This window comes from Sorex fumeus, unplaced genomic scaffold (genome assembly GCF_029834395.1).
Source record: "Sorex fumeus unplaced genomic scaffold, SorFum_2.1 ptg000029l, whole genome shotgun sequence".
Lineage (NCBI taxonomy): Eukaryota > Metazoa > Chordata > Mammalia > Eulipotyphla > Soricidae > Sorex > Sorex fumeus.
This window is the reverse complement of record NW_026606086.1, coordinates 4,691,361-4,829,716: the sequence shown is the minus strand read 5'-3', so window position 1 is coordinate 4,829,716 and position 138,356 is coordinate 4,691,361. Positions and strand designations below refer to the sequence as shown.

The following is a 138,356-nucleotide window of genomic DNA, read 5'->3' as shown; positions in this document are numbered from 1 at the left end:
AGCGGGAGGAGGTTTCCGGCAATTGCAAAGGAAAAAGAGACGTGAAGGCGATGGGGCCGGCCGACATGGGCATGCTCGCGGTGATCCTCGGCAAAGCACATGGAGCAGTGCTGCATCCTTGCATATGGGCCAGCGACTCTCAGCAGAAACGTCTTGAAACCTTCCCAAAGATCCTTGGACGGGACCTGGGTTCCACTGACCTCGGGCCTCGTGGGAATCCAGAGACTCTTCTGCAGAGCCGGAGGCAGCCCCCTCCACAGCCCGCTCTGGCCTGAGCTTCCTTAAGGATGAGCCCTTGGCATGAGCTTGAGGCCAGCTCCAGCATCTTCAGCCTTGCAGGTCCGTCAGGGTCTCCCAGGGCAGCCTGTCCCTTCTCTCTTCCTCTTCCTTCCAGCTCACCTCCATCTCCCGGGCACCCGCCCCATGCCTGAAGAGCAGTAACCAGAGACTCTTGTCTCTGGGAATGGCCCCGTGCCCCCGGGGGTCACTGGGTGTGACCCTATAAAAGACCCCTGTGCCATCTGCCTTCGAAAATGGGAGATGAGAGGCTAGAATGATAAAGTTGCGGGAAAGGCACTGGCCTTGCACGCCGCTGACCCGAGCTGGATAACAGGTACCCACCCCATAGGGTCCCGAGCCCACCAGGAGTGACTCCTGTGTGCAGAGTCCAAAGTAAGTCCTGAGTATTGCTGGGGCATAGCCAAAGTCCAGGGAAAAAAAAAGGAAAAAGTGGTGGGTGAGAATGTGTGAGGTCTCACGCCCAGCGAGCAGGACAGCAAGGGCAGCTCAGGGAAAGACCAAGCACAAAGGGAAGGAGAGAAGAGGCGAAGACATTGAGGAGGTGAGGGGAGTGGGCTGAAGGGCTGCGGGGACCGGGGGTCCTGTCTGTTCTATCCTGGGCTCGTGGTCGCTCATGGTCGCTCTGCAGACCCAGATCCCTTTCTGCACAACGACCCCTGCAGGAGGGGACAAGGCGGGACCTGATCTTCATTCTTCGGGCACACGGTGGCGGGGGCTGCAGCGGGGATGGCCAGGACTTCCGCTCCTTCTGCCCGGCCATCCCTGTTCCATCGCCCTGCTGCGGTCCAGCCGCAGGTTCTCTTGCCGCTTCCCCACATCATCTGAGCTGCTGCCAAACGCCTCCTGACCGACGGGCCCAGCAGGGCCCAGGCTGTCCACTGCTGCTTTGCCTGCTGGGAGCTCTCGAGCCACCTGGTTCTGTCCGGAGAGCGGGATCATCCTTGCCTGTGCATAAGGACCTGGCCGTGATTTCCCGATACACTTAAAGTATATCTGGTCCGATTCAATGCCCTCCCCAGGGCCAAAGATTCTGTTGGGGGGTGGGGGAAGGTGCTTCCAGAGGTTCAAGATCCAGCACCATCAGGAGTGACCCCACCCCCTAAGCAGAGAGCCAGGAATAAGCCCTGAGCACCCCTGGGTGTGGCCCCAAAACCAAATAATAACTAAAATTTCTAGGACCACACCAGCTCTCGGGCCAGCCATGTGCAGTGCTCCCGGGAACTGCAGTCAACTCAGATTTCAAGAGGTGGCTGGGAAGAGCTTGCCAGCCTTGGGGGTCTAACACCAAGACCCGGGCTCAACCCCCCTCCACCGGGAGCAGCCCCCAAGCACCATGCCTGGAGTCCCTGAGCACTGCCATGTGAATGCCAAAGAGCTAAAATAAAAACTAGGAAAGGCGGGCGGCGGTGTTCCCTGAGCCTCCTGGCCTGGCAGGTGGGGCAGGCCAGACACACGTGCTTCCTGGGCCCGAGACAGCTCCCTGAGGAAACCAGCACAGGAGCGATGGGCTTCTTTCAGCCAACTATGGAGACGAGACTGTGAGGTTCAGGCGCCGGAGCAGGGAGAAAGCAGCACCCCTAGCATGTTGGGAGGCACGTGCTGAGAGGCTGGGCAAGGTCGGGGCCACCAGCTGAACTCAGGATGCTGATGCCAAAGCCTCTGCCCTGCGCGTGGTTTGTGAGGCCCTAGGCTCCATCCCAGCAAGGCCAGGCCTTCTGTGGGAACTTGGTACCTCAGAAGAGCAACTCAGCCAACAGACGAACAGGGAGGCCTCCACAGGGCACGCACGGACCCGTGTGCATGTATGTATGCGTGCATGTATGTTCCGGTGGGCATATCTACACGCACCTGTGTGCATGCGCGCGTTGTGTTTATGCCTGTATGTGCCTGTGTGTGTATACCCATAAGCCTGTGTATATACGGTATGCACTACATGTACATGTATGAGTGACTGTGTGTATGAACGCTTGTGTGTACACTTATGGAATTATGTTGTCGAGGAATACTTCCATGAAGTCACACAGAATCTTTCTATATTCCTGTCATACACGCTAACGGTGATGTTCAGATTAGGAGTGAGCTCCACCCTGCATAAAGATATGCAAGGCAGGGGCCAAAGAGCCGGAGAGCGAAGCCCCAGCGCTGCCCAGGCTCAATCCCGGAGGCCCGCCAGGAATAATCCCGAGCACAGAGGTGGGAGAAAGCCCTGAGCTCTGCCAAGTGTGACCCCAAAACAGAACAAAACAAGATAGCGGGGGGAGCCTGGAGATACGTCTCAGGCGTAGGGCTCTTGCTTGGAGGTGGGAGGCCCCGGCACAACCCCAGCACTGCAAACGGCCCCTTGAAGCACTGTAGGGTATGGCCCACAGTCAAGCAGAAAAACAAACCAAATTCCACAAATGGGCTGGCTCGCGAGGGAAGGAGAGGGGCTTCTGAGTCTGCTCCCCTCCTAAATGGTGAGGCGAGGGAAGGAGGAGTCGGATGTGAGGATGTAGGTGGGGCAGGGAAACCTGGTGGTGGTCGAGCAAGACAGGACTGGCCCCAGGCCTGTGCCCACGGCGCGTGGCCTCCTGGCTCCTGTTCCCGTGTCATCTGTTTTGTATCTTCCATTACACACACACACTCACTCCCTCCTCTACCGCATCGAGGGTCAATGCACGGAGCAGAGGCAGTGGCAGGAAGCGCAGCCCCCAGCAAAGCCAGCCCCCCGGGACACCCTCTCCATCGTGGGCCCGTTTCCCTGTGGACAATATCTCAGGGCACCCTTGCATATTCAGACACACTTTAGTGTTTATGACTCAGATAGACGTGAGGGGAGAAGCAACGAGGCCCCAGCTTTGAATTGCGGCACCACAATGGACAGAAGTCGAGGCCACTCTGCATGTGGACAGCGGTGCAGAGGGACAGGAGGGAGCAGGGAGAGACGGAGAGAGCAAAAAGCAAGATGAAGGGCCAAGCGTTCCTCAGAGTCTCTGGGCCCTGCTCTGACCTTCAGCTACCCCACTTCATCCCTAAGGTGGCCTGAGGCCAGAGAGGAGCCCTGAGCACCCCAGGAAAGGCCCATCCCTGCTCCTGTCACTGGTGGTGGCTGGGAAGCCACTCGCCTGCCACCCGGAGCTGCTCAGCCCACGTGCTCCTGGTCCGCCTCTCGCCCCTGGGGCTGTGGGAGTCTGTGGGGGCCCGAGCACCCCGCAGTGGTAGGGGGCTGCTTACTAGTCCCGTGCGGCCGGATCTGCTGCTCTCGAATGAGACCCCGGAGCTGACGGAGCTGAACGAGGAGGCCGAAGGGCTGCGCTTCAGGCTGGCGGGGGTGGTGGCCATCACACGCCTCACGGCGGCCACCTTGCCCTTGGCCGGCGTCGTGGACGGGAAGCCGATCTTGGTGACTTTGTGAATGGGAGCAAACAAGCCATACTTGGGCTGACACTGGAAGTACCTGCGGACAACGAGGAGGGGGGGACAAAAACACCTTCGGCAAGAGACACAAGCGCCGACCCAGAAGTCCACTGAGTCCCACAGTCTCACACCCCCACAAACGAACACGCTCCCACAGCCCCACATGCCCACACACTCACACCCCAACAAACACACTCACACACGCACCCCAAACAACACTCCCACACTCTCACACTCCCACCCCAACAAACACACTCACACTCACACCCCAACCAACACTCCCACATTTCCACAGCGCCACACTCACACTCACTCCCCAACAAACATCATACCCTCCACCAGCCCACACTCACACACACTCACAACCTAACAAACACACACACACCCCAACCAACACTCCCACACATAAACACCAGAACCAACACACACTTACACTCACACCCCAACCAACACTCCCACACTTCCACACTCTCACAGCCCAACAAACACACTCACACCCCAACCAACACTCCCATACTCTCACACTCCCACCCCATCAAACACACACACTCACACCCCAACAGACACTCCCACATGTCCACAGCCCCACACTCACACACACTCACTCCCCAGAAACACACATACTCACACCCAAACCAACACACACTCACACTCACACCCCACCGACACTCCCACACCCACACACACTCACACCCCAACCAACACTCCCACACACCCACAGCCCCACAGTAACACACACGCACACCACAACCAACACTTGCATGCTCTCAAACCAACACTGACACGCTCTCATTCCCCCACAAACACGCTCACACCCCCACCAACACTCTCATGCCCACGTCCCCACCAACACTCTCACAGCCCCACACTCACACGCTCACATACACACTCCCTCATACATTCACACCCACACTCGCTCGCATGCCGCCCACCCCAACCACGCACACCAAGGGCTATTCCAAGCAGCCTCCCCGGCATCTGAAGGGTGACAGCAGGCCCGGGGGGTTCCTTTGGCCCGAGCACAGCTGCATATGGGGGCCCCAGGCTGTACCCACATCCCTGCAGGATCCCCGAGTGCCACTGGATGTGGCCCCGCCTAAGAACCAAGTGAAGTGGCCTGCAGTCCCCTCAGCGCCTCCCGGGCACCGTGCATGGCCCCAGACTGTCTGGGGGGGGGCAGGGGGACCCACCTCGTTCCGGCCACGGCACCATCGTTCTTGCCCAGTGGCTTGTCCAGCTCTACGCCGCACCAATCCCCCTTGGCGAAGTCCGTCTCCCCGAGGAAGCACACCACACCGGCCTCCATGCCTCCCACCTGCCAGAGGGATGGAGGGACGTGGGTCAGGCACCCTGGACTGCGCATAGCGCCCCCACCCCCGCAAACGAACATTCTGGGTTCAGAGTCGGGATTTCCTGAAGAAACCCCAAAGGTCAAAGTGCCATTTCCCCCCGCAACCCCTACAGGGTGAGCAGACGCTGCTGCTCAGTGTCCATGCAAGGCAGAGGCATTCACACCCACTCGCTGTCACCGGTGGCCTGGCTGACCACACCCCCGGGAATCTCTGACCCAGGCCAGCCACCTGGTGTGGCGAGGGGGTCGCTGCCCCTTGAGTGTGGGAGCAGAGCAGTGGCAACCCCACCGCTGAAGAACAATTAAGCCAGAAACCAGGTAAAGGAAAATGACTGTTCTCGTATCTTAGCAGAGTTCGATCTTCCAGTTCTCCTTCACTATGCCTTGGCTTGACGCTTGGCTCCCGGGACACAGAGCAAAACAGAATCACAGCGCTGGACACTGACAGGAATGCTGACAAACAGGGCTGGAGCACCGGGGTAAGGGCACTGGCTTTGTGTGCGACCACCCTGTGACGCCCAAGCAAAAACATCGAAAACCAGAGAAATAGAACCAATTTCCAACTTTGTTCATTGGTTTGTTTTTGAGTCACAGTCAGAGTGCTCAGGGCTTACTCTTGGCTTGGTGCTCAGGGATCACTCCGGGATGTGCTTGGGGGACTGTACATGGGACCAAGACTTAAACCCCGGGTCAGAGGCGTGCAAAGCATGACCCCTCCCCACGGCATGACCCCTCCACCCTGTTTTGGCTAAACTGGTAAAACTGGCAGCATCCCCGCACGCATCCATCACGCTGGAAACTGCAGGACCAGGCGTCCCAGCTGCTCGTGCTTCCACCCAAACCGCGAGTCTGGAGGAGCTGATGAACCAGACAGGCGAATGGACAGCCACCCGCCACCGCTGCCCTCGGCACTCACCAGCACCCGGTCCCCGAGCTTCAGCTCCCGCTCCCCTTTCTTGAGGGAGCCGGCCTCAGAGAGGTTGGAGATGGACTCGCTGGCCGTCCTGGTCAGGCTGCTGATGTGCGGGGTGGCCGGTGCCTCCTTCGTGGGGGACTGGGGCACCTTCGCGGTGCCGGCAAGGGCCGGAGAGGCCGACAGGGGTGGTGTGGCCCAGGCGGCAGGCGCTGGCTGCCGGCAGTTGGTCTCATCGTCGGCCTGCAAGCTCCTACTCAGCTTGGACGGCCGGGTGAAGATGCCCTTCAGCGGCTCGCACTGGAAGTAGCGCACACCCGCCACCGAGCCGTCGTTCTTGCCGATGGGCTCGTCCAAGACGATCCCGGCCCACTGACCAGGGGCAAACTGGGTCTCCCCGAGGAACTGGATGAATCCAGGCTTGTTCCTGTTCACCCAGACTCGTTCCCCGACCTGGAAGTCGCCCACAAACTCCTCCTGCATCTCCGAGGAGGGGGCGCTGGGGGTTTTCTCCCCAGGCACGGTCTTCTCAACGGGAGCAGCCGCTGGAACAGCAGAAAGGGTCAAAAGGGTCAGAAGGGACAGGAAGGGCCTGTGCAGGTCCAGTTAAAGTGTGGTTGGGGGAGAGGGACACCCAGCAGTGCTCGTGGCTACTCCCAGCCAATGACGGGGGCTGCTTGTGGCAAAGCCTGGCCGGGCCAGCCGTGAAGCGGACGTGCTCACCTACCGCTGCATCCCAGGCCGCAGTCGTACTTTGGGCAGCTCAGGGGAAATCTTTGGATACACCCCGTGATACTACGGACCAAGCCAGGTGAAAGCTCGAACCCAGTGTCTTATTTCTGCTGTGTCCACTGGCCCATCTTCTTTTTCTTTTGGGCGGGGAGCAACCCAGCCAATGCTCAGGGCCTATTTCTGGTTCTCCGTTCAGGGTTACTCATGGTGAGGTTGAGGGTGGAGAGTCACATGGGGTGCCAGTTGCCCTCCCCACTGTACTGTGGCTTTCGCCGGCAATGAGGCCCTCTAGTCCAGGTGAGTCCACCTCCCTAAGCCTGTCCCCAAGCCCGGGCAAGGGAGCTAGCAGTTAGAAGGGAGCGGGTTGGTCGCCTCAGCTGTCACCGGTTGCCGTGACACTACACTCACAGAACGTGACACTCGTGTGTGAGAGCTGTCCCCAGAGCCACGGACGTGTCTACAGCTCAGAGAGCCCTTCCCGGGCGAGGACTCTGGATGGGGTTCCCGGGTGGGAGTGAGTGTCCGTTGGCCTGGGCTGAGCGCACGTACCAGCCGAGGGTGCCTTCAGGGCCCAGCTCCCATGCTTGAGGATCTTGGTGGGGGCCTTCAGCCCGCTGGGCCTCAGCAGACTCATGGTCAGGCGGTCAGACGCTGCCGCGGCCACTACCAGGCCCCGACCATCGAGCCCACTGTGGGGCCTTCTGAGGCACACTCGTTCTCAGGACTAAATCCCTGAAGAGCAGAAGAGAGAGTCTGTCTCAGGCGAGCGACCACAGCAGCTTCCGGAGCCCAGAGAGCTGCCAGTCTGGCACTCGCCACCACGAGTGCGACCCCCAATCTCCCGCACAGCCCCCTGAGCCCACCAAGTGTCATTCCTGCGCAAAAACTCAATCCAAAACAGACAAACAAACAACTGCCGATTCGGGGCCAGAGAGCAGAGGGGACATGTACTAGCCCTGCGGGCAGCTGACCCTCGCGCCTTCCCTGCCATCACTCCCACCACCAAACACATTCAGGAGCCAGAAATCATCCCTGAGCACCGCGAGTGTCACTGACCACCTCCCCGTCCAGACACTGACGAGCCGGCAGGCGACTCAGCAGTGATGGCTGGTCTTGTGTGTGCGTGTGTGCGTATGTACATGTGTGAGAGGCCCGGGGTTACACGTAGAAGCTAAGGCAAGCAACAGGCACACTTTTTTCTATGGGCTGAGAACTGCAAGGGAAATGAGCCCAGCAATACTGCGCCAAAGGGGGGCTGGAGAGCGATAGCACAGTGGGAAGGGCATTTGCCTTGCACACGACCGACCCAGGTTCGATTCCCAGCATCCCATATGGTCCTCTAAGCACTGCCAGGAGTGATTCCCGAGTGCAGACCCAGGAGTAAACACTGTGCATCACCAGGTGTGACCCAAAAAGAAAAAAAAAATTGTGCCAAAGGGGAGCGAAGGAGTTTTCGGCATTTCCTTCATTCCTTGTGACGCTGCCCAGGTTGGATAACCACAAGCCAGTATTAACTCCATTTCTTAACCCACAGAACTGAGGCAGACAGGTAGATGGGGGAAGCGTCCCCAAGGCGATGGAACTCCGAGAAAGTCAACAAAAGCTTCATGGCCACCAAAAGACTACCTGAGTGCACGGGACCCAAGGTCTTGTCAAAATTAACCCACATTATGAGGCCCAGAGCAGTCTGGACCCCCCGAGGGAATAGGAACAAAGGGCAGGAAAGGAATTTCTAAGAGGACCATGGACCACTCACCTCTACCCCCTTGGCAACCACCCTAGCAATGGACTCTAGGTAGCTAGAAACTCCCACCAGGGGCAGCCTGGGGAAATCCCTAGATTAGCCACCTTGAACCAAGGGAGGGCGCTCATGTGTGCCCGAGCCCAGGTACTGCTCTTGCCTACGAGGTTGGTCGTGTCACGGGCTTCTCCCCTCCTGAGGTGTGGACTTTCAGACCGAATGCAACCTAGCAACATAACATGTTCTGTGGCTTTCCGCACCTCTGGAGAAGCCGCACTCTCTCTCGAGCGTGTTACTCCCTCCCTCCTTCCCCTTCCTAAAGGCCTCCAAATAAAATGTTTCTGCTTCATGCTCATCTCCTGAAATGCTTTTCTGCGAGGAGGACAAAGGCCCGGGGGCCTGAGGAGGTCGAGGATCGACTCCCTTTCCCTGAAAAGGGCAACCCCTCACTCCGGCCCAAGACCCCAGGAAGGCCTAGTGGGCGTCATGGGGCTGGCGGGGCTCATTGCACTCAGCAGTGCCAGCGCTCCAGCCAGTCCCGGGGGAGAGATATCTTCTCCTGTGCTTCTCATTAGCCCCCCATGAGGGCCCACTGACTTCAGAGTCATTCCATATTTCAATAGAGAAGTCCACAAGGGGCAGAGAGGCAGGACAGTGGGGAGGGCACTTGCCTTATATCCAGTTGTCCTGGGCTCGATCTCCGTCAGCACAGGGACGTTAGCCGGCCAGGTCACCCCTGGGCACAGCCCGGTATGGCCACCCCACCCCACCCCGCCCCCACCCCACCCAAAAATATATATATAACTAGTAAAAAAACTTAAACTAACTAAAGATTAAAAACTATCATACACTAAGGAACTGTTAGAGAAAAAAGCCGCCCGCACACGGGCAGAAAGCCCAGAGACTCAGATTCACCTGTGTCACACTGCACTCGCAGCTTCAGTACTGAGCTCTGCCAAACAGACTCGTGCCAGTCTCGTGGAGAGACTGAAAATGGCAGTTGGAGTCAAGAATGTTCTGAGGTAGAACTAGAATTCAGCAAGGAGGAGGGCATCATGGGCCATTCTTAAAGGGGCAGGCGCCACCCTTCGTGATGTCAGTGTCCGGCTGAGGCTCCGGAGGGCTGCCCGGCAGACGTCAGCACTACATGGCCAACGAGCCTCTGGTCCCTGCGGGGCCCAGTTCTGGATCCCCGGGCCCTGTGAAAGTGGTTTCAGAAAACTTTTGACAAATGTTTGTCAGTTACAGATCTCCAACTGAGGTCATTCAGCATCCCCCGAGTGGGACCTGGACCCAGTGACTCTGCCCAGGGCCCTCCTCAGGAGCCGGGCCAGGAAATCTGTGAGCCGGGAGGCGGGGACGGGGGGGCAGAGTGACAGGGCAGAGGCCCTGAGCCCGACCCTGACAGCCCTGCTCTCTGTGACCCCAGTGCTGTGAGCAACACGGGCCGCACCGTGGCCAGGGAGTGGCCCAGCCCACTAAGGCCTGAGAGCTGTACAGAGGAGTATGGCCTGGCCTGCTCCGGATGGGAGCACAAGCTGAATGAGTGCGGGTTCCCTCGAAGATGAGTGAGCGGGAACCGGGGAGTGGGGGGGAGGTGGGGAGGGCGGAGTGACCTAACCTGGGGGCTGAGGACGGGACATCTGACGGTGCTCAGGGCTGACTCTGATCCAGTCATGGGAGCTCATCCTGGCAGGACCTGGGTGGGAAGGGACGTACAGGGTGGGGTGGGGTCAGCCACAGCCAAGGCAGGCTCCTTGGCCCTGGGCTACCCTTCCAGGCAAGGATACCTATTTTCTTTCTTTCCTTTTGTTTTTTGGGACACTCGGCAGTGCTCAGGGTTACTCCTGGGTCTGCACTCGGGAATCACTCCTGGCGGTGCTCAGGGAACCTATGGGGTCAGCCATGCAGCAGGCAAGCGCCAAGTCTTCATGTCAAGGTGCCCACGAAACACAGTGTGCAACAAGGGACTCTGCAGAGAACGTCAGGGCCAGCAAACGCTACTTGGAAATCAATCAATTCTGAAAAAAACACAAAAAGATGCAAAAGGAGGGGCTGGAGTGAGAGCACAGTGGGGAGGGGTTTGCCTTGCTCACGGCTGACCAAGATTCGATCACCAGTCCTGAGCACTGCCAGGAGTAATTCCTGAGTGCCATGTCCGGCGCTGCGGGGCAGGGCCAGGGGAGGGCCGTCAGGGTGAAATCAGCACTCGAGGCACACAGGGTACATCATTCAGGAGATGGCATGAATGCGTGCGTTTATTCAGAGCATAAGTACAGACTTAAGTATGTTTCCACAGCCCACCCAAAAGAAGGAAAGGGGATGGGACGTGGGAAAGTGGATGGGACAATGAGCAGAGCCATGCACTGTTGGTCAGCCACCTGGTGACCCTTTCGGCATAATGCTATTGGTCAGAACGACCTGCTTTGATATAGCTTTGACATAACTGCAAAGATTGTGCTGTTCCTCATACACCATTTACAAATCATTTACGAGGGTGCATTTTCCCCAAACTGAAACCTCCTGTACTGGGAAGTTGCCCAGCTTTGAGCAGGACAAAGGGGGAATGAAAAATCAAGCATTCTTTTACTTGGTCAGTAGGCAACACTGAGCATCACTGAGTGTGACCCAAAAAGCCAAAAAAAAAAAAAAAGAAAAAAACAGCGCAAAAGAAAATGTGTTTGAGCCTCACTGTCTCCCTGAGACTTGAGCACTCAATGCTGTGTGAGCCTAGTAGAGTCTCCGGCCTGAACAAGCCCCCACCCCCCCACCCCCATGCTCCTGTGTTTGGACCCTGACCCTAAATCCTGTGATGGGACCACGTGTGTCCATGACAAAGACGCTAGCAGGCTCACGCCCTGGAACGTCCCTGCTTCACACAGGCGTGGCACACGGGGTCTGGCCTGCTAGCGGCCGGCAGTGATTCGGCAGGAAGCAGAAGTGTGAGCCTGAACGTGGGTCAAGTCCGTTCCTTCAGCTTGGAGTGGAGGAATGTACAAGAGGGGGTTTTGAGCACTGCCTCACAAGCAGGAGGTCCTGAATCCAAGCCCCCGGAGTCAACCGTGCACCTGGCACAAAGCCGGCACAAACCCGGCAGCTCTGCTGTCCCAGCACCATGCAGGAAGGGGGGTGACCCCAGGGGGAGGGCCACCGAGAGAGGAGGGGGACACCACAGAAAGGAGGAGTGAACACAGGGCAGGAGTTGAGGGCTGCAGGGCCAGGAGCACCGGGCAGAGAGCAGCCCTGGGGAGCAGGAGGACACGCGGGCGCCCTTGTCACTGGCCACTCGAGGCAGTCGCACAAGCCGTGTGCAGACCCACGAGGCTGACAGGACGCCAGGGACGGGGAAACCCCAGCAAGGATTTTTCTTTAAGTTTTGGGCCTTGGGGCCAGAAGTCTAGTACAGCGGGGAGGGCATTTGCCTTGCACACAACTGACCCGGGTTCAATCCCGGCATCCCATAGGGACCCCCGAGCACCTCCAGGAGTAAGTCCTGAGTGCAGAGCCAAGAGTGACCCCGGAGCACGTCCAGGTGTGACCCAAAAACAAAACTACAGCAGAGCAAGCCGAAGGGCACGGAAGCTCCGAGCCACGGAAACGCCGAGGTTGGTGCCCACTCGCCCCCGCCCCCCGCCAGGTCAGGCCTGCCTGCGATCAAGGTGCCCGAGTGTCTCCAGACAGGATCTGCCTCAGCGGCTCGGTGCGTCATCTCAGCCTATCACCCAACTCGACTGGGATTGACTCTGGTTATCTCCTTGTCTGGTTATCTTGGGCATCTCAGGGGCCAGCCGCCAATCTCCGTCCTCCCACCTGGCCAGGGCGGGATCAGGTGTCAGCAGCTGGGCCCTGAACACCCCACCTGCCCGTCCAAACACAATGCGAGCCCAAAGGCCAGGCTCGCCCCCAACTCGTAGGACACGACCAAGCTAGGGGCCCCGGAGAGCACTGGGCCCGAGGATGGGTCCCAGAGATCCCCAAATCTCCCTTGATCGACGGCCTGGCCCAGCAATCTGCATCAACCACCGGGCCCAAGCTCTTTGCTTTCCTTCTGCTTGCTGAGCGAAACTTGGAGGGGAGGAACTCCAAACTTTTTTTTTTTTTTTGCTTTTTGGGTCACACCTGGCGATGCACAAGGGTTATTCCTGGCTCTGCACTCACAGGGGTTACTCCTGGCTCTGCACTCAGGAGTTACTCCTGGCATTGCTCAGGGGACCATATGGATGCTGGGACTCGAACCCGGGTTGACCACGTGAAAGGCAAACGCCCTACCCGCTGTGCTATCTCTCCAGCCCCGGAACTCCGAACCTTATATAGAAAACAATGTATTTCACAATGCCATTTCATCCATTCTGATTGTTGGGGGGTAAATTCTAAGCAATCATGGTGCATCTTTTGTCAAAATAATGAACGTAATCAATGTAGAGAAGAGTTAGTTAGAAATCATTTGCCTCATAGGCATTGGGTGGGTGGGAGGTGGGGTATATTGGGGTTCTTGGTGGTGAAAAATGAGTACTGGTGAAGGGTGAAGAAGACGGTGTTTGATCATTGTATGACCGAGACTTAAATCTGAAAGCTTTGTAACTTTTCCCACAGTGATTCAATAAATAAATATAAGAAGAAAAAAGAAAGAAAGAAAGAAAGAAAATTATGGAAAAAAATGTAAGGTGGAGTTCATGCCCAATTCAATCAGCTAATCAGTGACTGAATAAATAGCAGTACTCCTACATAAAAACACAAACCATGAAACAAAAATCACTGTACCTGTGAGGCAAGTGCATCAGCAGCCTGATGGCGCCTCCACACTTCCAGATACCCCAAAATTGCTGTTGTGCCTTTGGCCAGACCCCAAAAACTTGGGGCAAAGTTTACCAAGAAAGTAAATGGCCAAAAGTTAGGAATGTGGGAAACACACCCACAAATCACCTCCGGCTCAGCTAGATCATTGGAGGCATGGCCTCTCTGGGTCCTGATTGAACTGCTTAATGGCCATGATCCCAGAGACTCAGAAAAAAATCTCGAAACCCAGTGGCTTTTGGCAGAAATGCGTCTGGTCCCTGCAGTGCTGGGCCCACGGTTTCGTGCCTTGGCCTGTTCCCTCTGGTGGCCCGGTGGCCGCCATCCTCCAGAGGCCACTGGACAGTCAGACTTGGGACCTCAGTAACAAAACTTGTTGGGCCTCACAGGATGGGGGTGGAGCCAGTCCTGTCCTCCTCGTCCCCAAGAGACCCCAAGTCATTGCCCACGAACGGCCTTTCTGGCTCCTGATCAAGCTGCTTAACGACCATGATCCCAGAGACTCAGGAGCAATTCTCGGGAACCCAACAGGTTTTGACAGAAATCCCTCCAGATTTAAGTGTTCAAATGTCAGAATTTCAAAATCGTGCGGCCAGTACTGCAGCCACGAAACATCATATGTTATTCATAACCAGCAATAGAAAACAAATTGTCTACTGTTGCCTTTTCAGCAGATCTGAGTGTTGGGGCAAAATCTCAAATAATAATGGTGGGTCTGGTGTCAAAATATTGAATGTGATCAAAGTAGAGAGAGAGTAACGTGGAAATCATCTGCCCCACTGGTAGGGGGAGGGTGTGGGATATGGATGTACTGGGGTTGTTGGGGGTGGAGAATGGGCACTGGTGAAGGTACGGGTGTTTCATTGTATGACCGAGACTTAGACCTGAAAGCTTTGTAACTGCTCTCACAGTGATTCAATAAATAAAATAATAAAAAGTGAAAAAAAAAGTAAGGTGGAGTTCATGCACAATTCAATCAGCTAATCAGTGGCTGGATAAATAGCAGTACTCCTACATTAAAAAAAAAGAGAGAGAGAGAGAAATCCAGAAAAATGCGGCAAATCTGTACCCCAAGCACATTTCTCCCCAAACGATCCGTTTTACCCCACCCGAGATAAAGCCGACATGCTATGGGTCACATCCTCCTGCCACTGACCCCCAAAACCCGATGCTCCCTCCTCCCACCCTAGGGACTGATGGCACAAACTCCATCTTTGTGTCACGCCATACATGACACATTTGTCACTAGCACCTGATGACTCATTTCAGAACCTCAACAGAAGCCACAAAGATGGGGAGCACTGTTCAGGGAGCACCATGCAGGGGCTTCTCAGACCTTCCCTCTACCTCTGTCCCCCGCCTGTTCTGGGGAAGATGTATAGACAAATGGCCGTGGGTTGAGAACAGAGGAACCAAGCTGGGAGGAAGCGGGTGCTTGTGTTTTGTTTTCTCTGGTGGCCTCTAACTATGGTTCCTCTTAAGAGACAAAGAAGGCCACAAATAAGCAAACACTCTGACCTCGGTTAGCACCCAACTCTGATTGAACGCCAAGATCTGCTCTAAATGAACTTTGAAAGGGAAAGCTAAATATCTTTCAGGGAAGCAAATAACCTTAGGGGATTATCTGCTCTGGTACTAAAAATGGAAAAAAAGGTCTGTTTTGTATTTCTTGAAAATGTCAGCTTGACTCAAAGGCAGTTCTATTTCATCCCGCGGTACAAATGCTTCCTCCCAGCTAGAGCTTTGGCTCACGTCTGTCCAGCATTTTCTGGACAGGGAAACACCAGCCCTGGGAGCTGTGGCGTGATGGGCAGCACCACACACAGTTCTATGAGGAAGTTACATAAAAATCAGTCTTTCGTTCCAAACAAAATGTCAGGAGCTGCAGACACAGTTCAAGACTATATATAGCCTGAAGGCACAGGACATATGCAAACGGCATCTATTCAATGTCATCAGCCAGCCCAGTCACCCACCTCACACTGGCATTCAACTTCAAAATATCCAGATAGAGGAAATTGTCACATGTAAGGGGGAAAAATCAGAGTTAGCAAGAGCTCGAAGAGAAGAGCAAGCCGGCAAACAGGACTGAGAGAAGGTGACTGGAGGTGAGGCAGGTCTCTGGCCTAACCCAGGTCCTAGCCCCAGCTGCCCTGCAGAACCTGCCAGGGGCGACCTCACATGCCTCGGAAGACTCACGGGCACCCCACATGCTATAGAATCCCCCCAACGCCCACAGTCGCTCAGTTCTGACTCACACCCGCCCTTCCATGCAAAAGACCCGAAGGAACAAGAATCCCAGGTCGAAGCTTCTAGTGTTGGGGCTGGAACGATAGGACAGCAGTGAGGGCATTTGCCTTGCATGCAGCCAACGTGGGTTCGAATCCCAGCACCCCACATGGTCCCCTGAGCACCGCCAGGAGTAAATCCTGAGTGCAGAGCCAGGAGTAACCCCTGTGCATCACCGGGTGAAAAAAGTAACAATAAAAATATAACACCATGGAGATGTGCAGACTGGGGGCGGGGTGCAGAGGGAGACCTCCCAAAGAGTGGCCCAGAGTGAGCATAACATCCCCAAAGATTCCGTAGGATGGGTCCGCCAGGTCTGGGGTGCAGCCTCACACTGGAGTCTAAGCCACCCTGGTCAGGATGTCCAAAGAGTCCTCAGAAAAGGACCAGAAACTCTGCATTAGAGCAGAGTAGAGAGGATGATTCAGGGGAAGGAAAGCATTAGGGGGCATCTTTCGAACTGCTCAAGGGCCCAGGTGACTGTTCAGAGCGGGAACTGTGTCTGCCTGCGGACAGCTAAGCCGGCTCCTGCCCAGCCCTGCCCAGCCCCGAGCACCCAAACAAAACATTCATTTTGAAAAACGGCGTATTTCTACAGAGACACCTCTAACAACTCCCACCCGGCGAGGCTCAGGGGATACCCCTGGCTCTGCACTCAGGAATTATTCTGGTGGTGCTTCGGGGACCATATGTGATGCCGGGGATTGAACCTGGGTCAGCTGCGTGCAAGGCAAATGCCCTCCGAATGTATATAGCTCCAGTCCTTGCAATTCCTCTTTAAAAGCCCCTAGGGTCTTATCTGGTGGTGTGTGGGACCCTCCTGTCCTGAACTCGGGGCTCCCCAGGTGATGCTGGGGCTCTACCCCTCTAAGCTATCTCCACACCACCCAGAATTCCTTAAGTAAAGTGAAAAAAGTAAAGGCCCTCCCGTTGTTCGTCCATTTGCTCGAGCGGGCCCAGTAATGTCTTCATTGGAGACTTTGTTGTTACAGAGTTTGGCATATCGAATACATCAAGGGGAGCTTGCCAGGCTCTGCCGGGCGGGTGAGATACGCTTGGTAGTTTGCCGGGCTCTCCGAGAGGGGTGGAGGAATCGAACTCGGGTTGGCCATGTTGGCTGCGTGCAACGCAAACGCCCTGCCGCTGTAATATCGCTCCAGCCATAATTCCATATTAAAAAAATATTTGTTTACGTTAACCACAGGGGCCGATGGCACAGCGAGGCCCGGGTTCTTTCTCTTAAGGTGCTGCTGAGACCAACATGCTGAGGGGAAAGGGTGCCCAGGAATCAGTTGATGCACCTGCGTTCTAGAAAGGTCGTGTCTTGAGACCAGCAGCAGCATACCACAAATCAACCACACACCCAAGAAAGCAGGGAAACGCGGTCACATCTCAAACACACCTGCAAAAGCTTCCAATGGCAGAGGGCGCAGAGGCGCAGACAGGCACCGGAAGCATTGGGGAAATGCACGGGTTCAGGCTGACTCCCTGGCTTGGCACTGGGGGCGACACTTGGCAGGGCTTGGGGGACCGTATGGGGTGCTTGGGAACGAACCCGGGTCTGCCAGGGGCAAGGCAAGTGCCCTACCCACCTTACTATCTCTCTGGCCCTGGTACGCTGTTTTTAGAAGACATTATCAAGCCGATGTGTTTCCTCCTTGCATCTTCCCCTTCATTCCAGTATTTATTTTCCCTTTCCCTCCCTTTCTCGCTGAGGCTGAGGGTCGCACACTCTAGATGGTGGTTACACACTTGGGGGGTGGGGGGTCTCGGCCTGCCAGAACTCCAGCCATGCCCAATTTTCCCTATTTCCAGTGAAGAATATGCCATAGGAAAAACATCTGGTTGAAAACTCACATAAATCAATGCTTTTGGGTCTACAGATACTCTTAAGGGACTAAGCATGGAGAAACCTCACCATACAGAAGATAAAGCCAGAGTTCTGGCCCGGGCGCCCCTAAGAGCCAAGCTGACACTTCGAATGAGAAATTTTTCAGAAGTACTCCCTGTCATAAAGATAGTAAACAAAACATAAAAAATCATATTTGTAAACAAAAATCCACCTTTCAGAAAAAGACAACATTTAAAAAAGAAAATGTCCCGGGGACCCGACAGATAGTTCAGTGCGAAGGTGCTTCCCAGGCATCAAAGAGTCAAATATGGACCCCTGGGGACCAGCAAGAGTAATCCCTGAGCATCACCAGGTGAAGCCCCAAGCAAAAACCAAAGCAAAGCAAACAAATAAATATGTGCTGAAAATAACCAGTAGGAAACAGGCTGGGACGGGCGTGTGGGAGAAACAGAATTTCCCGCACACCCTGCACCCAGCCCTGAGGTCACACTGCAGAACCTCAAGAGTTTGAATGAAAAATGTAAGCAATTTTATTTCTAAAAATGAGAATGTAAGAAAAGAGTCTTCAGGTCTTGCAAAGACTCAATCAAGGGGAAAGGCGGGTCACGAAAACAAAATCACTCACAAACCTACGTTTCTTCTGTAGGCACATGGGCAGTGGCTGCCGCTCCTCGAAGTGGGGACCCGGGAGGATGTGCAGAAATTCCTCGATTCTGCGCCAACCAGGCCGGGAGAGCAGCTGGGCCAGCCGCATGCTGAGGGAGGCATAGCCGAGATGTCCGTGGGGTTCTGCGGAGGATTCGAGAGCGACACCTGGAGTCAACCAACTCCTCTCTGCCCAATGGGCCATGGGATTTCTTTTTGTTTGTTTGTTTTGGCGGAGGCCATACCCTGCAGTGCGCAGGGCTCCCTCCTGTTGCTGCACTCAGGGATCACAACCTGGGTTGGCCGCATTAAAGGCAAACGTCCTCCACGCTGCCATCCTGGATTTGACTTTGGGGAGGAACACAGTGTGCTCCAGCCTACCCTGCTCAGCCCTGCCATCTCCACCCTCTACCCAATTTCCCAATCTCTCTCTACTCTCTTTCTCTCTCTCCCCACCCCCCCCCCCCGCCCCTACAGCTTTATGGATCAGACCTGGTGGTGCAGAGCTGATGCATGGCTCTGCCCTCACCTCTCCTGGCCCTGAGTCCTTCTGTCTCAAACCAATCTCAGAAAGCTGCTTGGTGCCCCTGTGTGCTGGAAGGTGCCAATGCCCGGTAGCACGTGCAGAGGGCAGGTGCATGGCAAAACCCCAGCACCGCTGGGTCTGAACATTCAACTGTCTGCCCGGGAAAGATTCCATCCGACCCCCACAGAAGAAAAACTGTTCATCGATTTGGTGAGAAACTTCTCCTATAGAAACTTGGCCCACTGGGGGGAGGGAATGTGGAGAGCTCTAAGCCCAGCCAAGCTACTCTCAGGCATTCTTCCAGGTGGCGAGGCCCCAGGGCACAGCCAAGCCCAAATCTCCCAAGGGTGAGAGTGACAGCCCCCAGCATCACAGTCACCCCCAGTCTGAAACACCCCCCCTCTCACAGTAACTCTGAGTCCAGCAGCCCCAACTGCCCACAGTGAGTCAGTTGTGTTGGTCCCCAATCCTCTTACTTGAGGCTGGCCTTTTCCCTGACCAGAGGCTTCCTTGAGTCCAGACCAGCCTCCCCCGCCCTGAGGCCTAAGTGGACAAGGGCCCCCGCTTCCCACCCCCCAGCCCCCATTTTCAAAGAGCATCCCCCAAAAAGCCCCTCTCAGTCCTGGCTTCTGCAAGGGCAGCGCCTTCCCACCAGCAGGATGCCACACCACTGGGGAAATGTGTGTGTGTATGTCTATGTATGTGTCTGTGTGTGTATGTTGGTCCGCATGCATGTGCGTGAAGGCTCAGCTCGCCTATTAGATGGCGTGCATGTGCATGCGTGTGCATGAAGACTCGGCTCACCTGCTCATTCACATCGTCCATCCAGAGGCGCAGGGTCTTCCGGATGGTGGGGTAGCTGTTCCTGCCCCACTGCTGGGGCCGCAGCAGCCCGGCCTTCTCCAGGTTCTGTAACGTCAGGATGTGCTCGTAGCCGTATGTCTGCCAGAGAAGTTGGGGAGCCTGCTAGATCTCCCACTTCCGAAGAGGGAGCGAACATTTTCATTCTCATTTTGATACTATTGATTTTGAGTCATAGCCGGCAGCATGCAAGACAAGTGCCTTACCCCTTTCTAGCTCTTTTTTTTTTTGTTTTTTTTTGTTTTTTTTTTTGCTTTTCAGGTCACACCCGGTGATCCTCAGGGGATACTCCTGGCTTTGCACTCAGGAATCACTCCTGGCGGTGCTCAGGAAAACGTATGGGATGCTGGGAATCGAACCAGGGTCGGCTGCGTGCAAGGCAAACGCCCTACCCGCTGTGCTATTGCTCCAGCCCCTTTCTAGCTCTTTGGACCCCACATTTTCACTTTAAAGTCAGAATGCATGGGCCCAACGTAAGGAAGATAGATGACAGTGTACGGAAATAACTGAGTAAGAAAAGGAGGCCAACCACACCTCCTGATGTGCTATTGTCCATATGTCTCCTTTGTTTTATTTGCTTTTGCCCCCCCCCCACTTCCTGTGCTCAGGGATCAGTGCTGGTGGGGCTCAGGGAACCCATATGGGTGCCGGGGATCGAGCCCAGGTGGGCACATGCAAGGCCAACTGCCTTTTTAATAAATTTCTTCCTTGGCAAATGAGTCACTTAGAAACACTGACCTGGAGAATTTCTCTTTTGTAATAATCCAGAACCTTCTGCTTGACCCCACTGTTGCACACCGACTGCAGGCAAATGAGCCTGAGCACCTTGATGAGTGGATGCTTCTGGGCGATGCAGTCCTCCATGTAACTGTTGACCTAGAGTCATGGCAGATTCATGTGTGAGAGCCGGGTCTGGGCCTGGGCGTTCCCCGGCCCCTGAGAGGCCCAATCAAGGAGAGGCTGGAGATTGGCTCACGCTCCTGCCCACACTCCCTGGACAACCTAAGCTCCAGGGGCTATGGGCGGGTGCAACTGTCCCACTTGTCAGCGACACCTGAGCAGCATCAGTAAAGTAGCAGGGATTGTGGGGAATTTGGGCGCTTGCTTGCTATAAGTGAGAATGCAGGATTTATTGACAGGCAGACAGGAAAAGGGATCATATAACCCATGCTCTTAAATAATCCCTGATGGGCTTCAATAGTCTTGGGCTTCAGGGCTGGGTCTTGTTTCTCTGAGGACAGCAAACAGCAATGGAACACATGCACACACACACACACACACACACACACACACACACACACACACCACCCCCGGTCAACAGAAACCGATCCCTTGGCAGAGTCTCTTTCCGCACATTTTGCACTGCCCTGACAGGTATTTAGGCCAGACACAGGAATCAAAGCGATTCCTTTCCTACCTCGAGTTCTGTTTGCCAATCTCGTTAACTATCGGCTAAAACAGTTTTAGTGTTCACGTACCTGATCAGTGTCTATTCCAGACATAAACTCCTGCTCTACGGTTAACTTATCAAAGAAGTCTTCAGACGCTGAAACATAATTAACACATGAGCAACTCAGAAGTGGGATAAATGCTCATTTCTCCCAAAGGCATGCAAAGTAGCAAGCAAGCACCAAGTTTAAGTCATCACCAGGAAGGCACATTCCAGAACAGAGAGGCTGACAGCCTGTGCCCCGAGGTGCGCCTAGACACAGAGCCCCAGGGCCTGGGCCCTAGCAGCTTCCCCTTCACACTAATTAAAGCAATTTCCCAAGGGCATTTTACTTTGGTTACACTGGGGGCCCCTCCCGGTGGTGCTCAGGGATCACTCCTGGCAGGCTTCGGAGACCATATGGGACTCCAGGATCCAACCCGGGCCGGCTGTGTGCCAGGCACTGCAGTACCGCTCCAACTCCAGCTCCTCGCCACATCAGACTGAAACCAACCTCAGCAAGTATTGCCAGGTCTGGCGAAGCAGTGCTGGCGCCACCCAGAGCCTGGGAGAGTCCTGCTGCACCACCTGACCCCGCAGAACCCAACAGTCACACTCGGAACATTTCTGTGAGGACACAGCGGCTGGCACAGGGAACAATGCACAAGTGAAACAGTAGCCGGGGGCCCCCCCAGAAGTAGCAGGGAGCCAGTGACACACCCTGAGCCTGAGCCCGGGACAGGGCACTCACTCGTTACGTCCCTGATGAGCTCGGCGATGGAGGTGTGGTTGGCCAGGGAGCCCCGTGTCGCCTGCATGTGGGGTAGCTGGGAGACAATCTGCTTGATGTCGCCCACCGTCTTGGCGTTGTGCCTTTCCTGAGGGAGGGGAGAAGGTCACGACAGTACTGGGGACAGCACTCAGGGCCTCGCACACCTGTGTGTGTGCGTGTGCGCACACGCACACACACAGATACACGCACACACACACACATACATGCACACACACACACACACACACACGGGGCATGCCCCAGACACAGCCACAGCAGTGCTGGGAATGTACCCAGGCCACCCACCCTCCCACGCCCCCCCCCCCACACACACACAATGTGCCCCAGCTCCAGCCCTGGTTGCCAAGGGTGCATTTTTAAGAATTTGGGTCTTTGGGTTGCCCAGGGCATGTTTGAATCACGTGCAAGGCAGTGCCCCGGCCTTCCTCCTGGCCTGGCACTCAGGGATCACTCCTGGCATGCACCGGGACCACATGGAATGCTGGGGAGTGAGACCAGGTCAGCTGCATGCAAGGTAAGCGCCTTACCTGCTGTGCTATCACTCTGACTCCCCCAACTTAATTTTTATTGTGAGAAATGGACACAAAACGAATTAGGCTATAACCAGATCCCACAGCCACAGGAAAATAGAAAAGGCAGGTCGGTGGGTGCAGGTACTGCGACAGCCACATCCTGCAGCACTGGGAGACCATGTGGACGGGAGGGAGCCCAGGGCCCACGCAGGCCACACCTGACACTGCATGGTTCCTGCCAGGGATGTGGAGCTCAGCAAACTGTGCCTTGAAGCCACAAAAGCTAACGATCGTATAGCCTGAGACCTCAACAATAGCAAATCAAGTGTAAAACGTTTCCTGGGTCCAAGCTATACAGTGTGGGAGGCGCTTGCTCAGTGCCCGGCCTCCCCACAGATCCCCGAGGCCTGCCAGGAGCCAGCCCTGAGCACTGGCAGCGGGAAGGGAGGGAACTGGACACCATGGCGAGCTCGGAGCTGGAACAGTGAATGCCTGACACTTCTTATCCATAGCTTTATAAGTCACGGTGAGGAAATAAAAAATTGAGGAACAAAACCCAAGTGAGACAAAAGCAACTTCAGAAATACAACAACCATGGGGTCAGAGTGACAGAACAGTGGCGGGGTGCTTGCCTTGCATGCGGCCAGCCTGGGTTCGATCCCCAGCATCCCATGTGGTTGCCTCAGCCCACCAGAAGTGATCCCTGAGCGCAGAGCCAGGAGTTAGCCCTGAGCACCTCTGGGTGTGCCTCCCCTCAAAAAACAAACAAACAAAAAAAACCCCAAAGAAATACAAATACTGATATAGTGGAGATAACTCCTAAAAAAGATGAAATCAGGAAATCACCCTTCAAGGGAAAAAGTGATTTTTAAAAACTTCCCCCAGAGTTAAAAAATTCAGCTTCTATCATTTTACTGATTCAGGTTTCAAAAGTGAGCTGAACCCAAAATAAACGAGCAGCAGGAGGGCGCGAGGTGCTAACGAAGCTGGGGGCCGGGGACTGTGCTCTCATTATCACACGCCTTCCCAGCCTGCTCCGGCTGAACCCGGATTCCGTAGATGCAGGAGCTAGTGGAGATGCCGCCACCGCCAGCAGCTGGGAGGAAGGAGGGAGGGACAGGGAGTGCAGACGATGACTGGCAAAGGACCAGACACCTGGAGAGGGCCTGGCACCACCTTTCCCCGGGCGCCCACAGCCCGCCTGCCGCCTGGCCCCAGGCCCCAGTCACCTCAAAGGCGGCCAAGATCACCTTGGCCTTCTTGCTGAGCACGGCGCCCACGGCGTTGAAGTTGCGGTCTTGGATCTCAGCGTAGAGGTCCTCGGCTGAGTTCAGCGGCAGCTTCTTGGACTCTGTGGGCAGGGCCTGCCCGTCACCCTGCCTCTTCAGGGCGAATTTCTCGGGTGGCAGCTTTACATGACCTGCACGGGAGGGGACACCCAAGTGAGACTCCAGAGACTTCCTGTCAGGGGAGAGCACTGGGCTTTGAGTCACTAGATGCGCACGAGCGTAGGACGCTCACGCTTTTCACGCACGGCTTCCCTGGCCTGGCCCGCGGGACGCCTCCTGCCACTGCCAGCCCGAACTGAACTCAGGATGGGGCCACCCGAGGAAACATGCCCCAGGGCGGCCTAACTGCAGGTCTGTCCTGCTGGCGCGTGCAAGTGCATGCAGTCTATACCGACATTTCAACAAGCCAAGAGGAGCCCAGGATGGGGCTGGAGTGATAGCACAGCAGGGAAGGTGATTGCCTTGCACGGGGCAGACCCAGGTTCGAGTCCCAGCATCCCATATGGCCCCCTGAGCACCGCCAGGAGTAACTCCTGAGTGCAGCACCAGGAGTAACCCCTGTGCATTGCCAAGTGTGACCCCTGTCACTGTCCTCCCATTGTTCATCGATTTTGCTCAAGCGGGCCCAGTAACGTCTCCATTTTGAGACTTGTTACTGTGTTTGCCATATAGAACACGTCACGGGTAGCTTGCCAGACTTTGCCATGCAGGCAAGATACTCTCCGAAAAAGAAAAAGAAAAGTCAAAAGAAAGAGAAAAACAAAAACAAAAACAAGATCCCAGGAATCATTTCAGCATGGAAGTTTGCTTGAGGGCGGGAGACAGCTCCAACGGCTTCTTTCCTTTCTGTTTCCTTTCTCTGATTTTGGGGCCAAACCTGTCAGTGCTCAAGGCTTAATCCTGGCTCTGTGCTCTGGGCTAATTCTTGGCAGTGACAGGGGGAAACATATGCGGTCCTGGGGACCAAACTCACCCTAACTGCTGCACTGCCTCTAGCTCCAAGTTGGTTCCTTTCAAAAAAACATCTCCTCCAATTTCAACACAAATCCCGACGTGTCTACACACAATCAGCTCCACTGCTGTGGGTCCAGAGAGATGGGTCATCGGGGGCAGCGCACGCTCAAGTCCAGCTGTCTGTTCCTCTGAGCACTGCCCTGTGTGGGCCCTGAGCACTGTGGGGTGGGTGCTGAGAATCATAAAGCAACAACAAGAACTCCTGCCTCAGAGAATGTGGGGAGAGAAAGTGACCGACGGAAGAAAAATACTTCTCAGATGCTTTCCAAATCCGAAGCCCCTCGGAACAGCCCGGGCACCAGCGTCTGGAGACAGCACGCCACGGTGGCCGCGGGACCCGGGGCCTGAGCACATGCTGAGATACACGATGTCGGCAAGACCTCGCATTCCAGCTCAAAGCAGAGGGGCAGCCGCTGGCCCAGGCAGCCTGCACGCAGCTCCTGCACGGACCTGCCATCGCCCTCGGTCCAGCCACGGGCGCAGAGCTGGGGGGTTATGGGGAAGCCCAATTTCTCCTTGTTTTTCAGATTTCTCTTAATTTTTTCTTTTTTGGGTGGGTCACACCCAGCAATGCACAGGAGTCACTAGTGGCTCTGCACTCAGGAATTACTCCTGGTGGTGCTTAGGGGACACTCTGGGATGCTGGGAATCGAACCCGGGCTGAGCCGCGTGCAAGGAAAATGCCCTACCCGCTGTACTATCACTCCAGCCCTCTCCCTTAATTAAATGTTTCATCAGAAGTAAGTGTGTGATGTGAAGAGACTGTGAGCTCCCAAAACGCCTTCCCCCCGGAGGCACCCCACAAGCCCCATCTCTCAGACCTCCGCACCAGCCACCCCAGCACCTCTGCCAGATCCCTCGAGGGACTTGCAGAAGCACAAGGAGGTGGGGACCCCTCGCACAGAGTGCTCCTGTGCAAGTGAAAGCTCAGAGCAGGAGTCTGGGGAGGGACTGTGTGTGTGGCATCACCCCCAGCCGCTGCCAAGCAACGCCCCGGTGGCCCCAGGGCCACGGACTGGCCCCACAGAGCAGAAAATCACCGAGATCAGCCCCACAGTCCCTTGGGCACTGCTTACAACTGTCCCCACAAAAGGAAGCAACTTAAGAAGTTATCCTTTGGAACAACTGGTAAAAAACAAACCGGAAACACCCCCATAATCATGAAAGAGCAGGAAAACGCTTTGTTGTGTGGAAATGCCTCCATGTGTGGTCCTGTTCTGCTTCCGTGGCCGCTGTCACTGAGCCACGCATTCACCACTGCAGTGACATACACAGTAACACACACGAACACACACACGCACACACACGCCATCGCAATCCACTCTGCGATAACCAGCTTGGCACACTGGACAGACAGCACTGTCTGGACTCGGCCAGCACTCAGCAGCTGCAGGGCTGTGTCCCCAGAGAGACCCCATGCAGTTAGCTGCATCCCCGTCCTTCCAGACCGGGGCTCTATCCCCAGGGCTGTTTCCCCAGCCCCCGGCCAGGGCCACTCCTGAAGTCGCCGGAGTTACCCCTCTTGCGGCCTGGGGCTCCGTATTATGAAGAAAAGACACGAATCAGACTGTGGGAAACTTCTCAGACTGTATCCCAACAGGAGATACTCCCGGCTCAGTGCTCACTGGACGAGGCAGGAGCGCGGATGGAACCGAGCGCTGGCTGTGCGCCTGGCACTAGCCCCGTGAGCTTTCCTAGCCCCCACTCAGATCTGAAATGCTACAGAATCTAACACCCGGGGCCAAAGCCCCCTGACCTCAGACCCAGGCACCCCTCAGAAACGCTCTATTCCTCACGCCTCCCTGGGCGGCCTGAGCAGCGGGGCTGCACACCGCATGGCCCTCTGCACAAGGCCTTCGCCTCAGTTTCCCTGATGGTGTCCTGGCTCGAGCTCGCTTTAACCTTGGGCTGAAAGTCAGTGCCTGACATTTTCAAGTATTCTGACTTATACACAAATGCCACACCTTTAAAAACAGACACTTTTGAGATTGATTTTACTCAGCTAACCTATTAGTAAATGATGTCGCTTCACTTACTGTTCTGGAAGCCATAAATTTCATCGACGAGTCCTTCGTATGTCAGCTGAGTCGCAAGGGGCGTTAATGAATCCACATTTCAATCAAGCAACAAGAGGTTATCAAAAACAGGAAATATTGAATTCTGACTTTCTGTAAACTCTCTCTTCATCCTCATCATCATATTGGCCACTTGCTGGGAACAAAGTACAGAGTCAGGGAGAGCCTTTTTAGCAATGGGCGGATTTTAAAATGAAGCTAAAAAGACCCCGGCAATCCAAAATTTAAAAATAAGGCGGAAAAAAATGGAACAATAAAATAAAACAAGACAGGCCCGAGACAGTATGGTGGGTAGGATGCTTGCCTTGCAGGTGGCTGACACAGGTTCAATTCCTGGCACCACGTACGATCCCTCAAACCCTGCCAGGAGTGAGCCCCGAGCACTGCAGGGTATGGAGAGGGCGGGAGGAGGGAGAGGGCGAGAGAGGGAGGGAGAGTAGGGTTGGAAAAGAAAAGATAAAGAACAGAAAAGAGAAAAGGAAAGAGGGCTGGGAGACAGCAGAGGGGCCAGGGGTCACGCCTTGCACGCAGACAGACTCATTTTGGTGGCCCGAGCACAGAGCCAAGAGCACTGCGAGGTGGAGCCCCAAACCCCACCCGCAGGAGAGAGGCCTCCCTCCCCGCCCCGGCTCACCCTGGCGCACTCGCCCTTGCCGAAGATCTAGGGGATGGTCCCGTACAGGCCAGCAGCTTCATCAGGCCCTTGGTCGCGTGGTACAGGCCCGTCTGGTCGCTGTCCAGGTAGCACTCCTGTGGGAGAGGGCCAGGCGCGTGGGCACAGGCTCTGTGAGTCAGCACCGAGGCCCCAAGGCAGCACCTCTACTGGGGGCGAGCATTGCTGGGCGGGCGAGGAAAGGCTGGCCTCCGCCTGCCCGCGTGACCACACAGCAGAACACTCTGGGCTTGTAGAAGGGCAGGCAGCCTCTCCCACATACAGCAGCGAGTGTCACAGGGGACAGCAGGAGGGCAGCCACGGTCTCGGAGAAGGGCCACAAGGTCCATTTAACACACAGACAAAAAGAAACATCTTTGGCCCAGAAAGAGCAAAGAGCACGCACGCGCCGCCCAGCCAGGTGGTTCAGCAGGGCTGACAGAGCACACATGGTCCCCAGCGGGGCCTCAAGATCTCTCCTGCGCCTCAATCCCTTCATCCAGCAAGTGCGGAGAGCAGAGGAGGGAAATCACGCAATGCGCTTCACCCGCACTTCACCTGATGGGGCGGCACTGCTGTGCCCATCGCGGGACAATCTTTTTTTTTCTTTTTGGGTCACACCCAGCAATGCACTGGGGTTACTCCTGGCTCATGCACTCAGGAACTACTCCTAGTGGTGCTCGGGGGACCATATGGGATGCTGGGAATCGAACCCGTGTCGGCCGCATGCAAGGCAAACGCCCTACCTGCTGTGCTATTGCTCCAGCCCCTCATCGTGGAATCTTTGACCCTGTCTAAGGCAGCAGCCAACAGGCGTGCACCGCAGAGGCGTGAGGACGAGGGGTGCAGACTGAGGGCGGGGTAGAGAGGGAGACCTCCCAGAGAGCCTGGCCCAGATTGAGCATAACATCCCCAAAGATCACGTAGGATGTCTCTGCCAAGTCTGGGGTGCAGCCTCACACTTCAGTCCAAAATATCCTGGTCGGGATGTCCAAAGAGTCCTTAGAAAAGGACCAGAAACTCCGCATTGGAGCAGAGCAGAGAGGAAGATTCAGTGGAAGGAAAGCATTAGGGGGCCTCTTTCAAACTGCTCAGGGGCCCAGGTGACTGTTCAGAGCGGGAACTGTGTCTGCCTGAGGACAGCTAAGCCGGCTCCTGCCTGGCCCTGCCCAGCCCCGAGCACCCAAACAAAACATTCATTTTGAAAAACGGCGTATTACTACAGAGACACCTCTAACAACTCCCACCCGGTGAGGCTCAGGGGATACCCCTCGCTCTGCACTCAGGAATTATTCTGGTGGTGCTTCGGGGACCATATGGGATGCCGGGGATTGAACCTGGGTCAGCTGCGTGCAAGGCAAATGCCCTCCGAATGTATATAGCTCCAGTCCTTGCAATTCCTCTTTAACAGCCCCTAGGGTCATAACTGGTGGTGTGTGGGTCCCTCCTGTCCTGAACTCGGGGCTCCCCAGGTGATTCGGGCTCGGGGGCCGTCCTGGCTCAGGGCGAGAGAGAAGGCGTGAATGCAGCATCCACGGGCGGATGTGGGGCCCGTGGCAAGGACCTGTCTGGGGTCTGTCTGTTGGGATGGCCTTGCCCCGCCCACGCAGGGCCAGGAGCAACCCTGGGTGTGAACGAGACAGCTCCTATCCTCAGCTGGGGTGACCAAGCCGCTTCCTCAACGCTTCCGCACTGCTGACTGGGAAAGGGAGCAGAGAGGCCGCTCCCAGAACTGTAATGGCTCGGATGGAAGGCAACCCCTAGTCCTGTCACCACACAGGGGCAGGCAGGCCCGTACCCTATTACTACACAGGGGCATGGAAGCCTGTGTCCTGTCACCAAACAAGGCCATGCAAGCCCCTCCCTGCTTCATGACTGGGGTGGGGAGAGACCATCGGGGAGCCCAGTAAAGTTCTGGATTCCACAGGATGAAGCCCAGAGACGTGAGCAAACCCACAGGGAGCTGGGTGACAGCAGCCCAGAACCAAAGCGAGCCCCAGGTTCTTTCTCTTAAGATGCTGCTGAGACCAACATGCCGAGGGGAAATGGTGCCCAGAAATCTGGTGATGCACCTGCGTTCTCGAAAGGTCGTGTCTTGAGACCAGCAGCAGCAGTACCACAAATCAACTCACATGCCCAAGGAATGCAGGGAAACGTGGTCGCGTCTCAAACACACCTGCACAAGCTTCCAATGATAGAGGGCGCAGAGGGCGCAGACAGGCACTGGGAGCTTTGGGGCCGTGCACGGGTTCCGGCTGACTCCCTGGCTTGGCACTGGGGGTCACACCTGGCGGGGCTTGGGGAACCGTATGGGGTGCCAGGGAACAAACCCGGGTCTGCAAGGGACAAGGCAAGTGCCCTACCCACATTACTATCTCTTTGGTCCAGTACGCCGTTTTTAGAAGACATTATCAAGCTGATGTGTTTCCCCCTTGCATCTTCCCCTTCATTCCGGTATTTATTTTCCCTTTCCCTCCCTTTCTTGCTGAGGCTGAGGGTCGCACACTCTAGGTGGTGGTTACACACTTGGGTGGGGGTCCCCACTCGGCCTGCCAGAACTCCAGCCATGCCCAATTTTCCCTATTTCCAGTGAAGAATGTGCCATAGGAAAAACATCTGGGTGAAAACTCAAATAAATCGATGCTTTTGGGTCTACAGATTCTCTTAAGGGCCTCAGCATGGAGAAACCTCACCCCACAGAAGAAAGAGCCAGAGTTCTGGCCCGGGCACCCCTAAGAGCCAACCTGACACTTTGAAAGAGAAATTTTTCAGAAGTGCTCCCTGTCATAAAGATAGTAAACAAAACATATAAAATCATATTTGCAAACAAAACACAACCTTTCAGAAAAAGACAATATTTAAAAAAGAAAAACTCTGGGAGCCAGATAGATAGTATAGTGGGAAGGTGCTTCCCTGGCATCAAAGAGTCAAATATGGACCCTTGAGGACCCCCAAGAGTAACCCCTGAGCATCATCACGTGAGGCCCCAAGCAAAAACCAAAGCAAAGCAAACAAATAAATCACTTATCACTTAATCACTTAATCCCCGTTATTCATCGATTTATTCGAGCGGGTGCCAGTAACGTCTCCATTCATCCCGGTTGCGTGCTAGCGTAGCCCAATGGTATCTGTTCGTTCTAGCAACATGCAGAGCCTTAAACCGATCATTTAGGGTCTTGACGAAGAAGTCTGACCATCTTATAGGTGGGCGTCCACGTGATCTTTTGATGTCTCGTGGAATCCAATCAGTAATGGCTCTAGTCCAGCGGTTGTCTGTAAACCTCATTACGTGTCCAGCCCATCTGATTTTTGATGTCTTGGCAAATGAGACAGCGTCCCTGATTCTTGAGCGTTGATGAAGATCAGAACTCCGGATTCTATCTCTCATTTGAGTGAATTGTGATATTCCAAGCATAGTTCTTTCGATTCCTCTTTGAGAGACCCGAATAGCGTTCTCATCCTGTTTTCGTAGGGTCCAGGTCTCTGAGGCATATGTTAATGCAGGAAGAATAGTGGAATCAAAGAGATGTGTTCGTAGCTGGAGGTTCTTTGTCCTTTTAGTTATTTCTTCAATGCTCTTGAAGGCATTCCAAGCCGCTCTCTTCCTCCTGCGCAACTCAGGTGCCAGGTCATTCATCATGTTGTTTTCTCAACCTAGGTATATATAACCGTTGCATTCGGAGATGGTGGTTCCGTTGAGAGCGAATGGAGCGCCAGGAACAAGGCTGTTTCTCATAAACATTGTCTTCGTAAGATTCAGCTGTAGTCCGACCTTTCCACATTCACGGTCAAATTCGTTCAGCATTTGTGCCGCTTGGCTGATGTTTGGTGTTATTAGAACGATGTCATCAGCAAAGCGGAGGTGGTGTAGTTGCCGATCATCTATCTTCACTCCCATGTTTTCCCATTCCATCGTCGCATGATGTTCTCGAGGGTGGCACTGAAGAGTTTTGGTGAAATGGTATCACCCTGCCGAACCCCTCTCTTGATATGGATGATTACTTCTTTGTAGAATGGTGAGATTTTGGTAGTGAATCCGCAATAGAGCTCACGAAGGATCCTGATGTATTGAGTTTGTATGCCCTGATTGGCCTGGGCTTCCATGACCGCTTCCGTCTCAACAGAATCAAAGGCCTTCTTTAAATCAATGAACGTTAGACAGAGCGGCATCTTGAACTCCCGAGATACCTCAATGAGCTTGGTTATTGTGTGGATATGGTCGATGGTACTGAATCCTTTTCGGAATCCAGCTTGTTCACATGGTTGTCCTTCATCTAGCATTCTGCTAATCCTATTCAGGATGACTCGAGTGAATAGTTTGTAGATGACAGACAATAGGCAGATTGGGCGATAGTTGCCAATGTCGTGGGTGTCTCCTTTCTTGTATAGTAGTACAGTCCTGCTGGTTTTCCATTGGGATGGAACCTTGCATTCAGACAGGTAGCGTGTGAAAAGTCGAGCCAATGTATTGATGAGTACTGATGGTAAGTTCTTCAGTTGTTCAGGTCTGATCTTGTCTGGGCCAGGTGCTCTTTGTTTCTTTACCGACGAGATGGCATGTTGGATTTCGGAAGGGAGAACATTGGGAACGACATATCCATCACGTGGTATGTGGTATGTGGGCAAGTGGATGTGGCTATTAAAGAGATCTGAGTAGAAGTCATGAATAATCTTCTCCATTGCCCTTCTGGAAGATGTGATAGATCCATCATGATGTCGGAGGGCAGTCATCTTGGTTTTGTAGTTGGTGAAGGACAGGCGGGCATTACGAATGTTTTTCCCAGCTTCTGCTGCATCTACCAGTACTGCTGCTCTCCTGTTTTTGAGGTCATCCTTGATGGCTTCTCTGCACTGTTTTGCCAGTTCGGATGTTCGCTTGTGGTTGCCTGAGGCATGTGCCAAGCCACGTTGGCGAATAAGTTCAAGAGTGTTCGAAGAAAGACGGTTTTTTGTGGTTATCTATCTCTTGGCATTCCTTGCACAATCATGGAGGTGCTGAATCATTCGATCGTATTCCTCATCAATGTTGTCAATGACGGCATCTTCCCATGTTGCCGCAATAGAGCCAAAGAGCTCCCAGTTGGTGGTTGTTCTGGGAGTCCTCTTCTTAAACCTTGCATTCTTTTCTCCTCATTCTGTAAGGTAGAATTTTGCACGAAGAAGACGGTGGTCTGATCCCATTTGGAATTCTGGGACAACAGCAACATCGGGTAGGCAAAACCGCCGATTGAATATGATGTGGTCTATTTCATTGTGGAACCGTCCATCGGGAGACTCCCATGTCCAACGTTTAGATTCAGCCTTTTGGAATTGTGAGTTACCATGGAAGGTTTTGGTTGACATGATGAACTCAGACAGTCTGTCACCCTGTTCGTTCCATTCCAGGCCATGGGTTCCGATGTGCAGTTCATCGACTGATCTTCTTGGTCCTATATTGGCATTAAAATCACCGACAATGATCTTGTAGAAGGTGTGATCTTCTTTATAGAACTTCTCCAGCTCCATGTAGAATTTCTCAGTTTCTCTTTCACCATAACTGGATGTTGGTGCATAGACAACAAAGATAGAAACTTCCGGTAGTGAGCCACATTTTTTCAAGTGTAATCGTCCGATTCGGGTTGTTAGGCATTCGAATGAATCAATGCTCATGACTAAGTTTGTATTGACAAGGATACCAACACCACCGACGCCTCTTTTATCACATGTTCCAAGGAACAGTTCTTCTCCAGTGTCGAAAACAGCATGATGGGATTGATGTCTTCTCGTTTCGGTCAGACCAATGATGTCGTACTTGATCTTTCGCGCTTGTACCATAAGGTCTTCAATGGATGCAGTAGATGCCAGCGTACGAGCATTAAAAGTACAGACAATCATTTTTGTTTTTCTGCGTTTTGGCAGCCTATGTCTGCCTTGGTGTTTTATCAGCCTCTCCTTCCATATCCTTCTCGACTCTGCATATTCAGGGTTAGGGAAATGAGATCCATTTATTACTGGATTTGGCATATCAATTTGGTCTATTAGGCATAGACCACGGATAGCTTGCCAGGCTCTGCCGTGTGGGTTGGATATTTAAGGTACCCTGAAAACTTAGAGAAACGTAAATAATGTTCGCGGCCGCGTGCTCCCGGGAGCTTGTTGTGATAATCTCTGGATCCTGGCCGTTGTTGGGGTTACACGGCAGTTGGAGGGTGTAACTGTCTAGCTAATGACAGGTCCAGTCCCAAACCGTGCAGGCTTGGAGATCTCAAATAAATCACAAATAAATATGTGCTGAAAATAACCAGTAGGAAACGGGCTGGGATGGGCGTGTGGGAGAAACAGAATTTCCCGCACACCCTGCACCCAGCCCTGAGGTCACACTGCAGAACCTCAAGAGTTTGAATGAAAAATGTAAGCAATTTTATTTCTAGAAAATGAAAATGTAAGAGAAAAGTCTTCAGGTCTTGCCAAGACTCAATCAAGGGGAAAGGCGAGTCATGGAAACAAAATCACTCACAAAGGGCTAACTGGAAAAACGCAGTGACAGACTGTACTCTTTCTGGCTCGAGCGGCCCTGCCTTCCACTCTCAAAGCTTCCTCCACAGCCACAGTCAAGTCAGGGTGGGACGGGCACAAGGACAAACATCGAACAGCAGCAGAGAAACACCAGAAATCAACACATTTAAGGACAATTGATTTTTGAGAATTCAGTAAGGGCAACAACAATTTTAAGCCAATTTGTTGGAACAGGGGGTTCTCCATAAGCAAGAGGAGCAGCGGCCGGAGAGACAGCACAGGGGAAGGCGCTGGTCTTGCACGCAGTCAATCTGGGTTCTAGCCCCAGCACCACATATGGTCCCCGAGCATGCGCAGGAGTGATCCTTGAGCACAGAACCAGGAGTAAACCTTGAGCACTGCTGGGTGTGGACCAACTCCCATCTCTCCCCAAAAGGAAGAAACTGGACACTTCCAGGAATCACTAAAATGCCAGTGTGAGTGTCACCATCACAAACGAGGCAGAAACGAGTGTCAAGTTCAAAGGGCAAACACTGAACTTACTCTGAAGGCGCCCTCCGACTCCATGGAGAGAAGGTCCCCGTCGAAGGGAATGAGGTCCAGGCTGTACTCCTCCCTACGGATGAAGGAGCCCAGGACGCCCAGGTCCTTCAGCCGCTGCTCACACAGCAGGCTACGCCGGGGCACAAACAAAATGTGGAAATCTCTTGTGGGGCCACGTCTGTCTTCACTGCAAGAGAAGGACCGTGCCTTGGCCCGAGGCCCCGATGTGAGGACTGCTCCCCAGGGCCCCACCTGTGCCTGACACACAGTGGGCTCTAAAGAGACGCTTATGAGCTAACCCCCCACTACTGACTCCGCCCAAGTTTCGAGTTTTCCTGCTCTCTTGATGTGATGCTTTTTCTGGAAACCGCTGACCTGTGCTCTGCCAAGGGGCAGTGCTGCTTCTCTTGGGCCATTGATGGGACATGAAAACTCTCAGGGTTGGGGCTGGAGCAACAGCGCAGCGGGTAGCGCGTTTGCCTTGCACGCGGCTGACTCGGATTCAATTCCCAGTTCCCAGCATCCTATATGGTCCCCTGAGCACCACCGCAGGTAATTCCTGAGTACAGAGCCAGGAGTAACCCCTGTGCATTGCCGGGTGTCACCCAAAAACAGAAAAAAAACCCAAAAACCTCTCAGGGTTATTGCAATGGACATCTGTTTCTTGCAGAAAAAAAAATGTTTCTATTTAATCAAGCGATGTCTCTAGGAAAATAAATGGTTGCTTCACACCGTGCCCGATCTTGCGCAAATACCCCACATGATTTTAAGTCCATCCGTAGGGACCACGTCGATCAGACGTAATGCAGACTGGGCTGGTTCACTTCCTCCATAGATGCTGCAGCATTAAATTTTAATCAGCTTCTCCTGACGTTGCTTATGAAATTTGAGCATATGGTATTCAGTACTTGAAAATGAACCACTAGCTGTTTTTCTTTTTATAAAAAAATCTGGGTCCTTCTACTGAGACAGGCCGGAGCTTCCTACTGTCCTGAGAGAGTGGGTTTCTGTGGTTTGCCCTGCCTCCCCAAGCCCCAATGCACAAAGTTTCCCATTCTCTATTTATAGTTTTTGGGCCACACCTGCAGGTGCTCAGGGATAACTCCTGGCTATGCACTCAGAAGTCACTCCTGGAAGACTTGGGGACCACACTGGGTTCCGAGGATCTATCCTTGTCTGACTGCAGAGTATCCTACTCCTGACCCCCCATTCTCCTCCGACACACTCTCACATCTGTCCAAAGATCCACTTCCTAAAGCGCTGGCAAGCAAAGGTGTCCTGATGAGCACTAGAAGCACTAGAGGAATGATTCCGTATGGACCATGCATCAGCTCTGAGATACCTAAGCACATTTTCAGCAATTATATCCATCAGTTCTAGCCGGGGTCTGACGAAAAAAATGACATTCTTGACATCCGCTGCTTGCAAGCAGCTTCCTTTGAGTGTGAACATTTTCTCCACCTCATGTTCCTAGGTAAGCACACATACAAATGGTGAACAGAACCCCTAAAGCTTAGCAGCCGACCCTAACTCAGACATCACTGCAGGCAGCCAACTCGGGTTGGATTGCCGGCCTCCCACACCGTCCCCAAACACCACCAAGAGTCATTCCTGAGTGCAGAGCTAGGGGTAAGTCTGAGCACTGCCCGGGGTGGCCCAAACAAAACAGACCAACAACAAAAACTCAGGTGTTCTAACACTCCCACTCCAAAGCACAGTAGACTTTAGTGTTGAGTCAGAGAATGCAGGGGTTACGGTACATGCCTGACACATGACTGCCAACTTCGCCCCCTGGCACCACAAGGGTCTCAAGCATTGCCATGTGCATCCCAAGAGAGGCCACTGGAGTGGCCTGGGATATCCCTGCCACCACAGCGCCAAGCCTCATCGAACTGCTAAGACTCACCACCAGAAGGTGCCCAGGGGCAGTGCTCAGGAGACCTGGGGCTAGGGAGAAAGTAGAGTGGTGAAGGTGCTTGCTTTGCATTCAGCTGACCCGGGGTTCTATCGCCAGCACCCCATACTGTCCACTGAGCACTGCCAGGAGTGATCCTAAGTGCAAAGCCAGGAGTAAGTCCTGAGCACTGCCTGGCACGAGCCCCCAAATAAAATTCAAAACCACTTTAGGATAAAAATTTAGATTCCCCCAAGGCTGGTGTATAAATTCAGGCTGAAGTAACCAATCCTGTGTCTGAAAAACTTTGATCCACATGAAGTAACAATCAGAAGACATGCCGCTCCGTCAAGGAGAAGAGGGGGGTGCACACCCACCCTTGAAAGGTCCACTGAAGGCTCCTATGCTGCCCGAGCCCCTGAGTTGCTTGTGCCCGTGTAGCCGAGCAAATACGGTGCTCGCAGCTCTCCTTGAGATGGGGACTTTTGTGCTTTCCTTTCTAATGTTGGGATGTGTGTAGGGGCTCTCTCTGTCTTTGGAGAAGCCCACGGTCTCTCCTGAAATGTTACTCTCTCTCTGCTCGTCCTCTTCCTAAAGGTCACCAAATAAAATGTATTTTTTTACTTCAAATAAATAAAGAAAAGGTCCACAGAAGATAAAACATTTACCACTCATAACAGCGTCAGTGATTCTAAAAACCAGACAGCTCTGCACACCACTTACTCCAGAAGTGGAACATCATATTACTCTTGCTAGAGTCCAGAATGACAGTTTCAAAAAAATAATAATAACCAAAACCTTTTTACCTTTAGAAGTGAGTACTGTGCAATCAAGCCAAATGGTCCTGTGAGATACTCATCTCAAACTATTGCCTGCGGGAGAGAGAAGCATCCCATTCTTTTAGTAAAAGGGATTTCAATAACGGCCAACAGCAAACAACAGTCATTTGCAAACTCTGGACAAACAAAACTTGCCATTAGCAATAGCTAACCACACTCCTATTTTGTGGCCTGAAGAAAAACAGCGTCAGGGCAAGGGGCGCTACTGGCCACAGAAGCACATTCACTGTCATCCACAAAGACTGTGTATGCAGTGTCCTGGGGTCAGACTGGGGTCATGAACCCCGTGGGTGAACTGCCAAGGAAACCGTTCAACCCAGCATGTAACAGGCGTCATATAATCCAGCATCAATCAAATGAAAACCTCTCGTGTAGGTATCCCATAGGTATCTTAATTCTGAGAGAGTATTTGGAAAGCTGGGACAGTGTCAGGTGCCCCTGAGAGAGTCAGGCCTCCAGCTGACCTTCGCCTCTACCTAGGCAAGGATGGTGTCACTGGGGGCCAGGATGAATGCCAAGCGGCCTGTGAGCATTTCGCCTGTGCGACACCAGGGTCCTTTTTCCCCATTTGGCATAACTGATTGGACGAACCGTGGAGGAACAGGCAGCTGGGAGAAGTGGTACCCAGGGTAGCATGCAGCGCCACCCCGCACACAGGGACAGCGGGGAGTGCCTGGACGCGGGGCTGTAATCGTCCTGCTGAGAAGGACTCAGGTCACTCCCATTTTCCTTCCCAGAGCCAGGCCACAGGGGCGGGGAGCGCAACGCCCCCTCTCTCCGGGCTGCCGACTCTGGGTGGCGCCCCCAGACCCAGAGGCCGCCACCCGCCCCGGCTGTCAGCTTGCTGCCCGCGCACATGTCTAGGAACTCGCGCAGCACGTTCAGGTTCACCCGCCTGACCACAGGTGCGTGGCCTTGGCTCCACTGGGCCCGGCTGCCACGTGACGCCGCGGTCACGTGAAAATAGTGACATCACACCCCCTCATCTCCCTCCATACCGCTAGGGGCGCCGGGGGTGCCCCACGGAGCCAGGGCACAGGCTTCCGAGACTCAGCGCTTCCCGGGGGCTGTACAGACCCCCCAGACCCCAGCAGAGCAGCGGCACAGCACTGCCTCTACTCCCTTGGAGGGACCCTCCCGGGAAGCTGGGGACGGGGGAACGAGGGCGCCCTGGCGTCATCTCCCCTGCACTGCCAGCTGGCCTTGCGAGGGCATGTTCCCCCCCCCCGCCCCCCCCGGCTCCTGGGAGCGGTCTCAGGTGGTCCTCGGGTTCCCCTGGCCATCACCGGGTCCTGCCCAGTGAGGGACCGACCAGCAGCCCCAGCAGGCCGGTGAGCGGCTCGCTGCGCCCTCTGCTGGCCGCCGTGCGAACTGCACAGGTGCGGGGCCCTGCCTGGCGCGGGAGGTCCCGCCCACTGGCACCCAACAGCGCCTCGCTCAGGCCGTGTCCCCCCGTCCCAAGGGTTCCCTGCCCGCCCCTCAGGGGCCGGCCCATGGCTGCGGAGCCGCAGGAGGTGGCGCTGCCCGCGCAGCGGTCCCTGGGGGGCCTCCGGCCGGATGCCCGAGCTTCGTGGCGCCAGGTGAGTTGGCGGGGCCAGAGCAAGGCCCGCGACTCCCGGCGGGCGACCCCCGGCGCCCGTCTCCCCGCGCGGGGCGGACCCCAGCCCCCGGCGCCCATCGAGGCGCACCCCGAAGCCACGTGACCGTCTTTCCTGGGGGCAGGGGCGGGCGGGCGGAGGGGAGCGCAGGGCGCGCGAGTCCTGGGCCGCGGGGGCGGACCCCCGGCGCGGGGGTCTCAGTCCTGAGGCATCTGTCCGCGGGGCTCTGGCGGCGGGGGCGGGGGCGGCAGGACTGGATGGCGGCCTGGGATCCTGGCCCCTCGGGCGGGGCGGGCAGGGGCCCCTGGCGTGCGGCTTTGGGTCTGGGTCCAGCGGTGGCGTTGGGCTCAGGCTTCGGGCTCCTCATCTCCCTCGTGGGGGGGGGGGGCACCCTGCCCAGCCGGTCTAGGAGATGGGGGTCAGCGGGCGACCCGGGAGGCCTGCACTTGCCAGCAGGGGGCTGGCCCCGCTGCAGCGCCCCCGCCCCAGAATCACCACGCACCCCCTCGCCTGCTAGGGGGCGCCCTCCACTCCAGGTGGGAAAACCCCCAGCCAACTGAGCCTCCTAGCGGGCCGCTGGCCAAGGACTGCTGGTCACAGGCCCTGAGGGTCCTCATGGCCCCTGGGGCCTCGACTTCCCTTCCTGTACCAGAAATCAACCCAGAGAGAGGCCAGTGCACAACTGCCCTAGAACCCCCGCTCAACGGCTCCCAGGACTATTGCGGGGGGAGGGGCCCAGGCGTTGATGCTTACACAAGTTTAGTGAAATTTTACTGACTGTGAGGGAGAAAAAGTTTGCCTGTGTGTACATGCCAGAACCAGCGTATCACTGTGTCCATTTGAATTTAAAGAAACAAGTTAATACCTTTGGGAGATGGAGAACAGAAAGAAAAAAAAAAGAACTTGTTGCAGCCCCACCCTACCCCCCAAAAAAGAATTCTTTAAAACACCTAATCCCAGGAAGAAGTGCTATTTCTTGAATAAATTATTACCAAGCAATGACAACAATTAAAACACACACAAAAGGACGTGTGGGGGGTAGCACAGGGTGGGGACGGACGTTCAGTCAAGACTGGGCAATGCCACAGCCTGGAAAGGACATGAGAGGGGACAGAAGTGTGGCTCGTGGGATGCATATTGGGAGAGAGACAGAGGTGCGTGTGAAGTGGGGGATCTCATTAAAGTCTGGGGTCCAGGACAGCAGTGGATGTTCGTGTCCTACTCAGTGTTTCGAATCTGTGTGCCTTGGGGATGGAGGGAATGCGCACCCATGGGAGAAGCTGGGAGGGCCACTGGGTATTCCCTCCAACCCACCTTGCGGCACTGGGTCATGCATGTTTAGATCACATGCTCTGGGCCATAGCACCAGTGATGCGGGCAGGTGACACATTGAATGAGGCATAACTTACAGCAACAAGCCGAGTCTCTCTGGTCCCCGGGTAAGTGGGTGAACGAAGAGCATGTTCCGAGTGTCAGATGCCTCCCAAAACTGACAGGAGGAATCGGAGACTGAGGCCCACGTTAGAAATGGCAGAATGTATGTCTGGTTAGTGAGACCCAAGATATCCGCACACACATTACAGAATTCTCATGGGTTTACGGCAAACGGGAATTCTCACAGAGATGAAAAGAGAAGTGTGTATTTCTCTCAGCGCCTGGCTCACACTTACACTCCAGATCATTAAATAGAAAGCAAAGAATCTGAGACTAACAGAGATCTCCTGAATTCAACACCCAAGGGCTGGAAATACACCGGAAAGGGTGGACTTCTGTGCAGTTAAGCTATTACATGAGCAACACCTCGCTAGGGAATAGGATCTTGTTTAGGTGGAAATAAGAGCGTTTTAGTGGAAAGGAAATCTCTGATGCGACCCTGTGGGTCAGGAATCTTGACTTTCCTATGGCATGTGTTTGGGGCTGGGCTGGGGTCTACGCTTCACAGACAGGAGAGCTGGGTTGGTCCCCAGCACTGCATGGTCTCTGGAGCCAGGAATGACTGAAGAGCACTGTGTCCCCAAAGCAAAACAAAACAAACTTATTTGGTAACTGATCCCACCATAAGATTATTTTAAGAGTTCCTTGCTCTAAATCTAACACATACTTAGAAAATCTGATTTTAAATGTTTATTCAAAGTGAAGGGGTTTAAGGAGGATGTGCAGAGTCTCTTGCCCCCGCGCCTGACTGTCCTCGCCGGGACCCCTTGGAGGGGAGCAGGTTGAGTTTCCCTCCCCACCCCGACCAGGGCTCCGGCAGCCGAAGACCTCCACAACCAGCCACCACCATGCTGAGACCACTCTCCACAGGCATGAAGGTACTGGCAGAGGAACAAAGGCATGCGTGTCCTGGGGCTGAGATCTCCAAGCCTGCTCAGATTGGGGCTGAGCATCCTCCACTCAGATCCTCCATATTCCAGTAGGCAGAGGTTACACCCACCAACTGGCCCCCTTGTGCCCTGTAATCCCATCAACGGCCAAGACCCAGAGACTATAAAACCCAGCTCCCGGAAGCATCTTATTGTCTCATTCTTTCTTTGGATAAACTGGCAGGCTACCGAATGTAACCAGCCCACACGGCAGAGTCTGGCAAACTCCCCGTGGCTTACGCAATATGCCAAATACCAGTAACAATGATGAGGCTCATTCTACTAACGCGGAAAGAGCCTTGAATATGGCACTTTTTAAAAAATTCTCAGGGCTAGGACAAAGGAGACATTACTGGGGCCTGTTCGAGGCAATCGACGAACAACAGGATGGTTGTGATCGTGATCGTGAGCAGATTCCAATTTTTTGGGGGGAGGAGGGGGTCATACCGAGAGATCTCAGGGGATCCTCCTGGTTGTGCACTCAGGAATTACTCCTGGCAGTGCTTGGGGGACCATATGGGATGCCAAGGATCGAACCCAAGTTGGCCGTGTGCAAGGCAAACACTCTCCACGCTGGAATGTCGCCCAGTCCCACATTCCCATTCTTTGGTCAGGACTATCCAACTAGCCTGAGCCATCAGCTCTGAGGCAGGAGGGGAGGGCAGATTCCTTGGCGTGTTCCTGACACAAGCCTGGAACATTGCACAATCACCTGGCAGCCTTTCCTCGAGTGGGCACGTGTGGCGACCCCTACATGGACACGGCCAAACAGACCCTGGCAGCTGCTCCTGCTGACCAGTCCTCACGGCTAATTCCTTTGGTCTCTTCTCAGCTCTGACTTCTACCGTGCAATCCACAAGTGGCTGGAGGACATCGGGCCTCTTTACCAATGCCCGAGTCACAAATACGTGGGCCCCTTTAAAGCCACACGCTTTAGATTTGGTGTCATGAGCAACAGCAGAGGGAGGAGAGCCGGAAGGGAGGTGTCCGGGGCCAGAAACCTTTCCCAAGCGATCACACTATCCAGATTCTTTCCTTACGACTTTCATAAGAAATAAATCTCAGTCATCATGCAAATGCCTTAAAGTGTTACTGGGCAGCCTTTCAAAATGCAAAAAACAAGAACCAAATATTAGAAACTAAAAAAATATATGAAATTTATTATAACGTGGATAGAGTTTCTTTAGTCTTTCCATCAAAGACACACAGATAGAGCAAAGGAAGCAGGAGTGGGAGGAAAAAGAGAGGGTGAGGTGAGCACGGCAGTGCGTGAGCGCAGAGACAGCCAGACATCAGCACTCACAGTGATCTCAGGACCGCGGAGGCTGCCTCCCGGACCCGCAGAGTTCCTGACCAAAGCACGCACCTGACATTCTGGTTCTGGTATCTGTCCTTGGCCGTCAGGGAAGTGGGGTACGCCGAACAGGACCACCCCGCCCCCGTCTGCTCTGGGATTTAGCAGTGGTCAGAGCAGGGCAGGATTGGCCCTGCCTTCCGCAGCTGGACCTGTTTTCTTTTATTTATTTTTTTATTTTTTTAATTTTATTTATTTATTTTTATTGAATCACCATGAGAGACTTACAATCTTTCATGTTTGGGCTACAATCACACAATGATCAAACACCCATCCTTCCACCAGTGCACATTCCCCACCACCAATCTCCCAGGTATACCGCCCCCCTTCTACACACACCCCTTGCCTCCATGGCAGACAATATTCCCCATACTCTCTCTCTACTTTTGGACATTATGGTTTGCAATACAGACACTGAGAGGTCATCATGTTTGGTCCATTATCTACTTTCATCACAAATCTCCCATCCCGACAGATCTGGACCTGTTTTCAACCTGTCTGAAAACCTAACTTGGAGACAACCTCCCGAAAGAAACGCTGACTTTCACAAAGTGCAGAGACACACCTTTGGCACACATCGCGTGCAGCTAAGCTGGAGATAACTACAGTCTGGGGAAAACCCGCAGCAAACCCAGGGGCTGGGTGACTGTAGGCGACGTCCTCGCTCAGAGGCAGCAGTTCTGCGCCTCCATGTGGGAGCCCAGGATGGAGAGAGCCTCCGCCATCAGGACTGCACACCAACAAGGCCCTTGGGGGCAGGCAGCGGTTTCTGCATGAACCCAGGGAAACTGGACCTAAACCCTTCTAGGCTTTCAACCTGAGAGCAGAGCAAATTCCTTTTAGCACTTTATGTACCATCACACTCAGACCTACATCTGAATCCTTTACAATCTCTACCTAGCGATGAAGATCCTGGGATTAGCTACAATTGAGTTGTCTTCAGATTTCTGAATCAGACACAACTTGCCATGATTAACGAGAAGAAACAGTTCAATATTTGTTTTAAAATTTTTTAATAGTTTTAAATTTTTGTACTCCCACAAAAGAAAAATAAAGTCATCATTTGTTCCTTAGATTCACTGAAAGTTTTTTTCCTTCGGGGTGGATGGGTGCACACCTGGCCATGCTCAGGGTTTACCCTGGCTCTGGGCTCAGGGTACCACACGGGGTGCCAGGGATTGAACCCAGCTCAGCTGTGTACAAGACAAGATAGTACCAGTTCTACGACTTCCCCAGCCCCTGAAAGAATGACTTTCCATGGATGGCTGCATAAACTTTCCTGGGACATAGGGGGAGAAGGGGAACAGAGGTGATGAGACAGCAGAGGGAAATGGACAAGTGGTTAAATGGGTCATTTATTTTTTAGAATTTATGAATTTATTTTTGCCGGGGGTCACGCCCAGCGATGCACAGGGTTACTCCTGGCTCTGCACTCAGGAATTACTCCTGGTGTTGCTCAGGAGACCATATGGGATGCTGGGAATCGAACCCGGGTCAGCCACGTGCAAGGCCCTACCCCGCTGTGCTACCACTCCAGCACTAAGTTGCATGCCAAGATGCGTGTCTTAAAAAAACGAAACCAAAATGAAACAAAAAACTGCTTCCCGTTCTGACGGATGGTTCCTCCTCAAGCCAGGGGCGCCAGCCTTGATTCTGGGGGGCTGTGCATTGTGGGGAGCGCGGGGGAGGATGGGACTCTGGTGTCTGTGTGCCCCCAACTTGGGAGTTGTCTCCTGCAAATAGCACCAGGGATGAACCGACCATTTGGGACCAGCTCTGGGGGGCTGGGAGGATGAGTGGATGGAAGGACCTGAGATGGGAGGCAACCGTGGACGCGCAGCAGACCCCGACAATCGCCACTCAAGAGTACAGAGGAGGGGGTCTCCCCGCAACCAGAACAGACGGTGGGGGTGGGGTGGGGGGTGCGCTGTGTCACAGGGAATTACAGCACAGGAGATTTCATGGGAAACACATTTCCCTTCCTTGTGTCCTCCATCTTCGGCAGCCTGGCAGTGGGCTGGCCTTGGAGATACTCCTGGCTCCTTGCTGGGGGCTGGGTGGAGGGAGGGAACTCTGCCTCCTGCAAAGCCTGTGCTCCCTGTGGCCCCAGACTTCCGAGCAAAGCTCAGATATGCTTAGGCCCATCTGCCTTTTTCTTTTCTTTTGTTTTGGGGCCACACCTGGTGATGTGAGGGGCTTCCTCCTGGCGATGCGCTCAAGCATCACTCCTGGCGGGGGAGGGTCCACCTGGGATGCTGGGGATCAGGGATCGACCCTGGGTTGGCCTCAAACAAGGCAAGTTCCCTGCCCGCTGTGCTATCCTGCACTTCCCCTATTTGTCCTTTTCATTCTGACTTTCGTTTGCATTTCTGCAGGAAGTTCAAATTCTGGGCCTATCTGCTCCACCTCAGTTCAAGATTTTTTCCATCCTGTTGAAGTATGTCTTTTTCTCCTGATACTCTGGTTGAAGTTTTTGTTCTCCTTAGTCATAACAGCACATGCAGAAAACGAATCTGTAACAAGATAGTTCTTTTTTGTGGCACATTTGGCGGTGTTCGGGGCTTACCCCTGGCTCTGTGCTCAGAGAACACTCCTGGCGGTGCTCGAGGGACCAAACAGAGTGCAGGAATTAAGCAGCACATGGGCTCCTTTGTTCAAGGTGGCCTTTATAGGGTTTCTCCAACTTGCCCCCACGTAGGGCTTCTTCCCAGGTAAAAGTCCGTTGCTTGGTTACCAGGGAGGTCCAAAAAGAGGAATTTCATGGGGAGGAGGCCTTTATCCTCAGGGTCTGCGGATGGTCTTATCAGGCCTTTGCTTTCTGTATCCACAAGGTGGCTCATTCCTAGAATTCTTCTTCCATGAAACTTTGTTTCATTGCAAAGGGCCTTTCCCTATCTACCTGCCTACATCACAACCATTATTGCCATACTGGTCCCTACTCTATCCTAAGCATCCTCTGTCCCCTACATGTGTGGTTTTTTCCAACCATTGACAAGGCCTCCTGGCCCCCATTTTTCTAACCTTGGATATCAATCTGAAATATGTGTGTGTGTGTGTGTGTGTGTGTGTGTGTGTATTATGGGCTGGAGCCATAGAACAGCGGGTAGGGCGTTTGCCTTGCACGCAGCCAACATGGCCGACCCGAGTTTGATTCCTCCGCCTCTCTCGGAGAGCCTAGCAAGCTACCGAGAGTATCTCGCGCCCGCACGGCAGAACCTGGCAAGCTCCCCGTGACGTATTTGATATGCCAAACACAGTAAAAACAAGTCTCACGATGGAGACATTACTGGGCCCGCTCAAGCAAATCAATGAACAACGGGAGGACTGTGACCATATATATCTATTCCACAAAATGGGTGCTTACTTATATTTGTGAAGGGACTTGGGAATCATATCCAGCAGTGCTGAGGCTCCTCCGAGCTCTGCTCAGGCATCACTCCTGGAGGGGATACTGGGGACACTATGAAGTGCCAGGGAAAAGAATCTGGGTTTGCTGCTTGCTAGGCATCAGCCTTGCCCCAGGGCTCTCTCTCCAATCTGCAGTTTACTGACTTACAACGTAGTATTACAGAATACTCACAGTACGATGTAATAATATTTGGATATCCTGCAAAGTAACCATGATTCATGTATAGACCGTTTGAATTCCCTACCATAGATTCTAAGGTCAAGGACTGCTATTGGGTATTATGAAGGCTGAAAGTAACGGTCCTACTCAAGTTCTTTTTCCAGAAATCTCAACGTGAGGACATGTGCTTCAAACGTACAGGAGTTGGTGCTTATAAGCATATTTGGTTCTGTTCATTTTGGGTTAATAATATAGCAATGTCCAGTTCTTTCCCAGACTTTACGGATTGATGGTGTTTGTACTGCTTGGTGTCCCTTCACTTTTGTCTTGTGAAGAATCACTGAAGGCATTCATTTTAGGGTACATTGACTAGGAAGCTTTGCAATAATGCAAGAAAGGTTTTGTTTGTTTTGGGTTTTTTTTTTTTGTTTTTAAACCTCACCTAGTGGTTTTCTTTTCATTTTTTATAATTTTATTTACTGAATCACCATGAGAGCAGTTACAAAGCTTTCGCGTTTAAGTCTTGGTCATAAAATGAAACACCCGTACTTTCATTAGGGCCCATTCTCCACCACCAAAAACCCCAGTATAGACCCATCCCACACCCTCCCCCTACCTGTAGAGGAGATAATTTCCATATTACTCTCTCTGCTTTGATTACATTCAATATATTGACACCGGACCCACCATTATTATTTGGTGCTCAGATCTGCTGTAAAGGCAACAGTAGACAATTTGTTTTCTACTCCTGGTTATGAATAACATATGACATCGCGTGGCTGCTGTAGTGGCTGCGCGATTTTGAAATTCCACAATTTTAACCATTAAATCTGGAGGAATTTCTTGCCAAAACCTGCTGGGTTCCAAGATGAAATCAGCAGCCAGAGAGGCCGTTTGTGGGTGACGACTTGGGGTCTCGTTGGGGAGGAAAGGGCCAGCTTCACCCCCATCCCGTGAGGCCCTACGTGTCTCGTCACTGTGAGCCCAAACCTGACTGTCCAGTGGCCTCCGGAGGATGGCGGCCAGCAGGCTGCCAGGGGGAACGGGCCAACGCACGAAATCTGTTCCCACCTGGGGTGGCCCAGCGCCTGTAACTTACTTCAGGGACTGGACACATTTCTGCCCAAAGCTGTTGGGTTTCGAGATTTGTTTCTGAGTCTCTGGGATCATGGCCGTTAAGCAGTTCAATCAGGAACCAGAGAGGCCATGCCTCCAATTATATAGCTGGACTGGAGGTGGTTTGTGTCTGTGTCTCCCACATACCTAACTTTTGCCTGTTTACTTTCTTGGTAAACTCTGCCCCACGTTTTTGGGGTCTGGCCCAAGGCACAGCAGCAATTTGGGGGTACCTGGAAGTCTGAAGGCGCCATCAGGCTGCTGATGCACTCATCTCACAGGTACAGAGAGACCTGCTGGTGGCACCATACCCCCAACCCAGTGCTTCTTACGGTTTACTCCTGCCTCTGCACTTAGTGATTGCTCCTGCCGGGGCACAGATGACTGCATGGGATTCCTGCAATTGAACCCAGATCAGCCACATGCAAGATAAGAAACCTACTCACTGTACTACCTCTTTAGCCCAAGATAAACACTTTTAAGAAAATGGTATACAGGCACAGAGCAATAGTTCAGCTGGTAGGGCATGTGCTTTGGCCAATCTGGCTTCAATCCCTGACGTTCCGTATAGTCTGCCCAAGCACTGTCAGGAGTGATTCCTGAGTGCAGAGCCATGAATAAGCCCTAAGACATCACCAGGTGTGGCACAAACATAAAGAAACAAAAAGAAATTGGTGTATCAGAATTCCATTGTAGAAACTCTTTGACTTCTTTGACTCTATAGTTCTTGATTGCTAGCCAAAAATCTTTTATAAATAAACCGGAGAATAATCAGTTGTCACTGGCAAAATGGAAATAATTTTATTCAAGTAGATAAAGAACATTGTTTGCTCTAATTTTAATACTGCTTTACATAGTTTGTGAAACAATTTCAATCGTGTTTATTACTCAAAATGTCAATGGATTACGATCTTTCACTGGTGAGACACTTGATAATCTCCAGAGGAAAATACATCAAAAGCATATATACAATTATAGAAGTTCTTATAATCCATGTAGCCCTGATGGTACATTATTTATCACGTTTTACAGAACTAGAAAACATTCAAATGAACATAAAGAGATTCAGACTGGATGATAAACTTCTGATGGTTCAGGTCCTTCATTTAATTTTTTCTGATAAGAAAATCCAAAATTATTAATGTTGAATTTCTCATCATACATTCATCTAAAACCACAGTGGAAAAAAAGTAAACTTTGTAAAGACAGTAAATTGGTTATTTTAGGTGTTTCACAAGTACTTGCTATCTAATCCAGGAACTGCTGGAGATTTCTGCACAGTGCAGAGAATGAGGTGGCCGGGCCGAAGTTGTTGCTGTCGTAATTGTTGAGGTCGTCCCCGTTCCCTTTGAGAGCCCCCTCGGACATCATCTCCACTTTCATGTTGAGGTCCTGATTCTTTCTTTGGAGGTCCACAATCACGGAATTCAGGAAATCAATCTGTGAGAGCGTGAGACGGTGAGCCATCTGCGGGAGCCATGGGAGCCCGCCACAGAGGAGGCTGGGCCCCGCTTCCAGTCCCCGCCCCAGGGTTGGAGGCAGCCAGAGCTCCCCTTTCCCTTCCTGAGCGCAAGCTCCCGGGTGCCCAGGGAAGACCCCAGGAGGAGATGCTGGTACCCCTCGGTTCTTCTCAGAGCAGGGAGTCAAGAGGGGTCTTCCCTCTCCTACAAAGACAAACTCACTTCTTTCAAATGAATGGGGCGGGGGAAATCCCACTTTAAAAAAGCAAGCATGACTGTAGGCACAAACATTCATGTTTCACTTGAAAACTGGCAGGCGCGTTGGGTCTGAGTGATAGCACAGCGGGAAAGGTGCTTGCCTCACACGCAGCCAACCCAGGTTTGATCCCTGGCATCCTATAGGGGCCACCGGAGAGCAGCCAGGAGTGATTCCTGAGTGCAGAGCCAGGAGGAAGCCTGGAGTATCGCCACGTGTGGCCCCCAAAGAAAGTGTAAATAAAACCAGAAAAACAGACTGATTCTTTTTCTCCCTCAGGGCAAGTTCGGATGGCCAGTCTCTGAGAGTGCCCAGGCCATCCCACACTAGAGCCAAGAAACGCAGATCTCTCTTCCTCCAGCTGAAAACAAAACAAAACAAAACAAAACAAAACAAAACATGGAAATGTTCAGTTCCCAACAAACCCATACAGGGTCCACCTGCACAGCCCACATGCAAAGTTCACTTCAGCCCACAAGTGCCCTCCAGGGCCACCGGCTGTTAAGTACAGAAGTGCAGGAAGTGAGGGTGTGCGGGAACTCCTCAGGGCACTGGGACCCAGATGTTCCCCTTCCTCGGAGAGGATTCAAACGATAAAGCGCTGCAGACCCGGGTGGGATGGAAGGGGGGTTGGGGAAGGAGAGACATCAAGGAGGCCCCAAGGCTGACTCCTGCTGCAGGCCAGATCCGAGCTTGGTGATGGTAGGTGCGGGCACCGGACTGCAGCCAAGTGTGCAAACCCCGGAGGACCACACCCAGCTGTCTCCCTTGACAGGAGCAAGAAGCAGGAAGGCAGCCCAGAGAACCAGACTCCCCCAGCTCTGGGCCTAGAGTATGCGCAATGAGGCTGGAAAAGCCACATGCTGGTGGGCGCCTCCGTTTGCGACTGAACCTTCCTGGCAGGGAAGAAGCCCTCCAAAGTGGTGTTCGACTCTGGCAAAGTGATGATTTGACAATTTTATGGGAGCCCGAAGCCCAGGTTCTGGGAGAGCAGCAAGAGGAAGGGTATTGGAGGGCTCTGGCAAGGACATGACCCCTTGACTGAAGGGATGTGTCCTTGTCCATGGGGCCTCTCACTCCTTAAGCATCACCTCTTGTGCTGGGAGCGTGTGGGGGTGGGGTTCCGGCAGCATGTGCGCGGCCCCTGGTTCTCACGGGCGCCAGGGGAGCACAGCCCCTTCTTCCTCAGCTTCCCTCTTTTTGGCTTCTGTTATTTTAAAGAATCAATTAATTTGGGGAGGGGGTTTTTGGGTCACAATCCGGCGTTGCTCAGGAATGACTCCAGGCTCTGCACCCAGGAAGTACTCCTGGCGGTGCTTCGGGGACCATATGGGATGCCGGGGATGGAACCTGGGTTGGCCATGTGCAAGGCCAACAGCCTACCTGCTATGCTATTGCTCTGGCATCATTCTCAGATATTTTAAATGGTAGATATTCCCCGACTCTTTTGAAGCATACACACATATATACATATGTACATGTCTGTGTATGTATACATGCTTATCTAGAACCTTTGTGGGTAGTCAGTTTGGTTTGTTTGGGGGCCACACCCTGTGGGGTAGGGACTAAACCCTAGCTCTGTGCTCAGGGATCACTCCTGGCTAGGGTGGAACAGCTCAGGCTGTCAGCAGTCACTCGAGCCCGGGAAAGTGGGGCTGTGAGGTCAGAGGGCACTGGCTCACCTAGCACTGCACTCAGGAATTACTCCTGGCGGTGCTCAGGGGACCATATGGGATGCCGGGGATTGAACCTGGGAATTCGGTGTGTAAGTCAAACGCCCTCCCCGCTGTGCTATCACTATGGCCCAGGATATGGTTTCTCTCAGGGCTGAGGCCGGGCCTACACAGCCCTGGTCACTACCATCACCCACCTTACTCTGCATCATCGCATTGGTGTTCCTGGTGTCCTCCAGGGAGGCCAGGGCCTGCAGGGACGCCTCCCGCTCGGCCAGCAGCTCGGTCTGCTGCGCCTCCAGCAGCGCCTGGTCTTTCAGCAGCCAGTGCAGCTGCCGCTGGAGCTTCGTGGCCTTCTGGCCCAGCAGCTCCTTCTCGGAGCCAAGGCTGTTCAGCTGCTCACGCAGGGCCGACTCCACGCGGGCGGCCTCCTCCTTCTCAGCCGTGAGCTCCTCGATCTCTTGCACCAGCGACTTCTGATCCCGAGCCAGCTCCTCGGAGGAGCACTGCAGCTTCTGGATGATGTTGTCCTTGTCCTTGGCCAGGGATAGGTTCTCCAGAACCAGCTTCTTGACATGCTCCTCCAGCTGGCCCCTCTCCTCCAGGCCCTTCTTACACTCGGCCACCAGGCTGCTCTTGCTCATCTGCAGCTCCTCCACCAGGGCCTGCAGCCCCAGCTTGGCGACCTGCAGTGCGTCCTTCTCCGCGCCCACCCTCTGGAGCTCCTCCTGCACCGCCCTGCCCTCTTCCAGCACTTTCTCTTTCTCCGCCTCGAGGGCTTCTCGGTCCAGCCGCTCCTGCTGGCAGAGCTTCTCCGCGGCCCACCTGGCCTCGATGACCTTCTCCTTATCCATGCGAATCGCTTGGTTCAAGAGCCAGAGCTTCCTCTGCTCTTCCCGCAGTGAAGAGTTTTTGGCCTCCGCTTCTCTGAGTTTCAATTGAAACCACCCTCTCTCGGACTTCAGACAGAGCTTCTCCTTCGCCAGCAATTCATTCTCTGACCTCAGGGCCCTGCGATCCTCTGACATCAGCTCCATCTCTTCTTTGGCCGAGCTTAATAAGCAAGTTAAGGACTGCAGAAACAAAAAGCGGGGAAGAATGGAAACAAGAATGAGATCAAGCAGGCACAAGCAAGCCAAGCACTTCATGTGGCCTAAATACCAGAAATGAAAATGGCAGAGTAGTCTTACCTGCACACGCGTGTATACGCGCACGCGCACACACTCACACACACACACACACACACACACACAGACTCAGGATGGAGAGGCTCAGACACAGTTAGCTTCTTAGCGTCAACATAACTACCTGCCTATTTTGTGGATGGGGGCCCCACACCTGCTGGTCTTCGGGTCTCGCTCAGGGTTCTGTGCTCAGGGATCACTGCTGGCAGGGCCGGAGGACGGGATGCTGGGGATCAACCCCAGGTTGGCCGAGTACAAGGCAGCACCCTACCCATTCTACTATCAGCCGAGTTGATTTTTGAAATGCTGTCTGAAATGATTCCTGACAGCTCCCCGGAAGGTGTAAGTACAGTTGGATCTTGACATTGGGGCATAAGATTTTTCCCCCCACTTCAATTCTTCTATTATAAAATCCATCACTCTGTCCTAGAAGGGATGCATTCAAAAACTAGTTTTCAATACAATTCAAAGAACTACAAAAAGTATTTTGTTTTGGAACTTTGTGCAGGAGGGGAAGGGAAAAGCAACCACTGCTTTTCAAACGATTTTCACAGGGACAAACAGAGGCAGGAAATGGACTTAGTCCCCAAAGTTATCCACTTTATAGAAAATCCAGACGAATCCACCAAGCTTTGGAGACTGAAGCCAACAGTTTTTGCTTGCCAAACACAGTAACAAGTCTCAAAATGGAGACATTAGTGGGCCCGCTCGAGCAAATTGATGAACAATGGGAGGGCAGTGTTTGCAGTCATTTGGGAGGGACCCAGGGGCTCCAGGAGGACTGGTCGCACACGGGTCAGGGTCTCCCTCACCTGCTCTCCCTGCCCGTCAGCAACAGGTTGTGCGTTTTCATTTCTGAGTCTCAATGCACACCACAGTTGAACCGCCATGTACTTTCCAGAACTTTCTGCAGCAAGGGCGATCTTCTCTGTCCAGCTCAGCAGCCATGAGCCGCAGCAGGCTACTGGTGTGTGCTGGGCAGCTGACCGCAGATGGCCATGTTACCGGAATGGGACTGACCTGAGCATGCACACGAGGCTGCTGGCCACAGAACTGGGCCAGCAGGTGGTCCAGAGAGGAGACGTAGCCCTGGCTGCGGTGCGTGGTGGAAAGCGGCCAGGCACCAACACACACACGGGCCACGGCCGCCATCAGCCGCGGCGCTGCCCTGCGCCCACCCACCTTGGCCTTGTTGGCTTGCGTCTTCAGCTCGGCCACCTCCCGCAGCAGGCTCCCGTTCTCCGCCTGCACCGCCTGCAGCTTCTCCTTCGCCTGTAGCAGCAGCTGCTGAAGGGCCTGCGGCGCCTCCTCATGGTGCCCCTGGATCTCCACGCTGGCCTTGGTGAGCTCGGCCTGTAGAGCCTGGCACTGGCTGCGGCTCACGTCCACCTTCTCCTCCTGTGGGGAGCCGGGGGCCACTGTCAGCCGCCGGCCCCCTGCCCGCTCCCAGCACACACGCACACACACGAACAAACATGAACACACACACACACACACAACGCAAACACACAAACATACACACACGCACACACACGGCCCCTCTGCTCTGCTCACCAGCATGCACACACAAACACACATGCACACACACGCGCGCACACACGGCCCCTCAGCTCGGCCGCTTTCGTTCAAGTTCTCCTGAAGACTACGAAGCGCTAGCCCCTTCCCCTGCAGCTCTTTGGCCAGGCTATCGGCCTACCAGAGTCACAAGGATGGAGTGAATGGACCAAGGAGACAAACAGCAACGGGAAGGGGAAAACAAAACAGAAAACACGTATGAGAAGCCCATGACCCAACACAACCCCGAAGAACAGAGGCGTGAGGTGAGCGTGATTGCCTGAAGTTCACGAAGCCAAGGCCTTGGCGCCGGCAGTTCTGGTGATGACTGTCTAGTGGTTATTGAAAACGGCCCAAACAGAGGCGTTTTCTAGACCTAACTTTGGCGTGACCAGAAAATAAGAAAGCCTATGAGAAAGACTGACTTTCCAGGGGCGGGGAGACGGCACAAAGGGCTGGAGTACACACCAGGCCCGAGTGGGAACTGCAGCACCACTGGGCGAGACTGAGATCGGTCCACAAGCTGCAAAGCCCCACTACTGCTGGGCGCGAAGACCCCAGAGCCCAGAGCATGGCTTGGCGAGGAAGAAGGAAGTAAGCAAGGGAGGAGGGAAGCTAAGGATAGGAAGGAGGGAGGGAGGAAACAGGGAAGAAAGGGAAAGGGAGGGGAGGGATGGAATAAAAGGTTATCTTTTTTTTTCCTTTTGGCTTTTTCGGTTACCCTAAATGCTCAGGAATTTCTCCTTGGATGTAACCCGGCCAGCTCACCGAGAGTATCTCGCCTGCACAGCAAGCCTGCCAAGCTCCCCGTGATGTATTCGATATGACAAACACAGTAACAAGTGTCACAATGGAGACGTTACTGGGTCCGCTCGAGCTAATCGATAAACAACGGGAGGATAGAGACAATGACAGTGACCCTATGGGATGATGGAGATCAAACCAACGTGGGCCGCGTGCAAGACAAATGCCCTTCCCACTGTACTATCACTCCGGCCCCCAAGATTTACTTTCTTGTAGTTTCTTTTCTGTGACTTTAAAAGTTTGAGGGGTTTCAATATGAAATTTAAAATGAGGAACCTCTAATCCCCTAGACAGCAGTCACCCGAACTTGACGTTTGTTACATCTTGATGCGAACAAGTGGGTCAGCTATCCCCTGCTTTGTCCTAGGAATTGATTCCATTTGTTTCAGCCGGTGTTTCTGGAATGCCAGCCAAGGAGTCCTGAGTCCTGAGAGGAACTCCCGGGGATCTCGGGGCCCTTCTGTTATGTCTGTCAGTCCTGTCTAGAAAGCCCACAGCCCTTCCATCTTGGCCAACAGAGAAGTTTCTCCAACAAAGTGACCAGCGCGGGGGGGGGGGGGGGGTGAGGGCACGTCCCTGCCACCACAATCCTATAGGAGGAAAAGGGCATCTCTCGGGGCTCCTTGGTGAGAACTGCAGCTTCCTCGGCTTGGCCCAGATCACACTGTCTCGTCCTTCCCCAGGGTCAGGGCTACCATGAGAGTCCATGCCTGTGGCCAGCAGGGGGCCATGCTGGAAGGCGGACTTGGCCCAAGCACATGTTAGAAGCTGAAAGGGATGAAATCTCTGCAGGGCTGCGCGGGGGCTTGTGCTGCAGGGAGGGAGGGGCTGGCAATTAGAAATACCAAGATGGGCCACATCACCAGCCTTGAGGGAGCTCAGAGGCTCAGAGGCATCGAGCACCAGCTGGGAACTGAGGCGCCTCGGGGAGAGGAGGGCAAAGCCCGTCACACGAGCAGGTGGTCAGCAAGGTCAGGGAAAGACCCTCGTGGCCTGACTCGAGCCCAAGAGTCTGGGCGAACTCGGCGAGTATGCAGCGAGCCCAAGAGGTGGGGGGCAGAGGTTTGCTCTGGGGGCTCCTATCTTGTTTTCTCACTGGCCTCGTGAAGAATTCTCTGTTTCAGAAAGACCCCAGATGGGCCCGATTAGCCGGGGCCAAGGCTAGCACGGCATCCGGGTGCTGGGGACCAATGACAACCCCCGAATCATGCCGACTCCTTCTCAGTCCCCTCAGAGGGAACCACACGGGACGTGACCGGGAGACCTGTCAGCACCAAGCCGGAACACAGCGGTGAGCAGACTGACACACAGCATGCAGGGAGCGACCGTGGAAGTGGGCGAGGGCGCCCGAGAACCAACCTGCAGCTCTCGGCCCGCTTTGCATTCTCTAACTCCTGAATCTGCCGCTCAGCCACCTGGAGCTGCTGCCTGAGCTTCTCCATTCCCAATTGACCTTCGGAACTGGCCTTCCAGAGCCCATCGAGCTGCAAGAGCTTCTGCTGGGTGGCCTCCAGCTGTGCCGTGGCATTGGCCAGGGCCTGGGCTTGCTGACTACACACGGCCCGCAACCCGTCCAGGTGCTTTACCTTCGTCTCCGCCTCCTGCAGCTTGTTCAGGGCGTCCTCCATCTCCACCAGGTGCTGGTCCTCGATCTGCTCGAGCTTGGCCCGTGCGGCCTCCAGGCTGTTCTTCTGCTCCTGGGCCGTCCTGAACAGCCACGACCTGAGCGTCTGCAGCTCGGAGGCGTGAGCTGCACGCTCAGCCGCCTGCTGGGCCTTCAGGCTCTCCACCTCCTGCTGGTACTCGAACTGTAGCCTCTCGATCTGCATCTTGAGCTCGGCCAGCTCGGCCGCCTCAGCGCCCACGCCCTGGCTCACGGATGCCTTCGGCTCGCCCATGGCCTGTTGGTGCGGGGTGATGGCCGTCTCCAGTTTGGACTTCCACAGGGCGATCACGTCCGCATTCTCCTTGTTGGCATGGTCCAGCTTGGTCCTCAGGCACTCGTTCTCCTTGGCGAGCTTCTCAGAGGCCACCTGCAGGGACTTCACCTCCTTCTGGTGGGAAAACAAAATTTCCATGAACTTAAAACAGGAAGGAAAAGAAGCAGAAATAGAAATTTTTCTTTTCCAAACTGACTCTTTGCTTCTTCTTGTTTTAAGGAAAAGCTTCTAAAAAATGGAGTTCTAAAGGATTTGATTTGTGCTGCTCGACTGAAAATCAAAGCTGAGGCAAAGGCATAGACCCGAATGTCAGAACGAGAGAAAAACGCTCATCAAGAGCAGCCTCCAGCCCCAAGGAGCAGAGATGTGTCAGCCGGGCCCTGCCAGGTGCATGACCCCAGGTATCCCTGTCTGATTCGGAGTCTCCAGCAGAAGTGGTCCCGGCGGGGTCGGCCAGGCCGCCCCGCATCCTTGCCTGCACCCTGCAAGCCTCCGGGACCTGCCCGGGCTTTACCTCCAGGTCGCCTTTGGTGATGGACTCCTCCTCGACTCGGAACTGGAGGTCTTCCACTTTCCTGTGGGGGAGAGGGAGACGTTGTGAGGGGCGTCACTGCTGCCCCCCATGAGGGCCACCATCTTGTAGATGCGCCTGACCCAGCCCCCGGCTCCACACACAGGAGGGCTGAGAGAGTCGGGGAGGGCCAGAGCGAGAGTACAGCAGGCAGGGCGTTTGTCTTGCACGTGGCCGACCCGGGTTCAATTCCCAGCATACCACTGTGGACCCCGGAGCAATGCCTGGAGTAATTCCTGAGTGCCAAGGCAGGAGTAACCCCTGAGCATCGCTGGTTTGACCCAAAAAGAAAAAAAAGAAAGTCAGCGAGTCCCCTCAGCTTCGAGCACTGGGTGGGACCCACAGGCTACAGGAGGAAGCTAGGCCGAGCCAACGCCAGGTGCAGTATCATATCAACCCTTTCTGCCTCGCAGCTAACAGAGGTGGTTAAAAACTGACCCGCGGCACCTGCCAGTCCCTCCCAGCCAGCACCTGTCTCCACATTGGGACAACAACTGAGCCCCTGGGGGAGAAGCAGCCAATGACTCGGGGGCGGGGGGCGGGGGGCGGGGCTCCCAGTGACTGTCGAGTCAGCATGTGGAGCTGAGGGACTGAGCCAGGCACTGGCAGTGCCTCTGGGCACCACACTGCCGGGAGCCCATCTGAAAAGGCGGTCTCGGCCAGCACCCCGTGTCCATCTGTCTGCAGCGAGGCCTCAGCCCCGCGTCCTTCTGTCTGCAGCCTGGCCTGAGCCCCATGTCTGTCTGTCTGCACCCCGGCCTGAGCACCACGTCCGTCTGTCTGCAGCCTAGCCTGAGCCCTGTCTGTCTGCTGTCGTGCCCCATGAGTACTGTGGGTTTCCTCCCGCCTGGGACTTAACCACAGGGACTTCCACAGGGCCCCACTGGGTTAGGACAGTTCCTTGCCACCCAGCACAGGCCTCCTGAATACCAGGCCAGGTGGACACAGCAGGGAGGGCCGGGGGTGGCTTGGCTCCACTGAGCTCCCCCCCTAGCCCTCCCGGTGAGGCCGCGCTCAGGACTGGGCACCCATTGGTTTCTGGTTCTCACAGCCCTGGAAGGCCAGGAGTGCCCCACCCGAGGGAGCCCCCAGCTCCGGGCACGGCCTCACCTCTTCTCCTCCTCCAGCTGGTTCAGCAGCTCCACCTTCTCCCAGTCGGTCGCTTCCAGCATGGCCCGCAGCTCGTCGTTCTTGGCCTCCAGCTCCAGGACGTGCTGTAGAGGCAATGGCACGTGAGTGGCCTCGCCCGCCCCCAACAGCCCTCTGTGGGCTGGCATCGCCACCTGTCACCACGGCAAGCTGAATGCATCTCCCACCTAAGCTACGGCGTTTCTGGAAGGCCAGAGGGGAACCACATCACGCAAGCACCGGCGCGGACAAATCGGCACTCCCTAAACCCCCAGAGGTCGAGCAGAAGGCGCATGCGATCAAACCACGCGCCGGACGCCACCGCAACGACGGCAGACGGGGACCCACGGCCTCTGCCTGCACCGCCTGCACCAAGCTCGCGCCCAGCCTCTACCGCAGGCGTCTCTCGGCCCCGGCACTGCCGTCTGCACAGACGTCACCTGGTCGTGCCCGTTCTGGCCAGGGCCAGCACCTGCTCTTTCTCCCCCATGTGGCTCGTGGCCTTGGCCACCTCCGCCCGCTCCAGGTCCCGCTCGGCCAGCAGCTTCTCAATGTGCTGCTGCTTCTCCTTCAGCGCCTCCTGGAGGGCGGTGGTGCCAGAGATCTTTTGGGCGTAGCAGGAGGAGGTTTCCGGCAACTGCAAAGGAAAAAGAGACGTGAAGGGGATGGGGCCGGCCGACACGGGCATGCTCGCGGTGATCCTCGGCAAAGCACATGGAGCAGTGCTGCATCCTTGCATATGGGGCAGCGACTCTCAGCAGAAACATCTTGAAACCTTCCCGAAGATCCTTGGACGGGACCTGGAATCCACTGACCTCGGGCCTCGTGGGAATCCGGAGACTCTTCTGCAGAGCCCGAGGCAGCCCCCTCCACAGCCTGCTCTGGCCTGAGCTTCCTTAAGGATGAGCCCTTGGCTTGAGCTTGAGGCCAGCTCCAGCATCTTCAGCCTTGCAGGTCCGTCAGGGTCTCCCTGGGCAGCCTGTCCCTTCTCTCTTCCTCTTCCTTCCAGCTCACCTCGCTCTCCCGGGCACCCGCCCCATGCCTGAATAGCAGTAACCAGAGACTCTTGTCTCTGGGAATGGCCCCGTGCCCCCGGGGGTCACTGGGTGTGACCCTATAAAAGACCCCTGTGCCATCTGCCTTCGAAAATGGGAGATGAGAGGCTAGAATGATAAAGTTGCGGGAAAGGCGCTGGCCTTGCACGCCGCTGACCCGAGCTGGATAACAGATACCCACCCCATAGGGTCCCGAGCCCACCAGGAGTGACTCCTGGGTGCAGAGTCCAGAGTAAGTCCTGAGTATTGCTGGGGCATAGCCAAAGTCCAGGAAATAAAAAAAGGAAAAAGTGGTGGGTGAGAATGTGTGAGGGCTCACGCCCAGCGAGCAGGACAGCAAGGGCAGCTCAAGGAAAGACCAAGCACAAAGGGAAGGAGAGAAGAGGCAAAGACAGTGAGGAGGGGAGGGGAGTGGGCTGAAGGGCTGCGGGGACCGGGGGTCCTATCCGTTCTATCCTGGGCTCGTGGTCACTCATGTTGCTCTGCAGACCCAGATCCCTCTCTGCACAACGGCCCCTGCAGGAGGGGACAAGGCGGGACCTGATCTTCATTCTTCGGGCACATGGTGGCGGGGGCTGCAGCGGGGATGGCCAGGACTTCCGCTCCTTCTGCCCGGCCATCCCTGTTCCATCGCCCTGCTGCGGTCCAGCCGCAGGTTCTCTTGCCGCTTCCCCGCATCATCTGAGCTGCTGCCAAACGCCTCCTGACCGACGGGCCCAGCAAGGCCCAGGCTGTCCACTGCTGCTTTGCCTGCTGGGAGCTCTCGAGCCACCTGGTTCTGTCTGGAGAGCGGGATCATCCTTGCCTGTGCGTAAGGACCTGGCCGTGATTTCCCGATACACTTAAAGTATATCTGGTCCGATTAAATGCCCTCCCCAGGGCCAAAGAGTCTGTTGGGGGGGGTGGGGGAAGGTGCTTGCAGAGGTTCAAGATCCAGCACCATCAGGAGTGACCTCACCCCCCAAGCAGAGGGCCAGGAATAAGCCCTGAGCACCCCTGGGTGTGTCCCCAAAACCAAATAATAACTAAAATTTCTAGGAGCACACGAGCTCTCGGGCCAGCCATGTGCAGTGCTCTCGGGAACTGCAGTCAACTCGGATTTCAAGGGGTGGCTGGTAAGAGCTTGCCAGCCTTGGGGGTCTAACACCAAGACCCGGGCTCAACCCCCCTCCACCGGGAGTAGCCCCCAAGCACCACGCCTGGAGTCCCTGAGCACTGCCAGGTGAACCCCAAAGAGCAAAAATAAAAACTAAGAAAGGCGGGCGGAGGTGTTCCCTGAGCCTCCTGGCCTGAGCGGGTGGGGCAGGCCAGAAGCACGCGCTTCCTGGGCCCTGAGGAAACCAGCACAGGAGCGATGGGCTTCTTTCAGCCAACTATGGAGACGAGACTGTGAGGTTCAGGCCCCGGAACAGGGAGAAAGCAGCACCCCTAGCATGGGGGGAGGCGCGTGCTGAGGGGCTGGCAAGTTCGGGGCCACAAGCTGAACTCAGGATGCTGATGCCAAAGCCTCTGCCCTGCGCGTGGTTTGTGAGGCCCCAGGCTCCATCCCAGCAAGGCCAGGCCTTCTGTGGGAGCCTGGTACCTCAGAAGAGCAACTCAGCCAACAGACAAACAGGGAGGCCTCCATAGGGCACGCACGGACCCGTGTGCATGTATGTATGCGTGCATGTATGTTCCAGTGGGCATATCTACACGCACCTGTGTGCATGCGCGCGTTGTGTTTATGCATGTATGTGCCTGTGTGTGTATACCCATAAGCCTGTGTGTATACGGTATGCACTATGTGTACATGTATGAGTGACTGTGTGTATGAACGCTTGTGTGTGCACTTATGGAATTATGTTGTCGAGGTATACTTCCGTGAAGTCACACAGAATCTTTCTATATTCCTGTCATAGACGCTAACGGTGATGTTCAGTTTAGGAGTGAGCTCCACCCTGCATAAAGATATGCAAGGCAGGGGCCAAAGAGCTGGAGAGCGAAGCCCCAGCGCTGCCCAGGCTCAATCCCGGAGGCCCGCCAGGAATAATCCCGAGCACAGAGGTGGGAGAAAGCCCTGAGCTCTGCCAAGTGTGACCCCAAAACAGAACAAAACAAGATAGCGGGGGGAGGCTGGAGATACGTCTCAGGCGTAGGGCTCTTGCTTGGAGGTGGGAGGCCCCGGCAAAACCCCAGCACTGCAAACGGCCCCTTGAAGCACTGTAGGGTATGGCCCACAGTCAAGCAGAAAAACAAAACCAAATTCCACAAATGGGCTGGTTCGCGAGGGAAGGAGAGGGGCTTCTGAGTCTGCTCCCCTCCTAAATGGTGAGGCGAAGGGAAGGAGGAGTCGGACGTGAGGATGCACGTGGGGCAGGGAAACCTGGTGGTGGTCGAGCAAGACAGGACTGGCCCCAGGCCTGTGCCCACGGCGCGTGGCCTCCTGGCTCCCGTTCCCGTGTCATCTGTTTTGTATCTTCTGTTGCACACACACTCACTCCCTCCTCTTCCGCATCGAGGGTCAATGCACGGAGCAGAGGCGGCGGCAGGAAGCGCAGCCCCCAGCAAAGCCAGCCCCCCGGGACACCCTCTCCATCGTGGGCCCGTTTCCCTGTGGACAATATCTCAGGGCACCCTTGCATATTCAGACACACTTTAGTGTTTATGACTCAGATAGACGTGAGGGGAGAAGCCACGAGGCCCCAGCTTTGAATTGCGGCACCGCAATGGACAGAAGTCCAGGCCACTCTGCATGTGGACAGCGGTGCAGAGGGACAGGAGGGAGCAGGGAGAGACGGAGAGAGCAAAGAAGCAAGATGAAGGGCCAAGCGTTCCCCAGAGTCTCTGGGCCCTGCTCTGACCCTCAGGCGCCCCCTTCAGCTACCCCACTTCATCCCTAAGGTGGCCTGAGGCCAGAGAGGAGCCCTGAGCACCCCAGGAAAGGCCGATCCCTGCTCCTGTCACTGGTGGTGGCTGGGAAGCCACTCGCCTGCCACCCGGAGCTGCTCAGCCCACGTGCTCCTGCTCCGCCTCTCGCCCCTGGGGCTGTGGGAGTCTGTGGGGGCCCGAGCACCCCGCAGTGGTGGGGGGCTGCTTACTAGTCCCGTGCGGCCGGGTCTGCTGCTCTCGAATGAGGCCCCGGAGCTGACGGAGCTGAGCGAGGAGGCCGAAGGGCTGCGCTTCAGGCTGGCGGGGGTGGTGGCCATCACACGCCTCACGGTGGCCACCTTGCCCTTGGCCGGCGTCGTGGACGGGAAGCCGATCTTGGTGACTTTGTGAATGGGAGCAAACAAGCCATACTTGGGCTGACACTGGAAGTACCTGCGGACAACGAGGAGCGGGGGACAAAAACACCTTCGGCAAGAGACACAAGCGCCGACCCAGAAGTCCACTGAGTCCCACAGTCTCACACCCCCACAAACGAACATGCTCCCACAGCCCCACATGCCCACACACTCACACCCCAACAAACACATTCACACACGCACCCCAAACAACACTCCCACACTCTCACACTCCCACACCAACAAACACACTCACACTCACACCCCAACAAACATCATACCCTCCACCAGCCCACACTCACACACACTCACAACCTAACATACACACACACCCCAGCCAACACTCCCACACATAAACACCACAACCAACACACACTTACACTCACACCCCAACCAACACTCCCATACTCTCACACTCCCACCCCATCAAACACACACACTCACACCCCAACAGACACTCCCACATGTCCACAGCCCCACACTCACACACACTCACTTCCCAGCAACACTCATACTCACACCCAAACCAACACACACTCACACTCACACCCCACCGACACTCCCACACCCACACACACTCACACCCCAACCAACACTCCCACACACCCACAGCCCCACAGTAACACACACGCACACCCCAACCAACACTTGCACGCTCTCAAACCAACACTGACACGCTCTCATTCCCCCACAAACACGCTCACACCCCCACCAACACTCTCATGCCCACGCCCCCACCAACACTCTCACAGCCCCACACTCACACGCTCACATACACACTCCCTCATACATTCACACCCACACTCGCTCGCATGCCGCCCACCCCAACCACGCAAACCAAGGGCGATTCCAAGCAGCCTCCCCGGCATCTGAAGGGTGACAGCAGGCCCGGGGGGTTCCTGCGGCCCGAGCACAGCTGCATATGGGGGCCCCAGGCTGTACCCACATCCCTGCAGGTTCCCCGAGTGCCACTGGAAGTGGCCCCGCCTAAGAACCAAGTGAAGTGGCCTGCAGTCCCCTCAGCGCCTCCCGGGCACCGTGCATGGCCCCAGGCTGTCTGGGGGGGCAGGGGGACCCACCTCGTTCCAGCCAAGGCACCATCGTTCTTGCCCAGTGGCTTGTCCAGCTCTACGCCGCACCAATCCCCCTTGGCGAAGTCCGTCTCCCCGAGGAAGCGCACCACACCGGCCTCCATGCCTCCCACCTGCCAGAGGGATGGAGGGACGTGGGTCAGGCACCCTGGACTGCGCACAGCGCCCCCACCCCCGCAAACAAACATTCTGGCTTCAGAGTCGGGATTTCCTGAAGAAACCCCAAAGGTCAAAGTGCCATTTCCCCCCGCAACCCCTACAGGGTGAGCAGACGCTGCTGCTCAGTGTCCATACAAGGCAGCGGCATTCACACCCACTCGCTGTCACCGGTGGCCTGGCTGACCACACCCCCAGGAATCTCTGACCCAGGCCAGCCACCTGGTGTGGCGAGGGGGTCGCTGCCCCTTGGGTGTGGAGCGGAGCACTGGCAACCCCACCGCTGGAGAACAATTAAGCCAGAAGCCAGCTAAAGGAAAATGACTGTTCTCGTATCTTAGCAGAGTTCAATCTTCCAGTTCTCCTTCACTATGCCTTGGCTTGACGCTTGGCTCCCGGGACACAGAGCAAAACAGAATCACAGCGCTGGACACTGACAGGAATGCTGACAAATAGGGCTGGAGCACCGGGGGAAGGGCACTGGCTTTGTGTGCGACCACCCTGTGACGCCCCAAGCAAAAACATCGAAAACCAGAGAAATAGAACCGATTTCCAACTTTGTTCATTGGTTTGTTTTTGAGTCACATTCAGAGTGCTCAGGGCTTACTCTTGGCTTGGTGCTCACGGATCACTCCGGGATGTGCTTGGGGGACTGTACATGGGACCAAGACTTAAACCCCGGGTCAGAGGCGTGCAAAGCATGACCCCTCCCCACGGCATGACCCCTCCACCCTGTTTTGGCTAAACTGGTAAAACTGGCAGCATCCCCGCACGCATCCATCACGCTGGAAACTGCAGGACCAGGCGTCCCGGCTGCTCGTGCTTCCACCCAAACCGCGAGTCTGGAGGAGCTGATGAACCAGACAGGCGAATGGACAGCCACCCGCGACCTATGCCCTCGGCACTCACCAGCACCTGGTCCCCGAGCTTCAGCTCCCGCTCCCCTTTCTTGAGGGAGCCGGCCTCAGAGAGGTTGGAGATGGACTCGCTGGCCGTCCTGGTCAGGCTGCTGATGTGAGGGGTGGCCGGTGACTCCTTCGCGGGGGACTGGGGCACCTTCGCGGTGCCGGCAGGGGCCGGGGAGGCCGACAGGGGCGGTGTGGCCCAGGCGGCAGGCGCTGGCTGCCGGCAGTTGGTCTCATCGTCGGCCTGCAAGCTCCTACTCAGCTTGGACGGCCGGGTGAAGATGCCCTTCAGCGGCTCGCACTGGAAGTAGCGCACACCCGCCACCGAGCCGTCGTTCTTGCCGATGGGCTCGTCCAAGACGATCCCGGCCCACTGACCAGGGGCAAACTGGGTCTCCCCGAGGAACTGGATGAATCCAGGCTTGTTCCCGTTCACCCAGACTCGTTCCCCGACCTGGAAGTCGCCCACAAACTCCTCCTGCATCTCCGAGGAGGGGGCTCTGGGGGTTTTCTCCCCAGGCACGGTCTTCTCAACGGGAGCAGCCGCTGGAACAGCAGAAAGGGTCAGAAGGGTCAGAAGGGACAGGAAGGGCCTGTGCAGGTCCAGTTAAAGTGTGGTTGGGGGAGAGGGACACCCAGCAGTGCTCGTGGCTACTCCCAGCCAATGACGGGGGCTGCTTGTGGCGAAGCCTGGCCGGGCCAGCCGTGAAGCGGACGTGCTCACCTACCGCAGCATCCCAGGCCGCAGTCATACTTTGGGCAGCTCAGGGGAAATCTTTGGATACACCCCGTGATACTACGGACCAAGCCAGGTGAAAGCTCGAACCCAGTGTCTTATTTCTGCTGTGTCCACTGGCCCATCTTCTTTTTCTTTTGGGCGGGAGCAACCCAGCCAATGCTCAGGGCCTATTTCTGGTTCTCCGTTCAGGGTTACTCATGGTGAGGTTGAGGGTGGAGAGTCACATGGAGTGCCAGTTGCCCTCCCCACTGTACTGTGGCTTTGGCCGGCAATGAGGCCCTCTAGTCCAGGTGAGTCCACCTCCCTAAGCCTGTCCCCAAGCCTGGGCAAGGGAGCTAGCAGTTAGAAGGGAGCGTGTTGGTCGCCTCAGCTGTCACCGGTTGCCGTGACTCTAAACTCACAGAACGTGACACTCGTGTGTGAGAGCTTTCCCCAGAGCCACGGACGTGTCTACAGCTCAGGGAGCCCTTCCCGGGCGAGGACTCGGGATGGGGTTCCCGGGTGGGAATGAGTCTCCGTTGGCCTGGGCTGAGCGCACTTACTGGCCGAGGGTGTCTTCAGGGCCCAGCTCCCATGCTTGAGGATCTTGGTGGGGGCCTTCAGCCCGCTGGGCCTCAGCAGACTCATGGTCAGGCGGTCAGACGCTGCCGCAGCCACTACCAGGCCCCGACCATCGAGCCCACTGTGGGGCCTTCTGAGGCACACTCGTTCTCAGGAGTAAATCTCTGAAGAGCAGAGGAGAGAGTCTGTCTCAGGCAAGCGACCACAGCAGCTTCCGGAGCCCAGAGAGCTGCCAGTCTGGCACTCTCCACCCCGAGTGCGACCCCCAGTCTCCCGCACAGCCCCCTGAGCCCACCAAGTGTCATTCCTGCGCAAAAACTCAATCCAAAACAGACAAACAAACAACTGCCGATTCGGGGCCAGAGAGCAGAGGGGACAGGTACTAGCCCTGCGGGCAGCTGACCCTCGCGCCCTCCCTGCCATCACTCCCACCACCAAACACATTCAGGAGCCAGAAATCATCCCTGAGCACTGCGAGTGTCACTGACCACCTCCCCGTCCAGACACTGACGAGCCGGCAGGCGACTCAGCAGTGATGGCTGGTCTTGTGTGTGCGTGTGTGCGTATGTACATGTGTGAGAGGCCCGGGGTTACACGTAGAAGCTAAGGCAAGCAACAGGCACACTTTTTTCTATGGGATCAGAACTGCCAGGGAAAAGGGCCCAGCAAGACTGCGCCATGGGGGGCTGGAGAGTGATAGCATAGTGGGAAGGGCATTTGCCTTGCACGCGGCCGACCCAGGTTCGATTCCCAGCATCCCATATGGTCCTCTAAGCACTGCCAGGAGTGATTCCCGAGTGCAGACCCAGGAGTAAACACTGTGCATCACCAGGTGTGACCCAAAAAGAAAAAAAATTGTGCCAAAGGGGAGCGAAGGAGTTTTCGGCATTTCCTTCATTCCTTGTGACGCTGCCCAGGTTGGATAACCACAAGCCAGTATTAACTCCATTTCTTAACCCACAGAACTGAGGCAGACAGGTAGATGCGGGAAGCGTCCCCATGGCGATGGAACTCCGAGAAAGTCAACAAAAGCTTCATGGCCACCAAAAGACTACCTGAGTGCACGGGACCCATGGTCTTGTCAAAATTAACCCACATTATGAGGCCCAGAGCAGGCTGGACCCCCTGAGGGAATAGGAACAAAGGGCAGGAAAGGAATTTCTAAGAGGACCATGGACCACTCAACTCTACCCCCTTGGCAACCACCCTAGCAACGGACTCTAGGTAGCTAGAAACTCCCACCAGGGGCAGCCTGGGGAAATCCCTAGATTAGCCACCTTGAACCAAGGGAGGGCGCTCATGTGTGCCCGAGCCCAGGTACTGCTCTTGCCTATGAGGTCCATCATGTCACGGGCTTCTCCCCTCCTGAGGTGTGGACTTTCAGACCGAATGCAACCTAGCAACATAACATGTTCAGTGGCTTTCCGCACCTCTGGAGAAGCCGCACTCTCTCTCGAGCGTGTTACTCCCTCCCTCCTTCCCCTTCCTAAAGGCCTCCAAATAAAATGTTTCTGCTTCATGCTCATCTCCTGAAATGCTTTTTTGCGAGGAGGACAAAGGCCCGGGGGCATGAGGAGGTTGAGGATCGACTCCCTTTCCCTGAAAAGGGCAACCCCTCACTCCGGCCCAAGACCCCGGGAAGGCCTAGTGGGCGTCATGGGGCTGGCGGGGCTCATCGCACTCAGCAGTGCCAGTGCTCCAGCCAGTCTCGGGGGAGTGATATATTCTCCTCTACTTCTCATCAGCCCCCCATGAGGGCCCACTGACTTCAGAGTCATTCCATATTTCAATAGAGAAGTCCACAAGGGGCAGAGAGGCAGGACAGTGGGGAGGGCACTTGCCTTATATCCAGTTGTCCTGGGCTCGATCTCCGTCAGCACAGGGACGTTAGCCGGCCAGGTCACCCCTGGGCACAGCCAGGTATGGCCAACCCACCCCACCCCGCCCCCACCCCACCCAATAATTTATATATAACTAGTAAAAAATCTTAAACTAACTAAAGATTCAAAACTATCATACACTAAAGAACTGTTAGAGAAAAAAGCCGCCCGCACGCGGGCAGAAAGCCCAGAGACTCAGATTCACCTGTGTCACACTGCACTCGCAGCTTCAGTACTGAGCTCTGCCAAACAGGCTCGTGCCAGTCTCGTGGAGAGACTGAAAATGGCAGTTGGAGTCTAGAATGTTCTGAGGTAGAACTAGAATTCAGCAAGGAGGAGGGCATCATGGGCCATTCTTAAAGGGGCAGGCGCCACCCTTCGTGATGTCAGTGTTTGGCTGAGACTCTGGAGGGCTGCCCTGCAGATGTCAGCACTACTTGGCCAACGAGCCTCTGGTCCCTGTGGGGCCCAGTTCTGGATCCCCGGGCCCTGTGAAAGTGGTTTCAGAAAACTTTTGCCAAATGTTTCTCAGTTACAGATCTCCAACTGACGTCATTCAGCATCCCCCAAGTGGGACCTGGACCCAGTGACCCTGCCCAGGGCCCTCCTCAGGAGCCGGGCCAGGAAATCTGTGAGCCGGGAGGGGGGGGCGTTGGGCAGAGCAACAGGGCAGAGGCCCTGAGCCCGACCCTGACAGCCCTGCTCTCTGTGACCCCAGTGCTGTGAGCAACACCGGCCGCACCGTGGCCAGGGAGTGGCCCAACCCAATAAGGCCTGAGAGCTGTACAGAGGAGTATGGCCTGGCCTGCTCCGGATGGGAGCACAAGCTGAACGACTGCGGGTCCCCTCGAGGATGAGTGAGCCGGAACTGGGGAGTGGGGGGGAGGTGGCAAGGGCGGAGTCACCTAACCTGGGGGCTGAGGACGGGATACCTGACGGTGCTCAGGGCTGACTCTGATCCAGTCATGGGGGCTCATCCTGGCAGGACCTGGGTGGGGAGGGACGTACAGGGTGGGATAGGGTCAGCCACAGGCAAGGCAGGCTCCTTGGCCCTGGGCTACCCTTCCGGGCAAGGATACCTATTTTCTTTCTTTCCTTTTGTTTTTTGGGACACTTGGCAGTGCTCAGGGTTACTCCTGGGTCTGCACTCGGGAATCACTCCTGGCGGTGCTCAGGGGACCTATGGAGTCAGCCATGCACCAGGCAAGCGCCAAGTCTTCATGTCAAGGTGCCCACGAAACACAGTGTGCAACAAGGGATTCTACAGAGAATGTCAGGGCCAGCAAACGCTACGTGGAAATCAATGAATTCTGAAAAAACACAAAAAGATGCAAAAGGAGGGGCTGGAGTGAGAGCACAGTGGGGAGGGGTTTGCCTTGCTCACGGCTGACCAAGATTCGATCACCAGTCCTGAGCACTGCCAGGAGTAATTCCTGAGTGCCACGTCCGGCGCTTCGGGGCCGAGCCAGGGGAAGGCCGTCAGGGTGAAATCAGCACTCGAGTCACACAGGGTTCGTCATTCACGAGATTGCATGAATGCGTGCGTTTATTCAGAGCATAAGTACAGACTTAAGTATATTTCCACAGCTCACACAAAAGAAGGAAAGGGGATGGGACGTGGGAAAGTGGATGGGACAATGAGCAGAGCCATGCACTGTTGGTCAGCCACCTGGTGACCCTTTCGGCATAATGCAATTGGTCAGAACGACCTGCTTTGATATAGCTTTGACATATCTGCAAAGATTGTGCTGTTCCTCATACATCAGTTACAAATCATTTACGAGGGTGCATTTTCCCAAAACTGAAACCTCCTGTACTGGGAAGTTGCCCAGCTTTGAGCAGGACAAAGGGGGAATGAAAAATCAAGCATTCTTTTACTTGGTCAGTAGGCAACACTGAGCATCACTGAGTGTGACCCAAAAAGCCAAAAAAAAAAAAAAAGAGAGAGAGAGAAAAAAACAGCGCAAAAGAAAAAGTGTTTGAGCCTCACTGTCTCCCTGAGACTTGAGCACTCAAATGCTGTGTGTGAGCCTAGTAGAGTCCCCGGCCTGAACAAGCCCCCACCCCCCCACCCCCATGCTCCTGTGTTTGGACCCTGACCCTAAATCCTGTGATGGGACCACGTGTGTCCATGACAAAGACGCTAGCAGGCTCACGCCCTGGAACGTCCCTGCTTCACACAGGCGTGGCACACGGGGTCTGGCCTGCTAGCGGCCGGCAGTGATTCGGCAGGAAGCAGAAGTGTGAGCCTGAACGTGGGTCAAGTCCGTTCCTTCAGCTTGGAGTGGAGGAATGTACAAGAGGGGGTTTTGAGCACTGCCTCACAAGCAGGAGGTCCTGAATCCAAGCCCCCGGGGTCAACCGTGCACCTGGCACAAAGCCGGCACAAACCCGGCAGCTCTGCTGTCCCAGCACCACGCAGGAAGGGGGGTGACCCCAGGGGGAGGGCCACCGAGAGAGGAGGGGGACACCACAGAAAGGAGGAGTGAACACAGGGCAGGAGTTGAGGGCTGCAGGGCCAGGAGCACCGGGCAGAGAGCAGCCCTGGGGAGCAGGAGGACACGCGGGCGCCCTTGTCACTGGCCACTCGAGGCAGTCGCACAAGCCGTGTGCAGACCCACAAGGCTGACAGGACGCCAGGGACGGGGAAACCCCAGCAAGGATTTTTCTTTAAGTTTTGGGCCTTGGGGCCAGAAGTCTAGTACAGCGGGGAGGGCATTTGCCTTGCACACAACTGACCCGGGTTCAATCCCGGCATCCCATAGGGACCCCCGAGCACCTCCAGGAGTAAGTCCTGAGTGCAGAGCCAAGAGTGACCCCGGAGCACGTCCAGGTGTGACCCAAAAACAAAACTACAGCAGAGCAAGCAGAAGGGCACGGAAGCTCCGAGCCACGGAAACGCCGAGGTTGGTGCCCACTCGCCCCCGCCCCCCGCCAGGTCAGGCCTGCCTGCGATCAAGGTGCCCGAGTGTCTCCAGACAGGATCTGCCTCAGCGGCTCGGTGTGTCATCTCAGCCTATCACCCAACTCGACTGGGATTGACTCTGGTTATCTCCTTGACTGGTTATCTTGGGCATCTCAGGGGCCAGCCGCCAATCTCCGTCCTCCCACCTGGCCAGGGCGGAATCAGGTGTCAGCAGCTGGGCGCTGAACACCCCACCTGCCCGTCCAAACACAACGCGAGCCCAAAGGCCAGGCTCGCCCCCAACTCGTAGGACACGACCAAGCTAGGGGCCCCGGAGAGCACTGGGCCCGAGGATGGGTCCCAGAGATCCCCAAATCTCCCTTGATCGACGGCCTGGCCCAGCAATCTGCATCAACCACTGGGCCCAAGCTCTTTGCTTTCCTTCTGCTTGCTGAGCGAAACTTGGAGGGGAGGAACTCCAAACTTTTTTTTTTTTTTTTTTTTTTTTTTGCTTTTTGGGTCACACCTGGCGATGCGCAAGGGTTATTCCTGGCTCTGCACTCACAGGGGTTACTCCTGGCTCTGCACTCAGGAGTTACTCCTGGCATTGCTCAGGGGAACATATGGATGCTGGGACTCGAACCCGGGTTGGCCACGTGAAAGGCAAACGCCCTACCCGCTGTGCTATCTCTCCAGCCCCGGAACTCCGAACTTTATATAGAAAACAATGTATTTCACAATGCCATTTCAGCCATTCTGATTGTTGGGGGGTAAATTCTAAGCAATCATGGTGCATCTTTTGTCGAAATAATGAATGTAATCAATGTAGAGAAGAGTTAGTTAGAAATCATTTGCCTCATAGGCATTGGGTGGGTGGGAGGTGGGGTATATTGGGGTTCTTGGTGGTGAAAAATGAGTACTGGTGAAGGGTGAAGAAGACGGTGTTTGAACATTGTATGACCGAGACTTAAATCTGAAAGCTTTGTAACTTTTCCCACAGTGATTCAATAAATAAATATAAGAAGAAAAAAGAAAGAAAGAAAGAAAGAAAATTATGGAAAAAAATGTAACGTGGAGTTCATGCCCAATTCAATCAGCTAATCAGTGGCTGAATAAAGAGCAGTACTCCTACATAAAAACACAAACCATCAAACAAAAATCACTGTACCTGTGAGGCGAGTGCATCAGCAGCCTGATGGCGCCTCCACACTTCCAGATACCCCAACGTTGCTGTTGTGCCTTTGGCCAGACCCCAAAAACTTGGGGCAAAGTTTACCAAGAAAGTAAATGGCCAAAAGTTCGGTATGTGGGAAACACACCCACAAATCACCTCCGGCTCAGCTAGATCATTGGAGGCATGGCCTCTCTGGGTCCTGATTGAACTGCTTAATGACCATGATCCCAGAGACTCAGAAAAAATCTCGAAACCCAGTGGCTTTTGGCAGAAATGCGTCTGGTCCCTGCAGTGCTGGGCCCACGGTTTCGTGCCTTGGCCTGTTCCCTCTGGTGGCACGGTGGCCGCCATCCTCCAGAGGCCACTGGACAGTCAGGCTTGGGACCTCAGTAACAAAACTTGTTGGGCCTCACAGGATGGGGGTGGAGCCAGTCCTGTCCTCCCCGTCCCCAAGAGACTCCAAGTCATTGCCCACGAACGGCCTTTCTGGCTCCTGATCAAGCTGCTTAACGACCATGATCCCAGAGACTCAGGAGCAATTCTCGGGAACCCAACAGGTTTTGACAGAAATCCCTCCAGATTTAAGTGTTCAAATGTCAGAATTTCAAAATCGTGCGGCCAGTACTGCAGCCACGAAACATCATATGTTATTCATAACCAGCAATAGAAAACAAATTGTCTACTGTTGCCTTTTCAGCAGATCTGAGTGTTGAGGCAAAATCTCAAATAATAATGGTGGGTCTGGTGTCAAAATATTGAATGTGATCAAAGTAGAGAGAGAGTAATGTGGAAATCATCTGCCCCACTGGTAGGGGGAGGGTGTGGGATGGGGATATACTGGGGTTGTTGGGGGTGGAGAATGGGCACTGGTGAAGGTACGGGTGTTTCATTGTATGACCGAGACTTAGACCTGAAAGCTTTGTAACTGCTCTCACAGTGATTCAATAAATAAAATCATAAAAAGTGAAAAAAAATGTAAGGTGGAGTTCATGCACAATTCAATCAGCTAATCAGTGGCTGGATAAATAGCAGTACTCCTACATTAAAAAAAAAAGAGAGAGAGAGAGAGAAATCCAGAAAAATGCGGAAAATCTGTACCCTAAGCACACTTCTCCCCAAACGATCCGTTTTCCCCTACCCGAGATAAAGCCGACATGCTATGGGTCACATCCTCCTGCCACTGACCCCCAAAACCCGATGCTCCCTCCTCCCACCCTAGGGACTGATGGCACAAACTCCATCTTTGTGTCACGCCATACATGACACATTTGTCACTAGCACCTGATGACTCATTTCAGAACCTCAACAGAAGCCACAAAGATGGGGAGCACTGCTCAGGGAGCACATGCAGGGGCTTCTCAGACCTTCCCTCTACCTCTGTCCCCCGCCTGTTCTGGGGAAGATGTATAGACAAATGGCCGGGGGTTGAGAACAGAGGAACCAAGCTGGGAGGAAGCGGGTGATTGTGTTTTGTTTTCTCTGGTGGCCTCTAACTATGGTTCCTCTTAAGAGACAAAGAAGGCCACAAATAAGCAAACACTCTGACCTCGGTTAGCACCCAACTCTGATTGAACGCCAAGATCTGCTCTAAATGAACTTTGAAAGGGCAAGCTAAATATCTTTCAGGGAAGCAAATAACCTTAGGGGATTATCTGCTCTGGTACTAAAAATGGAAAAAAAGGTCTGTTTTGTATTTCTTGAAAATGTCAGCTTGACTCAAAGGCAGTTCTATTTCATCCCGCGGTACAAATGCTTCCTCCCAGCTAGAGCTTTGGCTCACGTCTGTCCAGCATTTTCTGGACAGGGAAACACCAGCCCTGGGAGCTGTGGCGTGATGGGCAGCACCACACACCGTTCTATGAGGAAGTTACATAAAAATCAGTCTTTCGTTCCAAACAAAATGTCAGGAGCTGCAGACACAGTTCAAGACTATATATAGCCTGAAGGCACAGGACATATGCAAACGGCATCTATTCAATGTCATCAGCCAGCCCAGTCACCCACCTCACGCTGGCATTCAACTTCAAAATATCCAGATAGAGGAAATTGTCACATGTAAGGGGGAAAAATCAGAGTTAGCAAGAGCTCGAAGAGAAGAGCAAGCCGGCAAACAGGACTGAGAGAAGGTGACCGGAGGTGAGGCAGGTCTCTGGCCTAACCCAGGTCCTAGCCCCAGCTGCCCTGCAGAACCTGCCAGGGGCGACCTCACATGCCTCGGAAGACTCACGGGCACCCCACATGCTATAGAATCCCCCCAACGCCCACAGTCGCTCAGTTCTGACTCACACCCGCCCTTCCATGCAAAAGACCCGAAGGAACAAGAATCCCAGGCCGAAGCTTCTAGTATTGGGGCTGGAACGATAGTACAGCAGTGAGGGCATTTGCCTTTCATGCAGCCAACGTGGGTTCGAATCCCAGCACCCCACATGGTCCCCTGAGCACCGCCAGGAGTAAATCCTGAGTGCAGAGCCAGGAGTAACCCCTGTGCATCACCGGGTGAAAAAATTAACAATAAAAATATAACACCGTGGAGATGTGCAGACTGGGGGCAGGGTGCAGAGGGAGACCTCCCAAAGAGTGGCCCAGAGTGAGCATAACATCCCCAAAGATTCCGTAGGATGGGTCCGCCAGGTCTGGGGTGCAGCCTCACACTTGAGTCTAAGCCACCCTGGTCAGGATGTCCAAAGAGTCCTCAGAAAAGGACCAGAAACTCTGCATTGGAGCAGAGTAGAGAGGATGATTCAGGGGAAGGAAAGCATTAGGGGGCATCTTTCGAACTGCTCAGGGGCCCAGGTGACTGTTCAGAGCGGGAACTGTGTCTGCCTGCGGACAGCTAAGCCGGCTCCTGCCCAGCCCTGCCCAGCCCCGAGCACCCAAACAAAACATTCATTTTGAAAAATGGCGTATTACTACAGAGACACCTCTAACAACTCCCACCCGGCGAGGCTCAGGGGATACCCCTGGCTCAGCACTCAGGAATTATTCTGGTGGTGCTTCGGGGACCACATGTGATGCCGGGGATTGAACCTGGGTCAGCTGCGTACAAGGCAAATGCCCTCCGAATGTATATAGCTCCAGCCCTTGCAATTCCTCTTTAAAAGCCCCTAGGGTCATAACTGGTGGTGTGTGGGTCCCTCCTGTCCTGAACCCGGGGCTCCCCAGGTGATGCTGGGGCTCTAGCCCTCTGAGCTATCTCCACACCACCCAGAATTCCGTAAGTAAAGTGAAAAAAGTAAAGGCCCTCCCGTTGTTCGTCCATTTGTTCGAGCGGGCCCAGTAACGTCTCCATTGGAGACTTTGTTGTTACTCAGTTTGGCATATCGAATACGTCACGGGGAGCTTGCCAGGCTCTGCCTGGCGGGCGAGATACGCTTGGTAGCTTGCCGGGCTCTCCGAGAGGGGTGGAGGAATCGAACTCGGGTCGGCCATGTTGGCTGCGTGCAACGCAAACGCCCTGCCACTGTAATATCGCTCCAGCCATAATTCCGTATTAAAAAAAAAAATTTGTTTACGTTAACCACAGGGACCGATGGCACAGCGAGGCCCGGGTTCTTTCTCTTAAGGTGCTGCTGAGACCAACATGCTGAGGGGAAAGGGTGCCCAGAAATCTGGTGATGCACCTGCGTTCTAGAAAGGTCGTGTCTTGAGACCAGCAGCAGCAGTACCACAAATCAACGCACACACCCAAGAAAGCAGGGAAACGCGGTCACATCTCAAACACACCTGAACAAGCTTCCAATGGCAGAGGGCGCAGAGGGCGCAGACAGGCACCAGAAGCATTGGGGAAGTGCACGGGTTCAGGCTGACTCCCTGGCTTGGCACTGGGGGTGACATTTGGCGGGGCTTGGGGGACCGTATGGGGTGCTTGGGAACGAACCCGGGTCTGCCAGGGGCAAAGCAAGTGCCCTACCCACCTTACTATCTCTCTGGCCCTGGTACGCTGTTTTTAGAAGACATTATCAAGCCGATGTGTTTCCCCCTTGCATCTTCCCCTTCATTCCAGTATTTATTTTCCCTTTCCCTCCCTTTCTCGCTGAGGCTGAGGGTCGCACACTCTAGATCGTGGTTACACACTTGTGGGGTGGGGGGTCTCACTCGGCCTGCCAGAACTCCAGCCATGCCCAATTTTCCCTATTTCCAGTGAAGAATATGCCATAGGAAAAACATCTGGTTGAAAACTCACATAAATCAATGCTTTTGGGTCTACAGATACTCTTAAGGGACTAAGCATGGAGAAACCTCACCGCACAGAAGAAAGAGCCAGAGTTCTGGCCCGGGCGCCCCTAAGAGCCAAGCTGACACTTCGAATGAGAAATTTTTCAGAAGTGCTCCCTGTCATAAATATAGTAAACAAAACATATAAAATCATATTTGTAAACAAAAATCCACCGTTCAGAAAAAGACAACATTTAAAAAAGAAAATGTCCCGGGGACCCGACAGATAGTTCAGTGCGAAGGTGCTTCCCAGGCATCAAAGAGTCAAATATGGACCCCTGAGGACCGCCAAGAGTAATCCCTGAGCATCACCAGGTGAAGCCCCAAGCAAAAACCAAAGCAAAGCAAACAAATAAATATGTGCTGAAAATAACCAGTAGGAAACAGGCTGGGACGGGCGTGTGGGAGAAACAGAATTTCCCGCACACCCTGCACCCAGCCCTGAGGTCACACTGCAGAACCTCAAGAGTTTGAATGAAAAATGTAAGCAATTTTATTTCTAAAAATGAGAATGTAAAAAAAGAGTCTTCAGGTCTTGCCAAGACTCAATCAAGGGGAAAGGCAGGTCACGAAAACAAAATCACTCACAAACCTACTTTTCTTCTGCAGGCACCTGGGCAGCGGCTGCCGCTCCTTGAAGTGGGGACCCGGGAGGATGTGCAGAAATTCCTCGATTCTGCGCCAACCAGGCCGGGAGCAGCTGGGCCAGCCGCATGCTGAGGGAGGCATAGCCGAGATGTCCGTGGGGTTCTGCGGAGGATTCGAGAGGGACACCTGGAGTCAACCAACTCCTCTCTACCCAATGGGCCATGGGATCTCTTTTTGTTTGTTTGTTTTGGCGGAGGCCATACCCTGCGGTGCTCAGGGCTCCCTCCTAGTGCTGCACTCAGGGATCACAACCTGGGTTGGCTGCATTAAAGGCAAACGTCCTCCACGCTGCCATCCTGGATTTGACTTTGGTGAGGAACACAGTGTACTCCAGCCTAACCTGCTCAGCCCTGCCATCTCCACCCTCTACCCAATTTCCCAATCTCTTCTCTCCTTCTCTCTCTCTCTCTCCCCCCCCAACCCCCCCTGCAGCTTTATGGATCAGACCTGGTGGTGCAGAGCTGACGCATGGCTCTGCCCTCTTCCTTCTGGCCTGGCACTCAGGGATCACTCCTGGCATGCACCGGGACCACATGGAAGGCTGGGGAGTGAGTCCAGGTCAGCTACATGCAAGGTAAGCGCCTTACCTGCTGTGCTATCACTCCGGCTCCCCCAACTTAATTTTTAGTGTGAGAAATGGACACAAAACGAATTAGGCTATAACCAGATCCCACAGCCACAGGAAAATAGAAAAGGCAGGTTGGTGGGTCCAGGTACTGCGACAGCCACATCCTGCAGCACTGGGAGACCATGTGGACGGGAGGGAGCCCAGGGCCCACGCAGGCCACACCTGACACTGCATGGTTCCTGCCACGGATATGGAGCTCAGCAAACTGTGCCTTGAAGCCACAAAAGCTAACGCTCGTATAGCCTGAGACCTCAACAATAGCAAATCAAGTGTAAAACGTTTCCTGGGTCCAAGCTATACAGTGTGGGAGGCGCTTGCTCAGTGCCCGGCCTCCCCACAGAACCCCGAGGCCTGCCAGGAGCCAGCCCTGAGCACTGGCAGCGGGAAGGGAGGGAACTGGACACCATGGCGAGCTCGGAGCTGGAACAGTGAATGCCTGACACTTCTTATCCATAGCTTTATAAGTCACGGTGAGGAAATAAAAAATTGAGGAACAAAACCCAACTGAGACAAAAGCAACTTCAGAAATACAACAACCATGGGGTCAGAGTGACAGAACAGTGGTGAGGTGCTTGCCTTGCATGCGGCCAGCCTGGGTTCGATCCCCAGCATCCCATGTGGTTGCCTCAGCCCACCAGAAGTGATCCCTGAGCGCAGAGCCAGGAGTTAGCCCTGAGCACCTCTGGGTGTGCCTCCCCTCAAAAAACAAAACAAAAAAAAAACCCAAAGAAATACAAATACTGATATTGTGGAGATAACTCCTAAAAAAGATGAAATCAGGAAATCACCCTTCAAGGGAAAAAGTGATTTTTAAAAACTTCCCCCAGAGTTAAAAAATTCAGCTTCTATCATTTTACTGATTCAGGTTTCAAAAGTGAGCTGAACCCAGAATAAACGAGCAGCAGGAGGGCGCGAGGTGCTAAGGAAGCTGGGGGCCGGGGACTGTGCTCTCATTATCACACGCCTTCCCAGCCTGCTCCGGCTGAACCCGGATTCCCTAGATGCAGGAGCTAGTGGAGATGCCGCCACCGCCAGCAGCTGGGAGGAAGGTGGGAGGGACAGGGAGTGCAGATGATGACTGGCAAAGGACCTGACACCAGGAGAGGGCCTGGCACCACCTTTCCCCGGGCGCCCACAGCCCGCCTGCCGCCTGGCGCCAGGCCCCAGTCACCTCAAAGGCGGCCAAGATCACCTTGGCCTTCTTGCTGAGCACGGCGCCCACGGCGTTGAAGTTGCGGTCTTGGATCTCAGCGTAGAGCTCCTCGGCTGAGTTCAGCGGCAGCTTCTTGGACTCTGTGGGCAGGGCCTGCCCGTCACCCTGCCTCTTCAGGGCGAATTTCTCGGGTGGCAGCTTTACATGACCTGCACGGGAGGGGACACCCAAGTGAGACTCCAGAGACTTCCTGTCAGGGGAGAGCACTGGGCTTTGAGTCACTAGATGCACACGAGCGTAGGACGCTCACGCTTTTCACGCACGGCTTCCCTGCCCTGGCCCGCGGGACGCCTCCTGCCACTGCCAGCCCGAACTGAACTCAGGATGGGGCCACCCGAGGAAACATGCCCCAGGGCGACCTAACTGCAGGTCTGTCCTGCTGGCGCGTGCAAGTGCATGCCGTCTATACCGCCATTTCAAAAAGCCAAGAGGAGCCCAGGATGGGGCTGGAGTGATAGCACAGCAGGGAAGGTGATTGCCTTGCACGGGGCAGACCCAGGTTCGAGTCCCAGCATCCCATATGGCCCCCTGAGCACCGCCAGGAGTAACTCCTGAGTGCAGCGCCAGGAGTAACCCCTGTGCATTGCCAAGTGTGACCCCTGTCACTGTCCTCCCATTGTTCATCGATTTTGCTCAAGCGGGCCCAGTAACGTCTCCATTTTGAGACTTGTTACTGTGTTTGCCATATAGAACACGTCACGGGTAGCTTGCCAGACTTTGCCATGCAGGCAAGATACTCTCCGAAAAAGAAAAAGAAAAGTCAAAAGAAAAACAAAAACAAAAACAAGATCCCAGGAATCATCTCAGCATGGAAGTTTGCTTGAGGCCGGAGACAGCTCCAACGGCTTCTTTCCTTTCTGTTTCCTTTCTCTTATTTTTGGGCCAAACCTGTCAGAGCTCAAGGCTTATTCCTGCCTCTGTGCTCTGGGCTAATTCTTGGCAGTGACTGGGGGAACCATATGCGGTCCTGGGGACCAAACTCACCCTAATTGCTGCACTGCCTCTAGCTCCAAGATGGTTCCTTTCAAAAAATCATCTCCTCCACTTTCAACACAAATCCCGACGTGTCTACACACAATCAGCTCCACTGCTGTGGGTCCAGAGAGACGGGTCATCGGGGGCAGCGCATGCTCAAGTCCAGCTGTCTGTTCCTCTGAGCACTGCCCCGTGTGGGCCCTGAGCCCTGTGGGGTGGGTGCTGAGAAACATAAAGCAACAAGAAGAACTCCTGCATCGGAGAATGTGGGAGAGAAAGTGAACGACGGAAGAAAAATACTTCTCGGGTGCTTTCCAAATCCTAAGCCCCTCGGAACAGCCCGGGCACCAGCGTCTGGAGACAGCACGCCACAGTGGCCGCGGGACCCAGGGCCTGAGCACATGCTGAGATACACGAGGTCGGCAAGATCTCGCATTCCAGCTCAAAGCAGAGGGGCAGCCGCTGGCCCAGGCAGCCTGCACGCAGCTCCTGCACGGACCTGCCCTCGCCCTTGGTCCAGCCACGGCCGCAGAGCTGGGGGGTTATAGGGAAGCCCAATTTCTCCTTGTTTTTCAGATTTCTCTTAATTTTTTCTTTTTTGGGGGGGTCACACCCAGCAATGCACAGGAGTCACTAGTGGCTCTGCACTCAGGAATTACTCCTGGTGGTGCTCAGGGGACACTATGGGATGCTGGGAATCGAACCCGGGCTGAGCCGCGTGCAAGGAAAATGCCCTACCCGCTGTACTATCACTCCAGCCCTCTCCCTTAATTAAATGTTTCATCAGAAGTAAGTGTGTGATGTGAAGAGACTGTGAGCTCCCAAAACGCCTTCCCCCCGGAGGCACCCCACAAGCCCCATCTCTCACACCTCCGCACCAGCCACCCCAGCACCTCTGCCAGATCCCTCGAGGGACTTGCAGAAGCACCAGGAGGTGGGGACCCCTCGCACGGGGTGCTCCCGTGCCAGTGAAAGCTCGGAGTAGGAGTCTGGGGAGGGACTGTGTGTGTGGCATCACCCCCAGCCGCTGCCAAGCAAAGCCCCGGTGGCCCCAGGGCCACGGACTGGCCCCACAGAGCAGAAAATCACCGAGATCAGCCCCACAGTCCCTTGGGCACTGCTTACAACTGTCCCCACAAAAGGAAGCAACTTAAGAAGTTATCCTTTGGAACAACTGGTAAAAAACAAACCGGAAACACCCCCATAATCATGAAAGAGCAGGAAAACGCTTTGTTGTGTGGAAATGCCTCCATGTGTGGTCCTGTTCTGCTTCCGTGGCCGCTGTCACTGAGCCACGCATTCACCACTGCAGTGACATACAGACTAACACACACGAACACACACACACACACACACACACACACACACACACACACACACACGCCATCGCAATCCACTCTGCGATAACCAGCTTGGCACACTGGACAGACAGCACTGTCTGGACTCAGCCAACACTCAGCAGCTGCAGGGCTCTGTGTCCCCAGAGAGACCCCATGCAGTTAGCTGCATCCCCATCCTTCCAGACCGGGGCTCTATCCCCAGGGCTGTTTCCCCAGCCCCCGGCCAGGGCCACTCCTGAAGTCGCCGGAGTTACCCCTCTTGTGGCCTGGGGCTCCGTATTATGAAGAAAAGACACAATCAGACTGTGGGAAACTTCTCAGACTGTATCCCAGCAGGAGCTACTCCCAGCTCAGTGCTCACTGGATGAGGCAGGAGCGCGGATGGAACCGAGCGCTGGCTGTGCGCCTGGCACTAGCCCCGTGAGCTTTCCTAGCCCCCACTCAGATCTGAAATGCTACAGAATCTAACACCCGGGGCCAAAGCCCCCTGACCTCAGACCCAGGCACCCCTCAGAAACGCTCTATTCCTCACGCCTCCCTGGGCGGCCTGAGCAGCGGGGCTGCACACCGCATGGCCCTCTGCACAAGGCCTTCGCCTCAGTTTCCCCGATGGTGTCCTGGCTCGAGCTCGCTTTAACCTTGGGCTGAAAGTCAGTGCCTGACATTTTCAAGTATTCTGACTTATACACAAATGCCACACCTTTAAAAACAGACACTTTTGAGATTGATTTTACTCAGCTAACCTATTAGTAAATGATGTCGCTTCACTTACTGTTCTGGAAGCCATAAATTTCATCGACGAATCCTTCGTATGTCAGCTGAGTCGCAAGGGGCGTTAATGAATCCACATTTCAATCAAGCAACAAGAGGTTATCAAAACCAGGAAATATTGAATTCTGACTTTCTGTAAACTCTCTCTCCATCCTCATCATCATATTGGCCACTTGCTGGGAACAAAGTACAGAATCAGGGAGAGCCTTTTTAGCAATGGGCGGATTTTAAAATGAAGCTAAAAAGAGCCCGGCAATCCAAAATTTAAAAATAAGGCGGAAAAAAATGGAACAATAAAATAAAACAAGACAGGCCCGAGACAGTATGGTAGGTAGGATGCTTGCCTTGCAGGTGGCTGACACAGGTTCAATTCCTGGCACCACGTACGATCCCTCAAACCCTGCCAGGAGTGAGCCCCGAGCACTGCAGGGTATGGAGAGGGCGGGAGGAGGGAGAGGGCGAGAGAGGGAGGGAGAGTAGGGATGGAAAAGAAAAGATAAAAAATAGAAAAGAGAAAAGGAAAGAGGGCTGGGAGACAGCAGAGGGGCCAGGGGTCACGCCTTGCACGCAGACAGACTCATTTTGGTGGCCCGAGCACAGAGCCAAGAGCACTGCGAGGTGGAGCCCCAAACCCCACCTGCAGGAGAGAGGCCTCTCTCCCCGCCCCGGCTCACCCTGGCGCACTCGCCCTTGCCGAAGATCTAGGGGATGGTCCCGTACAGGCCAGCAGCTTCATCAGGCCCTTGGTCGCGTGGTACAGGCCCGTCTTGTCGCTGTCCAGGCAGCACTCCTGTGGGAGAGGGCCAGGCGCGTGGGCACAGGCTCTGTGAGTCAGCACCGAGGCCTCAAGGCAGCATCTCTACTGGGGGCAAGCATTGCTGGGCGGGTGAGGAAAGGCTGGCCTCCGCCTGCCCGCGTGACCACACAGCAGAACACTCTGGGCTTGTGGAAGGGCAGGCAGCCTCTCCCACATACAGCAGCGAGTGTCACAGGGGACAGCAGGCGGGCAGCCACGGTCTCGGAGAAGGGCCACAAGGTCCATTTAACACACAGACAAAAAGAAACATCTTTGGCCCAGAAAGAGCAAAGAGCACGCACGCGCCGCCCAGCCGGGTGGTTCAGCAGGGCTGACAGAGCACACACGGTCCCCAGCGGGGCCTCAAGATCTCTCCTGTGCCTCAATCCCTTCATCCAGCAAGTGCGGAGAGCAGAGGAGGGAAATCACACAACGCGCTTCACCTGCACTCCACCTAATGGGGCGGCACTGCTGGTGCCCATCGCGGGACTCTCTTTTTATCTTTTTTCTTTTTGGGTCACACCCGGCAATGCACTGGGGTTACTCCTGGCTCATGCACTCAGGAACTACTCCTAGTGGTGCTCGGGGGACCATATGGGATGCTGGGAATCGAACCCGTGTCGGCCGCATGCAAGGCAAACGCCCTACCTGCTGTGCTATTGCTCCAGTCCCTCATCGTGGAATCTTTGACCCTGTCTAAGGCAGCAGCCAACAGGCGTGCACCGCAGAGGCGTGAGGACGAGGGGTGCAGACTGAGGGCGGGGTAGAGAGGGAGACCTCCCAGAGAGCCTGGCCCAGATTGAGCATAACATCCCCAAAGATCACGTAGGATGTCTCTGCCAAGTCTGGGGTGCAGCCTCACACTTCAGTCCAAAATATCCTGGTCGGGATGTCCAAAGAGTCCTCAGAAAAGGACCAGAAACTCCGCATTGGAGCAGAGCAGAGAGGAAGATTCAGTGGAAGGAAAGCATTAGGGGACCTCTTTCAAACAGCTCAGGGGCATAGGTGACTGTTCAGAGCGGGAACTGTGTCTGCCTGCGGACAGCTAAGCCGGCTCCTGCCTGGCCCTGCCCAGCCCCGAGCACCCAACAAAACATTCATTTTGAAAAACGGCGTATTACTACAGAGACACCTCTAACAACTCCCACCCGGTGAGGCTCAGGGGATACCCCTGGCTCTGCACTCAGGAATTATTCTGGTGGTGCTTCGGGGACCATATGGGATGCCGGGGATTGAACCTGGGTCAGCTGTGTGCAAGGCAAATGCCCTCCGAATGTATATAGCTCCAGCCCTTGCAATTCCTCTTTAACAGCCACTAGGGTCATAACTGGTGGTGTGTGGGTCCCTCCTGTCCTGAACTCGGGGCTCCCCAGGTGATGCGGGCTTGGGGGCCGTCGTGGCTCAGGGCGAGAGAGAAGGCGTGAATGCAGCATCCACGGGCGGATGTGGGGCCCGTGGCAACGAACTGTCTGGGGTCTGTCTGTTGGGATGGCCTTGCCCCGCCCACGCAGGGCCAGGAGCAACCCTGGGTGTGACTGAGACAGCTCCTATCCTCAGCTGGGGTGACCAAGCCGCTTCCTCAACGCTTCCGCACTGCTGATTGGGAAAGGGAGCAGAGAGGCCGCTCCCAGACCTGCAATGGCTCGGATGGAAGGCGAACCCCTAGTCCTGTCACCACTCAGGGCCGGGCAGGCCCCTGTCCTGTCACCACACAGGGGCATGCAGGCCTGTGTCCTGTCACCAAACAAGGCCATGCAAGCCCCTCCCTGCTTCATGACTGGGGTGGGGAGAGACCATCGGGGAGCCCAGGAAAGTTCTGGATTCCACAGGATGAAGCCCAGAGACGTGAGCAAACCCACAGGGAGCTGGGTGACAGCAGCGCAGAACCCAAGCGAGCCCCAGGTTCTTTCTCTTAAGGTGCTGCTGAGACCAACATGCCGAGGGGAAATGGTGCCCAGAAATCTGGTGATGCACCTGCGTTCTCGAAAGGTCGTGTCTTGAGACCAGCAGCAGCAGTACCACAAATCAACTCACACGCCCAAGGAATGCAGGGAAACGCGGTCGTGTCTCAAACACACCTGCACAAGCTTCCAATGATAGAAGGTGCAGAGGGTGCAGACAGGCACTGGGAGCGTTGGGGCCGTGCACGGGTTCCAGCTGACTCCCTGGCTTGGCACTTGGGGTCATACCTGGCGGGGCTTGGTGGACCGTATGGGGTGCCAGGGAACAAACCCGGGTCTGCAAGGGACAAGGCAAGTGCCCTACCCACATCACTATCTCTCTGGCCCGGTACGAAGTTTTTAGAAGACATTATCAAGCTGATGTGTTTCCCCCTTGCATCTTCCCCTTCATTCCGGTATTTATTTTCCCTTTCCCTCCCTTTCTTGCTGAGGCTGAGGGTCGCACACTCTAGGTGGTGGTTAAACACTTGGTGGGGGGGTCCCCACTCGGCCTCCCAGAACTCCAGCCATGCCCAATTTTCCCTTTTTCCAGTGAAGAATGTGCCATAGGAAAAACATCCGGTTGAAAACTCAAATATATCAATGCTTTTGGGTCTACAGATTCTCTTAAGGGACTCAGCATGGAGAAACCTCACCCCACAGAAGAAAGAGCCAGAGTTATGGCCCAGGCACCCCTAAGAGCCAACCTGACACTTTGAAAGAGAAATTTTTCAGAAGTGCTCCCTGTCATAAAGATAGTAAACAAAACATATAAAATCATATTTGCAAACAAAACACAACCTTTCAGAAAAAGACAATATTTAAAAAAGAAAAACTCTGGGAGCCAGATAGATAGTATAGTGGGAAGGTGCTTCCCTGGCATCAAAGAGTCAAATATGGACCCCTGAGGACCCCCAAGAGTAAGCCCTGAGCATCACCAGGTGAAGCCCCAAGCAAAAACCAAAGCAAAGCAAACAAATAAATATGTGCAGAAAATAACCAGTAGGAAACGGGCTGGGACGGGCGTGTGGGAGAAACAGAATTTCCCGCACACCCTGCACCCAGCCCTTAGGTCACACTGCAGAACCTCAAGAGTTTGAATGAAAAATGTAAGCAATTTTATTTCTAGAAAATGAAAATGTAAGATAAAAGTCTTCAGGTCTTGCCAAGACTCAATCAAGGGGAAAGGCGAGTCATGTAAACAAAATCACTCAGAAAGGGCTAACTGGAAAAACGCAGTGACAGACTTGACTATTTCTGGCTGGAGTGGCCCTGCCTTCCACTCTCAAAGCTTCCTCCACAGCCACAGTGAATTCAGGGTGGGAGGGCACAAGGACAAACATCGAACAGCAGCAGAGAAACACCAAAAAATCAACACATTTAAGGAAAATTGATTTTTGAGAATTCAGTAAGGGCAACAACAATTTTAAGCCAATTTGTTGGAACAGGAGGGTCTCCATAAGCAAGAGGAGCAGCGGCCCGAGAGGCAGCACAGGGGAAGGCGCTGGTCTTGCACGCAGCCAATCTGGGTTCTAGCCCCAGCACCACATATGGTCCCCGAGCAAGCGCAGGAGTGATCCTTGAGCACAGAACCAGGAGTAAACCTTGAGCACTGCTGGGTGTGGCCCAACTCCCATCTCTCCCCAAAAGGAAGAAGCTGGACGCTTCCAGGAATCACTAAAATGCCAGCGTGAGTGTCACCATCACAAATGAGTGTCAAGTTCAAAGGGCAAACACTGAACTTACTCTGAAGGCGCCCTCCGACTCCATGGAGAGAAGGTCCCCGTCGAAGGGAATGAGGTCCAGGCTGTACTCCTCCCGATGGATGAAGGAGCCCAGGACGCCCAGGTCCTTCAGCCGCTGCTCACACAGCAGGCTACGCCGGGGCACAAACAAAATGTGGAAATCTCTTGTGGGGCCACGTCTGTCTTCACTGCAAGAGAGGACCGTGCCTTGGCCCGAGGCCCCGACGCGAGGACTGCTCCCCAGGGCCCCACCTGTGCCTGACACACAGTGGGCTCTAAAGAGACGCTTATGAGCTAACCACCCACTACCGACTCGGCCCAAGTTTCGAGTTTTCCTGCTCTCTTGATGTGATGCTTTTTCTGGAAACCGCTGACCTGTGCTCTGCCAAGGGGCAGTGCTGCTTCTCTTGGGCCATTGATGGGACATGAAAACTCTCAGGGTTGGGGCTGGAGCAACAGCGCAGCGGGTAGGGCGTTTGCCTTGCACGCAGCTGACTCGGATTCGATTCCCAGTTCCCAGCATCCTATATGGTCCCCTGAGCACCACCGGGGGTAATTCCTGAGTACAGAGCCAGGATTAACCCCTGTGCATTGACGGGTGTCACCCAAAAAGAGAAAAAAAAAAAAGAAAAACCTCTCAGGGTTATTGCAATGGACATCTGTTTCTTGCAGAAAAAAAAATGTTTCTATTTAATCAAGCAATGTCTCTAGGAAAATAAAAGGTTGCTTCACACCGTGCCCGATCTTGGGCAAATACCCCACATGCTTTTAAGTCCGTCCGTAGGGGCCACGTCGATCAGACATAATGCAGATGGGGCTGGTGCACTTCCTCCATAGATGCTGCAGCATTAAATTTTAATCAGCTTCGTCTGACGGTGCTTATGAAATTTGAGCATATGGTATTCAGTACTTGAAAAAGAACCACTAGCTGTTTTTCTTTTTATAAAAAAATCTGGGTCCTACTACTGAGACAGGCCGGAGCTTCCTACTGTCCTGAGAGAGTGGGTTTCTGTGGTTTGCCCTGCCTCCCCAAGCCCCAATGCACAAAGTTTCCCATTCTCTATTTATAGTTTTTGGGCCACACCTGCAGGTGCTCAGGGATAACTCCTGGCTATGCACTCAGAAGTCACTCCTGGAAAACTTGGGGACCACACTGGGTTCCGAGGATCTCTCCTTGATTGACTGCAGAGTATCCTACTCCTGACCCCCCATTCTCCTCCGACACACTCTCACATCTGTCCAAAGATCCACTTCCTAAAGCGCTGGCAAGCAAAGGTGTCCTAATGAGCACTAAAACCACTAGAGGAATGATTCCGTATGGACCATGCATCAGCTCTGAGATACCTAAGCACATTTTCAGCAATTATATCCATCAGTTCTAGCGGGGTCTGACGAAAAAAATGATATTCTTGACATCCGCTGCTTGCACCGGCTTCCTTTGAGTGTGAACATTTTCTCCACCTCATGTTCCTAGGAAAGCACACATACAAATGGTGAACAGAACCCCTAAAGCTTAGCAGCCGACCCAAACTCAGACATCACTGCAGGCAGCCAACCCGGGTTGGATTGCCGGCCTCCCACTCCGTCCCCAAACACCACCAAGAGTCATTCCTGAGTGCAGAGCTAGGGGTAAGTCTGAGCACTGCCAGGGGTGGCCCAAACAAAACAGACCAACAACAAAAACTCAGGTGTTCTAACACTCCCACTCCAAAGCACAGTAGACTTTAGTGTTGAGTCAGAGAATGCAGGGGTTACGGTACATGCCTGACACATGACTGCCAACTTCGCCCCCTGGCACCACAAGGGTCTCAAGCATTGCCATGTGCATCCCAAGAGAGGCCACTGGAGTGGCCTGGGATATCCCTGCCACCACAGCGCCAAGCCTCCTCAAACTGCTAAGAATCACCACCAGGAGGTGCCCTGGGGCAGTGCTCAGGAGACCTGGGGCTAGGGAGAAAGTAGAGTGGTTAAGGTGCTTGCTTTGCATTCAGCTGACCCGGGGATCTATCCCCAGCACCCCATACTGTCCACTGAGCACTGCCAGGAGTGATCCTAAGTGCAAAGCCAGGAGTAAGTCCTGAGCACTGCCTGGCACGAGCCCCCAAATAAAATTCAAAACCACTGTAGGATAAAAATTTAGATTCCCCAAAGCCAGGTATATAAATTCAGGCTGAAGTAACCAATCCTGTGTCTGAAAAACTTTGAGCCACATTTAGTAACAATCAGAAGATATTCCACTCCGTCAAGGAGAAGAGGGGGGTGCACACCCACCCTTGAAAGGTCCACTGAAGGCTCCTATGCTGCCCGAGCCCCTGAGCTGCTTGTGCCCATGTAGCCGAGCAAATGCGGTGCCCGCAGCTCTCCTTGAGATGGGGACTTTTGTGCTTTCCTTTCTAATGTTGGGATGTGTGTAGGGGCTCTCTCTGTCTTTGGAGAAGCCCACGGTCTCTCCTGAAATGTTACTCTCTCTCCGCTCGTCCTCTTCCTAAAGGTCACCAAATAAAATGGTTTTTTTTTACTTCAAATAAATAAACAAAAGGTCCACAGAAGATAAAACATTTACCACTCATAACAGCATCAGTGATTCTAAAAACCAGACAGCTCTGCACACCAGTTACTCCAGAAGTGGAACATCATATTACTCTTGCTAGAGTAAAGAATAACAGCTTCAAAAAAAGTAATAATAACCAAAACCTTTTTACCTTTAGAAGTGAGTACTGTGCAATCAAGCCAAATGGTCCTGTGAGATACTCATCTCAAACTATTGCCTGCGGGAGAGAGAAGCGTCCCGTTGTTTTAGTAAAAGCAATTTCAGTAACGGCCAACAGCAAACAACAGTCATTTGCAAACTCTGGACAAACAGAACTTGCAGTTAACAATAGCTGACCACACTCATATTCCGTGGCCTGAAGAAAAACAGCGTCAGGGCAAGGGGTGCTCCTGGCCACGGAAGCACATTCACTGTCATCCACAAAGAGTGTGTTTGCAGTGTCCTGGGGTCAGACTGGGGTCATGAGCCCCGTGGGTGAACTGCCAAGGACACCGTTCAACCCAGCATGTAACAGCCATCATATAATCCAGCGTCTATCAAATGAAAACCTCTCGTGTAGGTATCCCATAGGTATCTTAATTCTGAGAGAGTATTTGGAAAGCTGGGACAGTGTCATGTGCCCCTGAGAGAGTCAGGCCTCCAGCTGACCTTCGCCTCTACCTAGGTAAGGATGGTGTCACTGGGGGCCAGGACGAATGCCAAGCGGCCTGTGAGCATTTCGCCTGTGCGACACCAGGGTCCTTTTTCCTCATTTGGCGTAACTGATTGCGCGAACCGGGGAGGAACAGGCAGCTGGGAAAAGTGGTACCCAGGGTAACTAGCATGCAGCGCCACCCCGCACAAGGGGACAGCGGGGAGTGCCTGGACCTGGGGCTGGACTCGTCCTGCTGAGACTGACTCCAGTCGCCCCCGTTTTCCTTCCCAGAGCCGAGTCGCAGGGGTGGGGAGCACAACGCCCCCTCTATCGGGGCTGCCGACTCTGGGGGGCGCCCCCGGACCCAGAGGCTGCTGCCCGCCCTGGCCCTCAGCTTGCTGCCCACACACATGTCCAGGAACTCGCTCAGCACGTTCAGGTTCACCTGCCTGATGGCAGGTGCGCGGCCTTGGCGCCTCTGGGCCCCGCCGCCACATGACGCCGCGGTCACGTGAGAAGAGTGACATCACACCCCTTCATCTCCTTCCATCCTGCTAGTGGCGCCGGGTGTGCCCCACCGAGCCAGGGCACAGGCTTCCGAGACTCAGCGCTTCCAGGGGGCTGTACAGACCCCCCCAGACCCCCAGCAGAGCCGGGGCACAGCGCTGCCTCTGCTCCCTTGGAGGGACCCTCCCGGGAAGATGGGGGTGGGGGGAGAGGGCGCCCTGGCGTCATCTCCCCTGCACTGCCAGCTGGCCTTGCGAGGACACGTTCCCCACCCCCCACCCCCTGCCCCGGCTCCCGGGAGGGTCTCAGGGGGTCCTCGGGTTCCCCTGGCCATCACCGGGTTCTGCTCAGTGAGGGACCTAGCAGCAGCCCCAGCAGGCCGGTGAGTGGCTCGTTGCGCCCTCTGCTGGCCGCCGTGGGAGCTGCACAGGTGCCGGGCCCTGCCTGGCGCGGGGGTCCCGCCCACCCGCACCCAGCAGCGCCTCACTCAGGCCCGTCCCCGCGTCCCGGGGGTTCCCTGCCCGCCCCTCGGGGGCCTGCCCGTGGCTGCGGAGCCGCAGGATGGGGCGCTGCCTGCGCAGCGGTCCCTGGGGGGCCTCCGGCCTGATGACCGAGCTCTGTGGCGCCAGGTTGGTTGGCGGGGGCCGGAGCAGGGCCGGCGACTCCCGGCGGGCGACCCCCGGCGCCCGTCTCCCCGCGCGGGGCGGACCCCAGACCCCGGCGCCCAGGGAGGCGCACCCCGAGGCCACGTGACCGTCTTTCCTGGGGGAAGCGGCGGACGGGCAGCGGGGAGCTCAGGGCGTGCGAGTTCTGGGGCGCGGGGGCGCGAGGGTCTGAGACTGGAGGCGTCTGTCCGCGGGGTCCGGGCAGCGGCAGCGGCAGCCAGACTGGAAGGCGGCCTCGGCGTCTGGCCCTCGGGCAGGGCGGGGTCCTAGTCTGGTGGAGGTGGCATAGGGCTCAGGCTTCCAGCTCTGAGTCTCCCTCATCCGGGGCGCGCGGCTCCGCGCGGTCTAGGAGATGGGGGTCAGCGGCGGCGCGGGCGTCCCCCACGTGCCGGCAGGGGGCTGTCCCCGCTGCAGCGCCCCCGCCCCAGACTCACCCCGCACCCCCACGCCTGCTAGGGGGCGCCCTCCACTCCAGGTGGGAAAACCCCCAGACCACTGAGCCTCCTAGGACCCGCTGGCCACGGACTGCTGGTTGTAGGCCCTGAGGGTCCTCACGGCCCCTGGGGCCTCGACTTCCCTTCCTGTGCCAGAAATCAACCCAGAGAGAGGCCAGTGCACAACTGCCCTAGAACTGATGCTCAACGGCTCCCAGGACTATTGTGGGAGGAGGGGCCCAGGCTTTGATGCTTGCAGAAGTTTAGTGAAATTTTACTGAGTATGAAGAAGAAAAAGTTTGCCTATGTGTACATGCCAGAACCCGCGTATCATTGTGTCCATTTGAATTTTAAGAAACAAGTTAATAACTTTGGGAGATGGAGAACAGAAAGAAAAAAAAAGAACTTGTTGCAGCCCCACCCCACCCCCCAAAAAAGAATTCTTTTAAACACCTAATCCCAGGAAGAAGTGCTATTTCTTGAATAAATTATTACCAAGCAATGACAACAATTAAAACACACACAAAAGGACGTGTGGGGGGAGCACAGGGTGGGGACGGACATTCAGTCAAGACTGGGCAATGCCACAGCCTGGAAAGGACATGAGAGGGGACAGAAGTGTGGTTCCTGGGATGCATATTTGGAGAGAGACAGAGGTGCGTGTGAAGTGGGGGATCTCATTAAAGTCTGGGGTCCAGGACAGCAGTGGATGTTCGTGTCCTACTCAGTGGTTCGAATCGGTGTGCCTTGGGGATGGAGGGAATGTGCACCCCTGGGAGAAGCCGGGAGGGCCACTGGGTATTCCCTCCAACCCACCTTGCGGCACTGGGTCATGCATGTTTAGATCACATGCTCTGGGCCATAGCACCAGTGATGCGGGCAGGTGACACATTGAATGAGGCATAACTTACAGCAACAAGCCGAGTCTCCCTGGTCCCCGGGTGAGTGGGTGAACGAGGAGCATGTTCCGAGGGTCAGATGCCTCCGAAAACTGACAGGAGGAATCGGAGACTGAGGCCCACCTTAGAAATGGCAGAATGTATGTCTCGTTAGTGAGACCCAAGATATCCGCACACACATTACAGAATTCTCATGGGTTTACGGCAAACGGAAATTCTCACAGAGATGAAAAGAGAAGTGTGTATTTCTCTCAGCGCCTGGCTCACACTTACACTCCAGATCATTAAATAGAAAGCAAAGAATCTGAGACTAACAGAGATCTCCTGAATTCAACACCCAAGGGCTGGAAATACACCGGAAAGGGTGGACTTCTGTGCAGTTAAGCTATTACATGAGCAACACCTCGCTAGGGAATAGGATCTTGTTTAGGTGGAAATAAGAGCGTTTTAGTGGAAAGGAAATCTCTGATGCGACCCTGTGGGTCAGGAATCTTGACTTTCCTATGGCATGTGTTTGGGGCTGGGCTGGGGTCTACGCTTCACAGACAGGAGAGCTGTGTTGGTCCCCAGCACTGCATGGTCTCTGGAGGCAGGAATGACTGAAGAGCACTGTGTCCCCAAAGCAAAACAAAACAAACTTATTTGGTAACTGATCCCACCATAAGATTATTTTAAGAGTTCCTTGCTCTAAATCGAACACATACTTAGAAAATCTGATTTTAAATGTTTATTCAAAGTGAAGGGGTTTAAGGAGGATGAGCAGAGTCTCTTACCCCCGCGCCTGGCTGTCCTCGCCGGGGCCCCTTGGAGGGGAGCGGGTTGAGTTTCCCTCCCCACCCCGACCAGGGCTCCGGCAGCCGAAGACCTCCACAACCAGCCACCACCATGCTGAGACCACTCTCCACAGGCATGAAGGTACTAGCAGAGGAACAAAGGCATGCGTGTCCTGGGGCTGAGATCTCCAAGCCTGCTCGGATTGGGGCTGAGCATCCTCCACTCAGATCCTCCATATTCTAGTAGGCAGGGGTTACAGCCACCAACTGCCCCCCCTTGTGCCCTGTAATCCCATCAATGGCCAAGACCCAGAGACTATAAAACCCAGCTCCCAGAAGCATCTTATTATCTCATTCTTACTTTGGACAAACTGGCAGGCTACCGAATGTAACCTGCCCACACGGCAGAGTCTGGCAAACTCCCCGTGGCTTACCCAATATGCCAAATACCAGTAACAATGATGAGGCTCAGTCTACTAACCCTGAAAGAGCCTTGAATATGGCACTTTTTTAAAAATTCTCAGGTCTAAGCCAAAGGAGACATTACTGGGGCCTGTTCGAGGCAATCGACGAACAACAAGATGGTTGTGAACGTGATCGTGAGCAGATTCCGATTTTTTTGGGGGGGAGGGGGTCATACCGAGAGATCGCAGGGGATCCTCCTGGTTCTGCACTCAGGAATTACTCCTGGCAGTGCTTGGAGGACCATATGGGATGCCAAGGATCGAACCCAAGTTGGCCGTGTGCAAGACAAACGCTCTCCACTCTGGAATGTCACTCCAGTCCCAGACTCCCATTCTTTGGTCAGGACTATCCAACTAGCCTGAGGCAGGAGGGGAGGGCAGCTTCCTTGGCGTGTTCCTGACACAAGCCTGGAACATTGCACAATCACCTGGCAGCCTTTCCTCGAGTGGGCATGTGTGGTGACCCCTACATGGACACGGCCAAACAGACCCCGGCAGCTGCTCCTGCTGACCAGTCCTCACGGCTAATTCCTTTGGTCTCTTCTCAGCTCTGACTTCTATCGTGCAATCCACAAGTGGCTAGAGGACATTGGGCCTCTTTACCGATTCCCGAGTCACAAATACGCTTTAGATTTGGTGTCATGAGGAACAGCAGAGGGAGGAGAGCCGGAAGGGAGGTCTCCGGGGCCAGAAACCTTTCCCAAGGGATCACACTATCCAGATTCTTTCCTTACGACTTTCATAAGAAATAAATCTCAGTCATCATGCAAATGCCTTAAAGTGTTACTGGGCAGCCTTTCGAAATGCAAAAACAAGAACCAAATATTAGAAACTAAAAAAATATATGAAATTTATTATAACGTGGATAGAGTTTCTTTAGTCTTTCCATCAAAGACACACAGATAGAGCAAAGGAAGCAGGAGTGGGAGGAAAAAGAGAGGGTGAGGTGAGCACGGCAGCGCGTGAGCGTGGAGACAGCCAGACATCAGCACCCACAGTGAGCTCAGGACCACGGAGGCTGCCTCCCGGCCCCGCAGAGTTACTGACCAAAGCCCGAGCCTGACATTCTGGTTCTGGTATCTGTCCTTGGCCGTCAGGGAAGTGGGGGACTCTGAACAGGACTTCCCCCCCCCCCGCCATCCTCTCTGGGCTCTAGCAGTGGTCTGAGCAGGGCAGGACTGACCCTGCCTTCCGCAACTGGACCCGTTTTCAACCTGTCTGAAAACCTAACTTGGAGACAAGCTCCCGAAAGAAACGCTGACTTCACAAAGTGCAGAGACACACCTTTGGCACACATCGCGTGCAGCTAAGCTGGAGATAACTACAGTCTGGGGAAAACCCGCAGCAAATCCAGGGGCTGGGTGAGTGTAGCCGACGTCCTCGCTCAGAGGCAGCAGTTCTGCGCCTCCATGTGGGAGCCCAGGATGGAGAGAGCCACCGCCATCAGGACTGCACGCCAACAAGGCCCTTGGGGGCAGGCAGCGGTTTCTGCATGAACCCAGGGAAACTGGACCTAAACCCTTCTAGGCTTTCAACCTGAGAGCAGAGCAAATTCCTTTTAGCACTTTATCTACCATCACACTCAGACCTACATCTGAATCCTTTACAATCTCTACCTGGCGATGAAGATCCTGGGATTAGCTACAATTGAGTTGTCTTCAGATTTCTGAATCAGACACAACTTGCCATGATTAACGAGAAGAAACAGTTCATTATTTGTTTTAAAATTTTTTAATAGTTTTAAAATTTTTTACTCCCACAAAAAAAATAATAAAGTCATCATTTGTTCCTTAGATTCAATGAAAGTTTTTTTCCTTCGGGGTCGATGGGTGCACACCTGGCCATGCTCAGGGTTTACCATGGCTCTGGGCTCAGGGTACCACATGGGGTGCCAGGGATTGAACCCAGCTCAGCTGTGTACAAGACAAGATAGTACCAGTTCTACGACTTCCCTGGCCCCTGAAAGAGTGACTTTCCATGGACGGCTGCATAAACATTCCTGGGACATGGGGGGAGAAGGGGAACAGAGGTGATGAGACAGCAGAGGGAAATGGACAAGTGGTTAAATGGGTCATTTATTTTTTAAAATTTATTTATGTATTTATGTTTGCCGGGGGTCACGCCAGGCAATGCACAGGGTTACTCCTGGCTCTGCACTCAGGAATTACTCCTGGTGTTGCTCAGGAGACCATATGGGATGCTGGGAATCGAACCCGGGTCGGCCGCGTGCAAGGCCCTACCCCGCTGTGCTACCGCTCCAGCACTAAGTTGCTAGCCAAGACGAGTGTCTTAAAAAAACAAAACCAAAATGAAACAAAAAACTGCTTCCCGTTCTGACGGATGGTTCCTCCTCAAGCCAGGGGCGCCAGCCTTGATTCTGGGGGGCTGTGCGTTGTGGGGAGCACGGGGGAGGACGGGACTCTGGTGTCTGTGTACCCCCAACTTGGGAGTTGTCTCCTGCAAATAGCACCAGGGATGAACCGACCATTTGGGACCAGCTGTGGGGGGCTGGGAGGATGAGCAGATGGAAGGACCTGAGATGGGAGGCAACCATGGACGCGCAGCAGACCCCGACAATCGCCACTCAAGAGTACAGAGGAGGGGGTCTCCCCGCAACCAGAACAGACGGTGGGGGTGGGGCGGGGGCTGCGCTGTGTCACAGGGAATTAGCGCACAGTAGATTTCATGGGAAACGCATTTCCCTTCCTTGTGTCCTCCATCTTCGGCAGCCTGGCAGTGGGCTGGCCTTGGGGATATTCCTGGCTCCTTGCTGGGGGCTGGGTGGAGGGAGGGAACTCTGCCTCCTGCAAAGCCTGTGCTCCCTGTGGCCCCAGACTTCAGAGCAAAGCTCAGATATGCTTAGGCCCATCTGCCTTTTTCTTTTCTTTTGTTTTGGGGCTACACCTGGTGATATGAGGGGCTTACTCCTGGCGATGCGCTCAAGGATCACTCCTGGCGGGGGGAGGGTCCACCTGGGATGCCGGGGATCAGGGATCGACCCTGGGTTGGCCTCAAACAAGGCAAGTACCCTGCCCGCTGTGCTATCCTGCACTTCCCTTATTTGTCCTTTGCATTCTTACTTTCGTTTGCATTTCTGCAGGAAGTTCAAATTCTGGGTTTATCTGCCCCACCTCAGTTCAAGATTTTTTCCATCCTGTTGAATTATGTCTTTTTCTCCTGATACTCTGGTTGAAGTTTTTTGTTCTCCTTAGTCATAACAGTACATGTAGAAAACGAATCTGTAACAAGACAGTTCTTTTTTGTGGCACATTTGGCGGTGTTCGGGCTTACCCCTGGCTCTGTGCTCAGAGAGCACTCCTGGCGGTGCTCGGGGGACCATATGGAGTGCGGGAATCAAACCTGAGTCAGACAAAACACAAGGCAAGAGCCCTCCCACTGTGATATTGATGTCGGTGGGTCCCACGGGTGACTTATGTGAAGCGGGGAGGAGAAAGACGGTCACTTTCTCCCCACCCGCCTCTGCCACCCGGGACCCAGGGTTACTGGGTTCTTGTCTCGCCTCGCAGAAAGGAATTTCAGGAGTAGACAAGCAGTGAAACAAATAGATTTTATTTGAAGGATTTTTGGAGAGGGAGAGAAAGGGATAAGCAGATAAGCGGGGGAATGGAGAGTACGAGAGAGAGAGAGAGAGAGAGAGAGAGAGAGAGAGAGAGAGAGAGAGTAACACGTCCAGAGAGAACGCGGGCTTCTCCGAGAGTGGAGAGAACCCCTACACACATCCCAGCATTAGACACGAAAGCATGAAAGTAAACATCTCAAGAGGGGAGATGCGGGCGACACATGCGCTCGGGCACCACATGTGCTCGGCCACGTGGGCACAAGCAGCACATGGGCTCCTTTGTTCAAGGTGGCCTTTATAGGGTTTCTCCAACCTGCCCCCAACCTGGGGCTTCTTCACAGGTAAAAGTCTGTTGCTAAGGAGGTTACCAGGGAAGTTCAAAAAGAGGAATTTCATGGGGAGGAGGCCTCAGGGTCTGTGGATGGTCTTATCAGGCCTTTGCTTTCTGTATCCACAAGGTGGGTCATTCCTAGAATTCTTCTTCCATGAAACTTTGTTTCATTGCAAAGGGCCTTTCCCTATCTACCTGCCTACATCACAACCATTATTGACTTACTGGTCCTACTCTATCCTAAGCATCCTCTGTCCCCTACACTTGTGGTTGTTTCCAACCATTGACAAGGCCTCCTGGCCCCCATTTTTCTAGCCTTGGATATCAATCTCGTGTGTGTGCGTGTGTGTGTGTGTGTGTGTGTGTGTGTGTGTGTGTGTGTATTATGGGCTGGAGCCATAGCACAGCGGGTAGGGCATTTGCCTTGCACGCAGCCAACATGGCCGTCCCGAGTTCGATTCCTCCGCCCCTCTCGGAGAGCCTGGCATGCTACCGAGAATATCTCGCCCGCAAGTCAAAGTCTGGCAAGCTACCCGTGACGTATTCGATATGCCAAACACAGTAACAACAAGTCTCACGATGGAGACGTTACTGGGCCCGCTCGAGCAAATCGATGAAGAACGGGAGGACCGTGACCATATATATTATATTCCACAAAATGGGTGCTTACTTATATTCGTGAAGGGACTTGGGAACCATATCCAGCAGTGCTGAGGCTCCTCCGAGCTCTGCTCAGGCATCACTCCTGGAGGGGATACTGGGGACCCTATGAAGTGCCAGGGAAAGGAATCTGGGTTTGCTGCTTGCTAGGCATCAGCCTTGCCCCAGGGCTCTCTCTCCAATCTAGAGTTTACTGACTTACAACCTAGTATTACAGAATATTCACAGTACAATGTAATATTTGGATATCCTGCAAAGTAACCATGATTCATGTATAGACCGTTTGAATTCCCTACCATAGATTCTAAAGTCAAGGACTGCTATTGGGTATTATGTAGGCTAAAAGTAACGGTCTTGCTCAAGCTCTTTCTCTAGAAAAATCAACCTGAGGAGACGTGGGTCAAACGTACAGGAGTTGGTGCTTATAAACATCTTTGGATCTGTTAATTTGGGTTAATGATATAGCAACTTCCAGTTTCTTTCCCAGACTTTATGGATTGATGGTGTTTGTACTGCATGGTGTCTTTTTAGTTTCATCTCGTGAAATCGCTATGGAGAATCACTGAAGGTATTCATTTTAGGCTACGTTGATTAGGAAGCTTTGCAATAATACAATAAAGGTTTTATTTGTTTTGGGTTTTTTTATTTTTTTTTGCTTTTTGAGTCACACCTGGTGGTGCACAGGGGTTACTCCTGGCTCTTCACTCAAGAGTTACTCCTGGCGGTGCTCAGGGGACCATGTGGGATGCTGGGAATTGAATCCGGGTTTGCTGCGTGCAAGGCAAACGCCCTACCCGCTGTGCTATCTCTCCAGCCCCCTGTTTTGGGTTTTTTTTTTACCTTTAAACCTCACCAGTGGTTCTTTTTTTTTTCATTTTTTATAATTTTATTTATTGAATCACCATGAGACCAGTTACAAAGCTTTCGGGTTTAAGTCTTGGTCATACAATGAAACATCCGTACCTTCACCAGTACCCATTCTCCACCACCAAAAACCCTAGTATACCCCCATCCCACACCCTCTCCTTACCTGTGGAAGAGATGATTTCCACATTACTCTCTCTCTACTTTGATTACATTCAAAAGTTTGACACCAGACCCACGATTATTATTTTGGATTTTACGCCAACACTCAGATCTCCTGAAAAGGCAACAGTAGACAATTTGTTTTCTATTCCTGGTTATAAATAACATATGATGTCGTGTGGCTGCAGTAGTGGCTGCGCGATTTTGGGATTCCAAAATTTTAACAATTAAATCTGGAGGGATTTCTTGTCAAAACCTGCTGGGTTCCGAGATTTGTTCCTGAGTCTCTGGGATCATGGCCATTAAGCAGCTTGATCGGAGCCAGAAAGGCCGTTAGTGGGCGGTGACTAGGGGTCTTGTTGGGATGGGGAGGAAAGGGCTGGTACCACATCCATCCCGTGAGGCCCCACGTGTCTCATCACTGAGGGCCCAAACCTGACTGTCCAATGGCCTCTGGAGGATGGCAGCCACCGAGCCACCAAGGGGGAGCAGGTGGAGGGACAGCACTCTTTCCTCCCTGGAATGGCCCAGCGACAGTAACCTACTGCAGGGTCTGGATGCATTTCTGCCAAAAGCCACTGGATTCCTAGATTTGTTTCTGAGTCTCTGGGATCATGGCCGTTAAGTAGCTTAATCAGGAGCCAGAGAGGCCATTCGTGGGCGGTGACTTGGGGTCTTGTTGAGACTGGGAGGAAAAGGCCGGCTCCACCCCCATCCCATGAGGCCCCACGTATCTCATCACTGTGGGCCCAAACCTGACTGTCCAATGGACTCTGGCGGATGGTGGCCACTAAGCCGCCAAGAGGGAGCAGGCGCAGGGACAGTACCCTTTCTCCCCTCGGGTGGCCCGGCAACAGTAACCTATTGTGCGGTCCTGACGCATTTCTGCCAAAAGCTGCTGGGTTTCGAGATTTGTTTCTGAGTCTCTGGGATCATGGCCGTTAAACAGCTTGATCAGAAGCCAGAGAGGCCGTTTGTGGGTGACAACTTGGGATCTCGTTGAGGAGGAAAGGGCCAGCTCCACCCCCATCTGATGAGGCCCTACGTGTCTCGTCACTGTGGGCCCAAACCTGATTGTCCAATGGCCTCTGGAAGATGGCGGCCAGCAGGCTGCCAGGGGGAACAGGCCAAGGCACAAAATCTATTCCCACCTGGAGTGGCCCAGCGCCTGTAACTTACTGCAGGGACTCGACACATTTCTGCCAAAAACCGTTGGGTTTCGAGGTTTGTTTCTGAGTGTCTGGTATCATGGCCGTTAAGCAGTTCAATCAGGAACCAGAGAGGCGATGCCTCCAATTATATAGCTGAACTGGAGGTGGTTTGTGGGTGTGTCTCCCACAAACCTAACTTTTGCCTGTTTGCTTTCTTGGTAAACTCTGCCCCAAGTTTTTGGGGTCTGGCCCAAGGCACGGCAGCAATTTGGGGGTACCTGGAAGTCTGAAGGCGCCATCAGGCTGGGTGTTAGTCTCCTATTTTTTACTTAATGTTCCCCAGATGAATGCAATCTTTCTATGTCTGTCTCTCTCTTTCTGACTCATTTCGCTTAGCATGATATTTTCCATGTAGTACCACTTGTATGTAAAGTTCATGATTTCATCTTTTCTAACAGCTACATAGTACTCCATTGTGTAGATGTACCAAAGTTTCTTTAACCAGTCATCTGTTCTCAGGCACTCAGGTTTTTTCCAGATTCTGGCTATTGTAAACAGTGCTGCAATGAACAAACAAGTGCAGATGTCACTTCGAGTATACATTTTGGCCTCTCTGGGATATATTCCCAGGAATGGTATTGCTGGGTCAAATAGGAGCTCAATTTCTAATTTTTTGAGAATCGACCATACTGTTTTACAAAAGGGCTGAACCAGCCGGCATTCCCACCAACAGTGAAGGAGGGTCCCTTTCTCGCCGCATCTGCGCCAACTCTGGTTGCTTTTGTTCTTTTGGATGTGGGCCAGTCTGTGTGGTGTGAGATGATATCTCATTGTGGTTTTGATCTGCATCGCCCTGATGATTAATGATGTAGAGCATTTTCTCATGTGCCTTTTAGTCACTTAGATTTCTTCTTTGAGAAAGTTTCTGTTCATTTCGATGCCCCATTTTTTGATGTGGTTCGATGTTTTCTTCTTGTGGAGTTCAACCAGTACTTTGTATATCCTTGATATCAACCCTTTGTTGGATGTCTATTGGGTGAATATCCTTTCCCATTCTGTAGACTGTCTTTGTACTTTGGTTACTGTTTCTTTTGAGGTGCAGAAGCTTCTTAGTTTAAAGTAGTCCCATTTATCTATCTCTGTTTTCACTTGCTTGACCAGTGGCATGACATCTTTGAAGATACCATTCGCTTCGATGTCATGGAGGGTTTTGCCAACCTTGTCTTCAATGTACCTTATGCCATTCTGACAATACTTATGGATTCCCATCTGATGTTGAGGTCTTTAATCCATTCTGATCTTACTTTTGTACATGGTGTTAGGCAGAGATCTGAGCCCACTGTTTTGCATGTAGCTGTCCAGTTTTGCCAGCACAATTTGTTAAAGAGGCTTTCCTTGCTCCACTTCACATTTCTTGCTACCTTCTCAAAGATTAGATGATCATATGTTTGGGGGAAGATGTCAGTATATTCAACGCTGTTCCACTGGTCTGCAGCCCTGCCTTTGTTCCAGTACCATGCTGTTTTAATTGTTACTGCTTTGTAGTAGAGCTTGAAATTAAGGAGGTTGATTCCTTCCATTTTCTTTTTCCCAAGAATTGCTTTAGCTACTCTTGGGGGCTTATTGTTCCATATGAATTTCAGGAGTGTTTGCTCCATTTTTAGTTGAAAAATGTCATGAGTGTCGTTATAGGGATCACACTGAATTTGTACAATGCTTTGTTTGGGAAGTATTGCCATTCTGACAATGTTAATTCTCCCAATCCATGAGCAGGGGATATCTTTCCATTTTCTCATGTCCTCTTTTATTTCATGAAGTAGCGTTTTGTAGTTTTCTTTGTACAGGTTCTTTACTTCCTTAGTTAAGCTGATTCCTAGGTACTTGATTTTCTGGGGCACAATTGTGAACGGGATTGTTTTTTTCATGTCACTTTCTTCTCTCTCACAATTTGCATATAGGAAAGCCATGGACTTTTGGGTATTGATTTTATAGCCTTCAACTTTACTATACAAGTCTATTGTTTCTAGGAGTTTCTTGGTAGAGGTTTTAGGATTCTCTAAGTATAGTATCATATCATCTGCGAATAGTGAGAGCTTGATTTCTTCCGTTCCTACCTGAATGCTCTTAATATCTTTTTCTTGCCTAACCGCTATTGCAGTACTATATTGAACAGCAGTGGAGAGTGTGGGCATCCTTGTCTCGTCTCTGATCTTAGGGGGAAGGCTCTCAGTTTTTCCCCATTGAGGATGATGCTTGCTGTAGGCTTGTTGTAAATGGCTTTAACTATATTGAGGAAAGTTCCCTGTATCCCCATTTTGGCGAGGGTTTTCATCATAAATGGGTGCTGGATCTTGTCAAATGCTTTCTCTGCATCTATTGATATGATCATATGGTTTTTATCCAAGATAATTTTTAATAAAAAAAATAAAGTCCTAAAATTATGTTTATATTTTTAAAAGGAGAAGCAGCACACGCAGTGGAGAACTGAGTGAGGGCCCTGTAGGAGGCTGCCAGTTCCGCCACGCCTCCCTCCAGTGGAACAGGTTCAGGAGCTCAGTAGTTACTCCTCCGCCTGCAGAGGGGCCCCTGGGAGCCCCATGTCCCCAAGGTCCCCGGGGCCCTTGACTGTCCTCCCAGGTGGGGACAAGCGCAGGAAGTGACAGGCCTGGGGGGGGGGAGTCCTGCTTGCTTGCTTGCTCATTAGCCTACAGCGTTAATGAGCCAGCAGGGATGCCCCAGGGCGTGAGGCGCCTCTGAGTGCCTCAGAGCTGCCAAGGGAACCCGAGCACTTACAAGCTCCTGGCAAGCTCCTCAGAACGCTAGGGAGCTGCTAACATTGCTAATGAGAGGCCAGACCTGTGATCTCCACCCTCAACTTTTCACATGCTCTGTCCGTACACTCTCACACACATGCAAACACACCTACATGCAAACCACATACACATGCAAAGACAAATGCACGCATACAAACACACACACATGCAAACACACATATGAAAATACAAACAGAAACACATGCAAACACACAAATGCACATGCATTCACACGAACACAAGCATACACAAACTTCAAACACAAACACATAATTACAAACCACACATACATGCATATGCACAAACAAACACAAACACATATACACAATTAATATACACAAACACACATAAACATGCACAAATACAAACATGAACTTACAAACATACATATGCACACATACAAGCATACATGCGACACACACAAACACACATGACTATACACATACAAACATGCACACACATACGCACACACACTGCCCTGAAACTTCCAAAAATTGTTTCAGTTTGTTTTTAATAAAGCACCATGATTTGCAAAGATATTAAGAGATAGGGAGTTTTTTCAAAATTGTATTTGTGTTGAGTTTTTTTCCAATTTTGTTTTAAGTATCATAAAATAAGCAAAAATTTAAAAATTCTTTATTCTATATGTAGCCAATTAGAAGAAACAGGATTAGGAGGAAATGTTTGAAGTGTTTTGACAAAAGGGTCAGGCAGAAGTCTGGAGAGAGGCAGCGAGAAACAAACCCCATAGGCAGAGGTGAGAGGCAACTCAGAACCACATTTTATGGGTAACTGGAGGGGGGTCCCCACTGACCCTCCCTGAATGAGACAGGAAAGACCAAGCTAACATTTGCAGAATGGTCAGGACCCCAGTCGTCTTCTGAATCCAAGAGGCAGTTTGCACACTTTCTTCCACCATCCTCCGGCTTATTAAAGCAATGTTGAGTTCCGTGGCAGGGGATTGTTGAGTTTTAGACATGCAACTTCCCACCACGAATCCCACTACCAGAATCACCATCGCCCCACTGGGGTCCCCAGGTTCACTGTCACCCTCCAGCCCTCCACTTGGACAGGCACATTTTGAGTCTGGCACTCATAGTCTGGATCTGGCATTTTCCATGTAGTTGACTTGGGACTGACTCTAGAGCTAGGTCACTCCTTCACATCATTGATGTGTGTTTACGTGCTCAAATGCCTTTCAATTTCTTTCTGTCTTACTAATGCTCTTTTATTATTTTATTTTATTTTTGGGGGTGGAGTAATAGTACAAAGGTATGCTGCCTTGCATGCAAGCAACCCAGGCTCTATCCAAGGCATCCCATCGGGTTCCCCAAGCACTGCCAGGAGTAATCCTTGAGTGCAAAGGCAGGAGGAATCCCTGTGCAGAGCCAGGTGTTACCCAAAAAGCAAAAAATAAAAATAAAAATATTTTTTTCTTTTTGGGTCACACCCAGCGATGCTGGTTCATGCACTCAAGAATTACTCCTGGCAGTGCTCAGGGGACTCTCTGGGATGCTGGGAATCGAGCCGCATGCACAGGAAATGCCCTACCAACTGTGCTATCACTCCAGCCCAAAACTATATTATTTTTAATATATTTGTTTGGATGTAGTTCTATGATTCACAACACTGTTCTTGGTGCTTTCGCGGACACATAATTCCAACACCACACATATCACCATTGATTTTCTATAGCATTAGTGTTGCGGGAAAGAATTTACCAGGTCCTTGGCCCGACCTCCCAGCTCTGGGAGCTGCGGGGCCCAGAGTGGAGAGAGGGGTTACTCTTGGCAGGAAAAGAAAGGCAGGCCTAAGTCTGACCCAGACTTACCAGGAATGCTGCCTTCCCTCCCAGAAAAGAATTTCAGAAAGAGACAAATAGTGAAGTCAAAAAGTTTTAACTTAGAGTTAAAGGGGAGAGAGAAAGAGAGAAGAGAGAGAGAGAGAGAGAAAGAGAGAGAGAGAGAGAGAAAGTGAATGAGAGAGAGATGCATTCAAGAGAGAACTTGGGCTTTTTAGTCAGCCACCCTATATTACCCACCCCACCCCACCCCACACACACACAGTATTGGGGGCACACTGTTTGCCTTGCAGAATGATTATGTAGGTTTTCTCCCAAACCGCCATGTGTGGGATTTTCACACTAGATTAAAAAAAACCCTTGGTATTGTTGTTTTGCTTAATTTTCAGTTTGCTTGTTTTTGTTTTGGGACCACACCCAGTGGTGCTCAGGATTTACTTCTGACTCTACACTCAGGAATCTTTCCTAGCGGGGCTCGGATGACCACTTGGGATCGAACTGGGGTCGGCCCTGTGCAAGGAAGGGCCCTCCCGCTGTGCTATAGCTTGGGCCCCAACATTTGAAACGTTCGATGGTCCATCTTCATTTCCTATCACATTCACCTGCTGGATCTTCTTTCCGAAAAGGGGTCCAGCCTTTACTGGACCTGGGCTGGTGCCAGTTAGAGTATTAGCAGGCCTTAGTTCCTGTGTCCACAAAGTGGGTCCAGCCATAATATGTTTTTCTACTTTAGAGTTGGAGAAAGAGTCACTTCTTCAAACCCCATCTTGGTTTAATTACTTCCCAAGAAGTCATTGCCCAGGGTTCCTGCTGACAATCTACCTACTACTTCATTTTGTTTCCACTTGGGGTGTGGAGGGGGCCATACTTGACAACACAGTGCTCAAGAGTTATTTTTCATTCTGTGCTCAAGGATTGCTCCTGGTGATGCCCAGGGGGCTACACGAGGCGTGGGGGATGAACCTGGGATTGGGCCCACATAAGGCAAGAACCTTAAGCCCTGTTCTATCTCTCCAGCCTACATATGACTTCCTTGGTGCAAAAGTTACTTGAGGTCCTAGAAGTTCTGAAAAATCTTTGGGAGCTAGAGAGACAGTACATTCAGTAAGGTGATGGCCTTTGAACACATCCATTGGGTTCTATCCCCAGGTCCTCTGACCCCTGCCATGAGTGCTCACTCCCCTCCCCCCGCAATAAAAAAGAAGAAGAAACTTTCACCACTGCTTAACTATAGCCAAGAATAAAAATTACCCCAGATTTGGACTTTTTACAATGACCTATCAAAGAAAACAATCTATTTGACAAAGAAAACATATTTGGTCTTGTTTTTGTTTTGTTTTGTTTGGGAGGGTGTGCTCAGGGATCACTCCTGGCAGGAATCAGGGACCACGTATGATGCAGGGGATAGAACCAAGGTCAGCTGCGTGCAAAGCAAGAGTCCTGCCTTCTGTAATCCTCTCTGGCTCATGCTGTTCTTTTAGAGATAAACAGTTCCACAGGATTCCAAGCCCAGATCATGTTTCCCTGAGACTCTGAAAAAATGCAGCAAACCAGCAACAAACCAACAGGAGCCTAGTGCCACCAATGAAAGCCCACTTTCCCTCTATCGCCGCCAACATCGGAAACTGCTGCTTCTTTGCAATGATAGCTGAGTCTCGCCTCTCCTTAGAACCAGATAAGTGTATTGAGAGATGGGGGTGTGTGGCTTCATCGTAGAGCACATACCGGCATGGGTCCAATCCCCTGAGGTTGATACCAACCACAGCCTCCAATTCCTCAGACCCTTCCCCCAAATCACCAACTAAGCCCCAGTGCTTTCTCTCCTTTCTAATACTGACATACACCCCCCCACAGCTCCCAGTGGTGTGGCCAGAATATGTGGCCACCCCCAGCAGTCCTTCGTGGCAGCTCCCAACTTAGTGCTCAAGCACTGCTCCCGGCTATACTCCGGGACCATGAATACTGGGAAGCAAGCCTGCACCCCAACCTGTTTAGCTAATTCCCTGATACCGTGATTTATAGTACAAAATCGTATTCTTTATTTACCCTTATTCCTAGCACAGGGAACCCCAGCAAGGGCTTTTTCTAATTTATCTTTGCTTCTTTTGTTGTCTGATTGGTTTCCGTGGGGAGGGAGTTTGGGGCACACCAGCCATGCTCAAGGCTACTTCTGGCTCTGTACTCAGAGTCACTAGCAAGACAAGCACCTTCACCCAATACTATCTCTCCAGCCCTGGGAAGTTTTCTTGGTTCTGTGAAGGAAGCACTTTTGGGAAAGTCGCTAAGTCACTCAGGCTGTGAAGGTCATTTGTCAGGGGAAACCAAAGTAAACAAAGGTTGCATCTTCCAGACCTCCCCGGATTTGCCCAGGGCTTGACCCAATAATTCACCAAGGGCCTATGTACTGAAGCTCCAGAACACTCAGACTGTCTGGTCTGAGAGAGCCTCTGAGCTGGGGGATGCGTGGAGACTTGAGAGGATGGGAAGTAGCTGAGCCAGAACAGGGCAGGGCTCAGACGGCTTCCCTTTCTAGGTTCTGCTGCAACCCTTCAGCTGACTCTTAACCCCTAATCTTCAAGACGCTTCTGCAGAGCCTGGACCCAGAGCATGGTACAGCGAGGAGGGTTGCCTTGCACGCGGCCAACCCCGGTTTGATTTCCAGCATCCATAGTGTCCACTGAGCACCGCTGGGAGTAATTCTTGAGTGCGGAGCCAGGAAGAACCCCCGAGCTTGGCAGTTTTGACCAAAAAAGAAAAAAAATACAAAAACAATATCCAAAGAACCCTTCCTAAGGAAGGAAGAACCATAGTAGGAAGGTTCTGGAGAGAGCATATTGGGTAGAGGGTTTCCCTTGCACGAGGCTGTCTGGAGCTAGAGCCCCATCATCCCACAGGTGTGCCCTAAGCCTTCCAGGAGCGACTTCTGAATGCAGAGTCAGGATTAAATCCTCCGACTGTGCTATCGTTCCGGCCCCATGTTTCTAAGAGAATAAATGATTGTTCAAAGAGTCTACGACAACCACGGTGAGCTTTGGGCAGCTGGGGAGCTGTGGACAGTCACAGAGAGTGTCACTGTTAATCCTGGTATCTATGAGCCCAAAGTCACGGAAGAGTCCTTCCATCCTGTGTCTCCTCCTTTCAGGTTCATAATGTCACTATGGTTCCCGTAGGTGCAAGCAGGGGTGGGCTCAGCGACTGCACCCGTGGGAGGCAGACTGGGTGGGTTTGCAGGCGCACACGCAACTCACAGACCTCCCACCTTGAACGCACGCTCCATACTGCGATACCGCAGACGGCCAGCAGGGGGCGGGCCCACCACGGCAAAGGGGCCACACGCGCTCCAGACTGCAATACCGCAGACGGCCAGCAGAGGGTGGGCGCACCGCGGCAAAGAGACCACACGGGCTCCGAACTGCGGTACCGCAGACGGCCAGCAGGGAATGGGTGAACCGCTGCGTAGAGGCCCGAGGCATCCAAACAGGCCCGTGGGGTCCCAGGCATCTTCCATCCGAGCGATGTCCATCGGGGTTAGAATCGATTTACTGCGGGGAGGGCGCTTGTCTTGCACGAGGCCCACCAGGATCCACCGCCACCCCCCCGCCCCCCGCACCCCAAGGATGCCCCAAGGTGACTTGGGAGTGACCCTGAGCGCAGAGCCAGGGGTTGGAACCGAGATCCAGGGTGTGCACATCAAACAAAAATTTTTGAAAAAAACAAGATTGGAGGAGTGGGCAAGCTAAATAGATAAAGGTGGGGGGCAGGGGTGAAACTGGGCGGCGGAGCACCGGCCTTGCAGGTCTGAGTCCACGGATTTGATTCCAAGCTCCTAGATCAGGCACCAGAGTCACCCACCCTGCCCCCGGAACTCACAGTTTTAACTGGGAGGAGGGCTGCGGGAGGCAGGGGGGGGCAGGAGGCTGAGAGGTGCAGGAGGAGCAGGAGCGCAGCCTTCCTCACAGGCCACAGAACCACGCCCCCAGCACCCCCAGAGTTGTGCCCTGAGCACTGCAGGTGGGAACAAAAGGAAAGAAACCGTGGGATACTGTGTATCCGACCCTGACTAGCCTCAGGCTCCCTTCTTATTTTATGTCACTGTCAATGTCCTCTCATTGTTCATCAATTTATCAATTTTCCTCAGTAACATTGTGAGACTTGTTACTGTATTTGGCATAACGAATACACCACAGGTAGCTTGCCAGGCTTTGCCATGCAGGTGACATACTCTAGGTAGCTTGCCAGGCTCTCCGAGAGGGGCGGAAGAATCAAACTCTAGTTGGCCGTGTAGGAAGCGTGCAGGGCAAACGCCCTACCCTCTGTGCTATGTATGTAACTTTTGCCTGTTTACTTTCTTGGTAAACTCTGCCCCAAGTTTTTGGGGTTTGACCCAAGGCATGGCAGCAATTTGGGGGTACCTGGAAGTCTGAAGGCGCCATCAGGCTGCTGATGCACTCGCCTCACAGCTACAGACTGACCTGCTGGTGGCACCATACCCCCAACCCAGTGCTTCTTACAGTTTACTCTTGCCTCTGCACTTAGAGACTGCTCCTACCAGGGCACAGATGACTGGATGAGATTCCTGCGATTGAACCCAGATCAGCCACATGCAAGGTAAGAACCCTACTCACTGTACTACCTCTTTATCCCAAGATAAACACTTTTAAGAAAATGGTATACAGGCACAGAGCAATAGTTCAGCTGGGAGGGCATGTGCTTTGGCCAATCTGGCTTCAATCCCTGACGTTCCGTATAGTCTGCCCAAGCACTGTCAGGAGTGATTCCTGAGTGCAGAGCCATGAATAAGCCCTAAGACATCACCAGGTGTGGCACAAACATAAAGAAACAAAAAGAAATTGGTGTTTCAGAATTCCATTGTAGAAACTCTTTGACTTATTTGACTCTATAGTTCTTGATTGCTAGCCAAAAATCTTTTATAAATAAACCGGAGAATAATCAGTTATCACTGGCAAAAAGGAAATAATTTTATTCAAGTAGATAAAGAACATTGTTTGCTCAAATTTTAATACTGCTTTACATAGTTTGTGAAACAATTTCAATCGTGTTTATTACTCAAAATGTCAATGGATTACGATCTTTCACTGGTGAGACACTTGATAATCTCCAGAGGAAAATACATCAAAAGCATATATACAATTATAGAAGTTCTTATAATCCATGTAGCCCTGATGATACATTATTTATCACGTTTTACAGAACTAGAAAACATTCAAATGAAGATAAATACATTCAGACTGGATGATCACCTTCTGATGGTTCAGGTCCTTCATTTAATTTTTTGTGATAAGAAAATCCAAAATTATTAATGTTGAATTTCTCATCATACATTCATCTAAAACCACAGTGGAAAAAAGTAAACTTTGTAAAGACAGTAAATTGGTTATTTTAGGTCTTTCACAAGTAGCTTGCTATCTAATCCAGGAACTGCTGGAGATTTCTGCACAGTGCAGAGAATGAGGTGGCCGGGCCGAAGTTGTTGCTGTCGTAATTGTTGAGGTCGTCCCCGTTCACTTTGAGAGCCGCCTCGGACATCATCTCCACTTTCACGTTGAGGTCCTGATTCTTTCTTTGGAGGTCCACAATCACGGAATTCAGGAAATCAATCTGTGTTCAAGGAGAGCGTGAGACGGTGAGCCATCTGCGGGAGCCATGGGAGCCCGCCACAGAGGAGGCTGGGCCCCGCTTCCAGTCCCCGCCCCAGGGATGGAGGCAGCCAGAGCTCCCCTTTCCCTTCCTGAGCGCAAGCTCCCGGGTGCCCAGGGAAGACCCCAGGAGGAGATGCTGGTACCCCTTGATTCCTCTAAGAGCAGGGAGACAAAGACAGACTCACTTCTTTAAATTGAATGGGGCGGGGGGAAATCCCACTTTACAAAAGTAAGCATGACTGTAGGCACAAACATTCATGTTTCACTTGAAAACTGGCGGGCGCGTTGGGTCTGAGTGATAGCACAGCGGGAAAGGTGCTTGCCTCGCACGCAGCCAAACCAGGTTTGATCCCTGGCATCCTATAGGGGCCACCGGAGAGCAGCCAGGAGTGATTCCTGAGTGCAGAGCCAGGAGGAAGCCTGGAGTATCGCCAGGTGTGGCCCCCAAAGAAAGTGTAAATAAAACCAGAAAAACAGACTGATTCTTTTTCTCCCTCAGGGCAAGTTCTGATGGCCAGTCTCTGAGAGTGCCCAGGCCATCCCACACTACAGCCAAGAAACACAGATCTCTCTTCCTCCAGCTGAAAAAAAACAAAACAAAACAAAACATGGAAATGTTCAGTTCCCAACAAGCCCATACAGGGTCCACCTGCACAGCCCACGTGCAAAGTTCACTTCAGCCCACTGTTAAGTGCAGAAGTGCAGGAAGTGAGGGTGTGCGGGAACTCCTCAGGGCACTGGGACCCAGATGGTCCCCTTCCTCGGAGAGGATTCAAACGATAAAGCGCTGCAGACCCGGGTGGGATGGAAGGGGGGTTGAGGAAGGAGAGACATCAAGGAGGCCCCAAGGCTGACTCCTGCTGCAGGCCAGACCCGAGCCTGGTGATGGTAGGTGCAGGCACCGGACTGCAGCCAAGTGTGCAAAACCCGGAGGACCCCACCCAGCTGTCTCCCTTGACAGGAGCAAGAAGCAGGAAGGCAGCCCAGAGGACCAGACTCCCCCAGCTCTGGGCCTAGAGCATGCGCAAAGAGGCTGGAAAAGCCACATGCTGGTGGGCGTTTCCGTTTGCGACTGAACCTTCCTGGCAGGGAAGAAGCCCTCCAAAGTGGTGTTCGACTCTGGCAAAGTGAAGATTTGCCAATTTGATGGGAGCCCGAAGCCCAGGTTCTGGGAGAGCAGCAAGAGGAAGGGCATTGGAGGGCTCTGGCAAGGACATGACCCCTTGACTGAAGGGATGTGTCCTTGTCCATGGGGCCTCTCACTCCTTAAGCATCACCTCTTGTGCTGGGAGCGTGTGGGGGTGGGGTTCCGGCAGCATGTGCGTGGCCCCTGGTTCTCATGGGCGCCAGGGGAGCACAGCCCCTTCTTCCTCAGCTTCCCTCTTTTTGGCTTCTGTTATTTTAATGAACCAATTAATTTGGGGAGGGGGCTTTTTGGGTCACAATCCGGCGTTGCTCAGGAGTGACTCCAGGCTCTGCACCCAGGAAGTACTCCTGGTGGTGCTTCGGGGACCATATGGGATGCCAGGGATGGAACCTGGTTGGCCATGTGCAAGGCCAACACCCTACCTGCTATGCTATTGCTCTGGCATCATTCTCGGATATTTTAAATGGTAGATATTCCCCGACTCTTTTGAAGCATATACGCATATATACATATATACATGTCTGTGTATGTATACATGCTTATCTAGAACCTTTGTGGGTAGTCAGTTTGGTTTGTTTGGGGGCCACACCCGGTGGGGTAGGGACTAAACCCTGTCTCTGTGCTCAGGGATCACTCCTGGCTAGGGTGGAACAGCTCAGGCTGTCAGCAGTCACTCGAGCCCGGGAAAGTGGGGCTGTGAGGTCAGAGGGCTCTGGCTCACCTAGCACTGCACTCAGGAATTACTCCTGGTGGTGCTTCGGGGACCATATGGGATGCCGGGGATTGAACCTGGGAATTCGGTGTGTAAGTCAAACGCCCTCCCCGCTGTGCTATCACTATGGCCCAGGATATGGTTTCTCTCAAGGCTGAGGCCGGGCCTACACAGCCCTGGTCACTACCATCACCCACCTTACTCTGCATCATCGCATTGGTGTTCCTGGTGTCCTCCAGGGAGGCCAGGGCCTGCAGGGACGCCTCCCGCTCGGCCAGCAGCTCGGTCTGCTGCGCCTCCAGCAGCGCCTGGTCTTTCAGCAGCCAGTGCAGCTGCCGCTGGAGCTTCGTGGCCTTCTGGCCCAGCAGCTCCTTCTCAGAGCCAAGGCTGTTCAGCTGCTCACGCAGGGCCGACTCCACGCGGGCGGCCTCCTCCTTCTCAGCCGTGAGCTCCTCGATCTCTTGCACCAGCGACTTCTGATCCCGAGCCAGCTCCTCGGAGGAACACTGCAGCTTCTGGATGATGTTGTCCTTGTCCTTGGCCAGGGATAGGTTCTCCAGAACCAGCTTCTTGACATGCTCCTCCAGCTGGCCCCTCTCCTCCAGGCCCTTCTTGCACTCGGCCACCAGGCTGCTCTTGCTCATCTGCAGCTCCTCCACCAGGGCCTGCAGCCCCAGCTTGGCGACCTGCAGTGCGTCCTTCTCCGCGCCCACCCTCTGGAGCTCCTCCTGCACCGCCCTGCCCTCTTCCAGCACTTTCTCTTTCTCCGCCTCGAGGGCTTCTCGGTCCAGCCGCTCCTGCTGGCAGAGCTTCTCCGCGGCCCACCTGGCCTCGATGACCTTCTCCTTATCCAAGTGAATCGCTTGGTTCAACAGCCAGAGCTTCCTCTGCTCTTCCCGCAGGGAAGAGTTTTTGGCCTCCGCTTCTCTGAGTTTCAATTGAAACCACCCTCTCTCGGACTTCAGACAGAGCTTCTCCTTCGCCAGCAATTCATTCTCTGACCTCAGGGGCCTGCGATCCTCTGACATCAGCTCCATCTCTTCTTTGGCCGAACTTAATAAGCAAGTTAAGGACTGCAGAAACAAAAAGCGGGGAAGAATGGAAACAAGAATGAGATCAAGTGGGAACAAGCAAGCCAAGCACTTCATGTGGCCTAAATACCAGAAATGAAAATGGCAGAGTAGTCTTACCTCCACACGCGTGTATACGCGCACGTGCACACACTCACACACACACACACGCACACACACGCAGGATGGAGAGGCTCAAACACAGTTAGCTTCTTAGCGTCAACATAACTACCTGCCTATTTTGTGGATGGGGGCCCCACACCTGCTGGTGTTCGGGTCTCGCTCAGGGTTCTGTGCTCAGGGATCACTGCTGGCAGGGCCGGAGGACCATACGGGATGCTGGGGATCAACCCCGGGTTGGCGAGTACAAGGCAGCACCCTACCCATTCTACTATCAGCCGATTTGATTTTTGAAATGCCGTCTGAAATGATTCCTGACAGCTCCCCGGAAGGTGTAAGTACAGTTGGATCTTGACATTGGGGCATAAGATTTTTCCCCCCACTTCAATTCTTCTATTATAAAATCCATCACTCTGTCCTAGAAGGGATGCATTCAAAAACTAGTTTTCAATACAATTCAAAGAACTACAAAAAGTATTTTGTTTTGGAACTTTGTGCAGGAGGGGAAGGGAAAAGCAACCACTGCTTGTCAAACGATTTTCACAGGGACAAACAGAGGCAGGAAATGGACTTAGTCCCAGAAGTTATACACTTTATAGAAAATCCGGACGAATCCACCAAGCTTTGGAGACTGAAGCCAACAGTTTTTGCTTGCCAAACACAGTAACAAGCCTCAAAATGGAGACATTAGTGGGCCCGCTCGAGCCAATCGATGAGCAATGGGAGGGCGGTGTTTGCAGTCATTTGGGAGGGTCCCAGGGGCTCCAGGAGGACTGGCCGCACACGGGTCAGGGTCTCCCTCACCTGCTCTCCCTGCCCGGCAGCAACGGGTTGTGCGTTTTCAGTTCTGAGTCTCAATGCACACCACAGTTGAACCGCCATGTACTTTCCAGAACTTTCTGCAGCAAGGGCTATCTTCTCTGTCCAGCTCAGCAGCCATGAGCCGCAGCAGGCTACTGGTGTGTGCTGGGCAGCTGACCGCTGACGGCCATGTTACCGGAATGGGACTGACCTGAGCATGCACACGACGCTGCTGGCCACAGAACTGGGCCGTGCACGTGGTCCAGAGAGGAGACGTAGCCCTGGCTGCGGTGCGTGGTGGAAAGAGGCCGGGCACCAACACACACACAGGCCATGGCCGCCACTCAGCAGCCCTGGTTTCCTCTGATGTAACCCCACTTCCGTTTTCTTTCCATTGGCTTATAGATATGTGTACACACATATACATACAAGCACATATATGTATACGCATACACATTAATATATAAACTATACATGATATAAAGCATGTAAAACTAAAAATGTATCCAAATACATACATATGTATTCAAATGCACTTGTTGTATGTATATAAAGATGGACACATAGGTACATGTTATGTATGTACACATATATGTGTGTGTACATTCTTTTCCTTTTTGTTTTGGGGTTCACACCCGGAAGAGGTCACGGCTTCCTCCTGGGTGCTTGGGGGACCATGGGGGATGCTGGGGATCCCCGGTGGGTCACGTGCACAGCAAGTGCCCTCTTGCTGCACTAGTTCCAGCCGCTCTATTTCTCTCCACTGAGCCTCAAACCTTAACATTTCTCTGATACACACTAAAAAATGCCTTTGAGTAATCAAGTGAAAACACGAAGGCCTGAACTTACTGAACAAGCTCAAAACAAAACGGAAAACCCAAGCTGGGGTCCCTGGGCTTCCGCATGCTCTGCCGGGCGCCCCGGGAGCAACCCCCTTCCTGCTCTCACAGCCGCCGCCAGGTGGGGGAAGTGTCTGCGGCTGCAGGCCGAGGCCCCCCAACAGAGCCCGACCCCGAGACGGCCGCCATCAGCCGCGGCGCTGCCCTGCGCCCACCCACCTTGGCCTTATCGGCTTGCGACTTCAGCTCGGCCACCTGTCGCAGCAGGCTCCTCTTCTCCGCCTCTGCTGCCTGCAGCTTCTCCTCCGCCTGCAGCAGCAGCTTCTGCAGGGCCTGCAGCGGCTCCTCGTACTGCCCCTGGCTCTCCACGCTGGCCTTGGTGTGCTCGGCCTGCAGAGCCTGGCACTGGCTGCGGCTCACGTCCACCTTCTCCTCCTGCGGGGAGCCAGGGGCCACCGTCAGCAGCCGGCCCCCTGCCCACTCCCACCACACACGCACACACACGAGCACACACACACACACACACAACGCAAACACACAAACATACACACCCGCACACACACGGCCCCTCTGCTCTGCTCACCAGCATGCACACAAAAAACACACATGCACACACACACGCGCGCACACACGGCCCCTCAGCTCAGCCGCTTTCGTTCAAGTTCTCCTGAAGACTACGAAGCGCTAGCCCCTTCCCCTGCAGCTCTTCGGCCAGGCTATCGGCCTACCAGAGTCACAAGGATGGAGTGAATGGACCAAGGAGACAAACAGGAACGGGAAGGGGAAAACAAAACAGAAAACACGTATGAGAAGCCCATGACCCAACACAACCCCGAAGAACAGAGGCGTGAGGTGAGCGTGATTGCCTGAAGCTCGTGAAGCCAAGGCCTTGGCGCCGGCAGTTCTGGTGATGACTGTCTAGTGGTTATTGAAACAGCCCAAACAGAGGCGTTTTCTAGACCTAACTTTGGCGTGACCAGAAAATAAGAAAGCCTATGAGAAAGACTGACTTTCCAGGGGCAGGGAGACGGCACAAAGGGCTGGAGTATACACCAGGCCCGAGTTGGAACTGCAGCACCAATGGGGGAAGTAAGCAAGGGAGGAGGGAGGCTAAGCATAGGAAAGAGGGAGGGAGGAAACAGGGAAGAAAGGGAAAGGGAGGGGAGGAAGGGAAGAAAAGGTTATCTTTTGTTTTTTTCTCTTTTGTCCTTTTAGGTCACCCTAAGTGCTCAGGAATTTCTCCTTGGCAGTAACCCGGCCAGCTCACTGAGAGTATCTCGCCTGCACGGCAAAGCCTGCCAAGCTCCCCGTGATGTATTCGATATGACAAACACAGTAACAAGTGTCACAATGGAGACGCTACTGGGTCCGCTTGAGCTAATCGATAAACAACGGGAGGACAGTGACAATGACAGTGACCCTATGGGATGATGGAGATCGAACCCACGTGGGCCGCGTGCAAGGCAAATGCCCTTCCCACTGTACTGTCACTCCGGCCCCCAAGATTTACTTTCTTGTAGTTTCTTTTCTGTGACTTTAAAAGTTTGAGGGGTTTCAATATGAAATTTAAAATGAAGACCCTCTAATCCACTAGACAGCAGTCACCAGAACTTGACGTTTGTTACATCTTGATGCGAACAAGTGGGTCAGCTATCCCCTGCTGTATCCTAGGAATTGATTCCATTTGTTTCAGCCGGTGTTTCTGGAATGCCAGCCAAGGAGTCCTGAGTCCTGAGAGGAACTCCCGTGGGTCTCGGGGCCCTTCTGTTATGTCTGTCAGTCCTGTCTACAAAACCCACAGCCCTTCCATCTTGGCCAACAGAGAAGTTTCTCCAACAAAGTGCCCAGCGCGGGGGGCGCTGGGGGTGAGGGACCGTCCCTGCCACGACAATCCTATAGGAGGAAAAGGGCATTTCTCGAGGGTCCTTGGTGAGAACTGCAGCTTCCTCGGCTTGGCCCAGATCTCACTGTCTCGTCCTTCCCCAGGGTCAGGGCTACCATGAGAGTCCATGCCTGTGGCCAGCAGGGGGGCATGCGGGAAGGCGGACTAGGCCCAAGCACCCCTTAGAGGCTGAAAGGGATGAAATCTCTGCAGGGCTGGGTGGGGGCTTTTGCTGCAGGGAGGGAGGGGGCTGGCAATGAGAAATACCAAGATGGGCCACGTTACCAGCCCTGAGGGAGCTCAGAGGCTCAGAGGCATCGAGCACCAGCTGGGAACTGAGGCGCCCCGGGGAGAGGAGGGCAAAGCCCGTCACACGAGCAGGTGGTCAGCAAGGTCAGGGAAAGACCCTCGTGGCCTGACTCGTGTCCAAGTGTCTGGGCGAACTCGGCGAGTATGCAGCGGGCCCAAGGGGTGGGGGCAGAGTTTGCTCTGGGGGCTCCTATCTTGTTTTCTCACTGGCCTCGTGAAGAATTCTCTGTTTCAGAAAGACCCCAGACGGGCCCGATTAGCCGGGGCCAAGGCTAGCACGGCATCCGGGTGCTGGGGACCAATGACAGCCCCAGAATCGTGCCGACACCTTCTCAGTCCCCTCAGAGGGAACCGCACGGGACGTGACCGGGAGACCTGTCAGCACCAAGCCGGAACATGGCGGCGAGCAGACTGACACACAGCATGCAGGGAGCGAGCCTGGAAGTGGGCGAGGGCGCCCGAGTACCAACCTGCAGCTCTCGGCCTGCTTTGCATTCTCTAACTCCTGAATCTGCCGCTCAGCCACCTGGAGCTGCTGCCTGAGCTTCTCCATTCCCAATTGACCTTCGGAACTGGCCTTCCAGAGCACATCGAGCTGCAAGAGCTTCTGCTGGGTGGCCTCCAGCTGTGCCGTGGCATTGGCCAGGGCCTGGGCTTGCTGACTACACACGGCCCGCAACCCCTCCAGGTGCTTTACCTTCGTCTCCGCCTCCTGCAGCTTGTTCAGGGCGTCCTCCATCTCCACCAGGTGCTGGTCCTCGATCTGCTCGAGCTTGGCCCGTGCGACCTCCAGGCTGTTCCTCTGCTCCTGGGCCGTCCTGAATAGCCGCGACCGGAGCGTCTGCAGCTCGGAGGCATGCGCTGCACGCTCAGCCGCCTGCTGGGCCTTCAGGCTCTCCACCTCCTGCTGGTACTCGAACTGTAGCCTCTCGATCTGCATCTTGAGCTCGGCCAGCTCGGCCGCCTCGGCGCCCACGCCCTGGCTCACGGATGCCTTCGGCTCGCCCATGGCCTGTTGGTGCGGGGCGATGGCTGTCTCCAGCTTGGACTTCCTCAGGGCGATCACGTCCGCATTCTCCTTGTTGGCATGGTCCAGCTTGGTCCTCAGGCACTCGTTCTCCTTGGCGAGCTTCTCAGAGGCCGCCTGCAGGGACTTAACCTCCTTCTGGTGGGAAAACAAAATTTCCATGAACTTAAAAAAGGAAGGAAAAGAAGCAGAAATAGAAATTTTTCTTTTCCAAACTGACTCTTTGCTTCTTCTTGTTTTAAGGAAAAGCTTCCAAAAAATGGGGTTCTAAAGGATTTGATTTGTGCTGCTCGACTGAAAATCAAAGCTGAGGCAAAGGCATAGACCCGACTGTGAGAACGAGAGAAAAACGCTCATCAAGAGCAGCCTCCAGCCCCAAGGAGCAGAGATGTGTCAGCCGGGCCCTGCCAGGTCCATGACCCCAGTATCCCTGTCTGATTCGGAGTCTCCAGCAGAAATGGTCCCGGCGGGGTGGGCCAGGCCGCCCCGCATCCTTGCCTGCACCCTGCAAGCCTCCGGGACCTGCCCGGGCTTTACCTCCAGGTCGCCTTTGGTGATGGACTCCTCCTCGACTCGGAACTGGAGGTCTTCCACTTTCCTGTGGGGAGAGGGAGACGTTGTGAGGGGCCTCACTGCTGCCCCCCATGAGGGCCACCATCTTGTAGATGCGCCTGACCCAGCCCCCGGCTCCACACAGGAGGGCTGAGAGAGTCGGGGAGGGCCAGAGCGAGAGTACAGCAGGCAGGGCGTTTGTCTTGCACGTGGCCGACCCGGGTTCAATTCCCAGCATACCACTGTGGACCCCTGAGCAATGCCTGGAGTAATTCATGAGTGCCGAGGCAGGAGTAACCCCTGAGCATCGCTGGGTTGACCCAAAAAGAAAAAAAAGAAAGTCAGCGAGTCCCCTCAGCTTCGAGCACTGGGTGGGACCCACAGGCTACAGGAGGAAGCTAGGCCGAGCCAACGCCAGGTGCAGTGTCATATCAACCCTTTCTGCCTTGCAGCTAACAGAGGTGGTTAAAAACTGACCCGCGGCGCATGCCAGTCCCTTGCAGCCAGCGCCTGTCCCCACATTGGGACAACAACTGAGCCCCTAAGGGAGAAGCAGCCAACGACTCGGGGGCGGGGGGGGGGGCAGAGGGGCTCCCAGGGGACGTGTCGAGTCGGCATGTGGAGCTGAGGAGCTGAGCCAGGCACTGGCAGTGCCCCTGGGCACCACACTGCCGGGAGTCCATCTGAAAAGGCGGTCTCGGCTAGCACCCCGTGTCCATCTGTCTGCAGCCAGGCCTGAGCCCCGCGTCCGCCTGTCTGCAGCCCGGCCTGAGCCCCGTGTCTGTCTGTCTGCAGCCTAGCCTGAGCCCTGTCTGTCTGCTGTCGTGCCCCATGGGTACTGTGGGTTTCCTCCCGCCTGGGACTTAACCACAGGGACTCCCACAGGGCCCCACTGGGTTAGGACAGTTCCTTGCCACCCATCACAGGCCTCCTGAATACCAGGCCAGGTGGACACAGCAGGGAGGGCCGGGGGTGGCTGGGTTCCACTGAGCTCCCCCCGCAGCCCTCCCGGTGAGGCCGCGCTCAGGACTGGGCACCCGTTGGTTTCTGGTTCTCACAGCCCTGGAAGGCCAGGAGTGCCCCACCCGAGGGAGCCCCCAGCTCTGGGCATGGCCTCACCTCTTCTCCTCCTCCAGCTGGTTCAGCAGCTCCACCTTCTCCCAGTCGGTTGCTTCCAACATGGCCCGCAGCTCGTCGTTCTTGGCCTCCAGCTCCAGGACGTGCTGTAGAGGCAACGGTGCGTGAGTGGCCAAGCCTGCCCCCGACAACCCTCTGTGGGCTGGCACCGCCACCTGTCACCGCGGCAAGCTGAACGTATCTCCCACCTAAGCTGCGGTGTTTCTGGAAGGCCAGAGGGGAACCGCACCACAAAAGCACCGGCGCGGACAACTCGGCACTCCCTATACCCCCACGGAGCGAGTAGAAGGAGCATGCGATCAAACCACGTGCCGGACGCCACCGCAACGACGGCAGACAGGGACCCACTGCCTCCCCCTGCACCGCCTGCACCAAGCTCACGCCCAGCCTCTACCGCAGGCGTCTCTCGGCCCCGGCACTGCTATCTGCACAGACGTCACCTGGTCGTGCCCGCACCGGCCAGGGCCAGCTCCTGCTCTATCTCCCCCACGTGGCTTGTGGCCATGGCCACCTCCGCCCGCTCCAGGTCCCGCTCAGCCAGCAGCTTCTCAATGTGCTGCGGCTTCTCCTTCAGCGCCTCCTGGAGGGCGGTGGTGCTGGAGATCTTGTGGGCGTAGCGGGAGGAGTTTTCTGGCAACTACAAAGGAAAAAGAGACATGAAGGGGATGGGGGCGGCTGACACGGGCATGCACGCGGTGATCCTCGGCAAAGCACATGGAGCAGTGCTGCATCCTTGCATATGGGCCAGCGACTCTCAGCAGAAACGTCATGAAACCTTCCCGAAGATCCTTGGACGGGACCTGGGCTCCACTGACCTCGGGCCTCGTGGGAATCCAGAGACTCTTCTGCAGAGCCGGAGGCAGCCCCCTCCACAGCCCGCTCTGGCCTGAGCTTCCTTAAGGATGAGCCCTTGGCTTGAGCTTGAGGCCAGCTCCAGCATCTTCAGCCTTGCAGGTCCGTCAGGGTCCCCTGGGCAGCCTGTCCCTTCTCTCTTCCTCTTCCTTCCAGCTCACCTCGCTCTCCTGGGCACCCGCCCCATGCCTGAATAGCAGTAACCAGAGACTCGTGTCTCTGGGAATGGTGCCGTGCCCCCGAGGGTCACTGGGTGTGACCCTATAAAAGACCCCTGTGCCATCTGCCTTCGAAAATGGGGGATGAGAGGATAAAGTTGCGGGAAAGGCGCTGGCCTTGCACGCCGCTGACCTGAGCTGGATAACAGGTACCCACCCCAGAGGGTCCTGAGCCCACCAGGAGTGACTCCTGAGTGCAGAGTCCGGAGTAAGTCCTGAATATTGCTGGGGCATGGCCAAAGTCCAGGGAAAAATAAGGAAAAAGTGGTGGGTGAGAATGTGTGAGGGCTCACGCCCAGCGAGCAGGACAGCAAGGGCAGCTCAGGGAAAGACCAAGCACAAAGGGAAGGAGAGAAGAGGCAAAGACAGTGAGGAGGGGAGTGGAGTGGGCTGAAGGGCTGCGGGGACCGGGGGTCCTGTCCGTTCTATCCTGGGCTCGTGGTCGCTCATGGTCGCTCTGCAGACCCAGATCCCTCTCTGCACAACGGCTCTGCAGGAGGGGACAAGGCGGGACCTGATCTTCATTCTTCGGGCATACGGTGGCAGGGGCTGCGGCAAGGGTGGCCAGGACTTCCGCTCCTTCTGCCCGGCCATCACTGTTCCATCGCCCTGCTGCGGTCCAGCCGCAGGTTCTCTTGCTGCTTCCCCGTATCGTCTGAGCTGCTGCCAAACGCCTCCTGACCGACGGGCCCAACAGGGCCCAGTCTGTCCTCTGCTGCTTTGCCTGCTGGGAGCTCTCGAGCCACCTGGTTCTGTCCGGAGAGCAGGATCATCCTTGCCTGTGCGTAAGGACCTGGCCGTGATTTCCCGATACACTTAAAGTATATCTGGTCCGATTAAATGCCTTCCCAAGGGCCAAAGAGTCTGTTGGGGGGGTGGGGGAAGGTGCTTGCAGAGGTTCAAGATCCAGCACCATCAGGAGTGACCCCACCCCCCAAGCAGAGAGCCAGGAATAAGCCTTGAGCACCCCTGGGTGTGGCTCCAAAACAAAATAATAACTAAAATTTCTAGGAGCACACGAGCTCTCGGGCCAGCCATGTGCAGTGCTCCCGGGAACTGCAGTCAACTCGGATTTCAAGGGGTGGCTGGGAAGAGCTTGCCAGCCTTGGGGGTCTAACACCAAGACCCGGGCTCAACCCCCCTCCACCGGGAGCAGCCCCCAAGCACCACGCCTGGAGTCCCTGAGCACTGCCAGGTGAACCCCAAAGAGCAAAAATAAAAACTAGGAAAGGCGGGCGGCGGTGTTCCCTGAGCCTCCTGGCCTGAGCAGGTGGGGCAGGCCAGACTCACGCGCTTCCTGGGCCCGAGACAGCTCCCTGAGGAAACCAGCAAAGGAGCGATGGGCTTCTTTCAGCCAACCATGGAGACGAGACTGTGAGGTTCAGGCGCCGGAGCAGGGAGAAAGCAGCACCCCTGTCTTGGGGGGAGGCGCGCGCTGAGGGGCTGGGCAAGGTCCGGGCCACGAGCTGAACTCAGGATGCTGATGCCAAAGCCTCTGCCCGGCGCGTGGTGTGTGAGGCCCCAGGCTCCACCCCAGCAAGGCCAGACCCTCTGTGGGAGCCTGGTACCTCAGAAGAGCAATTCAGCCAACAGACGAACCCGGGAGGCCTCCACAGGGCACGCACGGACCCGTGTGCATGTATGTATGCGTGCATTTATGTTCCAGTGGGCATGTCTACACGCACCTGTGTGCATGTGCGCGTTGTGTTTATGCATGTATGTGCCTGTGTGTGTATACCCATAAGCCTGTGTATATACGGTATGCACTACGTGTACATGTATGAGTGACTGTGTGTATGAACGCTTGTGTGCACTTATGGAATTATGTTGTCGAGGTATACTTCCGTGAAGTCACACAGAATCTTTCTATATTCCTGTCATAGACGCTAACGGTGATGTTCAGTTTAGGAGTGAGCTCCACCCTGCATAAAGATATGCAAGGCAGGGGCCAAAGAGCTGGAGAGCGAAGCCCCAGCGCTGCCCAGGCTCAATCCCGGAGGCCCGCCAGGAATAATCCCGAGCACAGAGGTGGGAGAAAGCCCTGAGCTCTGCCAAGTGTGACCCCAAAACAGAACAAAACAAGATAGCGGGGGGAGGCTGGAGATACGTCTCAGGCGTAGGGCTCTTGCTTGGAGGTGGGAGGCCCCGGCACAAGCCCAGCACTGCAAACGGCCCCTTGAAGCACTGTAGGGTGTGGCCCACAGTCAAGCAGAAAAACAAAACCAAATTCCACAAATGGGCTGGCTCGCGAGGGAAGGAGAGGGGCTTCTGAGTCTGCTCCCCTCCTAAATGGTGAGGAGAAGGGAAGGAGGAGTCGGGCGTGAGGATGTAGGTGGGGCAGGGAAACCTGGTGGTGGTCGAGCAAGACAGGACTGGCCCCAGGCCTGTGCCCAAGGCGCGTGGCCTCCTGGCTCCCGTTCCCGTGTCATCTGTTTTGTATCTTCCGTTGCACACACACTCACTCCCTCCTCTTCCGCATCGAGGGTCAATGCACAGAGCAGAGCCGGCGGCAGGAAGCGCAGCCCCCAGCAAAGCCAGCCCCCCGGGACACCCTCTCCATCGTGGGCCCGTTTCCCTGTGGACAATATCTCAGGATACCCTTGCATATTCGGACACACTTTAGTGTTTATGACTCAGATAGAGGTGTGGGGAGAAGCCACGAGGCCCCAGCTTTGACTTGCGGCCCCGCAATGGACAGAAGTCCAGGCCACTCTGCATGTGGACAGCGGTGCAGAGGGACAGGAGGGAGCAGGGAGAGACGGAGAGAGCAAAGAAGAAGACGAAGCGCCAAGCATTCCCCAGAGTCTCTGGGCCCTGCTCTGACCCTCAGGCGCCCCCTTCAGCTACCCCACTTCATCCCTAAGGCGGCCTGAGGCCAAAGAGGAGCCCTGAGCACTGGAGGAAAGGCCCGTCCCTGCTCTTGTCACCGGTGGTGGCTGGGAAGCCACTCGCCTGCCACCCGGAGCTGCTCAGCCCACGTGCTCCTGCTCTGCCTCTCGCCCCTGGGGCTGTGGGAGTCTGTGGGGGCCCGAGCACCCTGCATTGGTGCGGGGCTGCTTACTAGTCCCGTGCGGCCGGGCCTGCTGCTCACGGATGAGGCCCCGGAGCTGACGGAGCTGAGCGAGGAGGCCGAAGGGCTGCGCTTCAGGCTGGCGGGGGTGGTGGCCATCACATGCCTCACGGCGGCCACCTTGACCTTGGCCGGCGTGGTGGACGGGAAGCCGATCTTGGTGACTTTGTGAATGGGAGCAAACAAGCCATACTTGGGCTGACACTGGAAGTACTTGCGGACAACGAGGAGGGGGGGACAAAAACACCTTCGGCAAGAGACACAAGCGCCGACCCAGAAGTCCACTGAGTCCCACAGTCTCACACCCCCACAAACGAACACGCTCCCACAGCCCCACATGCCCACACACTCACATCCCGACAAACACACTCACACACACACCCCAACAAACACTCCCACACATAAACACCACAACCAACACACACTTACACTCACACCCCAACCAACACTCCCACACTTCCACACTCTCACAGCCCAACAAACACACTCACCCCCAACCAACACTCCCATACTCTCACACTCCCACCCATCAAACACACACACTCACACCCCAACAGACACTCCTACATGTCCACAGCCCCACACTCACACACACTCACTCCCCAGAAACACTCATACTCACACCCAAACAAACACACACTCACACTCACACCCCACCGACACTCCCACACCCACACACACTCACACCCCAGCCAACACTCCCACACACCGACAGCCCCACAGTCACACACACGCACACCCCAACCAACACTTGCACGCTCTCAAACCAACACTGACACGTTCTCATTCCCCCACAAACACGCTCACGCCCCCACCAACACTCTCATGCCCACGCCCCCACCAACACTCACAGCCCCACACTCACACGCTCACATACACACTCCCTCATACATTCACACCCACACTCTCTCCCACGCCGCCCACCCCCACCACGCAAACCAAGGGCAATTCCAAGCAGCCTCCCCTGCATCTGAAGGGTAACAGCAGGCCCGAGGGGTTCCTGCAACCCGAGCACAGCTGCATGTGGGAGCCCCAGGCTGTCACCACATCCCTGCAGGGTCCCCGAGTGCCACCGGAAGTGGCCCCGCCTAAGAACCAAGTGAAGTGGCCTGCAGTCCCCTCAGCGCCTCCCGGGCACCGTGCATGGCCCCAGGCTGTCTGGGGGGGCAGGGGGACCCACCTCGTTCCGGCCACGGCACCATCGTTCTTGCCCAGTGGCTTGTCCAGCTCTACGCCGCACCAATCCCCCTTGGCGAAGTCCGTCTCCCCGAGGAAGCGCACCACACCGGCCTCCATGCCTCCCACCTGCCAGAGGGATGGAGGGACGTGGGTCAGGCACCCTGAACTGCGCACAGCGCCCCCACCCCCGCAAACGAACATTCTGGCTTCAGAGTCGGGATTTCCTGAAGAAACCCCAAAGGTCAAAGTGCCATTTCCCCCCGCAACCCCTACAGGGTGAGCAGACGCTGCTGCTCAGTGTCCATGCAAGGCAGCGGCATTCACACCCACTCGCTGTCACTGGTGGCCTGGCTGACCACACCCCCGGGAATCTCTGACCCAGGCCAGCCACCTGGTGTGGCGAGGGGTCACTGCCCCTTGGGTGTGGGAGCGGAGCACTGGCAACCCCACCGCTGGAGAACAATTAAGCCAGAAACCAGCTAAAGGAAAATGACTGTTCTCGTATCTTAGCAGAGTTCGATCTTCCAGCTCTCCTTCACTATGCCTTGGCTTGACGCTTGGCTCCTGGCACACAGAGCAAAACAGAATCACAGCGCTGGACACTGACGGGAATGCTGACAAACAGGGCTGGAGCACAGGGGGAAGGGCACTGGCTTTGTGTGCGACCTCCCTGTGACGCCCCCAGCAAAAACATCGAAAACCAGAGAAATAGAACTGATTTCCAGCTTTGTTCATTGGTTTGTTTTTGAGTCACAGTCAGAGTGCTCAGGGCTTACTCTTGGCTTGGTGCTCAGGAATCACTCCGTGATGTGCTTGGGGGACTGTACATGGGACCAAAACTTAAACCCCGGGTCAGAGGCGTGCAAAGCATGACCCCTCCCCACGGCATGACCCCTCCACCCTGTTTTGGCTAAACTGGTAAAACTGGCAGCATCCCCGAACGCATCCATCACGCTGGAAACTGCAGGACCAGGCGTCCCGGCTGCTCGTGCTTCCCCCCAAACCGCGAGTCTGGAGGAGTTGATGGACCAGACAGGGAAATGGACAGCCACCCGCGACCGCTGCCCTCGGCACTCACCAGCACCTGGTCCCCGAGCTTCAGCTCCCGCTCCCCTTTCTTGAGGGAGCCGGCCTCAGAGAGGTTGGAGATGGACTCGCTGGCCGTCCTGGTCAGGCTGCTGATGTGAGGGGTGGCCGGTGACTCCTTCGAGGGGGACTGGGGCACCTTCGCGGTGCCGGCAGGGGCCGGGGAGGCCGACAGGGGCGGTGTGGCCCAGGCGGCAGGCGCTGGCTGCTGGCCGTTGGTCTCATCGTCGGCCTGCAAGCTCCTACTCAGCTTGGACGACCGGGTGAAGATGCCCTTCAGCGGCTCGCACTGGAAGTAGTGCACACCCGCCACCGAGCCGTCGTTCTTGCCCATGGGCTCGTCCAAGACGATCCCGGCCCACTGACCAGGGGCAAACTGGGTCTCCCCGAGGAACTGGATGAATCCAGGCTTGTTCCCATTCACCCAGATTCGTTCCCCGACCTGGAAGTCGCCCACAAACTCCTCCTGCATCTCCGAGGAGGGGGCGCTGGGGGTTTTCTCCCCAGGCACGGTCTTCTCAACGGGAGCAGCCGCTGGAACAGCAGAAAGGTCAGAAGGGTCAGAAGGGACAGGAAGGGCCTGTGCAGGTCCAGTTAAAGTGTGGTTGGGGGAGAGGGACACCCAGCAGTGCTCGTGGCTACTCCCAGCCAATGACGGGGGCTGCTTCTGGCGAAGCCTGGCCAGGCCAGCCGTTAAGCGGACGTGCTCACCTACCGCAACATCCCAGGCCGCAGTCATACTTTGGGCAGCTCAGGGGAAATCTTTGGATACACCCCGTGATACTACGGACCAAGCCAGGTGAAAGCTCGAACCCAGTGTCTTATTTCTGCTGTGTCCACTGGCCCATCTTCTTTTTCTTTTGGGCGGGGAGCAACCCAGCCAATGCTCAGGGTCTATTTCTGGTTCTCCGTTCAGGGTTACTCAGGGTGAGGTTGAGGGTGGAGAGTCACATGGGGTGCCAGTTGCCCTCCCCACTGTACTGTGGCTTTGGCCAGCAATGAGGCCCTCTAGTCCAGGTGAGTCCACCTCCCTAAGCCTGTCCCCAAGCCCGGGCAAGGGAGCTAGCAGTTAGAAGGGAGCGGGTTGGTCGCCTCAGCTGTCACCAGTTGCCGTGACACTAAACTCACAGAACGTGACACTCGTGTGTGAGAGCTGTCCCCAGAGCCACGGACGTGTCTACAGCTCAGGGAGCCCTTCCCGGGCGAGGACTCGGGATGGGGTTCCCGGGTGGGAATGAGTCTCCGTTGTCCTGGGCTGCGCGCACTTACCGGCCGAGGGTGCCTTCAGGGCCCAGCTCCCATGCTTGAGGATCTTGGTGGGGGCCTTCAGCCCGCTGGGCCTCAGCAGACTCATGGTCAGGCGGTCAGACGCTGCCGCGGCCACTACCAGGCCCCGACCATCGAGCCCACTGTGGGGCCTGCTGAGGCACACTCGTTCTCAGGACTAAATCTCTGAAGAGCAGAGGAGAGAGTCTGTCTCAGGCGAGCGACCACAGCAGCTTCCGGAGCCCAGAGAGCTGCCAGTCTGGCACTCGCCACCCCGAGTGCGACCCCCAGTCTCCCGCATAGCCCCCTGAGCCCACCAAGTGTCATTCCTGCACAAAATCTCAATCCAAAACAGACAAACAAACAACTGCCGATTCGGGGCCAGAGAGCAGAGGGGACAGGTACTAGCCCTGTGGGCAGCTGACCCTCGCGCCCTCCCTGCCATCACTCCCACCACCAAACACATTCAGGAGCCAGAAATCATCCCTGAGCACCGCGAGTGTCACTGACCACCTCCCCGTCCAGACACTGACGAGCCGGCAGGCGACTCAGCAGTGATGGCTGGTCTTGTGTGTGCGTGTGTGCGTATGTGTGTGTGTGTGAGAGGCCCGGGGTTACACGTAGAAGCTAAGGCAAGCAACAGGCACACTTTTTTCTATGGGCTGAGAACTGCCATGGAAAAGGGCCCAGCAAGACTGCGCCATGGGGGGCTGGAGAGCGATAGCACAGTGGGAAGGGCATTTGCCTTGCACGCGACCGACCCAGGTTCGATTCCCAGCATCCCATATGGTCCTCTAAGCACTGCCAGGAGTGATTCCCGAGTGCAGACCCAGGAGTAAACACTGTGCATCACCAGGTGTGACCCAAAAAGAAAAAAAAAATTGTGCCAAAGGGGAGCGAAGGAGTTTTCGGCATTTCCTTCATTCCTTGTGACGCTGCCCAGGTTGGATAACCACAAGCCAGTATTAACTCCATTTCTTAACCCACAGAACTGAGGCAGAAAGGTAGATGGGGGAAGCGTCCCCATGGCGATGGAACTCCGAGAAAGTCAACAAAAGCTTCATGGCCACCAAAAGACTACCTGGGTGCACGGGATCCAAGGTCTTGTCAAAATTAAACCACATTATGAGGCTCAGAGCAGGCTGGACCCCCCTAGGGAATAGGAACAAAGGGCAGGAAAGGAATTTCTAAGAGGACCATGGACCACTCAACTCTACCCCGTTGGCAACCACCCTAGCAACGGACTCTAGGTAGCTAGAAACTCCCACCAGGGGCAGCCTGGGGAAAACCCTAGATTAGCCACCTTGAACCAAGGGAGGGCGTTCATGTGTGCCCGAGCCCAGGTACTGCTCTTGCCTACGAGGTTGGTCGTGTCACGGGCTTCTCCCCTCCTGAGGTGTGGACTTTCAGACCGAATGCAACCTAGCAACATAACATGTTTAGTGGCTTTCTGCACCTCTGGAGAAGCCGCACTCTCTCTCGAGCGTGTTACTCCCTCCCTCCTTCCCCTTCCTAAAGGCCTCCAAATAAAATGTTTCTGCTTCATGCTCATCTCCTGAAATGCTTTTCTGCGAGGAGGACAAAGGCCCGGGGGCCTGAGGAGGTCGAGGATAGACTCCCTTTCCCTGAAAAGGGCAACCCCTCACTCCGGCCCAAGACCCCGGGAAGGCCTAGTGGGCGTCATGGGGCTGGCGGGGCTCATTGCACTCAGCAGTGCCAGCGCTCCAGCCAGTCCCGCGGGAGTGATATCTTCTCCTGTGCTTCTCATCAGCCCCCCATGAGGGCCCACTGACTTCAGAGTCATTCCATATTTCAATAGAGAAGTCCGCAAGGGGCAGAGAGGCAGGACAGTGGGGAGGGCACTTGCCTTATATCCAGTTGTCCTGGGCTCGATCTCCGTCAGCACAGGGACGTTAGCCGGCCAGGTCACCCCTGGGCACAGCCAGGTATGGCCACCCCACCCCACCCCGCCCCCACCCCACCCAAAAATATATATATAACTAGTAAAAAAACTTAAACTAACTAAAGATTAAAAACTATCATACACTAAATAACTGTTAGAGAAAAAAGCCGCCCGCACGCGGGCAGAAAGCCCAGAGACTCAGATTCACCTGTGTCACACTGCACTCGCAGCTTCAGTACTGAGCTCTGCCAAACAGGCTCGTGCCAGTCTCGTGGAGACTGAAAATGGCAGTTGGAGTCTAGAATTTTCTGAGGTAGAACTAGAATTCAGCAAGGAGGAGGGCATCATGGGCCATTCTTAAAGGGGCAGGCGCCACCCTTCGTGATGTCAGTGTCTGGCTGAGGCTCCGGAGGGCTGCCCGGCAGACGTCAGCACTACATGGCCAACGAGCCTCTGGTTCCTGCGGGGCCCAGTTCTGGATCTCCGGGCCCTGTGAAAGTGGTTTCAGAAAACTTTTGACAAATATTTGTCAGTTACAGATCTCCAACTGAGGTCATTCAGCATCCCCCGAGTGGGACCTGGACCCAGTGACCCTGCCCAGGGCCCTCCTCAGGAGCCGGGCCAGGAAATCTGTGAGCGGGGGGGGGGGGGCGGGCGGGGGGGCAGAGCGACAGGGCAGAGGCCCTGAGCCCGACCCTGACAGCCCTGCTCTCTGTGACCCCAGTGCTGTGAGCAACACCGGCCGCACCGTGGCCAGGGAGTGGCCCAGCCCACTAAGGCCTGAGAGCTGTACAGAGGAGTATGGCCTGGCCTGCTCCGGATGGGAGCACAAGCTGAATGAGTGCGGGTCCCCTCAAGGATGAGTGAGCTGGAACCGGGGAGTGGGGGGGAGGTGGGGAGGGCAGAGTGACCTAACCTGGGGGCTGAGGACGGAACATCTGACGGTGCTCAGGGCTGACTCTGATCCAGTCATGGGAGCTCATCCTGGCAGGACCTGGGTGGGAAGGGACGTACAGGGTGGGGTGGTGTCAGCCACAGGCAAGGCAGGCTCCTTGGCCCTGGGCTACCCTTCCAGGCAAGGATACCTATTTTCTTTCTTTCCTTTTGTTTTTTGGGACACTCGGCAGTGCTCAGGGTTACTCCTGGGTCTGCACTCGGGAATCACTCCTGGCGGTGCTCAGGGGACCTATGGGGTCAGCCATGCAGCAGGCAAGCGCCAAGTCTTCATGTCAAGGTGCCCACGAAACACAGTGTGCAACAAGGGACTCTGCAGAGAACGTCAGGGCCAGCAAACGCTACTTGGAAATTAATCAATTCTGAAAAAACACAAAAAGATGCAAAAGGAGAGGCTGGAGTGAGAGCACAGTGGGGAGGGGTTTGCCTTGCTCACGGCTGACCAAGATTCGATCACCAGTCCTGAGCACTGCCAGGAGTAATTCCTGAGTGCCACGTACGGCGCTGCGGGGCAGAGCCAGGAGAGGGCCGTCAGGGTGAAGTCAGCACTCAAGTCACACAGGGTTCGTCATTCAGGAGATGGCATGAATGCGTGCGTTTATTCAGAGCATAAGTACAGACTTAAGTATGTTTCCACAGCCCACCCAAAAGAAGGAAAGGGGATGGGACGTGGGAAAGTGGATGGGACAATGAGCAGAGCCATGCACTGTTGGTCAGCCACCTGGTGACCCTTTCGGCATAATGCTATTGGTCAGAACGACCTGCTTTGATATAGCTTTGACATAACTGCAAAGATTGTGCTGTTCCTCATACACCATTTACAAATCATTTACGAGGGTGCATTTTCCCCAAACTGAAACCTCCTGTACTGGGAAGTTGCCCAGCTTTGAGCAGGACAAAGGGGGAATGAAAAATCAAGCATTCTTTTACTTGGTCAGTAGGCAACACTGAGCATCACTGAGTGTGACCCAAAAAGCCAAAAAAAAAAAAAAAGAGAAAAAAACAGCGCAAAAGAAAATGTGTTTGAGCCTCACTGTCTCCCTGAGACTTGAGCACTCAATGCTGTGTGTGAGCCTAGTAGAGTCTCCGGCCTGAACAAGCCCCCACCCCCCCACCCCCATGCTCCTGTGTTTGGACCCTGACCCTAAATCCTGTGATGGGACCACGTGTGTCCATGACAAAGACGCTAGCAGGCTCACGCCCTGGAACGTCCCTGCTTCACACAGGCGTGGCACACGGGTCCTGGCCTGCTAGCGGCCGGCAGTGATTCGGCAGGAAGCAGAAGTGTGAGCCTGAACGTGGGTCAAGTCCGTTCCTTCAGCTTGGAGGGGAGGAATGTACAAGAGGGGGTTTTGAGCACTGCCTCACAAGCAGGAGGTCCTGAATCCAAGCCCCCAGGGTCAACCGTGCACCTGGCACAAAGCCGGCACAAACCCGGCAGCTCTGCTCTCCCAGCACCACGCAGGAAGGGGGGTGACCCCAGGGCCAGGGCCACCGAGAGAGGAGGGGGACACCACAGAAAGGAGGAGTGAACACAGGGCAGGAGTTGAGGGCTGCAGGGCCAGGAGCACCGGGCAGAGAGCAGCCCTGGGGAGCAGGAGGACACGCGGGCGCCCTTGTCACTGGCACTCGAGGCAGTCGCACAAGCCGTGTGCAGACCCACGAGGCTGACAGGACGCCAGGGACGGGGAAACCCCAGCAAGGATTTTTCTTTAAGTTTTGGGCCTTGGGGCCAGAAGTCTAGTACAGCGGGGAGGGCATTTGCCTTGCACACAACTGACCCGGGTTCAATCCCGTCATCCCATAGGGACCCCCGAGCACCTCCAGGAGTAAGTCCTGAGTGCAGAGCCAAGAGTGACCCGGGAGCACGTCCAGGTGTGACCCAAAAACAAAACTACAGCAGAGCAAGCCGAAGGGCATGGAAGATCCGAGCCACGGAAACACCGAGGTTGGTGCCCACTCGCCCCCGCCCCCCGCCAGGTCAGGCCTGCCTGCGATCAAGGTGCCCGAGTGTCTCCAGACAGGATCTGCCTCAGCGGCTCGGTGCGTCTTCTCAGCCTATAACCCAACTCGACTGGGATTGACTCTGGTTATCTCCTTGTCTGGTTATCTTGGGCATCTCAGGGGCCAGCCGCCAATCTCCGTCCTCCCACCTGGCCAGGGCGGTATCAGGTGTCAGCAGCTGGACCCTGAACATCCCACCTGCCCGTCCAAACAAAACGCGAGCCCAAAGGCCAGGCTCGCCCCCAACTCGTAGGACACGACCAAGCTAGGGGCCCCGGAGAGCACTGGGCCCGAGGATGGGTCCCAGAGATCCCCAAATCTCCCTTGATCAACGGCCCGGCCCAGCAATCTGCATCAACCACTGGGCCCAAGCTCTTTGCTTTCCTTCTGCTTGCTGAGCGAAACTTGGAGGGGAGGAACTCCAAAACTTTTTTTTTTTTTTTTTGCTTTTTGGGTCACACCTGGCGATGCACAAGGGTTATTCCTGGCTCTGCACTCACAGGGGTTACTCCTGGCTCTGCACTCAGGAGTTACTCCTGGCATTGCTCAGGGGACCATATGGATGCTGGGACTCGAACCCGGGTTGGCCACGTGAAAGGCAAACGCCCTACCCGCTGTGCTATCTCTCCAGCCCCGGAACTCCGAACCTTATATAGAAAACAATGTATTTCACAATGCCATTTCAGCCATTCTGATTGTTGGGGGGTAAATTCTAAGCAATCATGGTGCATCTTTTGTCGAAATAATGAATGTAATCAATGTAGAAAAGAGTTAGTTAGAAATCATTTGCCTCATAGGCATTGGGTGGGTGGGAGGTGGGGTATATTGGGGTTCTTGGTGGTGAAAAATGAGTACTGGTGAAGGGTGAAGAAGACGGTGTTTGATCATTGTATGACCGAGACTTAAATCTGAAAGCTTTGTAACTTTTCCCACAGTGATTCAATAAATAAATATAAGAAGAAAAAAGAAAGAAAGAAAGAAAGAAAGAAAGAAAGAAAGAAAGAAAATTATGGAAAAAAATGTAAGGTGGAGTTCATGCCCAATTCAATCAGCTAATCAGTGACTGAATAAATAGCAGTACTCCTACATAAAAACACAAACCATGAAACAAAAATCACTGTACCTGTGAGGCGAGTGCATCAGCAGCCTGATGGCGCCTCCACACTTCCAGATACCCCAAAATTGCTGTTGTGCCTTTGGCCAGACCTCAAAAACTTGGGGCAAAGTTTACCTAGAAAGTAAATGGCCAAAAGTTAGGTATGTGGGAAACACACCCACAAATCACCTCCGGCTCAGCTAGATCATTGGAGGCATGGCCTCTCTGGGTCCTGATTGAACTGCTTAATGGCCATGATCCCAGAGACTCAGAAACAAATCTCGAAACCCAGTGGCTTTTGGCAGAAATGCGTCTGGTCCCTGCAGTGCTGGGCCCACGGTTTCGTGCCTTGGCCTGTTCCCTCTGGTGGCACGGTGGCCGCCATCTTCCAGAGGCCACTGGACAGTCAGGCTTGGGACCTCAGTAACAAAACTTGTTGGGCCTCACAGGATGGGGGTGGAGCCAGTCCTGTCCTCCCCGTCCCCAAGAGACCCCAAGTCATTGCCCACGAACGGCCTTTCTGGCTCCTGATCAAGCTGCTTAACGACCATGATCCCAGAGACTCAGGAGCAATTCTCGGGAACCCAACAGGTTTTGACAGAAATCCCTCCAGATTTAAGTGTTCAAATGTCAGAATTTCAAAATCGTGCGGCCAGTACTGCAGCCACAAAACATCATATGTTATTCATAACCAGCAATAGAAAACAAATTGTCGACTGTTGCCTTTTCAGCAGATCTGAGTGTTGGGGCAAAATCTCAAATAATAATGGTGGGTCTGGTGTCAAAATATTGAATGTGATCAAAGTAGAGAGAGAGAGAGTAATGTGGAAATCATCTGCCCCACTGGTAGGGGGAGGGTGTGGGATGGGGATATACTGGGGTTGTTGGGGGTGGAGAATGGGCACTGGTGAAGGTACGGGTGTTTCATTGTATGACCGAGACTTAGACCTGAAAGCTTTGTAACTGCTCTCACGGTGATTCAATAAATAAAATCATAAAAAGTGAAAAAAAAAGTAAGGTGGAGTTCATGCACAGTTCAATCAGCCAATCAGTGGCTGGATAAATAGCAGTACTCCTACATAAAAAAAAAAAAGAGAGAGAGAGAAATCCAGAAAAATGCGGCAAATCTGTACCCCAAGCACACTTCTCCCCAAACGATCCGTTTTCCCCCACCCGAGATAAAGCCGACATGCTATGGGTCACATCCTCCTGCCACTGACCCCCAAAACCCGACGTTCCCTCCTCCCACCCTGGGGACTGATGGCACAAACTCCATCTTTGTGTCACGCCGTACATGACACATTTGTCACTAGCACCTGATGACTCATTGCAGAACCTCAACAGAAGCCACAAAGATGGGGAGCACTGCTCGGGGAGCACCATGCAGGGGCTTCTCAGACCTTCCCTCTACCTCTGTCCCCCGCCTGTTCTGGGGAAGATGTATAGACAAATGGCCGGGGGTTGAGAACAGAGGAACCAAGCTGGGAGGAAGCGGGTGCTTGTGTTTTGTTTTCTCTGGTGGCCTCTAACTACGGTTCCTCTTAAGAGACAAAGAAGGCCACAAATAAGCAAACACTCTGACCTCGGTTAGCACCCAACTCGGATTGAACGCCAAGATCTGCTCTAAATGAACTTTGAAAGGGCAAGCTAAATATCTTTCAGGGAAGCAAATAACCTTAGGGGATTATCTGCTCTGGTACTAAAAATGGGGGGAAAAAAGTCTGTTTTGTATCTCTTGAAAATGTCAGCTTGACTCAAAGGCAGTTCTATTTCATCCCGCGGTACAAATGCTTCCTCCCAGCTAGAGCTTTGGCTCACATCTGTCCAGCGTCTTCTGGACAGGGAAACACCAGCCCTGGGAGCTGTGGCGTGATGGGCAGCACCACACACCGTTCTATGAGGAAGTTACATAAAAATCAGTCTTTCGTTCCAAACAAAATGTCAGGAGCTGCAGACACAGTTCAAGACTATATATAGCCTGAAGGCACAGGACATATGCAAACGGCATCTATTCAATGTCATCAGCCAGCCCAGTCACCCACCTCACACTGGCATTCAACTTCAAAATATCCAGATAGAGGAAATTGTCACATGTAAGGGGGAAAAATCAGAGTTAGCAAGAGCTCGAAGAGAAGAGCAAGCCGGCAAACAGGACTGAGAGAAGGTGACCGGAGGTGAGGCGGGTCTCTGGCCTAACCCAGGTCCTACCCCAGCTGCCCTGCAGAACCTGCCAGGGGCGACCTCACATACCTCGGAAGACTCACGGGCACCCCACATGCTATAGAATCCCCCCAACGCCCACAGTCGCTCAGTTCTGACTCACACCCACCCTTCCATGCAAAAGACCCGAAGGAACAAGAATCCCAGGCCGAAGTTTCTAGTATTGGGGCTGGAACGATAGTACAGCAGTGAGGGCATTTGCCTTGCATGCAGCCAACGTGGGTTCGAATCCCAGCACCCCACATGGTCCCCTGAGCACCCCCAGGAGTAAATCCTGAGTGCAGAGCCAGAAGTAACCCCTGTGCATCACCGGGTGAAAAAATTAACAATAAAAATATAACACCGTGGAGATGTGCAGACTGGGGGCGGAGTGCAGAGGGAGACCTCCCAAAGAGTGGCCCAGAGTGAGTATAACATCCCCAAAGATTCCGTAGGATGGGTCCGCCAGGTCTGGGGTGCAGCCTCACACTTGAGTCTAAGCCACCCTGGTCAGGATGTCCAAAGAGTCCTCAGAAAAGGACCAGAAACTCTGCATTGGAGCAGAGTAGAGAGGATGATTCAGGGGAAGGAAAGCATTAGGGGGCATCTTTCGAACTGCTCAAGGGCCCAGGTGACTGTTCAGAGCGGGAACAGTGTCTGCCTGCGGACAGCTAAGCCGGCTCCTGCCCAGCCCTGCCCAGCCCCGAGCACCCAAACAAAACATTCATTTTGAAAAATGGCGTATTACTACAGAGACACCTCTAACAACTCCCACCCGGCGAGGCTCAGGGGATACCCCTGGCTCTGCACTCAGGAATTATTCTGGTGGTGCTTCGGGGACCATATGGGATGCCGGGGATTGAACCTGGGTCAGCTGCGTACAAGGCAAATGCCCTCCGAATGTATATAGCTCCAGCCCTTGCAATTCCTCTTTAAAAGCCCCTAGGGTCATAACTGGTGGTGTGTGGGTCCCTCCTGTCCTGAACCTGGGGCTCCCCAGGTGATGCTGGGCCTCTAGCCCTCTAAGCTATCTCCACACCACCCAGAATTCCGTAAGTAAGAAAAAAGTAAAGGCCCGCCCGTTGTTCGTCCATTTGCTCGAGCGGGCCCAGTAACGTCTCCATTGGAGACTTTGTTGTTACTGAGTTTGGCATATCGAATACGTCACGGGGAGCTTGCCAGGCTCTGCCGGGCGGGCGAGATACGCTTGGTAGCTTGCCGGGCTCTCCGAGAGGGGTGGAGGAATCGAACTCGGGTCGGCCATGTTGGCTGCGTGCAACGCAAACGCCCTGCCACTGTAATATCGCTCCAGCCATAATTCCGTATTAAAAAAAAAATGTTTACGTTAACCACAGGGGCCGATGGCACAGCGAGGCCCGGGTTCTTTCTCTTAAGGTGCTGCTGAGACCAACATGCTGAGGGGAAAGGGTGCCCGGAAATCTGGTGATGCACCTGCGTTCTAGAAAGGTCGTGTCTTGAGACCAGCAGCAGCAGTACCACAAATCAACGCACACACCCAAGAAAGCAGGGAAACGCGGTCACATCTCAAACACACCTGCACAAGCTTCCAATGGCAGAGGGCGCAGAGGGCGCAGACAGGCACCGGAAGCGTTGGGGAAGTGCAGGGTTCAGGCTGACTCCCTGGCTTGGCACTGGGGGTGACACTTGGCAGGCTTGGGGGACCGTATGGGGTGCTTGGGAACGAACCCGGGTCTGCCAGGGGCAAGGCAAGTGCCCTACCCACCTTACTATCTCTCTGGCCCTGGTACGCTGTTTTTAGAAGACATTATCAAGCCGATGTGTTTCCCCCTTGCATCTTCCCCTTCATTCCAGTATTTATTTTCCCTTTCCCTCCCTTTCTCGCTGAGGCTGAGGGTCGCACACTCTAGATGGTGGTTACCCACTTGGGGGGTGGGGGGTCTCACTCGGCCTGCCAGAACTCCAGCCATGCCCAATTTTCCCTATTTCCAGTGAAGAATATGCCATAGGAAAAACATCTGGTTGAAAACTCACATAAATCAATGCTTTTGGGTCTACAGAAACTCTTAAGGGACTAAGCATGGAGAAATCTCACCGCACAGAAGATAGAGCCAGAGTTCTGGCCCGGGCGCCCCTAAGAGCCAAGCTGACACTTCGAATGAGAAATTTTTCAGAAGTGCTCCCTGTCATAAAGATAGTAAACAAAACATATAAAATCATATTTCTAAACAAAAATCCACCTTTCAGAAAAAGACAACATTTAAAAAAGAAAATATCCCGGGAACCCGACAGATAGTTCAGTGCGAAGGTGCTTCCCAGGCATCAAAGAGTCAAATATGGACCCCTGGGGACCACCAAGAGTAATCCCTGAGCATCACCAGGTGAAGCCCCAAGCAAAAACCAAAGCAAAGCAAACAAATAAATATGTGCTGAAAATAACCAGTAGGAAACAGGCTGGGACGGGCGTGTGGGAGAAACAGAAATTTCCCGCACACCCTGCACCCAGCCCTGAGGTCACACTGCAGAACCTCAAGAGTTTGAATGAAAAATGTAACCAATTTTATTTCTAAAAATGAGAATGTAAGAAAAGAGTCTTCAGGTCTTGCCAAGACTCAATCAAGGGGAAAGGCGGGTCACGAAAACAAAATCACTCACAAACCTACGTTTCTTCTGCAGGCACCTGGGCAGCGGCTGCCACTCCTCGAAGTGGGGACCCGGGAGGATGTGCAGAAATTCCTCGATTCTGCGCCAACCAGGCCGGGAGAGCAGCTGGGCCAGCCGCATGCTGAGGGAGGCATAGCCGAGATGTCCGTGGGGTTCTGCGGAGGATTCGAGAGCGACACCTGGAGTCAACCAACTCCTCTCTGCCCAGTGGGCCATGGGATCTCTTTTTGTTTGTTTGTTTCAGTGGAGGCCATACCCTGCGGTGCTCAGGGCTCCCTCCTAGTGCTGCACTCAGGGATCACAACCTGGGTTGGCTGCATTAAAGGCAAACGTCCTCCACGCTGCCATCCTGGATTTGACTTTGGGGAGGAACACAGTGTGCTCCGGTCTACCCTGCTCAGCCCTGCCATCTCCACCCTCTACCCAATTTCCCAATCTCTTCTCTCCTTCTCTCTCTCTCTCTGCCCCCCAACCCCGCCCCTACAGCTTTATGGATCAGACCTGGTGGTGCAGAGCTGACGCATGGCTCTGCCCTCTTCCTTCTGGCCTGGCACTCAGGGATCACTCCTGGCATGCACCGGGACCACATGGAAGGCTGGGGAGTGAGTCCAGGTCAGCTACATGCAAGGTAAGCGCCTTACCTGCTGTGCTATCACTCCGGCTCCCCCAACTTAATTTTTAGTGTGAGAAATGGACACAAAACGAATTAGGCTATAACCAGATCCCACAGCCACAGGAAAATAGAAAAGGCAGGTTGGTGGGTCCAGGTACTGCGACAGCCACATCCTGCAGCACTGGGAGACCATGTGGACGGGAGGGAGCCCAGGGCCCACGCAG

At 54.2% G+C, this 138,356-nt stretch overlaps 2 protein-coding genes and 1 pseudogene across 2 annotated transcripts; all 3 read right to left on the bottom strand.

Annotated features, from left to right (window-relative positions):
• Positions 1–16,901: 16,901 nt before the first annotated feature.
• Positions 16,902–37,931, bottom strand: LOC130024612 (vacuolar protein sorting-associated protein 33A-like; annotated as a pseudogene).
• A 949-nt stretch (positions 37,932–38,880) lies between these two features.
• LOC130024611 (CAP-Gly domain-containing linker protein 1-like) lies at positions 38,881–65,340 on the bottom strand. The gene is given in 11 exon segments (XM_056115316.1): positions 38,881–38,904; positions 52,696–52,899; positions 55,317–55,922; positions 56,275–56,380; positions 57,487–57,590; positions 57,945–57,958; positions 57,961–58,141; positions 61,637–61,859; positions 62,902–63,026; positions 63,979–64,520; positions 65,256–65,340. Coding segments are annotated over 11 exon segments (2,214 nt in total).
• A 12,245-nt stretch (positions 65,341–77,585) lies between these two features.
• LOC130024610 (CAP-Gly domain-containing linker protein 1-like) lies at positions 77,586–126,808 on the bottom strand. Its single transcript, XM_056115314.1, is given in 14 exon segments — positions 77,586–77,603; positions 77,917–78,086; positions 81,744–81,813; positions 107,053–107,205; positions 114,362–114,577; positions 116,836–117,501; positions 117,901–117,958; positions 119,032–119,135; positions 119,490–119,509; positions 119,512–119,686; positions 123,181–123,402; positions 124,366–124,494; positions 125,447–125,988; positions 126,724–126,808. Coding segments are annotated over 14 exon segments (2,628 nt in total).
• Between the last annotated feature and the right edge of the window lie 11,548 nt (positions 126,809–138,356).